The 122,349-nt window shown below is 37.6% G+C and overlaps 1 protein-coding gene and 1 non-coding gene across 2 annotated transcripts; both read right to left on the bottom strand.

The window, feature by feature from the left end:
• Positions 1-19,723: 19,723 nt before the first annotated feature.
• Positions 19,724-120,671, bottom strand: TNIP3 (TNFAIP3 interacting protein 3). Its single transcript, XM_010361787.2, has 14 exons — positions 120,590-120,671; positions 110,134-110,219; positions 76,910-77,030; positions 58,193-58,279; positions 55,261-55,341; positions 52,758-52,823; positions 51,207-51,356; positions 48,671-48,799; positions 44,252-44,368; positions 41,201-41,326; positions 36,510-36,560; positions 35,599-35,697; positions 32,042-32,102; positions 19,724-19,994 (listed from the first exon to the last, which is right to left on the bottom strand). Exons 1-14 carry the CDS (start codon positions 120,590-120,592, stop codon positions 19,963-19,965), a joined length of 1,209 nt encoding a protein of 402 aa, XP_010360089.2. The 5' UTR covers positions 120,593-120,671; the 3' UTR covers positions 19,724-19,962.
• On the bottom strand, positions 87,417-87,523 carry LOC115895939. Its single transcript, XR_004055992.1, has one exon. It is a non-coding gene; the product is annotated as a U6 spliceosomal RNA (small nuclear RNA).
• Positions 120,672-122,349: the final 1,678 nt, after the last annotated feature.

A 122,349-nucleotide genomic window follows, 5' to 3' on the forward strand; every position in this document is an offset into this window, starting at 1 on the left:
TAGCCAATTTTCCCAGCACCATTTATTAAATAGGGAATCCTTTCCCCATTTCTTGTTTCTCTCAGGTTTGTCAAAGATCAGATGGCTGTAGATGTGCGGTATTATTTCTGAGGACTCTGTTCTGTTCCATTGGTCTATAGCTCTGTTTTGGTACCAGTACCATGCTGTTTTGGTTACTGTAGCCTTGTAGTATAGTTTGAAGTCAGGTAGCGTGACGCCTCCAGCTTTGTCCTTTTGACTTAGGATTGTCTTGGCAATGCGGGCTCTTTTTTGGTTCCATATGAACTTTAAAGCAGTTTTTTCCAATTCTGTGAAGAAACTCATTGGTAGCTTGATGGGGATGGCATTGAATCTATAAATAACCTTGGGCAGTATGGCCATTTTCACGATATTGATTCTTCCTATCCATGAGCATGGTATGTTCTTCCATTTGTTTGTGTCCTCTTTGATTTCACTGAGCAGTGGTTTGTAGTTCTCCTTGAAGAGGTCCTTTACCTCCCTTGTAAGCTGGATTCCTAGGTATTTTATTCTCTTTGAAGCAATTGTGAATGGAAGTTCATTCCTGATTTGTCTCTCTGCTTGTCTGTTACTGGTGTATAAGAATGCTTGTGATTTTTGCACATTAATTTTGTATCCTGAGACTTTGCTGAAGTTGCTTATCAGCTTAAGGAGATTTTGGGCTGAGACGATGGGGTTTTCTAAATATACAATCATGTCATCTGCAAACAGGGACAATTTGACTTCTTCTTTTCCTAACTGGATACCCTTGATTTCTTTCTCTTGCCTGATTGCCCTAGCCAGAACTTCCAACACTATGTTGAATAGGAGTGGTGAGAGAGGGCATCCCTGTCTTGTGCCAGTTTTCAAAGGGAATTTTTCCAGTTTTTGCCCATTCAGTATGATATTAGCTGTGGGTTTGTCATAAATAGCTCTTATTATTTTGAGATACGTTCCATCAATACCGAATTTATTGAGCGTTTTTAGCATGAAGGGCTGTTGAATTTTGTCAAAAGCCTTTTCTGCATCTATTGAGACAATCATGTGGTTCTTGTCTTTGGTTCTGTTTATATGCTGGATTACGTTTATTGATTTGCGAATGTTGAACCAGCCTTGCATCCCAGGGATGAAGCCCACTTGATCATGGTGGATAAGCTTTTTGATGTGCTGCTGAATCCGGTTTGCCAGTATTTTATTGAGAATTTTTGCATCAATGTTCATCAGGGATATTGGTCTATAATTCTCTTTTTTTGTTGTGTCTCTGCCAGGCTTTGGTATCAGGCTGATGTTGGCCTCATAAAATGAGTTAGGGAGGATTCCCTCTTTTTCTATTGATTGGAATAGTTTCAGAAGGAATGGTACCAGCTCCTCCTTGTACCTCTGGTAGAATTCAGCTGTGAATCCATCTGGTCCTGGACTTTTTTTGGTGGGTAGGCTATTAATTGTTGCCTCAATTTCAGAGCCTGCTATTGGTCTATTCAGGGATTCAACTTCTTCCTGGTTTAGCCTTGGGAGAGTGTAAGTGTCCAGGAAATTATCCATTTCTTCTAGATTTTCTAGTTGATTTGCGTAGAGGCGTTTATAGTATTCTCTGATGGTAGTTTGTATTTCTGTGGGGTCAGTGGTGATATCCCCTTTATCATTTTTTATTGCATCTATTTGATTCCTCTCTCTTTTCTTCTTTATTAGCCTTGCTAGCGGTCTGTCAATTTTGTTGATCTTTTCAAAAAACCAACTCCTGGATTCATTGATTTTTTGGAGGGTTTTTTGTGTCTCTATCTCCTTCAGTTCGGCTCTGATCTTAGTTATTTCTTGCCTTCTGCTAGCTTTTGAATGTGTTTGCTCTTGCCTCTCTAGTTCTTTTAATTGTGATGTTAGAGTGTCAATTTTCGATCTTTCCAGCTTTCTCTTGTGGGCATTTAGTGCTATAAATTTCCCTCTACACACTGCTTTAAATGTGTCCCAGAGATTCTGGTATGTTGTATCTTTGTTCTCATTGGTTTCAAAGAACATCTTTATTTCCGCTTTCATTTCGTTATGTACCCAGTAGTCATTCAGGAGCAGGTTGTTCAGTTTCCATGTAGTTGGGCGGTTTTGATTGAGTTTCTTAGTCCTGAGTTCTAGTTTGATTGCACTGTGGTCTGAGAGACAGTTTGTTATAATTTCTGTTCTTTTACATTTGCTGAGGAGTGCTTTACTTCCAATTATGTGGTCAATTTTGGAATAAGTACGATGTGGTGCTGAGAAGAATGTATATTCTGTTGATTTGGGGTGGAGAGTTCTATAGATGTCTATTAGGTCCACTTGGTGCAGAGATGAGTTTAATTCCTGGATATCCTTGTTAACTTTCTGTCTCGTTGATCTGTCTAATGTTGACAGCGGAGTGTTGAAGTCTCCCATTATTATTGTATGGGAGTCTAAGTCTCTTTGTAAGTCCCTAAGGACTTGCTTTATGAATCTGGGTGCTCCTGTATTGGGTGCATATATATTTAGGAGAGTTAGCTCTTCCTGTTGAATTGATCCCTTTACCATTATGTAATGGCCTTCTTTGTCTCTTTTGATCTTTGATGGTTTAAAGTCTGTTTTATCAGAGACAAGGATTGCAACACCTGCTTTTTTGTGTTCTCCATTTGCTTGGTAGATCTTCCTCCATCCCTTTATTTTGAGCCTATGTATGTCTCTGCATGTGAGATGGGTCTCCTGAATACAGCAGACTGATGGGTCTTGACTCTTTATCCAGTTTGCCAGTCTGTGTCTTTTAATTGGAGCATTTAGTCCATTAACATTTAAGGTTAATATTGTTATGTGTGAACTTGATCCTGCCATTAGATATTAACTGGTTATTTTGCTCGTTAGTTGATGCAGTTTCTTCCTAGCCTCGATGGTCTTTACATTTTGGCGTGTTTTTGCGATGGCTGGTACCGGTTGTTCCTTTCCATGTTTAGGGCTTCCTTCAGGGTCTCTTGTAAGGCAGGCCTGGTGGTGACAAAATCTCTAAGCATTTGCTTATCTGTAAAGGATTTTATTTCTCCTTCACTGATGAAACTTAGTTTGGCTGGATATGAAATTCTGGGTTGAAAATTCTTTTCTTTAAGAATGTTGAATATTGGCCCCCACTCTCTTCTGGCTTGTAGAGTTTCTGCCGAGAGATCTGCTGTTAGTCTGATGGGCTTCCCTTTGTGGGTAACCCGACCTTTCTCTCTGGCTGCCCTTAAGATTTTTTCCTTCATTTCAACTTTGGTGAATCTGGCAATTATGTGTCTTGGAGTTGCTCTTCTGGAGGAGTATCTTTGTGGCGTTCTCTGTATTTCCTGAATTTGAATGTTGGCCTGCCCTACTAGGTTGGGGAAGTTCTCCTGGATGATTTCCTGAAGAGTGTTTTCCAACTTGGTTCCATTTTCCCCCTCACTTTCAGGCACCCCAATCAGGCGTAGATTTGGTCTTTTTACGTAATCCCATACTTCTTGCAGGCTTTGCTCATTTCTTTTTCTTCTTTTTTCTTTTGGTTTCTCTTCTCGCTTCATTTCATTCATTTGATCTTCAATCGCTGATACTCTTTCTTCCAGTTGATCGAGTCGGTTACTGAAGCTTGTGCATTTGTCACGTATTTCTCGTGTCATGGTTTTCATCTCTGTCATTTCGTTTATGATCTTCTCTGCATTAATTAGTCTAGCTGTCAATTCTTCCACTCTTTTTTCAAGATTTTTAGTTTCTTTGCGCTGGGTACGTAATTCCTCCTTTAGCTCTGATAAGTTTGATGGACTGAAGCCTTCTTCTCTTCTCTCGTCCAAGTCATTCTCTGACCAGCTTTGATCCATTGCTGGCGATGGGCTGCGCTCCTTTGCAGTGGGAGATGCGCTCTTATTTTTTGAGTTTCCAGCTTTTCTGCCCTGCTTCTTCCCCATCTTTGTTGTTTTATCTGTCTCTGGTCTTTGATGGTGGTGACGTACTGATGCGGTTTTGGTATAGGTGTCCTTCCTGTTTGATAGTTTTCCTTCTGACAGTCAGAAGGACTGTCTGTTGGTCTGTTGGAGATTGCTTGAGGTCCACTCCAGACCCTGTTTGCCTGGGTATCAGCAGCAGAGGTTGCCGAAGATAGAATATTGCTGAACAGCGAGTGTACCTGTCTGATTCTTCCTTTGGAAGTTTCCTCTCAGGGGTGTACTCCACCCTGTGAGGTGTGGGGTGTCAGACTGCCCCTAGTGGGGGATTTCTCCCAGCTAGGCTACTCAGGGGTCAGGGACACACCTGAGCAGGCAGTCTGTCCGTTCTCAGATCTCAACCTCCGCGTTGGGAGATCCACGGCTCTCCCCAAAGCTGTCAGACAGAGTCGTTCGCGTCTGCACCGGCTCCTGCTACTTCCCCTGTTGGTCTTCAGCTGTGCGCTGTCCCCAGAGGTGGAGACTACAGAGACAGGCAGGCTTCCTTGAGCTGCTGTGAGCTCCACCCAGTTCGAGCTTCCCAGTGGCTTTGTTTACCTACTTAAGCCTCAGCAATGGCGGGCGCCCCTCCCCCAGCCTCGCTGCTGCCTTGCGGATAGATCGCGGCAGACTGCTGTGTTAGCAGTGAGGGAGGCTTCGTGGGTGTGGGACCCTCCCGGCCAGGTGTGGGATATATTCTGGTGTGCCTGTATGCTTACAGCGCAGTATTGGGGTGGGAGTTACCCGATTTTCCAGGTGTTGTGTGTCTCAGTTCCCCTGGCTAGGAAAACGGATCCCCTTCCCCCTTGCACTTCCAGGTGAGGCGATGCCTCGCCTGCTTCAGCTCTCGCTGGTCAGGCTGCAGCAGCTGACCAGCACCGATTGTCCGGCACTCCCTAGTGAGATGACCCCAGTACCTCAGTTGAAAATGCAGAAATCACCGGTCTTCTGTGTCGCTCGCGCTGGGAGTTGGAGACTGGAGCTGTTCCTATTCGGCCATCTTGCTCCGCCCCCGGTGATCAACCGATAAACCATATTTAGTTTGACTAAAGAGATGTCAGGCTTCTTTCTGATCTGATATTCTATGATCTTGAAAATTCAGAGATTCTATGAATCACTTAATGAATGTTCTTTTTTATGTTATTGAGTATTTCAAAATTATATGTGTTCACTAATTCAACAGATATTTCTTGAATACCTAATATGTGTCAGAAGCTGTTCTGGGTACTTGGGATGTTTGTGAGCAAAATAGACAAACATTTCAAGTCCTTGTGTGCTAATATCCTACAGGGAGAAAGATAAACAATAAATGATCAGCATAATAAATAAATATACTATGATAAAATAGGTAGACTAAGTCAGATGTTCCTAGCTTAAAGAAAAGATAAATATTTAAGGTGATGGATATCCCAGTTATCCTGATTTCATTCGTACACATGATGTGAATGTATCAAATCATCACATGTTCCCCCAAAATGCATACATCTGTTATGTGTGTATCAATTAAAATTGAAATAGAAATAAAGAATGAATAAATAAGTAACAAACATACTATGATAGAAGGTGGTAAGTGTAATGGGGAAAAATAGGACAGACTCAGAAAATCTGGAGCATAGGAGATGTTGCCTTTTTAAATGAGGTGAACAGGCTAGACCTAATTGAGAGAGTTTTATACATATTATATGTGTAAATATTTACATATATGTGTGCATTTACACAGGTACAGAAGTGCAAGCTAAATTGAAATTAAATGCCAACTACATAGATATGTGTATATATATTTTTTACACTAAAAATTCATTAACATATCTTCCACTAAGTTTGAGTTTGTCATAATTTAAATACAACCTTGGTTAAGCATTTCTTTGTGTTTTTCATGAAGAGTCTCTAATAGTGTAAAATGACCTTTAAAATGACACTTTTATGGTAGTTTTTGTTTTTCTTGATTCTAAGAGCTTGTTTTAGAAAATTCAAAATACTGGAAAATAAATAAATAAAAATCACCCATAATTCCACTTCTCATAGATCACTACTAATATTCTAGAATACTTCCTCCCTTCCTTATCCCTGCAGTCTTTCCTTTCTCTGCCTTTCTATTTCCCACCCTTCTAACTACCTAGATAGAATTAAGGATTATTATATACAAATGGCTGACATTTTTGAAAATTAAACCCTTAATCTCTTATCCGAAACCTTTGGAACCACATGTGATTAAGAATTGAGAAACGATTGAATATAAAAAGGTGATTTGGTAAACTGTATATTGTATGATACCTCCAGTATAATCTGGGATTAGACTGTATAATCAAATACATTAATATTGGAATGTTCAGCTATTCACAATAAGTAAGATGAATAAAGTCTACAGTTTTATATTAGTTAAGGTCATGTTTTGCCGTTTAATTTAGGTACAGAATAGTCTTTTGGTTTTTGTAAGCTTCTTGGATTTCAGAATTGCAGAGAAGAAATTGTGAACCTGAGTATATTTTTAAAAATGCTGGCTTTTTAAAAAACTTAGAGTTATGTTAACATTTTCTTATGATAAATTTTTGTAAACAATTTTAAAATAGCTCATTTCATGAATGTTTCTTGATTTTCTTAGCTATTCTCATATTACTAGACATTCTTTTACATAAATTTTGATCATATTATTGTCTCTTTAATTTAGATTTCTAGAAGTGGACTTTACCAGATCAAAGAATAGAAACATGTTAAGTCATGATATGTGACATATATTGCTTTCCAGAAAAGTTGAACAAATTTACACTGTCATCAGCAGTATATGAAAATTCCATGCTCATTTTAGAAAGTAGATATGAGTAAATGTTTACCGAATAGTTCTTAAATGTGTTAAAAAATTATTAAAGTAATTTACATGTTAAGCATGTTAGCTTATTGTTTATCATATTTGATGCATTTTTCTTGTCCATATATTGTTTTTAAAAATTTACATGTAGCATACATGTAAATATCACATAAGGTATTATGATGTTTACATATGTATTTTTCTGGTTTATATTTACATATATATGTTACATTGTGTGGGTCAAGTTTATTGATATTTTCTTATGTTAACTATAGCTTTTAGGAATTTATTTATTTATTTATTTATTTATTACTATTTTTTTTTGAGATGGAGTCTTTCTCTGTTGCCCAGGCTGGAGTGCAGTGGCACCATCTCAGCTCACTGCAACCTCCACCACCGGTGTTCAAGCGATTCTCCTGCCTCAGCCTCCTCCTCCTGTGTAGCTGGGATTACAGGCGTGCGCTACCATGCCTGGTTGTTTTTGTCGTTGTTGCATTTTTAGTAGAGATGGCGTTTCACCATGTTGACCAGGCTGGCCTGGAACTCCTGACCTTGTGATCCACCCACCTCGGCCTCCCAAAGTACTGGGATTTCAGGCGTGAGCTACTAGGGTTTTATATCTTTAATTTACCATCTAGTCCATGTATAATATGTTCTTCAACTACAATGTATCTTCAAAACTTTTTTTTTAGAAATTCATGAGTGATATATTTTCTGATGTCCAGTATGCAGTGTGTGTGTGCGTGTGTGTGTGTGTGTGTAACAGAGAGAGAGAGAGAGCATCACATATATTACAAGACTTTGGCAAGTACATTGGTTCACAGTATTTTCTTATGGGACTTCTCCCTGGCTTTTGGGACCTCGTCTGGCCACAGAGGGATACTATTTCCATGTGGAAGGCTCAGTGATGCATCCAGGCCCTGTGAGGGCCGTGCAGTCCAACATCACTGGCTCTGGATCAATAGGAGGAGTTCTATGTGAAGTGTAATCTTCAAAACACCCAAGGCAGTGGTTGCCAGTGGAAAAGGAAGAAGGAAAAGCAGCTTGTTTTCTTAGGAAAGTTTGTGAAGAGCAAAAAACAAACGCAGTGATTTTGATGAATGCCAGGAGCATAACAAAGCAAAGACAGCCCCTTTCCACTGTGGGCTATTGGAACTGACCTGATGCAATTGAAGAATACTGTACAGAGAAGCTTCTTCTGCTGTGAACTATGTGCTAAGATCCAGAAGCTCAAGAAAATAACTTAATGACTCTTATTCCAGGAAGTCATAGTAGATGGCAATTTTCAGAAATGTGTTCTCTGCTGGCCTGGTTGAGGGTCATGATGCAGCTAGAGTGGCTGCTAATTTACCAAAGATGGCTTCGATGCTTCAGAGACATTGACACTGAGGCTGGTTTCTGGCTGAGATATTCCTGGGGTTCCCAATGAATGAAGCTAATTGGTTTTGCTCACAGAGTGACAGGTGATGACTGTTCTTTGATGTCTTCCTTCCTCCTGCTCACCAATCAACCTCCTACCTTCCCTCTTTCTGCCTACTCCCTCTTCCTCCTACTTCCAGACACTTGTGAAAACAAGAGATTGTGAAAAGACCAGCTTAGATGAGAGGAGGAGAAAAAGAATTTATTTTTAAGCTTATTACACTCTGAGTTCAATTTCTTATTCTAGAAATCCACGGTGCAAGAACATGAAAATGCCACATCTCTCTGGCTGTTGCTAACTTTTCCAAGCTACCATATTCTTAGCAATGAATTTGGATATCTTTTATAAAGAATCTGAAATGCAGTTAGAGGTCATGTTTATAGGTGCAGAAAAACTTTCAGAAAGTTATCTGAAGAAATTTGTTTTTATCATAAACTTACTTCTTTCACTGTTAAATTTCTGTTAGAATACTTCAATTGCCAATCTGACTATTTTATGCTATATTTAGAATTTAACAAATACATGAAATCAGGATTTACTAGACAAAGTAGAATGTTTGTTTTAAAATTGTGAGATTTATAGAAGTTTTCACAGATTAGCTATAAAGGAAAGAACACTTGGAGTATATACTTCCTATCAGTAACTTCCTGTCACTTAATCAACAATTTCAAGTATAATTTGACATGTTTGTACTTCCATTTTTTTAGGATCTGAGATACATATTTTGTGAAAACTAATTGAGAGCCTGTTTGTCTCCTGAAAATTGTAGGTGCCTTGCAGACCTTAATATCAGGAATATTCCTGAAGCTCATTTACTCTGAAATATTGTCAGACCTTCAAAATTTCTCTACATAACGTGTAAGTTAGGCTTCATCAGAATGCCTAAAAACTATAATATGAGATCAAAAGTTGTCATTCTGCTAGATTGCTAACTCTGTAACCACATTTGTGATTTAGTTTCTCCTTAAGTGATATAATTTGCTTTTCTAAAGGAGATGATCTTAAAAACACTGGAATCAGAGTTTTACTTAAAATTCTTCAGAATTGCAAAATGAAAATTATAAAAAGGATTTTGTGTAACGGCCAAAAGACAAAATGCTCTTAGTTTTCAAAAGTAAACACTTCTGACTCAAGTGGTCCTCAGCTTTGAACTGTGGCCTGTAGAATATGAAACTGGTAAATCTTCAGAATTTCAAAATTGAAAGATAAACTCTAAGAGAGGCAGACTCCTTGAATGTACCATTGCTACATGCTAACTAACCCTAGATATGGTAGTACTCTGATGTATTTTTTTAAAGTGAAAGTACATTACTAAGAAATAAGGTACTTCTAATTGCTTACCATAAATTAAGAGGTTTTGGCACCATTTATATAAATTTAATGTAATTGTAATACTTTTCTCTAAATTGCCAAATTGTGACAGCTTATCTACTGTGTTTTATATAATGAGGGCAAGACTACTAGAGGAACTGAAAGACCAAGGAATACATTGAAAATTAAAGGGAGCTTCAGTCTCCCCTTGGTTCATTGCATCATCTCATGGCTACTAATAATTTTCCTCTGACAATAGAAAGTGTAGAAAGTACCTCTATTTCTTTCTCGTCACCCATCACTGTACATACAGCATAGTTTTCTGAAAATGAAAGAAACTTCTAATAAGTAATATTGACAAACAGTAAGATCCAAAATAGATAAGTGACCAAGATAAGAAGATATGTGTAGAATTGACCAACTGTCCAAAAAGGTACTAACTGACAGAAAATTCTGAAGCCATCAGGAATTTTGTCTTAACCTCGCATTAAGGAGATACTCTGAGTTTGAATTAACATTTAATGACAGAATAACTGGAAGTTTGTAATGCTGGAGTTTAATTTTGCTGGAAAGAATCACCATCATCCCACTGGTTTTTAAAGCAGAATTCAGTTGGTATAGTTCTTACACAAAGGAATTCCAATTCCTATGATTTATTTATTCATAACTGATTAAAATGTAAATTATATGCAAGTAAGCACTTCAGAAAAAGAAATAAGGATATTAGATGGGGGCTTTGGTGGTCTTACTTTACTGTAACTTTTTCTAAGTTTGCTTCATTAAAATATCTTCTTAAAGGACTTTGCTAGATTTCAGAGAAAACTCAAAAGAAACATTGTTTTATTCTTTATTACAGTGTTTTCCACTTTAAAATATGTTAAAATTTACTGCACTGTGATCCAGGGAAATATTCCATAAGACTGCCAATCATAGCATTTGGATTGCTTAACTCATCTGATGATATCATATCTGATTATATTCTTTAAGGCCACCTCCAGTTCCGCTTTCCATTTTCAAACACACACGCACACACACACATATTCCCCACAATATCCTTGACAGAAACTCTCTGAACTTTAACTCCCACATTTGTGATTAATCAAGATTATTTCATTTAAAACTAGAAAAACTAACTCTCTGACTGAAAGAATTGATTGGAGAGACACTGATTGATTCAGAGATGACAGGGAAGCTGTAGGACAAGGTGCATCTTAAGTGCCCTTGGTACTTGGTAGCAACCTTGGTAGCAACCATTACCTTACCAAGGTGCTCTGCCAAATGGAAGTTCCAGTTCCAGCAAAGGAGTGTCCAGTTGGCCTGATTTGGATCACATGGTTTATCCTTTGCCCAGGAAACCGGGAGAGGGTAAACAGTACTTTGGATCAAACTGGGTCCAGTGGGGAAACATAATTTTTCTGAAGGATGTTGAGTTGAATGTAAAAGCCAAGCAAACAACCAGCCTCTCTGGGGACTTTTAATGGAGTATTAAATTGGAATAGCTTTCCTCAAAGAACAGGAAAATTCCTCACTTACTTTTTTATCATTCTTTGAGTATGCACATACAATACAAACCAAAGATAAATAAGGAAAGATATTCCTAATAACTGAGTTTAAAACTTGTAACTGACAAAGCGTTTCAGATTATGTCTAAGATTGAATTATTAATAGGAAGTATTCCCATTTATAAATAAAGAAGTTAATGTATCTGTAACCCAAGTTTTAACCCCAGGCTCACATAGATAGCACAATTTATTACAGCATTTGAAAAATTTGTGATTTTATTCATAACTATCTGTTGGGAGATAATTGCTCCTCTTTTGCATGTCCTACAAGCAGAGGAATTGGCTGCCTTAGTTCTAGATTATATTTGCAAAAATAATTTTGTGGTGAACAGACTTAAAAGATAGTGTCTCTTTCTGGAATTAATGGCACACAGGTTAAATGACCAGTATAATGAAGATAATGTCCTCTTACTGCCCATTACAAAGACTTGGGTTTTCTAAGCTTAGGGTTCCTTCCTTGTAATGCGGCCTACTGCTTGTGTAGGCATCACTTGGCCTTCTTTACTCACCCTGTGGAAGTTCGGGGCCAGATAACTGGCCCAAGAAAATGATGACACTGTGACTACAGTCATCACTATGAGTCACAGAGTCTCTGTCTCTGGTCCAGGAGTCTTCTATCCTCTGCCAGCATCCATGAAACTGTGGTGGGCTCATCGGTTATCTTTTAAGTAGAATAAAGTCTCTGACATTTTACAGTTCTTGACAACATCTTATTAGCCTTTTCAACATTGACCTTTGTCTTTATACAGAAACCAAAGGATTTATTGAGCCCCTGCCATGTGCTAGCCACCATGTTAAGCTTATATGCATTTTATAATTGAACCCTTACATACTCCTATAAATGCATAGCTATTGTCTTCGTTTTAAGCCTCAGCACTTGAAAAAAAAATTTATCAGAATTCATCTTAATGAGAGTCCTGCAATATTTTTGGTTTGTTTTCTGGTGATAGGTTGCATTGGTAATTCTTTCTGGTGGAGGGTAAGACCTCAAGGACACGTTGAAAAATAAGTCATGGCCATTAAGCAGCTGTATTTATCACAAAAGGAGACATTTTTATTACTACTGAGGAGAAGGAAAGAATAGGAACTTAGAGAAAATGGTCAGAGGCCAGGCACTAAATGGAGATAAGCAGACAAGAAAGTAAAAATAAAACTAACCATACAACAAAGTTGTGGTGGAGGGAAAGGCAGGATACACAAATACTAGATAGGAGATTTTAGTGGAATTCTATGAATGCAGCCCCTTCCAATGACTCCACAAATCTTTAGGACAGACTGTACAAACCGCAAGAAAATCATTGCAGAGGGAAGATGACTTGTGGCACCTCTGAAAGGCTCTGGTTTTCACATCCAAGTTTACATTCAGATTGATATGAGCTTTGGAGGTTATGGTGAGATGGTGAAACAGAGAGGACAGGTCACATCAGAGGGGCTGGAAGCTTCCAACTAACGTCTGGGATACTTACTCAAGGAAAATCTGAAGTTCACAGAAATTAAGTGTTCTTGTCAAACACCTAGAGTTACTTCCAGTGCTGCACCTTGGAGATATAAAAATAAATAAGGCTCCTGTTCTCTAGGAGCAAACAGATAAGCAAGGGAAATAGCATGGAAACAAAGTAGTTGATAAAACAATGTTATTGGTATAATGATGACTAAACATATGAAGTTGGTGTAATTGGTAACATGGGAGGGGAAATGAATAAATGGCTTGGGGAAGACTTCTCTGAGGAAGGAAGCTCTTTACTTGGCCAGGAAGGGGGTTGCTGACTATGACTGGCAGAGGATGCTCTGGGGAGAGCTGCCGGTTGTAAATATCTTGAAAGTCATAATAAGGAGTGTGTCCTTTATTCTATAGGCTATGGGTTTTTAATATCTTAAAAACAGGATCCCCTTTTTGTCAGATAAACTCTTAAATGGAGCTCTAGTCTACAAATCAGATGAAAGTGGAGCTTCTGCCTAGGTGTGGTGGCTCACGCCTGTAATCCCAGCACTTTGGGAGGCCGAGGCATTTCGTCTGAGGTCAGGGGTTCGAGAACAGCCTGGCAAACATGGGGAAACTTCCTCTCTACAAAAAATACAAAAATTAGCCAGTAGTGGTGGTGGGTACCTGTAGTTCCAGCTACTCGGGAGGCTGAGGCAGGAGAATGGCATGAACCCAGGAGGCAGAGCTTGCCATGAGCCGAGATTGCACCACTGCACTCCAGCCCGGGCAACAGAGAGAGATTCTGTCTCAAAAAAAAAAAAAAAAAAAAAAAAAAAAAATGCCAGGCCTGGTGGTGGGCGCCTGTAATCCCAGCTACTTGGGAGGCTGAAGCACTAGAATTGCTTGAACCCGGTAGGTGGAGGCTGCGTTGAGCTAAGATTGCACTGCTGCACTCCAGCTTGGGAGACAGAGTGAGACCTTGAAAAAAAAAGAAAGAAAAGAAAGAAAGAAAAAGAAGGAAGGAAGGAAGGAAGGAAGGAAGGAAGGAAGGAAGGAAGGAAGGAAGGAAAGAAAGAAAGAAAGAAAGAAAGAAAGAAAGAAAGAAAGAAAGAAAGAAAGAAAGAAAGAAAGAAAGAAAGAAAGAAAGAAAGAAAGAAGAGAAAAAAAGAAGGGAGGGAGGGAAAGAAAGAAGGAAAGAAAGAGAAAGAAAGAAAATGAAAGAAGAAAGAAGAGGAAAGAAAGAAAAGGAGAAAGAAAGAAAGAAGAAAGAGAAAGAAGGAAAGAAAGAAAAGAAAGAAAAAGAAAGAAAGAAAGAAGGAAAGAAAGAAGGAAAGAGAAAGAGAAAGAAAGAAAGAAAGAAAGAAAGAAAGAAAGAAAGAAAGAAAGAAAGAAAGAAAGAAAGAAAGAAAGAAAGAAGGAAGGAAGGAAAGAGAGAGAGAGAGAAAAAGAAAGAAAGAGAAAGAAAGGAGAAGTTTCTCTGTGAATTATGTACAGGACCAGGGCCCTGAGCACTTAACCCTCCATTGCCCCTGGTGATGGCTCTTTGGACTACTTCTGGGGACTTCTCATTACATACACTGGAGGACAAAAGAGTCAGCCTCTGCCAGCTTTACTGGGCTGCCAAAGTGTGGAACATAAACGAGCTGATTTTTGATTTGAATTTTGTTCTTTCCATTTTCCCCATCCTTTGCTCTTCTTTGTGAGTGTATGCCATCTGTATAGGGATTTACTTTTCACCAACAAGATTTGTATCTGCCCACTATCCATTTAAAAGGCCTAAGCAATTACAGAGAACTTTGGTTATACACAATGGCTTTCCTCAGTGTATACTAGAATAGTGAGCTCTCCAAGTATTTCACTGCATACACATATCTGGCGTGAGGGATAGTCGAGAAAAGAATTTGGGTTCCATAGCTGGAGTAGCTCAGTGTGGAGCCAGAGCAGCACTGAGATCATCTGCAAAACTGAACTCATTCAGCAAAAGCAGCAGTTCAGGGCCCAGTGCTTCTGGAACACTAGAAGCCACTCCTGGAGAGAGTCGCAAGGGTGCAAGACAGGGCACCCAGCTGGCATGTGGACTACAGTTGTGGGCCAGGTGAAGGTGGTGCAGGCATGGACCATGCCCAGGGTGAGGGCTCTGGAGAGGAGTGGGGAGGGGGGGTTCAAGAGATGTGGAAGCTAGAATGGGCACCCTCTGGCAGAGAGGGTGGAGGGGCTGCTCTCTCATAGGTTTCTGGTTTGCAAGAATAGATAAATGGTAGTTGTGTACATGAGAAGAGTGAATAAACAACAGAGCGGGTGGGTTTAGAAGGAAAATTCCATTTGGGACACTGAGTTCTCTATTAGGAATCAAGAGAGGTCTGGATTGAGAAATGGAAATCTGGAGATCGCAAATAAGTTACCACATCTCCTGAGAGAATTTTGAGATTATACTGTCTACATCTATTCTAACATCCATTTTGCCCTTTTGAACCTTCAGCTATCTGAAAGGAATATGAGGACAGTATGAACAAAGAAATAAAGGTCAAAGGGAAAGACATGCTGTTTCGGTCTAAAGAATTCAGGAGAGGTCAGGAAGTGAGAAGACATTAGGTCCTCCTTTCCAAGAACAGAGGAAAAGAACTTACATGGTTTAAACAGCATCAAAGGAGGAAAAGACTCCATTCTCTTTCTTTACGTGCCACATCTTGCCCAATTTTTGGAACCCCTAGAGATAAATGCAAAATATCTCGGCTTAGGCAAGACCCTGAGATCTCAGACGTTGTTTCTCAGTCTCCCTTCCCAGGGCCAGGATGGAGACACGAGGGTGGCAAACGTGCAAGAGGCATCCCACTAAGCAGTGTAGCCAGCGCTGATGCCTCCTAAATCCTGTCCAACTATGAATACGTCAGCATCAGGGTGCTGCATTAACGATTCTCACTCCCCGGTTCTTGTTCTCAAGCCTGATTGTTCCTGTGAGGTGCTGCGTGTGCCAGCTGAGTGTTGTCTTCCTTTAAATGCTCAACGAACCAGGTTTGCAGGGAAGTATTAAGGGAAAGGTTTTCTTCTTTTGATTCATTTTTCCGTTTTCCTTCTGCTTCAGCCCCACCCGCCCCGCTGCCTGCAGAGGCAGCTGTGAGTGAGGAGCTGCATTCTTGCCGGCTCTGTGTGTGGCTGTGGTGGACGGATGTGGGTCATTATCCTATGGCCAAGAGGCTTCTCTACAAATGTGGAAATGGAGTCTCAATTTCATCGAAGCATACTAGTACCCAGCAAAGAGCAGACTCAGGAACAGCAGTTAAGAAGATGGAATCTTCCAGAAAATTAATCCCAACTAACAAATTAAGTACATTAGGAAGCCCCAAGGGTTGGATTTGGTTTACCAAAATATGTCAGCAGTCTCATTCATTGTACTCTTCCTTCTGATACTGGTATGGAATAAAGTGGAAGGAGGGCAGACAGAAATTATTTTAGCTTCTGAGTGCAGTACACAAAGCACTGAGATTCACACACACGCACCCCCAAACATGACAAGTTCCCTCATATTACTTAACAATAACTGGCCAAATTAATTGGTTCTAGATCTCAACATTATTACTTCCTGGAGGAATCTTAGCATGGAGTTAGTCAGTATTCTTGGCAATACATTATACACACAAGGATTTGAGACAAAATGAGAAAAGGTTAGCTTTATTATGCAATTTTTTTAATTGGAATCAATTTCCCCAGTCACAAATGGAGAACCCAGGAACGTGTAGCATTGCCTTCAAGACTGGGGAGGCAGAGGAAGAGTATGTGCCTGATGTGTATATGTGGAGTATGTGAGCGAGTGTGGTGAGTGTGGTTTGTGTCTGTGGTGTGTATGAATTTGTGAAGTGTGCAGGTGTGTGTGTGCTGACAGAAGCTTCCTTTTCTTTTCTATGGAATCAGAAAGATAGTGAGCATAACTGTTCCCCATAACACCTTTCTGTCTTGGAGCAAAAGATCAATGAAAGTAAAGAGGTAGATATATAGGAAAGAAATTAGGCAAAAGAAATTAATTCTAAAATTATTGAAAAGTAGACATTATGGCAAATATTTTCTTCTTTTGAGCTGCATCATTGGGACTTGAGCAAATTGGAGCCAGAGATAGAAGGATCATAGTGTGGCCGCAATAGCAATGCAATGGATTTTATCTCTCTAGTATGTAAGCTTGTTAGGCCAAATTAATTGGTTCTAGATCTCAACAAATTAAATTTAAATTAAAAAATTAATTTAAATTAATTTAATTTAAATTAATTGTGGCCAGTTAAATTAAAAAAAGAGCAAAGGGACCTTCAAGTTAGGGTAATAATGTTTGGTAAACAACTCTGTCCTCCGCTCTCAATGTGGATTCAACCAAGCATAGCGCATAGAGACAGAGGCAGTATGAGATGTGGGCTGCCTAGACATTTTTAGAAATAAGTAGGTATTTAAATAGTAATTGTTAAACTGATTTACAAATTTGGGAGGTCATATGTCTTTTAGATTTGATTCTATTAGCGACTTAGCCACATTAAAAGTGTTGACAGGGGAAGGCACCATTTATGCCCATGCTTGCATTATTTTAGTGCACTTTAACATTAGTGTACATTTTTATTTTCCTGTGTAGTAGCCTAAATGAGATAATACTTCTCTTAATTCAGGAGGCAACTTACAAATTCCATTCAATTTATAGTATTTTTAATAAAAATATTTTCTCCTAAGAAGTGTTCTCCTGTAATGCTACTTGACGGTAATCCAAAAGAATCGTAAAAATAAGTTGAGCTTGCCAAGGTAATCTACAAAGCAGAATTGTAGCACGCCAGAAACTGGGTGCTCCCAGGTTCAAGACAGTTTTAAATCTTGGCTCTACCATTTACTTGCCATAAGAACATAAGGAAATTACTGAATATCTCTGTGTTCTTGATTAATCATCTGTAACAAGGCGGTGTTTATACCTCTCCTGCTGGGTGAGAAAGCTCAGTAAATAAACTAAGGGGGATCATCTACAAGTTAGTTCATGGTCAATAATACTAGCAATATGGTCCAAAATGTTCTTTTTGTTGGTAAGAAAAGTGGAGACCAAAACAAAACAGCAAAGAGAAGTAGAGGCTGGCCTAACTCCTAATCCAAACCAGACCCTGAAGGGAGGTTTTCACCTAACCATATCACAACCAAGACAAAGTAAAGACATCTTTCTCTTCATGTAAGACCTTCAATCAAAGATCAAAATCTTCATGATTACCAGCAACCTAATATATGCTTAGATTTACATTTCCTAAGAACAGATCATGTGACTTCCCCTCCTTTCAAAGGGACATAGCTATTCTTCACACAATTTCCACAAGTTGTGTATTAATAATAATGAAGTAAGAGTCACAGCTCAGGGTATAACTCTTATAATGAGTTGAGGCAGAAAAGTCCCCAAACAAATGGTGTGGGTAGAGGGACACAGGAGAGGCTGGCTCACTCTCAGGACAGGGTTGTGAAATCCGTCTTTTGGGAATGGCAGTTGCCCTGAGCAAGGGGTCCTCTTTCCACATTTGTAGTCCCCTACTGGAGTTCAAATTAAATTAGGTCTCACTTAAATTGGATTTTCTCCCATTACATTAGCGTTTTCACAATCTTGCCAACGTTTGGCAACTTGCTAATTAGTAAGAGGATGACTTTGGACTGGAGAGTTAAATCACGTTTTCCTGCTGCTGAATAGGCCTGGTCCTGGCCTCTCAAGGAATACTTTCTTGGGTGTTCATTCAGTTTTTATTCCAGTGGGCATACCTCAGTTGGCAAATTTAATCCACCCACAAGAAATTGACATTACAATGACCTTTTCACTAATCTGAAGAAATGGAAATTTAGAAATATGCCAAAATGTTTCAATTCCTGGGTATTACTTCAGTATAAGTCAATCAGGAAAACAACAGTTAACAAGCCAGCAGCTGACTTACACTTATGCTTATACTTATAGTGAGGTAATATCCAAGAATGATTTGTCTCTTTGATAAATAGCAGAAACAAGCTTCAGAAAATTACTGTAAGACAAGGATAATTCTTTCTCAAGAATTGTGTTCCAGGGTTGCAAAGGGCCGAACCTGAAAATATTTATTTTCCTAAGGCTCTTTCATCTTCCCATTATACAGAGCTTCAAGTGTATCCAGATACTGGAATAATAATAATTTGAGCTGGAATAAAGTAGCATAATTTTTGGAAGCTGAAATGGATAATTTCAGCAGTATGTTTGGATTCTTTTCTTCAACTGCATTTTCAGCTTTGCCGTTGCTTTAGGTTTACTTCTAAAAGCACAGATATCCAAGGATCTCACATTTCTTGTTATATATGTATATACACATATAAATGTATAATTATAATAAATGTATAATTTGAGATCCTACTTGTGAGAATATATATATACACACACATATATATGTATATATGTATATAGAGGATCACAAAGAGGATCTCAAGTTAGTCCTAGCAGAATTCTTATTAAATGGATAAACCTAATACTTCTGCTTAGTCTTTAGACATTTGTCATGTCACTATAAGATTTAATTGCAACAAAATTTCAATACATTCAATTTTTTTTTTTTTTTTTTTTTTTTTTTTTTTTTTTTTTTTTTGGTGGTGTGGAGTGGGTGGGTAGAGGGGACTGAGTCTTGCTCACTCTATTTCCCAGGCTGGCCTGCAGTGGCGATCTCAGCTTACCGCAACCTCCGCCTCCCTTGGCTCAAGTGATCCTTCCGCCTCAAGCCACCCGAGTAGCTGGATTTATAGGTGTGTGCCAAGAGCCTGGCTAATTTTTGTGTTTATAGTAGAGATGGGGTTTCACCGTGTTGGCCAGGCTGGTCTAGAACTCCTGGCCTCAAGCAACCCACCCGCCTCAGCCTCCCAAAGTGCTGGGCAAGTGCTGGGATTACAGGCATGAGCCACTGCACCCAGCCAAAGACTTCATCTTTCATAATCAATTCTTGTGAAGCAGGCCCACAATTTCTCATCATCTTAAAGAAATGATCTGTTTAAGGAATAGCTTCCAATTTACCATTTTATTCAGATTGAACCACTTATTTAATTTAACGAGATTTATACACCTCTTCAATTCTATGTTTAGGTTCACTGAGGTCAACGATATCTGGTCAAATGGCTAAAGAACTAAGGCCCTGTGGAAAAAGACTGGGAGCAATGTTAAAAATTTACCACTGCAGAAATTTTTACCCCAGGAAACACACACACACGCACGTATATATGCACAGCAATATGCTGAAGAGATTTTCAGGGAGTCGTGCATCATCCATCTGCCAAGTCTCATTTCAAGGAAACCGGAAGTTGTATTTGGTTGTATAATAATGGACTCCTCCGATTTGATCAGGATCTCAGCTGTCAGAAGCCTTTTCCTGTATTCAGGCCAAAGGGAAACATGACGAGGCACAAATAACAGGGTAGATGATGTGCCTTTGTGGCAGAAACAAGCCTCAGTATAAACAAAGAAGAGGGTCCTCAGCCACGGTCCCCCGTTGCCTGTTGTCCCTCTCTGTTAGTGTGTACTTCTACTGATTGACTTGCTTTTCTGAGGAGAAACCTGTGGGAAACAGTAGGAAAATATTTTAGATTAAAAATTAGCATTTCATTTCTCTTCTTCTGGCTTAAGGCTGACATAAAGTTCCAGGATGGCAAAAAAAAAAAAAAAAAGAGTTATGTTATATTCATGAGCTCCCCACAAGTTTACACTGAGAAATCAAGAAGCGGGAAATGGAGGGTTATTATTTTAAGCATTGACATATGCTTACCATTTTGTGAAATCAGTTGTGGCCTCGTTCTAATTATGCCTGAAGAGCAATGTTCTACACTAATTCTCACTCTTGCTGGCATTTTGGCTTGGGCATGTGAAAGTAAGTCATATATATGACTTAGGTTAGTTTCAGTACTTACCCCAGAGAAAGAAAACTTGCAAAATATGATCTTTTAAGATATGGTACTGGGTACTTTACTGCCAAAGCTATAGCAAATATCATATAGAAAGATTCGTTGGTGTATCATGAAGACCAATATGAAAATCTGGAATATTTTGATTGAATACTATTTGATAATTAATATTACATGAAAGATAAAGTCAAATAAGTTTACTCATGGCAACAGGAAAAAATAATCATAGAAATGCCAAGAAACAAAGTGTTATCCTTATCCATGATAACTTTTTTTTTTTTTTTTTTTTAATTATGCCACTTTTATTCGTCTAGGTCATTCTTTTTTTTTTTTTTTTTTTTTTTATTATACTTTAAGTTCTAGGGTACATGTGCATAACGTGCAGGTTTGTTACATATGTATACTTATGCCATGTTGGTGTGCTGCACCCATCAACTCGTCAGCACCCATCAATTCATCATTTATATCATGTATAACTCCCCAATGCAATCCCTCCCTCCTCCCCCCTCCCCCCTCCCCATGATAGGCCCCAGTGCGTGATGTTCCCCTTCCCGAGTCCAAGTGATCTCATTGTTCAGTTCCCACCTATGAGTGAGAACATGCGGTGTTTGGTTTTCTGTTCTTGTGATAGTTTGCTAAGAATGATAGTTTCCAGCTGCATCCATGTCCCTACAAAGGACGCAAACTCATCCTTTTTTATGGCTGCATAGTGTTCCATGGTGTATATGTGCCACATTTTCTTAATCCAGTCTGTCACAGATGGACATTTGGGTTGATTCCAAGTCTTTGCTATTGTGAATAGTGCCGCAATAAACATACGTGTGCATGTGTCTTTGTAGTAGAATAATTTATAATCCTTTGGGTATATACCCAGTAGTGGGATGGCTGGGTCATATGGTACATCTAGTTCTAGATCCTTGAGGAATTGCCATACTGTTTTCCATAATGGTTGAACTAGTTTACAATCCCACCAACAGTGTAAAAGTGTTCCTATTTCTCCACATCCTCTCCAGCACCTGTTGTTTCCTGACTTCTTAATGATTGCCATTCTAACTGGTGTGAGATGGTATCTCATTGTGGTTTTGATTTGCATTTCTCTGATGGCGAGTGACGATGAGCATTTTTTCATGTGTCTGTTGGCTGTATGAATATCTTCTTTTGAGAAATGTCTGTTCATATCCTTTCCCCACTTTTTGATGGGGTTGTTTGTTTTTTTCTCGTATATTTGTTTGAGTTCTTTGTAGATTCTGGATATTAGCCCTTTGTCAGATGAGTAGGTTGCAAAAATTTTCTCCCATTCTGTAGGTTGCCTGTTCACTCTGATGGTAGTTTCTTTTGCTGTGCAAAAGCTCTTTAGTTTAATTAGATCCCATTTGTCAATTTTTGCTTTTGCTGCCGTTGCTTTTGGTGTTTTAGACATGAAGTCCTTGCCCATGCCTATGTCCTGAATGGTACTACCTAGATTTTCTTCTAGGGTTTTTATGGTATTAGGTCTAACATTTAAGTCTCTAATCCATCTTGAATTAATCTTCGTATAAGGGGTAAGGAAAGGATCCAGTTTCAGCTTTCTACTTATGGCTAGCCAATTTTCCCAGCACCATTTATTAAATAGGGAATCCTTTCCCCATTTCTTGTTTCTCTCAGGTTTGTCAAAGATCAGATGGCTGTAGATGTGCGGTATTATTTCTGAGGACTCTGTTCTGTTCCATTGGTCTATAGCTCTGTTTTGGTACCAGTACCATGCTGTTTTGGTTACTGTAGCCTTGTAGTATAGTTTGAAGTCAGGTAGCGTGACGCCTCCAGCTTTGTCCTTTTGACTTAGGATTGTCTTGGCAATGCGGGCTCTTTTTTGGTTCCATATGAACTTTAAAGCAGTTTTTTCCAATTCTGTGAAGAAACTCATTGGTAGCTTGATGGGGATGGCATTGAATCTATAAATAACCTTGGGCAGTATGGCCATTTTCACGATATTGATTCTTCCTATCCATGAGCATGGTATGTTCTTCCATTTGTTTGTGTCCTCTTTGATTTCACTGAGCAGTGGTTTGTAGTTCTCCTTGAAGAGGTCCTTTACCTCCCTTGTAAGCTGGATTCCTAGGTATTTTATTCTCTTTGAAGCAATTGTGAATGGAAGTTCATTCCTGATTTGTCTCTCTGCTTGTCTGTTACTGGTGCATAAGAATGCTTGTGATTTTTGCACATTAATTTTGTATCCTGAGACTTTGCTGAAGTTGCTTATCAGCTTAAGGAGATTTTGGGCTGAGACGATGGGGTTTTCTAAATATACAATCATGTCATCTGCAAACAGGGACAATTTGACTTCTTCTTTTCCTAACTGGATACCCTTGATTTCTTTCTCTTGCCTGATTGCCCTAGCCAGAACTTCCAACACTATGTTGAATAGGAGTGGTGAGAGAGGGCATCCCTGTCTTGTGCCAGTTTTCAAAGGGAATTTTTCCAGTTTTTGCCCATTCAGTATGATATTAGCTGTGGGTTTGTCATAAATAGCTCTTATTATTTTGAGGTACGTTCCATCAATACCGAATTTATTGAGCGTTTTTAGCATGAAGGGCTGTTGGATTTTGTCAAAAGCCTTTTCTGCATCTATTGAGACAATCATGTGGTTCTTGTCTTTGGTTCTGTTTATATGCTGGATTACATTTATTGATTTGCGAATGTTGAACCAGCCTTGCATCCCAGGGATGAAGCCCACTTGATCATGGTGGATAAGCTTTTTGATGTGCTGCTGAATCCGGTTTGCCAGTATTTTATTGAGAATTTTTGCATCAATGTTCATCAGGGATATTGGTCTAAAATTCTCTTTTTTTGTTGTGTCTCTGCCAGGCTTTGGTATCAGGCTGATGTTGGCCTCATAAAATGAGTTAGGGAGGATTCCCTCTTTTTCTATTGATTGGAATAGTTTCAGAAGGAATGGTACCAGCTCCTCCTTGTACCTCTGGTAGAATTCAGCTGTGAATCCATCTGGTCCTGGACTTCTTTTGGTGGGTAGGCTATTAATTGTTGCCTCAATTTCAGAGCCTGCTATTGGTCTATTCAGGGATTCAACTTCTTCCTGGTTTAGCCTTGGGAGAGTGTAAGTGTCCAGGAAATTATCCATTTCTTCTAGATTTTCTAGTTGATTTGCGTAGAGGCGTTTATAGTATTCTCTGATGGTAGTTTGTATTTCTGTGGGGTCAGTGGTGATATCCCCTTTATCATTTTTTATTGCCTCTATTTGATTCCTCTCTCTTTTCTTCTTTATTAGCCTTGCTAGCGGTCTGTCAATTTTGTTGATCTTTTCAAAAAACCAACTCCTGGATTCATTGATTTTTTGAAGGGTTTTTTGTGTCTCTATCTCCTTCAGTTCTGCTCTGATCTTAGTTATTTCTTGCCTTCTGCTAGCTTTTGAATGTGTTTGCTCTTGCCTCTCTAGTTCTTTTAATTGTGATGTTAGAGTGTCAATTTTAGATCTTTCCTGCTTTCTCTTGTGGGCATTTAGTGCTATAAATTTCCCTCTACACACTGCTTTAAATGTGTCCCAGAGATTCTGGTATGTTGTATCTTTGTTCTCATTGGTTTCAAAGAACATCTTTATTTCCGCTTTCATTTCGTTATGTACCCAGTAGTCATTCAGGAGCAGGTTGTTCAGTTTCCATGTAGTTGAGCGGTTTTGAGTGAGTTTCTTAGTCCTGAGTTCTAGTTTGATTGCACTGTGGTCTGAGAGACAGTTTGTTATAATTTCTGTTCTTTTACATTTGCTGAGGAGTGCTTTACTTCCAATTATGTGGTCAATTTTGGAATAAGTGCGATGTGGTGCTGAGAAGAATGTATATTCTGTTGATTTGGGGTGGAGAGTTCTATAGATGTCTATTAGGTCCGCTTGGTGCAGAGATGAGTTCAATTCCTGGATATCCTTGTTAACTTTCTGTCTCGTTGATCTGTCTAATGTTGACAGCGGAGTGTTGAAGTCTCCCATTATTATTGTATGGGAGTCTAAGTCTCTTTCTAGGTCTCTAAGGACTTGCTTTATGAATCTGGGTGCTCCTGTATTGGGTGCATATATATTTAGGAGAGTTAGCTCTTCCTGTTGAATTGATCCCTTTACCATTATGTAATGGCCTTCTTTGTCTCTTTTGATCTTTGATGGTTTAAAGTCTGTTTTATCAGAGACTAGTATTGCAACCCCTGCTTTTTTTTGTTCTCCATTTGCTTGGTAGATCTTCCTCCATCCCTTTATTTTGAGCCTATGTATGTCTCTGCATGTGAGATGGGTCTCCTGAATACAGCAGACTGATGGGTCTTGACTCTTTATCCAGTTTGCCAGTCTGTGTCTTTTAATTGGAGCATTTAGTCCATTAACATTTAAGGTTAATATTGTTATGTGTGAACTTGATCCTGCCATTATGATATTAACTGGTTATTTTGCTCATTAGTTGATGCCGTTTCTTCCTAGCCTCGATGGTCTTTACATTTTGGCATGTTTTTGCGATGGCTGGTACCGGTTGTTCCTTTCCATGTTTAGGGCTTCCTTCAGGGTCTCTTGTAAGGCAGGCCTGGTGGTGACAAAATCTCTAAGCATTTGCTTATCTGTAAAGGATTTTATTTCTCCTTCACTGATGAAACTTAGTTTGGCTGGATATGAAATTCTGGGTTGAAATTCTTTTCTTTAAGAACGTTGAATATTGGCCCCCACTCTCTTCTGGCTTGTAGAGTTTCTGCCGAGAGATCTGCTGTTAGTCTGATGGGCTTCCCTTTGTGGGTAACCCGACCTTTCTCTCTGGCTGCCCTTAAGATTTTTTCCTTCATTTCAACTTTGGTGAATCTGGCAATTATGTGTCTTGGAGTTGCTCTTCTGGAGGAGTATCTTTGTGGCGTTCTCTGTATTTCCTGAATTTGAATTTGAATGTTGGCCTGCCCTACTAGGTTGGGGAAGTTCTCCTGGATGATATCCTGAAGAGTGTTTTCCAACTTGGTTCCATTTTCCCCCTCACTTTCAGGCACCCCAATCAGACGTAGATTTGGTCTTTTTACGTAATCCCATACTTCTTGCAGGCTTTGCTCATTTCTTTTTCTTCTTTTTTCTTTTGGTTTCTCTTCTCGCTTCATTTCATTCATTTGATCTTCAATCGCTGATACTCTTTCTTCCAGTTGATCGAGTCGGTTACTGAAGCTTGTGCATTTGTCATGTATTTCTCGTGTCATGGTTTTCATCTCTGTCATTTCGTTTATGATCTTCTCTGCATTAATTAGTCTAGCTGTCAATTCTTCCACTCTTTTTTCAAGATTTTTAGTTTCTTTGCGCTGGGTACGTAATTCCTCCTTTAGCTCTGATAAGTTTGATGGACTGAAGCCTTCTTCTCTCCTCTCGTCCAAGTCATTCTCTGACCAGCTTTGATCCGTTGCTGGCGATGGGCTGCGCTCCTTTGCGGGGGGAGATGCGCTCTTATTTTTTGAATTTCCAGCTTTTCTGCCCTGCTTCTTCCCCATCTTTGTGGTTTTATCTGTCTCTGGTCTTTGATGGTGGTGACGTACTGATGGGGTTTTGGTATAGGTGTCCTTCCTGTTTGATAGTTTTCCTTCTGACAGTCAGAAGGACTGTCTGTTGGTCTGTTGGAGATTGCTTGAGGTCCACTCCAGACCCTGTTTGCCTGGGTATCAGCAGCAGAGGTTGCCGAAGATAGAATATTGCTGAACAGCGAGTGTACCTGTCTGATTCTTCCTTTGGAAGTTTCCTCTCAGGGGTGTGCTCCACCCTGTGAGGTGTGGGGTGTCAGACTGCCCCTAGTGGGGGATTTCTCCCAGCTAGGCTACTCAGGGGTCAGGGACACACCTGAGCAGGCAGTCTGTCCGTTCTCAGATCTCAACCTCCGCGTTGGGAGATCCACGGCTCTCCCCAAAGCTGTCAGACAGAGTCGTTCGCGTCTGCACCGGCTCCTGCTACTTCCCCTGTTGGTCTTCAGCTGTGCGCTGTCCCCAGAGGTCATCCATTATAACTTAAAAACATGCTGAATGTTTTGTACTTGTTGCCCTCATTTGGTATACCAAAGACATGCTAAACCAACATTTTGGTAACAAAAAATAAAGCAAATAGGAAGATAATAAGTTACTTTTCCAGGCTGAAAAATTATGTTGCTGAGGACTGTGGTCATTATGTTAAAAAGGTATCTAATATGTTGAGAACATAAATTTGAACCCAGAAGCATAAATTCATTGACCTAACCAATCTAAAGTTAACATTTAATCCACTAATGATACCTCTCCCTTGGTATCGTAAATATTTTAAAATTAACTCCTCTTCAATTTGGACAGTGCTCTTGTGAAACAGGTATAGAATTAAAGATCAATAGCCTCATATTTTAGATGGAGAGAGGCTGTGGCCCATGAGATAATCCATGGCAGAATGGAAATCTGAACAAAAAACAAAGATAGATCTTTAGTTTCTTGAAGGGAAGGCAGAATTTCCCTAAATGTACAGTGAGGGTGAGAGGAGGGCCTCAATCCACTATGACTGGTGTACATGTAAGAAGAGGAAAATCTGGACACAGAAGGAAGATGGCCATGTGAAGACCGAGGCAGAGATTGCAGTGATGCTGCCACTAGCTAAGGAATACTTGGAGCTACTAGAAGCTGAAAGAGGCAAGGAAGTCTCCTCCCCTAGAGGATTTGGAGGGAGCTTGACCCTGCCAACAACTTGATTTTTGGATATCTAACCTCCAGAGCTGGGGAAAAAAAAAAAAAGTTTTTCTATTTTAAGCCACTCAGTTTGTGGTATTTTGTTATGGCAATCCTAGGAAACAAATCCAGTCAGTATTTGTTTAATTGGTTATTAATAGACATTAGTAAAAGCTAATTATAATATTTAGGCTTTGATCTTCTATATTGTAAAAAAATAATTTCACAACACAGTTTCATATCCCTACATTTTATGCCTTTCTAGATACATTAATAATCCAGCTCTGGCTCATTAGACAAAGCATAACTCTGTACCCTATGAAAAATTTGGAATGTACAGAAGTGACTGGCATGCAATGCAATCAGAAACCATAGCTTTTTGACATGTCAGGAAGGAAGAAAAAACAACATGTTTTTTAAGGTTATACTAACTCTGTTACGACATAATTGTTCTATAAACATGGAAGTCATTTTGCATCTTATTCTGATAACAGATGAAACAAGATGAAAATGTTCTTTGTAAAATCACATGTTTCTAAACAAAAACTGTAACCCATTAATATCTGTGGACTTAATGTATTAAAAACACTATTATTTAATGCTATACCAAGAGAAAGCCAAGTCTCAAATGACTTGAAAACATTCGAAACCCTTCATTTAAAATATTTAGTTTTTGAAAGAAGGGTTGATTTTCAATGTGTCTCCAAAGCATTCTAAAATAATCACAGACAGTAACTGAGAGCAAAGCTGGAAATTAGTTAACTGGCAGACTGTGCGCCATGGTACTCACCACCTACCACCCTCAGTCCCTAGTCAGGAAGCCCTTCACTGGGGTCCCCACATTATAGAGGACTCTGCTCTGGCCCTCCTCCAGCCACACCCTTCCTCACAGTGTGAGCAACCCTTCCTCCAGAACAAGCTCCTGGCACCCAAATGTACACCCCTGAAGTCCCTGCCCAAGTGATTCTGGACCTGCTTCCCAGATTCATGTGGTCCTCTTCCCAGCCTGAAGGCTGTCGAAAGAGTGCTGTTTGTAGAGTGGTGAGGGGTGTATGGACAAGGTTGGGATGTCCCAATTGGGCTGTCTTCAAGTTTGCCCCCAAGAGTCCTTATGATGGGAGGGTGGGGAGAGAAGGTGGAGGGTCTCAGGCAGGAGGTCAGGGCTTAGGTCTCCCTGTGCCACCTTATCCTGTCACAGACTGGTTTTGAATCTGAGCATTATAAATTATACTTTGGTTTTACATGTATGTTTATCAAGGTAGGAGGATAGATTATACTTTAACAGTTTCTATGCTTGATTCATGAGATTTACACATATAGGATGTAGCTCTCCACTTATTCTTGCTCCAGGCCCCAGAAATGTTAGAGGAAGATTTAGTGGTATCATTGAAATTTAATCACTCATTATCTGCCATACCTTTTAAAATGCATGAAGTTTTTTTTTTATTTTTATTTTTATTTATTTATTTATTTTTAGATAGAGTCATTCTTTGTCACCCAGGCTTGAGCACAGTGGTGTGATCTCACCTCACTGCAACCTTGGCCTCCTGGGCTCATGTGATCCTCCTACCTTAGTCTCCCAAATAGCTGGGACTACAGGCACATGCCACTACACCTGGCTAATTTTTGTATTTTTTTGTAGAGACAGCATTTCACCATGTTGCCCAGGCTGGGCTTGAACTCCTAGGCTCAAGCAATCCACCCGCGTTGGTCTCCCAAAGCACTGGGATTATAGGCATGAGCCACCATGCCTGGCCTTAAACCAGTGATTTCTTAACAATCAATACCACAAAATTATTTTATGAGAATTCTGAATAATTCAGTTACACCAACAGATTAAAATGACCTTTTTATTTTTTATTTTTTATTTTTTTTTATTTTATTTTTTTTGAGACGGAGTTTCGCTCTGCCACCCAGGCTGGAGGGCAGTGGCCGGATCTCAGCTCACTGCAAGCTCCGCCTCCCAGGTTCACGCCATTCTCCTGCCTCAGCCTCCCGAGTAGCTGGGACTACAGGTGCCCGCCACGTCGCCCGGCTAGTTTTTTGTATTTTTAGTAGAGACAGGGTTTCACCATGTTAGCCAGGATGGTCTCGATCTCCTGACCTCGTAATCCGCCCGTCTCGGCCTCCCAAAGTGCTGGGATTACAGGCTTGAGCCACCGCGCCCGGCCCCTAAAATGACCTTTTTAATTACGTGAACCCCAAACCAGCAAAAACCACTACTGAAATTAAATAATGACACATCCATCATTTGTGACAAGAATGATTTCAGAGTTCTTGCCAATTCTTATGACATGGCTTGAGCTATGAAATACATCAAATGTGGAAGCTAGTAAAGGAGGGATAGGAATCCCAAACAGGTAGATTTTTAAGTAAGGAATTTTTTGATGGTGCCCTAACCACGATCAGCCCTCTTGCCTGCTGCTGGCCAGCCATAGTTAGTTGCAGAGTTGTGTTGGTATGGAGAAGGATGGGTTTCAAATGATAACATACCCCTGGTCAGGTTCCACAAGGGCTGTCCATGCACAAGTTAGTTCATAACATATTTATTACACACTTAATCTTACATAGTACTGCGTCTTTTACTTGTGATATTCTAAATGTCAAATGAGTAGCATGCTGTGAGTTCATACGAAGATGAGATTATTGAGGATTAAACGCTAGTCATATTATTATCTGTGTTAGAGACCCATTCTCATTTTTGTATCTATAATTTTAGAAAATTTTAATAAAGTGAGAGGGGTACAGTAACAGGGGCACTGTACTATATAATTCAAACTATAGGTTTTAGAATCCTATATATCAAATAATCTAATCCCTATGTGAAATTTTATTAACTGTGTGATTTACGTGTTACGTAAATTCTCTAAGCCTCAGTTTCCTTGTGTGTTAAATAGTGCAAAACAAAACCTATTTTATAGCATTGTTGTGAAGACTGAAATAAACAACTCTTTAAAAACAGGACAGGTGTGGTGGCTCACACCTGAAATTTCAGCAGTTTGGGAGCCCGAGGCAGGAGGATCAGTTGAGGCCAGGAGTTCGAGACCAGCCTGGGCAATAGGCTAGAGATGGAGCAAGACTCCCTCTGAACAAAAAATAAAAATAAAAATTAGCTGGGTATGGTGGTTCATGCCTGTAGCCCTAGCTATTCATGAGACTGAGGTGGGATGATTTCTTGAGCCCAGGAGTTCAAGCGTACGGTGAGCTATGATCATACCACTGCACTACTCCAGCCTGAGTGACAGTGAGACTGTCTCAGAAAAAAAAAAAAAAAAAAACAGAAACAAAGCTTAGGTTGGTACATCATAGAGATTTTTTTGTTGTAGTTTTACATCTGTAGACACTGTTACATGGTATGTTTATACATCACAAAGCTCACTACATTTTTCCTAGCTAGACAAAAATCAGTAAGTCTCATACACTGACTACAACATTTCATTACTGTGTTTTCTATTTAGTTTCTGAATGTCATCACAATTCATTTCTATTTTATGTAATCACTAGCTTGTGTAATATTGGTCCAGGGAGAATTCAATAATGATATATAAATGACCTTATGGTATTACTAAGTTCTGTACTAAGTAATTGTATCTTCTAGTGATTAAACTCCAATTCAGAAAGAAAATATCTTTAATAGTCATTCCAGAGCAATATAAAATGGAAAATTATAATTGGGTAGCAATTCTGCAATTATACAATAATAGATTTTAAAATTGCATATATTATGCAACACTCATTCTGGTTAATGGTATGCCTTTCTAATAAAAGAACTCCATTATTGTTGGAACTCAAGAACTTCATTAAAACCTCTGGCTATATTTGTAGTAGAAAGCAAAGATAAAAGAGTCCTATAGAGTTTTGATAAATACCTGGACATTTTATTATGGAGTTCTCACATTTCATATTTCTTTTCTATGATGCTGTTATAATCTATGGCCTTTGCCACTCCCATTGCTACTGTGTACAGCTGTCCAGATTGCATATTGTACTTCAGCAGGATCCATTCACATAGACTACCATTATGCACCCCTTAGACTTGTAAAGTTCACAACCTGCAAAACTACATGTGGTATCCCTGGCTTCCTATTTACACTCCATAACAGACTCCTTGTATTAAAAACTAAATTTCTGTGATCTCAGCTCTGACTTCAAATGAGATCAAATTTCAAGAATGGCCTGAAATTAGACTATATAGCTCATCTTCAGCATTTTTAGATAGATTCAAATCTTTGGAAATTAACAAGTTAGAGTCCCAGGTGTGTGTCATATGAGATTTTAAACATGTAGCAGACATTTCTAATTTTTGATTATGTATACGTGATGAGAATAGAAGTGGGATTTTGATTATAGCTCAGTATATACAGCCTGCTTCTGGGTGGCCTCACAAGACCATAGAAAGAAGCAGTAGAAAGTATAGCAGATTCTAGAAACAAAAAAGAAAATGTTAAACCAATAAAAAATAAGATTTAAAAAAGTAATCTTAGTTGTGAGTACTTCATAAGTGACTTTTAGTTTTTCCCAGCATACTTTGAGGTGGGCGTTGTGGGCAACCCTGGCCTAAACTAAGAACCCTGCCTTGGAGTCTGACATTTAGTCATAAGGGAACACAGTTCTGAACCTTTGGTTTCCTCTGTCTGTCTGCCAGTGACATTTACAACATCTGTCTAGCAAACTCAACTTGGAATAGTGGGTGTGTATCTGTACTTTGTAGTACAATTGCAGAACTTTGTTGTTGTTATAATAGAGCTCTGCTTACAGTTTTCATTTCTAACCCCAGATGGAATTCTGACTCTGAGACTGAAAAAGGAACAGAAGCCAGCATTGAAGTTCATGCATTTCTGTATTTGCACATTTTCTGTGTCTTAAGGAGTTCAATTTAACTCCAGGTGCATCAAATTAAAGTTATGTATGTAACACAACTTTATAGTAAGTCCTCCCCAAGTACGAATGAATGTATGTTGAGTAAACATCCCAAAAAGATCCCATTAAGATGTGAACATGAAAGAATGCTCAATACAGCTGTGTTCTTACCATTTGCCTTGTGTTGTACATCTGGCGGAAGCTGGTCAAGAGCATACCACTGATAGTCTGGCTGTGTGGAACAATAAAACATTATTATAGCAATATGGACTTCAAACCAAACATAGTGGCATGTCAAAAATACAATTAGGCTATGTGGCTTTTATTAAGCAGGTAACACGAAAGTAATTTCTATCCAAACCTATTGCCAGCCTCACTCATCCTGCTTATCCCCCATCACTGCCATCATCTCTCCCTACCCCCTCTTAAATTCACTCTGTGTTTGGCCAGAATTTCTACTACTTTGAGGTTGTGACATGTTTTCTTTCTTTTTTTTTTCTGAAACAGATGTGTTTTGAATATCTGCAGAAGTATAAACACTTGTAAAACTTACTACAACCCATCAATAAAACAAAGCAACTTAGCATCAACAAAGACTCTTTTTGAGACCCTCACACTAGAGGCAATGAGAAGGCCAGGGGAAAAAAAAGTTTAATACAAGTTTTCTAATGGTTTAAGGAAGGAAATCTAAGCTATTAAATGGGGACTTGGCATTGATAGAAGTTCAGGATGGTGAAGGAGGTCAAATCTTTCCCTTTTTTCTATTCTGAAGAACCAATCCAGCAGAACCTGTCTTCTAAATTGTTCATATAGTTTAGTCTACAGAGACAAGATTTTTCTCTTGGGATTTTCTCCTAGGTTTACACCAGTTAAGAACAGCTAGATATTGAATGCCAAACAGATTGCATTGAATAAATAGTAAACCCATAGGCCTAAATTATCAAGATATCTCCAAGGCCAGGACCTCTGTATTTAACCCCTAGGAATGGAGCAATCTCAGCTTTACCTGCCCACAAAGCAGGTCTGTCTTTCTGCTCTGAATGCTCACTCCTGCCTCCTACTTCTCCACAAGGCACAGAGAATATAGATTTTTTGTTCTGTAATTCAATTATCCCCTAAAAATAACTTGAGGAAAATTTTTCTAACATGAGTCAACAGAGAGCATTTACAAGGCTGTCAGACCACTGAAAGTCACCTACAAAGTTCAATTACTCAACAAGACACTGAGAAATGCTGCTTTTAGTGCAGTTTGACCCCACTGTACCCCCACTCTAGACACCTAGGCCCTTGGCTCCTCTGGCTTATGAAAAAGCTAGAAGAGGAAATGAGATCACCTCTGTTTTTTATCTTCTCGTTTATTTTTAGATGTCTCAAATAACACATAGGATAAGTGACGTAAGCCTCAGTTTTATATTCCAGGAGGGTTGCCAAAAGAAGGTAAATATCCTGTAATGTTACCAACACTATAGCATGTGACTTAATTCAGCCTTCAATATAGGCAAGAAACATGAAATCTTATTTTTAAATTAACTTTGAGGATTTGGTTGTAAATTCTACTGTTATGCTGAGATTTTTTTCATCAGACTACTGCTTGAAAATGTAGGCCATTCTGCCCAGGCGTAGTGGCCTACTCCTGTAATCTCAGCACTTTGGGAGACCAAGGCAGGCAGATCACAAGGTCAGGAATCTGAGGCCAGCCTGGCTAATATGGTGAAACCCCATCTCCACTAAAATTACAAAAATTAGCCAGGCGTGGTGTTGTGTGCCTGTAGTCCCAGCTACTCGGGAGGCTGAGGCAGGAGAATCGCTTGAACCCAGGAGGTGTAGGTTGCAGTGAGTCAAGAGCGCACCACTGCACTACAGTCTGGGCGACAGAGCAAGACCCCTTCTCAAAAAGAAAAAAATGTAGGCTATTCTACATGGCTTGGAGTCCTTTTTCAAATATAGGCCTTTATTTGGTGACAATGTTATGTAACCTGCACTGCTTTGCCTTTTTTAATTGACGGGGAGCACTGCTTTGCCTTTTTTAATTGACAGGGAATGTTTGATGGGCTGTAGTAGGTGAATTCCTTTCTTCTTTCCACAAATAAAGATTTGACAGAAACAATAATTTGTACTCTTAGGTAAATGTGAATGACTGATTGGTTTCATAGTTAATCTTTCACAAGAATATTTCATAAGAATAATCCCCCAACCTGTAGAAGCCAACTTCTATAGGTTAATTCACTCCTACAGTAAATTTCTCTTTGTGTTTCTCACAATCTGAGTTGACTTCTACAATCCTGAAAAAAAAATTTTTTTTAATGTTATTGGTAAAGACTGAAAAGCAAGCAAACAGATAAAGTAAAAAAAAGGAAGCCGGGCGCAGTGGCTCACGCCTGTAATCCCAGCATTTTGGGAAGCTGAGGCGGGAGGATCACGAGGTCAGGAGATCAAGACCATCCTGGCTAACACGGTGAAACTCCATCTCTACTAAAAATACCAAAAAAAATTAGCCGGGCATGGTGGTGGGTGCCTGTAGTCACAGCTACTTGGGAGGCTGAGGCAGGAGAATGGTGTGAACCCGGGAGGCGGAGCTTGCAGTGAGCTGAGATCGCACCACTGCACTCCAGCCTGGGCGACAAAGCGAGACTCTGTCTCAAAAAAAAAAAAAAAGAAAGAGAAAAGAAAAAAAGAAAACAAAAAAAAAGGAAACCGGGGAGGGAGAGCAGACAGAACTAGCAACCAGCAATAACATGAAAAGAACCAATTCTTAGCAGTATGCTGTGTCATACGTGGGTCAAATAAGAGATGCTCATTAAATCCTCACATCCTTCTGCCACCCAAAGAGTCATTATCTCCTCCCCTGGGAAAAGGGCTTTGAGTCACACTCAAACAAAAGTATGAGAACTTTCAGGAAGCCAAGAGAATCATGCTTTCTGTAAGCATTCTGGTAGGAAAATCCCAGTTAAAAATCTTAGATTTTTTTCATCATGAGAAACACAAACCTAAAGTTTGGGAGGATTTGCCTGGGTAAATACAAAATGCAGAAAAAACACATTTTTTTTTCCCCTGGAAAAAGGTTCTATCTATGTAGGCAAAACAGAAGATAGAGGAGGGTGGGTGGAATACTGCTATTGAGAAGGAAAAAAGGGTGCTTTGGGCCTGACTTATTCAGGTTGACTGTCCAAATCAATTCACCTCACAAATAATTGCTCAACTCTGCATTTCATTTTGTCTGGGAAGACACAGCCATTGAGAACAACTTAAGTGGGTCACTTTTTCTTGGATCCTTTAAGAAAATCCTTTCAATTGGAAAATGTCAAAAACTATTTTGCACATATGTAGCAATATCCATAGTAGTTCAAGATAAATTTACAACTGCAAAAAAGCATCTCATTTTTTTTTGTTTTGCCATATCCACTTTCCTTTATACATAAATACATTTTACACATAAAATACCCTTTGGGTAGAATGAGGTATGCCAATTGAAAATGTTATATGTTGTTCAAGGAATTATTCCCAATTTAATACCTTTCAGTTAATTTATTCATATCTATGTGTCCTGTGGATTCAGTGTCCCAAAGATAATTCTACTGTACACTGACCACTCCAACTTTGCAAGTTTGAGGCTCAGAGAAAACAGAGGCTCTTGCTGTAGATAATATAATGTGCTGAAATTCCAGAGATGCACATAATTTCTACCAAAACAGTATACTAAGCACTTTTTCAAATGCACTCTTACTTACTGGGTGCTCCCGTTGCTTCTGCACAGCTCCAGCGCCTGTTGGTGGCCATGGACCTTGCAGGTGGAAAACCAAGCCGCAGTTACAGGTTGGGAAATACATCTGAGGAGAACAAAGCTGTGGATTCACTACCAGTGGGAGAGACTGAAGAGTCGCACTGACATTGCTTTATACAAAAGGGTTGGTTTCAATCTTAAGGTTCCGCCTAATCTGGCATAATTATAACTCAAAACCGTAAACATGTCAATAGACTCAGGACCGATACAGATAAGACTCACTGGTCAAGTTTTACCTAAGGTGAAACTATAATCATTTCTCCATTTTGAGGAAATGAGACACACTTGAAAAGCATATAGAGCTAACTTTATGTTTTTGAGTTATCTTTATTGAGGGCCCTCAATGAAGAAAATCTATCCATTGAGTCATAAAATAGGTTTTCTTAAATTGTAGCCAGGGAAAACTAAAGTCCGGAAAGGAAATTAGGAATTAAGACAAATAATATTCAGTCTTTAAGGCAACTAGAGAACCCATGGGATAGAATGCTTCAGTGCTCAAGAAGGCAAGTTATTTTTTCAAAAGAGGCAGTATTTGATTTAGTTTTCCACTGTCAATTGTGTGAGCAACTGCATGAAATACCAGTGAAATCTATTTCCCAGGTGCTTGTGGGTCTAAGGAGCACTAAGGTTTGTGCTACTGGTTACATGCTCTATAAAGCATATGCTTTCCATGAGTGTTAGGGTTGAAAGGCCTTGGTGGTGCCTAAGCACTGTCTATCCATTGATGGTGTAGTTGGTAATGAAAAGCATGGGTTGTTGTAGGCCACCTGTAGCAGAGCTTGAATATGTCTTTAATTGGGACAATGAGAAATGTTGTACATGGGAATAAACGTACGAGTGAAAATTAGAACAACATACCTGCTTTAATTGCTTTTCTAGTTTTTCTTTCTCCATCTGACAAGCTTTTATCTAAAGACAAAACAAAGACATTTGTTAATCAAGACAAGTTCAAATCATTTGTTCCTAAGTCACTCTTGACCTACTCAAGTGTGAGGCATTGACAGCAGTAATACTAACAAAAACAGCCACAGGTTGGTTTTTCCACGTATGCATTGATTCTATCTTTAAATTTCCAATTGAAGTTTGAAAAATGTGATAGTTTTAAATTGCTATTCCAGTTTTTTGAGGCCATTACAATTCTGTTTTAGGTAGATCTATTTAGATACAGATATAGAAACAATTTTCATTGCTTACTGAATGACACTGGAATTGTCAAACTGACATTCAGAGGCTTCCATAATAAATTTTAGAAGTCATATATGCATTTAATCCATGTTAGAAACTGATCTAAATTCTTTACATGCAATAACTCACTGAATTCTCCCAATCCCTCTATGTGATACTTAGTATTATCTCAATTTTATAGATGAGAACACTAAGACATAAGATTCTGAGTAACTTGTTCAAAGTCACACTGCTATATTCCATGGCTTCTCACTACTTAAGGCCCAGCCTCATCTAGATGAATCACCTAACCTGGGTTCCCTTAACTTAAGACACACTTAGAGAAAGCTGGCTTTTCCTTGACAATTTCATTGTCATTCCTACACTCCGTGTCTCACATTCCCATAAGGGATGGTCAAATATCCCCTTCTGAATGATACCTTTCCAAGTCCCACTAATCAGAATTATTCTGTCCTCTTATGTAGTGTTGCACATTTACTGTGTGACTTTTTAGACCAATGTGTACTATTTACAGGCAATTCTTGCTGCTTGTGGTAGTCATATTCCATAAAGTCTTCACAGACACTGAATTAGTGAATATTGAACCACTGCTCCTAGGAGAATTGTTGGGTTAAGTTTCTGCTAGCCTCTTCTCACAACATTTGTGTCAATGAATCAATACATAACTTTGTTTCATATGTGTTTCTGATTAAAGACAACTTATTTAATATGTATCGTTGATTGATTAACACTGAATTCATGGTCAAGAGTACTATAACATGCCTTAATGAAGCTTCTCTAACATGCATTTTCTCTGTAAGGCACATCACATCCTTCGTGTTTAGGAATCCTAGAGAGCATGTCAGCATATATGTGTGGGCCATTCTAAACCATGAAATCACCAACAAAAAGCACAAAAACGCAGCACACATGGCACTAAATGGACCACAAAAAGAACACTATGAATGTGTATATGTCAGGAAACAATTTTGCTGCTCTGCTCATATGTAAGGATGCATCACAAAACACCACAAGTATTGATTTGGGGCTGACAAATGCATTTTAGTGAGTAGGGAAATTCACATATGCAGAATTGGTGATGATGAGGATAGACTGTACATGTCTCTTTTACTACATTGTGAGTTATTTACTAGCAAGAATTACTAGCAAGAACCAGTTTTCGTTTTCTCACAGCATATAGCAGAATGCCTTGCAAAAAGGAAGCATCAAAATTAGATTACAAGGGACTGAAAGTAGCATGCTAATTATACAACTGAATGAAACTATTAAACATGCCCCCTCTTCTAACAGACTAAAATAATTTATAAAATACCTCTGAGCCATGACTTGACTTGAGCTAAATGTTTTCTAAAGGGTATTTTGTTTTTTCCTTTTCTTTTTGAGACAGAATCCCACTCTGCTGCCCAGACTGGAATGCAGTGGCCCAATCTCAGCTCACTGGAACCTCTGCCTCCTGGGTTCAAGTGATTATCCTGCCTCAGCCTCGTGAGTAGCTGGGATTACAGACGCGTACCACCATGCCCAGCTAATTTTTGTGTTTTTAGTAGAGACGAGGTTTCACCATGTTGGCCAGGCTGGTCTCAAACTCCTGATCTCCAGTGATCTGCCTGCCTTGGCCTCCCAAAGTGCTGGGATTACAGGTGTGAGCCACTGCGCCCAGCCTGTTCTTCGCTTTTTTCACTTACCATTGAGAACAACTTAGTGAAGTCATAAGGTAGGTTTCATTATCTATATTTTACAGGCAGGTATACTAAAAGAGGTTAGATAACTTATTTTTTAGAGAGAGGTTTTAGAGTCATAAGAAGCATTTTAGAGATGATCGAGTTCAACTTTGTCATTGTACAGATGAAAAAAAGGAAGCATAGAAAAGTTAAATAACTTGTTCAAGGTTACCACCAATGGAAGAGCAGGCAGGAACGCCAAGTCTTTTTTGCCCTAAATTCCTCTTATTTCTAAGTACCCTAAGCATCTTTCACTTTACCACATTACTTATTTTACCACTGACACCAGCTTAACGCACTTAGTGACAGAATGAATACATTCTGGGAAGAAAGCAACTCAGAATGCCAGAACGATTTGACCTGAACATTCCTCTAAAAGTCCACTTGGACAACAAATAATATGTTATTCAACTAAGGTAATGTCAGGAAGTGTCAGTTCTTTTTTTTTTTTTTTTTTTTTTTGAGACGGAGTCTCGCTCTGTCGCCCAGGCTGGAGTGCAGTGGCGCAGTCTCCGCTCACTGCAAGCTCCGCCTTCCGGGTTCACGCCATTCTCCTGCCTCAGCCTCCCAAGTAGCTGGGACTACAGGCGCCCACCACCACGCCTGGCTAATTTTTTGTATTTTTGGTAGAGACGGGGTTTCGCCATGTTCGGCAGGATGGTCTGGATCTCCTGACCTCCTGATCCGCCCGCCTCAGCCTCCCAAAGTGCTGGGATTACAGGCGTGAGCCACCGCGCCCGGCCGTCAGTTCTTTTTTAAATATGGTAGCATTTAATCTGCTGTTAATACATTTAACATAGATCATCAAACCATCTACTTCATCTCTGTGAATTCTATCATTCTCCTACTGAGTAAATGAGACTTTAAAAAAAAGGATTGGGCTTTCATTATTTTAAAGAAAAAATTTCATAGCTTTAAGCTATCACTTTAGATATGATTAAGATTTTCCTTTAGGTTCTAGGCACAATTATACCATACTGCATTTAGAAAATAGATTTATTTTGTTGATACCAATCAAGTTTACAGGTGACACAGGAAAGGACTTGTGGATTATAGTATTATAGTATATAACGTTAAGTAGATAGATGTACATTCCTGACCAGACTAAAAGTTCTGTAATGGCAAGGACATTGCCAGTCTATCACCAATCTTAATATAGTAGAATAAACAAAATTATATAATTATATATTGATATATAATTTATCATATAAAAATAAATAATTTATTAAAAATTGTTTTAAAATTAAAATTGTTTCACTTGCTGTTGTACTGGCAGCAAATTTTACAATTGCTTTAAAAAACAAATTATTTTTTGTTCTAAAACTGTTTTACTGGCAGCAAGTAAAACAGTTGGTGCAGAGACAACTTGAAAGAAATTAGGCTAGCTAGGCATGTAAGAAACAAATTAAAAGAATAAAAATACAAAAAATTAACTGGGCATGGTGGTGCATGCCTGTAATCCCAGCTACTTGGGAGGCTGAGGCAGGAGAATGGCCTGAACCTGGGAGGTGGAGGTTGCGGTGAGCTGAGATCACGCCGTTGCACTCCAGCCTGGGCAACAAGAGCAAAACACCGTCTCAAAAAACAAAAAAGCATGTATATTCTCTCTCTCTTTTTTTTTTTTTACCAAGAGTAATGAGAACATTGTCTTATCTATTGTTACATGAATTATTAGGTTGCCTGAATTACTTTCATAAAATTATTTGATTTTTTTACTACTATTTTATTTTTTCTAATTTCTTACAGAGAAAATGGTTCTGCAAAACAATTTTTTCCGTGTAAAATTAAGAATTTCAAGTTAATCTTTAAAAAATCAGAGATAAAATTAAATTTAATTCACAATCCACTTTGTGTTTGGAAGAAAATGATGACTGTTTAAAATTTTTTTATGACTAAGAATCTTGAAGCTAAGAGCTGCCACAGCATTGCCATAACAATTTTCTATTTATTTAAAAGTATTGCAATATTTTACTAATAAAAATGATGCAGTTTGTTTTATTTTTTAAGGCAAAATTATGTTAGCTACAGTTTCCTTCATTAACATCACTACTTACCCATCATGGCAACTTCCTGAATCTACTTTAATATATTCAATTACACTTAATTTTAGTATGCTTACATTTAATATATTCTATTTTAATAAACCAGTGACCATTATCTGGCTTCCTTGAAAGTACTCCAGTTACATTACATCTGGGAACCACTGAACAAAATCCTCAGTCTCACATATAAATGGCATTTAGAAATATGTATGTTTTTGGCAGACAGGAGCATTCCAACATAGCCCTTCAAAGAAAATGACAAGAATTTTGAAAACCACTTCACTTCATTTGAGTACTAGGTAGTTCAACTCTCATTCTACCAGGATAAATATTATGAGAAAAAGATCAAAAGGACTGTATTTTATTAAAAAAAACTTTGGAATCCAATTTCTTGGGCCATTCCTTAATATACTTAAGTTAAAAGAAATTTCCAGTTATTTTCATCTCTTTACAAGATTGTTTAAGAATGACTTCATCCCAGGTGCTGACCTTTCAAAAAAATTCAATGGCAATTAACAGAAGTCAAAAAGTCTTGAATTTTTTAAATGAAAAAAAAAAAATACATGCATGCTGGCAAAGATTATTTTGTTTTGACTTGTACCTGGGAATTCAGCCTGTTCAACTGGGATTGGGAAGTTTCATTAATTTGCTGTAGCTCCTCCTTCTCTTGATTAAGTCTCTCTCGATCTGATCGTTCCTTTTTGAAGTCTTCTTCGTATATTTGCACCTAAGAAATATTAACTTGCTGTTACTGTTAGCTTCCTTTTCTCTTAAGCCATTTAAATGACTTTATTTTAAATGACTGCTGCCTACTCCATTATTGTAAAGAACCCTCCCAACTAGTGTTCAGTGTCACTGTTTCGGAGCAAGTCATCCATCCCTAACACAAGGACTTTAATGTATGAATACTGCTTGAACTTCTAAAAGACAGTTTACTGAAAATAGCTGTTAAGTGTCACTAAATACTGACATGCCCAAGTTTCCAGACATAATGCATAAGTTGAATGCAACACAGAAACAAAACCCTTACATATGTGGAAAAGCAAAGCATGATTGTTAAAAGGTATTCACAAATTTTCCCTTTATAAGTTATTTTGGGTGTGTATCATAAATAATAGTAATATTTGAGTGGAACACCTCTTGAGAGGCACTCCAAATATTCCAGAAAAGTGACCAAACTAAAAACAAAAACAGGTTTAAGTATTGTTATTGTTTTCAACTGACTTAGTGTTGACTGAGGGCTAGGAGACTGGCATATAAAGCCATGAAAACAAATGAAACTTAAGGAATGAAGCAAAACCATTCCTCTAAGACTCTGATTTAAATTACTACTTATATTGGAACCTAGTAGCTAGATTTTTATCTATTAAAACTACTGCACGTTACACTTTCATCACTAACAGTGCAACAAACTTTAACTAAAGGTTTATCAATTTTATTGTTCTAAGTCGACAGCAGTAGAACAAAATATGCAAGGGAAGAAATTAAACATTTTGTATACATCTACATGCAGATACACATATTAAATTTTTAAGTCTTTATTCACCAGAAGTACTGAAGGGAAACTATATCCAGCCACACTGACGTTTTGATAATTTTTTTGGTTGAGAACTGACATTCATTTCCAGAGACAGTTAAACTAATGCTCTGTAAACAATCACCAGAGGCATTTTAAATGGGAGGAGCCCATCTTATTAGAATTAAACACTGGCAACGTCATCACTTTAGTCAGGTAGGGGCCAAGATTCCCACTCAGTTTCTTTGTGCATTTAAACCCTTTAGTGTTTCACATGGCACTTGGTGATGTAACGATTGTGGGTGCCTGATTACAAACATGCACAGTTAAAATATTTATGGAGAAAGTCAGCAGTAGAGACACTGCAAAACTATGGAGATGGATTTTGGTCTTCCCACAGGGATTATGAAAAAAGAATATCTGTCACTGTAAGAAATATGAACCAAACCATTATTATAAACTTTATGTGTAAAAGTGACTCTTGCATGTCGTGCACCTTATATTCAAGTTCCGAAGATGTCAAGTGTTTGAACATAAGCAGTACTTTTGGTTTTTGAAGAAATCCTGGCTAGCACCAACAGTACTCTAGGGGTTGAGAATTTGACAGAGCTTTGAGACTGTGTATATTACCCTTATTCTCTTCATGAGTTTATTTTTCAGCTATGTATTTTATCCTGAATGTAATGAAGCAGATTATTCAAGTAAAATTGACAGAAGAGAAAATCCAACTTTACCATCAAATGCTACAAAATTTTTAGATCTATTCACAGATAGGTTACTTCATATGAAGCAATAACAATAAAACAAATAACAGCAATAATAACACAATTGCTCGATTTTTCCATGTCTTGCAACAAAAATCTCTGTAGTTAGTACTCACTCAGGGCAAAAGCAGTCAGTAAATCATACCCAGGGGCATCAGAAAAATGATGCTTTCCAGCCCTTTGTTCTATGGCACCCTGTCTCCCATTGCTAATAAGTTACTGACAATGTGTGCTTCAGGGATTGAGGTTCCTTGATGTATCCTATATTTATCACTATTGCCATGAACCATTCCAGATTTTTCTCTACATTAGTTTATTTAACCTCTCGCATAAAAAGAGACATGATATGCATGGTCAGCCCCTCAGCTAAGTGAATTCCAGCAGATTGAGTAAGTTTAGACACAAGCAGTTTAACCAGTGCGGTATCTCCTCTGCGCTATGCTGCCAATAGATACATGCGGAAGTTGTAGAGAGTGCATCCTTACTCTTGCTGTCCACTTGGCAATAGTGAGTGAGGTTAGGTGAGTGGAGAGGAGAATGCTATTGTGCATCAGTGAATTGCTAAGTGGTGCGGGACTAGCTGAGCAGACCTGGTTTCAGTGATTATAATAAATACAAAGTATTCTCTTTAAAACTGCTCTTATTGTACAAAGGCCTAGAGGCTAGCAACTACAGAATGATCACTCAGCTGCTACCGTTTTCTGAAAAGATCCAGAGTTGGGATTAATAGTGTTCTTAAATAAGCCATGTGGCTGGGTGCGGTGGCTCACGCCTATAATCCCAGCACTTTGGGAGGCTGAGGCAGGTGGATCACGAGGTCAGGAGTTTGAAACCAGCCTGGACAACATGGTGAAACTCCATCTCTACTAAAAATACAAAAAATTAGCCAGGCATGGTGGCGTACGCTTGTAGTCCCAGCTACTCAGGAGGCTGAGGCAGGAGAATTGCTTGAAACGGGGAGGCAGAAGTTGCGGTGAGCCGAGATCATGCCACTGCTCTCCAGCCTGGGCGACAATGGGAGACTCCATCTCAAAAACAAAATCAAAAACAAAAACCATGTCTACATGAAACTCTCCACCCCCAGTGCTAATAGAACCTCACCCAAGGTTAATTGGCATGCCCCTCTTTTAACGGTGTGATCGGGTAAGCCATTTAATCCATCTGAAACTCAGTTCCCTATATTCTAAATGGTGGGACTGAACTAGCTGATCTATATTCTTCCTATCAAGCTTGAAAATTAGATAATTCTACTTAAAATAAATGCAAAAACCTTTGACATATTTCTAGCAGCAAGACATCTAAAAATGCCCAAAGAAGCATGAACAATGGGCAGTATGTTCTCCACAGGATCATGCCACTTCCAGCTTCTCACCTGCTGCTTCAGAACTTCCATTTCTGTTCTCATCTCCTCATGGCAAAATTCCACTCGAGACTTCCTCAAACAGTCCTCGGAAAATGAACACTTGAAATTCAAGGCATCCTGAAGAACCTATGTAATAAGATAAGTACACTGTTGATCTAAGATTTACCACATGGAATGAATTCTTTTATAATTGTTACAATCATCTCAAATGCACCCACAAATAAGCATTTCATGTTTAACGCTGCTGACATAACCGAGTAACTTTCTTCTTTCTGATTTTCTCATATATGTATTTTTTTCCAGACTCTCTGTCTTTTCTACATGATGATGCTTATGTTAATCGATCCTCATTATTATTTAGGCTTTGATGTTGGACCCTCCTCCTTCACCTAGCCAACTATGAAAACAAAATCTGTATCTATAGACTTTCTCCAGATTCTCTGCTTCAGTCAAATGTATACCCTATCAATGATGCTCAGACATTAGGGAACATCAGAGGTAGCCGATATGCCCATCCCTTGGTACTGACTCCCAGAGATTATGAATCAGTAGGCTGGAAGGTATAGTTTCAGAATTTGCATTTCTCAGAAGTTGGTGCTGCTGGTCCCAGGTAATGTTTTGAGTAATATTCTGCTATATAACTATGGCATGCCCTCAACAGGAGAGAGGGACATCCACAGAAATGAGAGCCCATGAAGATTCAGTGTCTGTTAGCTCTGTTGTGCTACTCTTCTGCCCTGGCCTAGCCACAGTCCTATTTGTTTTCTATTAAAACATTCATTAACTCACTACCGAGTGGAGAGAGTGCCCTGCTTTCTTGACATCTAGTATAAGTTGATGCTTTTAGAATGGCATGAGGAGAGGAAAGAAACGCCTATATTCACCAGAAAGATGATCATCCTTAGTCCTTAGTCATTAGCTCATCATGATCACATCATTACATTATTTTTGGTAACATCATATGAAAGACATTGCCTCTATTTTGAAGACCTTTGGTTCATGATAAGTTCAACAAAAATGACTTCCAAATATTGTGGCAGAACACTTCTTATCCTGGTGTGGCCTCAGAGACCACAAAATGACTACTTGCTCATTATCAAATGAGTCCTCTGTACAAATAGAAAAGGTTCATTTTCAGAGATCTAAGAATAATTTGCTTCTGTATTTCTTCAGTAACTTCAACAGTGTCTATTTGGTGATACTAGTGGTAACTAACTCCACTGCATTACTATATGATATGGTCACAAAGGTAGGAAAAGACACGCAAATGTATGGTTTTGAGTATGTGGACAGACTGGGAATTTCCTAATAGAATGTCTTAGAATATACAGATACTGTCTAGCCTGATATGAGTATCATTTTTTTCAGGAAGTTGTAAGAGAAAAAAAGAGCTTTCTTCATCCTTTGGGGAGAATTTACAGAAACAACAAAAGTAGCTTAATAATTTATGTTTTGTGAGGATTTGTGTTAAGCTCTAGGAAGTGTCAGAATAGTTCATTTTTTTTCAACTGGTGAATAGTAGTAGAGAGAATCTAGGGTGGAGTGGGCCAAATGGATTATGGCAATTGAATATGCTAGTTCCTTATCCTATACCTGGGAATAGACTACTTTTGTAGATCTTGTTATTTGCATTTTCTGATCTATTTTTCATGCTATTTAGGATCCTAGGAATTTTGTAAATGAGTCATAAATGAAAGATGAGTCTAATAGATATTTATTCCATTTTGGGTTTTCCCAACTTCCTTGAACAAACACCTATAACCTATTCTAGAATATTTACGATTAGTACAGATATTCTAAATAGATCTACCAAGATGTTAGACAAATCAAGTTTGCCCATGGGTGGCACAAGCTGAGTAGCCTTAGGTAATTGTTTTCACTTTGGTTAAACATCTGGCTTCCCTTTAGGAGCCTGATAAAAACAAACTCCCAGGTATTTTCTTCAAAGCAAATGAATTGAATTGAATACACACAATTGTGTGAACTTCTGAAAACAGTATGTTAATTACTAAGCTGACATATTACACATTTTTGCTGAGTCAATATGGGTCAGCAGGTATTCAGCTTGTACATAGAGGGTGGGCTCTGGATTCCATGCTGTGATGGATGGTGTGCACAATCAGCTACCAAAAATAACATTTTGAGTAACTTCTGTTTATCACATTGGTAAGAAGGAAAAGAAAAATATTCATTGTAAAATAGAAGAACAATAATATCTTACATTAGGTACCAATACCCATCTTAAATAAGACAAAAATCTGCTGTCATAACTCATCACTTTATATCTATACTTTCAAGGGACAGCTTAAACTATAGATGTGGGATGAAATATTTTCTGGCTTTAAGCATTCTTTTATTTTTTCCTCACTACCCATAAGTAATATATTATGCCTGTTAAAGCATGAATTCTAGGTCCAGTATTGTCTACCAAACATATTATATACTAGCTAATTAAATTCATCCATTCACTCATCCAATAAATATTTAAGATCTTACTCTGAGCAAGGTCCTGTTCTAGGTATTCAAGATAAAGCAGTGAAAAATCAGAAAAAATTCAGAACCACATTATGACATTGCCTGAGTCCCTCCGTCCCTAAAATACACGTTAAAATGATATTTTACAAATGCATTGTTATAAAGATGGATACATAATATATGAAAATGTGTTTGCACCCCAAAAGTTTATTTTTTCTTCTAATTTTAAGAGAAATTAAACATAAACATACTTATGGGCCCTTAAAAGTACTACAGGCCTGGACACTGTGCCTCCGGTGCCTAATGGAGGAGTTGGCATGAAAATCCTACCCTCATGGAGTTTACAACCAAGATTAGTAGCTAGATAACAAAGTCATAAAAGTTAGACTATATATACATATATATATGTATATTAGATAGTAATAAATTCCAAGAAAAATTTAAACCAGGAAAGACCAGTAGTATAGTATGTAATTTTAATTAGGATAACCAGAAAAGTCATCTTTGAGAGGTGACATTTGTATAAAGATCTGATTTTACTCAAATTATTTTTTCTCATTGAGATTTTATAATTATAAAATCATAAAATTTTAAAATGTAAATTTTAAATTTTAAATTTTAAATGTATTATCACTGGAATGATGAAAAATTATATTTTTCTAACTTTAAGCAATTTTCTGTGAGCTACAAATATGGATACACAAACATGAAGAGTGCACATGGACGTGAGCAAAAATACAGCATTCTTGGCTGTTTTAATATCTACAAGGCTTATATCTTTGTATCTACATTTAGGGGAATAAATGAGACAATGTAAGAAAGCTTGTAATATGGTATCAAAAATGGGAGGATTTTAAATATAATCTCAATTGTTTATAGTTCCTCTAATGCATTTGTACAACATTTTCTGGAAGAGAACAAAAGGAAAAAGATAGATTTTGCCTTGCATTTGTATGTCTGAGCATGGTTTTTCTCTCTTAGAGGATAAAGTATATTGTTTATGAAGTTCATCCTCACTTTCCAATTTTCTCCTGAAGAATAACTTGTCCCACAAACAGATCTACTACAGGATCACGTTTTCAAAGCATCCTATCAACTATGCAGGCACATACTTAATAATTTGAGGATCTTTAAATGACATCTCTGAACACTAGTTAACTAGAACCATGGGCATGTGGTCCAAAATACAGGGGTTGAGCATCTGTTTCAAGTCCAATCACCTACTCTTGTTTCAGAAGAAAATTTCTGTTCTTTTATCAGGAAATACCTAGTTGAGAGATACATATCTCAACTCAACCATGTGCTATAGCATTGGTATGTTCCACATATGGGTTGGCTCTTGGAAAAGTCAACAGTATAGGATTATTTTTCCTGAACTATTTAGCGACCCATTCCTCCAAAATATGAACCAACTAGTCCATAAAACAACACACACACACCCCACTGCATGCACATGCGCACACCTTTCCTCTCCCTGACTTTAAAGTAGGTTTTAGGCTTGCACTTGAGAGAGCTACCATCTCAGCCTTGGAATCGCCATTTAGCATGCTTCCTTAGAGTGTGTTTCACACCCAACTCCATAGTGATCATTTTAAAGAGCAGTTTGTTTCCTGAGGAAGCTTTTGTGGTTGACCAAGAGATACGTTATTGTTCGCAAACACCCACTTGCTTTATGTGGTTCTTCAAACTAAGAAACGTTCTTACTGTCTCTATAATTCCTCCTCATTTCTCTTTTTCATGATGAATCTTTGTAGGGACAAAAATACCCTAAAACCTCCTTAGCCAAGTATGGCTGAAAGCTGCAGCTAGGAGTGATTTATGAAATCACAGATAATTTCTTGTGCCCCAAGGCTGGGACCCACACTGCAGCCTAGATTTTGTTGTGACTCTCAGTAAGAATGTTTTATGCAGGGATTTCTCATTTTACGAGCCCATGCTTGACCTGCCTGATACCTTATTAAGGCGTTTTATTTCACATTCGTAATGTTCCTTCTCCTCGTTCACAAGAGCATTTTTTTCCTTTAAAAGCTTATTCTCTTTCTTCAATTCATGTAATTCTTCATTTAGGCGTTCCTTTTCCTTCTGAAGTAAAGACCAAGAAAAGAAAAGAAAAATCAGTACAAGTCAAATGAGATGATATTGTAGGAGTTCTGATATATCGGCCATGGCAGGCAGATTGAGGGGTCACCCTTCTGAAATACAATAAAAACAGGACCTGCAAGACTTTAACTTAACGTTCCACTTGAGCGATATTCTTTGGATGAATGCTAGAATTAGGATTGAAGGAATCTTTCTTTTATCAGAATTTACTGAAGTATCTTAGAAATTTTGCGACCCCAGGGGAAAAAAAAATCAAATTTCCCAATTCTGCTTTTTTTTTTTTTTTTTTTAAGACGAATTCTCACACTGTCACCTGGGCTGGAGTGCAATGGTGAGATCTCGGCTCACTGCAACCTCCGCCTCCCGGGTTCAAGTGATTCTCCTGCCTCAGCCTCCCTAGTAGCTGGGATTATGTGCCTGCCACCACGCCTGGCTAGTTTTTTATATTTTTTAGTAGAGATGGGGTTTCACTATGTTGGCCAGGCTGGTCTCAAACTCCTGATCTTGTGATCCGCCCGTCTCAGCGTCCCAAAGTCCTGGATTCCCAATTCTTACTTTCAATTGTCAAATAAATGGGTCTGCAGGATAAGCAAGTCCCTATGTACTGTTACTAGGTGATGGATAAGCAATTAAGAAACATAGCTGAAATGGCAGAAAGAAAAGACTTTCAGCTATTTCTCACTGTCATAGTAAGAAAACAATCCTAAATGTCTCAAAGTTCATTCCTGCATCATTCTGTATTAGAAAGAGGGAAAAGAGAATAATCTTTAGGCCAATAAGACCCTTCATTACAGATCTTATTTAGAGCACTCTATTGTTGTGATTATTATTTTTAAAAGGGAGAAATCAACTAGTCCAACTGCCACCACTTCTCCATGTTTCAGATTATCATCCAGAAGTGCAGTGTTTTAAACAACTGAAGGTTAGCTGCTTAAACGTCAACAGGCTCTGGATTTAGACAATATCTCCCACCTCTTAATTTTGTATAATAGATAGCAAACATTTTGTGAAGTAAATTGGATTCTTAGTGAGATTGAGATTTTAACCCAGTGAAATAAATATTGCAGAAAATAGGAAACTCAACATGCAAAAATAGCTAATATATGTGTTAAAGTGTGTTACTTGAGCAACTAATATTTCCCAATATGATTACAAAATTTAAGAAATCCACTTTAGGTAATTCATTTTCTTTAAAAGGGAAAATATTTCTACTTGCTTTTATTTAAATAGAATGAACATATACACTTAGAAAATAAGCCAATTATTTTCTAAGTTAGCATAATTTAAGAGAAAATTATTCCAATGAGAAAATGGTCCCAACTGCATTGAGGGAAAAGTTACTCAGATTCCTGGCTAGGATGTAATTGGAAAAGGAAATGACTGCTACATGGCAGAAAGGGAGTGTTGCTAAACTCTGCTTTCCTGACTCACTGTGACAAAGACATCCTCAGCAAGGTAGGAAAACCTGGACTGGCATTGTCTGTGCTAATTTTAGACATTGCCTTAAGATTTCTACATGTTTTAAAATATTGCCAATGCCTCACGATATCAGTAATAAGACTTCCCCTCAGAGTCTTTACACTTTGTTTTTTCTTACTATACCTAAAATAACAAGGGACCATTAGCGTTTAAGGTTTTCTCCCATTTTCTACAATATTCATGAAGTCCAATAATGGAAAGTAAAACCAGGAAGAAAAAGAGTGTTTTTTAGGAAAAGCTGTCATCTCAACACCATCCAGTTCTCAGCAAGGGACTGATGGAGCTTTGGTTGGGTTCCAGTCCCTTTTTATCAACGTGGGCAATTCAATTTGTTTACATCTCAGCTTTCTCATCTTTAATATAGCAAAAAATAATATTTTGCTCACAGGTGGGCCGAGAATGTTAAATGAAATAATGAGGATGAAGCCTTTTAAAAATGTCATAAATTTATGGTTACAGAAGTAAAACCTCATATGTAAATCGCTCTGTAAGCTTGAAAAGCTACTGCACAAATACAAGGTATTATTATGAACACTACTAATACAAATAATAAATACGAATAAAAGCAAAAGAAAAAAATAATTTTCTCTTAGGCTGAAATGCCCTAGAGAGTCAGCAAATCTATGGATCGGTTTTCTTCTTCCTGGAAGGGCCTGGGGGATGACTGTCTGCCTATTTATGCAACCAGGAGGAATCCGGCAGAGAATCTCCTTCCTTCTTGTTCTAGAGAAGTCACCCTTGTTCATGGCTCTTGGGGACTTGCGTAACCCATACACCCTTGTTCAGGAGTGAGTTGATTTTAATAAAACGGTAGGTTTTCTACAGGAAACCCCTCCCCGCCCCCCCCCCCCCCCCCGCCCCTTTGCTTTTACTTGGATCCTCTGGGCTCGAGAACCCGGGCCCCGCCCACCTCCTCCCGTTGCAGCAGGTCCCGGGTCAGGTCGCGCTGCCGGTGGTCCTCTCTCTGCCTGTCGTCCTCTCTCTGCCTCTCATGCCGCTCCTTCTCTCGCAGGCTGAGGAGTCTTTCTGCGGCGTCCAGTTTCGTCTTCAGTTCTGCTACCTGAGGAGGTCGTTCACAGACAGCTGCAGATACCTTCTCTGAAGCTCACAAGCCCCTGGATTTATTCCCAGGCTATGAACTTTGGACAGAAACGCCCCATCCCAGGACGTCCCCTAAGGAGAGGTCCTAGTTCCCACCGTCCCTAACACAGATCGGGATACTCGCGTTTCAAAGGGAGCTTGGCTTTGCACCAAAACAGCTTCCAGCTCTTCCTTCTTTTCCCCAAACCACCCCTACTTCAGAGGGAATAAAAGACTTAGACCATACCCAGGGAATTCTCTAGGTTTGTTATCCTAGTCTCATCGCTCCAGGTGAGCCTAGCCTGGCAGGTTAGGTAGAATATGCCTACACCAGAGAAAAACAGACATGGCCTTTAATTTATCAGCAATTTGCAGCATTTGAACTCCTACTAGGTGCCAAATCACTCTGATGACAGAGTGACAGGTCCTCAGAGTGACCACAGTCCAGAGCGAGAATCTTAGAGACGGGTGCGTCTTCCAAGATGAGGATTATAGCCATCATGAACACTGTCTTCACACACCTGCAAGCCGTTCGAGAAAGCAGCCTAAGCATTCTCTCTGGGATCATCATCTTTAACGTTTACAGACCCATATTGCCCCAGCAGGGATATTGCAAGGCTGCCTGACCATTGCCTGGTGCAGTGGGAACATTATCCTGAATCTTTTAAATTCAATACTTTTGGGTAACAAAATGAGGAGGAAAGGAACAATGCTGCTATATTATAATACTCATGGTCAAGTTTCTTAATACTGAATTATTTAGGGGAAAGTACTTTCTCTTTTTATCTCTTTTTGAAGATAGAATAATTTTAAATTATAAATTGTCTTTTATGTATTAAAGGAGGTTTTCTTCCAAAGCCCCTTTCTCACCAGAGCTTTTTAAGAGTAAATGTGCTTTAGATGGAAGAGGAGATTGCCCCATTTTTCCTCACACTTTCACTGTTACCACCATTTGTTTCTCTATTTGTGGAAAACAGCTCATGCTATCTAATTAAAGAATTAGGGCTAAACTGGCATAAATAGTATGAACTTTAAACCATATCTCACCTCACATATAACTGTGTATTTGTGGCTTCTAGGGACAAAGGTAAGGCTGGGATACTCTGTGAGCCATGATTAATGTGCATAAGAACTCTTGAGACATCACTGGGGGCCATTTTTGCACTTTTCTTTAGCTGTTGTTCAAGATGACTCACTGACACCGTTCATTAATCTTCAGTGCCATGAGACCAATACTACACTCAGCACCCTCCCCCATCATTTTCCAACAGTTGGCTATCCACAAAGCTCTTCGTAGCTGAAATCAATGAGACTCTTCACACAATTGGCCCCACCAGGATAATGGATTTAAAGAAAATACCGAATAGAGAGAGGTATTTACCTTTCTTTCATATAACTCTTTCATACTTCTAAATTGCTGATCCCATTGCTGGTTAACTTCCAGGAGCTGAAATTATTAAAATTTGGGGAATCAACAAAGAATTTCTGCCCATTTGGAAATTTTGTAAAAAAGAAATTACTTTCTGAGCTTATTAAGATTTTAGAAGCCATGGATGAAGACAATATTTTTTTTCATCAAGTTCTGGTTGTGCTGGGATGATTAAATTGAACACACCCTCACCTTTTCACAACTGCTTCTTATATGAAAAACTATTGGCCGGGCACGGTGGCCTCATGCCTGTAATCCCACCACTCTGGGAGGCCAAGGTGGGTGGGATCACTTGAGGTCAAGAGTTCATGACTAGCCTGCCCAACATGGTGAAATCCCGTCTCTACTAAAAATACAAAAATTAGCCGGACGTGGTGACATGCACCTGTAGTACCAGCAGCTCAGGAGGCTGAGGCAGGAGAATCACTTGAACCCAGGAGGCAGAGGTTGCTGTGAGCCGAGATCGTGCCACTGCACTCCAGCCTGGGCAACAGAGCGAGACTCCATCTCACGAAAAGAAAAGAAAAGAGAGGAGAGGAGAAGAGAGGGGAGGGGAGGGGAGGGGAGGGGAGGGGAGGGGAGGGGAGGGGAGGGGAGGGGAGGGACTATTAAGTCGTAGGTGTATCTTGACAAGGCAGCTGAACAGTTTATCAGTAACTTTTAACTTTTCTTAGATATTTGAATTTTCATTTTCTTTGTTTAATCCAACCACAATCTGATAAAAATTTGTAAGTATTGATGATTGTCTGTAAGATTTCTTCATTCATGAAGGTTCTTTTCCCAAACTTTTTCGTATTTTTCTATGTGCTTACACTGATTATAATGAAATATTTTTTCCAGCTCTTTTAAAGCAGAATTTATGCTAACACAGCCTAGGCTCCATTAACTGATCATGATTTTCTTGCAATAATGTGCTTTAAAAGATTAACACATGATTTATAATAAATATTCAACAAATAGATAATATCACCATTTTGAACATTTAGATTTTCAAGAAATTATAGTTTTGTCGTAAGACAACATTTAGATGCATTTTAGGCTGAAAATAATTTAAAGATCTTAAAACTATCTGCTAATTAGAAGGCAGAAGAAATGCTATGATATGTGGTTAGCTTTTTGTTGGGAAAGTTTGTAGTTTTCTGCATTAAGAGAAATTCCAACACTTATGGATATGGAACGGACACTGAGAAGATAGTGGTAATGACTAAAAACTAGCAAGACTTTCTCCTAATTAAAAAGCAAATTACTGAATCCAGAGTGGCAGTTACTAGGTAACTCTTATGCTGAAAATACATGTCATTATTTAGTATGAAATTGTATAATATTATTATATCGAGAGTTACTTTGTTGGCATTTTAGGGATTCCATTGTGTATACTATAGTTATATTACTCTGCCGTAGTTTAGTAATTTTCCAGAAGGTCACAATATTCTTCACAGTATCAAAGAAGAGTAGAAGGCACCACAGAAGAGAACATGAAAGATTTAATACACAGAATGAATTAGAAAAGGAATTACAGACTGGGCACGGTGGCTAACTCCTGTAATCCCAGCACTTTGGGAGGCTGCGGTGGGCAGATCGCTTGAGGACAGGAGTTCGAGATCAGCCTGCCCAAAATGGCGAAACCCCATCTCTACTAAAAATACAAATATTAGCTGGGCATGGTCGTGCACGCCTGTAATCCCAGCTACTGGGTAGGCTGAGGCACAAGAATCACTTGAACCTCAGAGGCAGAGGCTGCAGTGAGCTGAGATTGTGCCACTGCACTCCAGCCTGGGTGACAGAGCAACACTGTCTCAAAAAAAAAAAAAAAAAAGAATTACAAAACTGACAATATACAGAGTGCTAAAATTGTTATACTGTTCACTACTTCCTCTGTCAAGAAGAGTGAAGAGGTTCTAACATTCATTAAGCTCAGAAAAATAAAACTCAAAATAATACCCATTAATTCACAGGAACATTTTAGAAACAAACTTTATTTATGACAATGCTTTTTAACTCCCATGTGTTTGGATGCCCAAACCCTGAAGTCATAGCACCTAAATCAACCATACTTAAAGACTTTTCAAGTAACTCAAGAAACCTTGAGTTCCAAGGTGTGTGAAGTTGCAAGGCATAAAGGGCAAAGGTCATAAGCCATAAAGGATAAAGGCATAAAGGATAAAGTCACTTGGTTTGTGTGGAGGAAATATCTAAGGTTTGAGAAAATTAGGATTATGTTACCAGACTTATTACTTTGTCATTTTTCATTCATCACTGCACAGACATTGAGACAAGTATGAGACATACAGGTGAATAAGAAAAAAGCATTTGCTCTCAAAATAGTGCAGTCCAGTATCTTAAAGATAAATACTGTGACCTGATAACAAAAATAAAAGGCACACGGATAATACATTATTTTATCCTCAGCATTAATCCATGGCACCTGTGGCTTTAGCGAATCGTTCCAAGTTACCTCTTTTCTCTGTTTTTCTAAACACCTTATCTTTTGTTCAAGAGAATTTGTCAAGTTCTTTCTTATTGATGATTCAGCACACTTAAAAAAAGAAAAGAAAAGAAAAGAAAAAAAGATTGAAACAAAACTGTTTACAAAATAAACAGAAGTACTGCTCCTCACAAACACCATGCATTTGGCCAACTCTCCTGCTGCGATTTATAAAAATACCTGATTCTAGCAGTAATAATCATCACACCCTAAGTCCTTCACAGTGGCTGGTGGAGGAATCAACTTCATATTATGTTTTAGAATCCTTTATATAAATTAGTTACCATAATAATTCTGTAATAAATTATAAATATATCTATATACTATAATGGATAAGTCAGAGATTAAAATTTTATGAATTTGGATTTCAATCCTTTTCCAAAAAAATGACAATTCAGAAATCAGGTAAGTTTCATGGATACATTTTAGGCATTTTTATAGTAAACATTTCAAAAAAGTCATTTTGTTAGCTGCGCCCATGAACATGTATGTGAGTAATATTCTGAAAAGTAGACCCAGTAAAAGTCTGAGGAACGACAGAATCATCAAGAATAAAGACAAACACATACAGCTATTACTGTGTAATTTTAGCCAGCTCCTTGAATAAAGTCACTAGATTACTAGTTTAGATTAATAATAAGTTACTGTCATAATGAAAAGTTTACCACCTTTCTTTTCAGTTATTTTTTTTTCAGGAGTGAGAGTATTCATTTAAAGATAACACAAAAGCTGTGGAAACTGTCTGCCATCTGCCTAAATCAACTAAGAACAACATTTACTTAAATAAAGGATTGATTCCTCTATAATAATTCAATAATCTTATTACTATCTCATCCCAGAGTCATATAAGTAATACAATGAATTGGGTGATGAGAGTAGTTCCTACATCTGTAATCAGTTTCAGGCTTATTAGTTACCATGGGCCACTAAATTGCTTAAAGTTGTTCATGAACAATTAAGAAATATTTTCAGAACATGTTGTGGTCTTTGCCAAAAATGTGTAGAGGAAATTGTTCTTTTGCAATCATCATGGTATTTCAAGCACTTTTTTCATCAGAAATTATTTATAAAAATGTATTTTCTATCTTTTCTCTGTTTATTTATGTTTCAGCATTTTAGGGTTTGATGGTATTTTATGTAAGCATAGATGTTCTCGTTTCCTTAGCTTCTTCCTATTTAGACCTATGTTACAATTAAGACCACATTTAAAAAGAGACAGTCTTCTATGGGTAAATAAATTCTGAATGATTATATTTGCTTTTGACCTCAAGAAACTGGTCTGGCTGAGCACCAAGAGTGACACTGAAACCCAAGTGTCAAGTATGTTGGGGCCCGTAGTTGGATCTTCTTCTTTTTGGGAAGACTTCCAAGAAATTGGACCCATTCTGGGTTAGAACAGACTAACTATTAAGCGTCTTTGATCTGGAAAATGCTGTGAGCCAACCCTACTTAGTGTATCTTGAGGTCATCAGCAAAGTAGGGCCACAGTAAGACTGGATTTTAGAACAGTGGTTCTCACCAAAAGAGCACATGAAATCACCGTTAAGCTTGCTAAACGTCAAGCATCCTGAACAGTGGATCAGAATTTCTAGAAGAGCAGCCAGGGCACCTCTATTTCTAATATATTTCCTAGGTAATCTTGATTCACACTAAAGTTCAATATATTCCCATTCTAGGGAATAAATTATGGGTGCTCAAAAATGGCTCCTCTCTGTTTGTGATGTAGACAAAAATCTGTGATTGGCAAGCGTTTGTATGTCCCTGACTTTGGGAACCCAGATGTGGAACAATGAGACAGTGTGCTTTTTGTTTGTTTCCCCATAAATAATTTTTCTCTGGAAGAAAATTATAGTATGTTTCACCCTTGATTTTTCTTTTATAAATAAAAATTACTGAAAATCTAGATACCAAATCTGCAAGAGACTCTATTTGTAACTGCAGGAGTACTAGTTTTTGAAATTCATAAGTAATATTCAGTTGTAAGTGGGGGAGGATAGGAGGGAGGAAAGATAGAAAACATAGTGAAAAGGAATGGCATGTAAGTCATAAATGTATCACCAGAGCTTTCTCTGGAGATTAATCAACATTTTGCTATAGTTCATATGTCTCAAGTTTCTATAAAATAAAGCAAAATTAATCAAATACAAAGGTTTGGGGGACGTTTTCCTTTGTATTTACTTTGCTTGGCAGTTCCTAATGAAGGCATCTGATTTGCAGTAACTACAAAGATTTTCAGTCATTGCTTCTAGTAAGGGCTGCTTACAGAACAGTTATTCCCTATAAATAATTTCCTATAATTATTCCCTGTAAAGTAGAATTTGTGTTCAAAGCATATGGGCACTTCTTTCTCTATGATAACATCCTTACCAATGTATATTCAAGGTCTGATGCTACTAAATTAAAAACTTAAATGAACAGAGGTTTCCATTTAGTTTCCCATTATACCTTGGTTATCTGTAAAAGAAAACTAGAAAATATTTGAATTCATTCATTCAATTAGCAGTAGTCTCTGTTGCTGAACAAAATCTATGGTGCCAATTGCAAATATATAAAAATGTTACTACAGATACTCTATTGTTTAAATGTTTTATTTCTACCCACACCAATATAGTATTCTTTTTAGATTTTATATAGAACCAAATACCTCTAAATCAAGAACAAAATAAGGAACCCACAGAATTGGAAGGCTGAAAGGAATTTCAGCCCGGTGGGTTAAAAGCAATGTACTGGTTACTTAGATTTTTTTTTTCTATGTTACATAATATTGGTTAAAACTATAGAGCAAATCTTAGCTAAAGAAAGCAAACTAGCCATTTCTATTCTTATTAAGTGCAAAATTGACCACTAGAAATGCCATCAATGCTAGATGTGATCAACTCATCTCCTAGAAACATGTTCTTACCTTGTTATGCTCTGTAGAATGTTCTGCAGCAGTCATTCTAGATGTGCCCTGTACAAAATGTGCCATGGAAGCTGTTTTTCCTGGAGTCTTGGAAAGCAGAAAGAAAAAGAGGGGGAAAATGTCTCTTATGATATATTTTAGGGTGAGAGCAAATATACAAAATTTAAAAAACGCACATCACCATTAACTCAATAGAAAATAGCAGCAATAGGTTTTCATTAAAAATGAACAGAAGTGACTGTGGATAGGAATTACACAGAATAAAGTTATAAGCACTGCAACTGTGATTTTAACTTTTCTTCTCTTCCAAATAGGGATTTCCCAGGATGTCTCAAATAGGCAGGCTGTGACTAAGACCTGGGGCAGATTAGCCTTGCTATGGTATGTAAATCGTCATTCTTCTTTTACTGGCAGTTTCTCCCACTGGAGGAGGAAGTTCTCCACCACAGAAAGCCTGGGCAATCCAAGTGTTTCCTCAGTAGCCTAACTGCTATAAATTCATTGTATTTCCCAGAGCAATTAGGTAACTGTTGACTTTTTGACAGCTCGGTTTCCTTAAAGGCAAGATTTTCTGGCAATGCCTTCTAAATGTGAGTGTAGTTTGGTAGAACTTAATGAGTCATAGATAATTCTATAAGTGCCACTAATTCTTATAGAAATAAAAGGGAAAATAATTCATCGTAAAGAAAATGGGCATTGTTTGCAAATCTAATCTTCTATATTAGCAGAAAGGTTAAACTTGCCTCTCAAGTTTAAGACTGTCTTTTCTATAAATCAAGTCCAGATTTTCTCCATGACTCATTTGAAGTGAAATCTTCTCATGGAGAATCTTTTTAGTTTTAATTAGTTGACTGCTGTCATTTTAGGGGCCTTGAGGTAATGGAGCACTACTGGGTGGTACAGATAAAAGCGTGGAAATGGCAGATACTTGGAGCTACATAAATGAACTGCGATGAAACAGAAGACCTCATGTTGGACTTGGAACAAAAAAAAAGAGGCAAGGAATACAAAAAGGGAAAGAATGTGTAACTAAAAGGAGAAAAGAATTTATAGTCAATCATTTAACTTCATTAGACCTGCCTATGAGATATTCACATATATATAGGATAAAGCCTTAAATTCCTAAAATTCAAAAGGGAGTGATTGAGTGTCCCACATTTGGCCCCCCCATTTCTCCTGAATATCTCCCCCTACTCTCCAACTCTCCCCTGTACTCCAACCATCCTGACTGACCTCCCTTTCCTGAAATGAGTGAGCTGGTTCTACGCCCCTGAGCTCTGTGCATGCCGTTCTTGCCACTTCAGATGTCTCCTCTCTGGGCTCTCCATCCAACCTTGTGGCTGGAGAAACCTACAGTCAGTGCTTCTATTTCCTTCTGATCTCCTCTTGACCTCCTCTAATCAGCTAAGAAGAGCCCTTCATCATGCATTATGATTACATATTTCCATGTTCCTGTATTCATCTCTGTGTCCACAGCAGCCAGGCACTGAGCTGTCTGGCACACAGCAGGCGTTCAACACATTTTGCTACATGAATAAATGGATGAATATCTACATAATGATATACCAAATCGATGAACTTTTTGCTAGTTTGTGTGTGTGTGTGTGTGTGTGTGTACTTTCTTCTGGTTTCTTGTTATGTTTTGGTCTATGCTTGAGTGAAAGGGAGTGACGCTGCTTTAAGGCAAAATCCAAAAATACAGGTAGGAGTCAAATTGTTCATTCAGGGTTCTGAAAGTAAAAGTTACAACTCACATAAGATCTGACTTTAGGGTATAGAGGCGGTGATTTCCTGAACTGACACTTTATCAACGCTAAAATCTGCTCATCAGAAAAGAAAAAGAAAACTCTATTGTAAAAATATTTTTCTTCTGAAACATACCACGCACACACACATTCCACAGTTTTATACAGTTTAAGGTTCCCTTCAGCTTTAACTTTGTATTTGGTAGTAATAAACTAGGGATGTGGTAACATTGACCCAGAAAAGTGGGTCGGAAGAACATTTTCTTGCCAGGAAATACCATCCTTGGCATCGTGCCTCTTGAGTCTCCCCTGTAAGTATCCTGATGCACATACATTGTTAGGTGCGATGGCTTCTATTAAATGGAAATTCTATACCCTTATATCTTTCATTACAATTCCTTTTCCTCTTCTACTATGCAGATAAACAACAAACAGGTTTTTCATTAGCTCAAGAGAGCCATATGATTATTTATGAATAAGTAATAACTCTTCTGAAGAACTACAAGTTTGGTTTCAGAAAAACAAGACTTTCAATAGGCCATCCCTAAGAATTAATTGGGTCTTTTTTGTTACATATGTTCTCTTCACTTCACCTCCATCCCTCTCACATTGTGCCATATATATATATATATATATATATATATATATATATATATATATATTTTTTTTTTTTTTTTTTTTGAGACAGAGTCTCGCTCTGTGGCTCAGGCTGGAGTGCAGTGGCCGGATCTCAGCTCACTGCAAGCTCCACCTCCCGGGTTTATGCCATTCTCCTGCCTCAGCCTCCCGAGTAGCTGGGATTACAGGCGCCCGCCACCTCGCCTGGCTAGTTTTTTGTATTTTTTAGTAGAGACGGGGTTTCACCGTGTTAGCCAGGATGGTCTCGATCTCCTGACCTCATGATCCGCCCGTCTTGGCCTCCCAAAGTGCTGGGATTACAGGCTTGAGCCACCGCGCCCGGCTGTGCCACATATTTTAAGAGTCTGGATTTGAGTCAAGCTTTGTTTCATGAGAAGTCTCGCTAGCTGAAATCATTTTCAGAGAAACAGAGGTGTCATTCCATGTTTCCAAGGCTATTGTGAAGAGTCTTCATTTCTGAAGTCACTAAAATATTATACAGAGGAAATAAAATTAAAATTAAAATTAAGAAAGGGAAATGTGGTAAAGGAACAAGGATTACCAGTCACTGGTCTGTAACCATCATTCTAGTGGACAATAATTATCTTAAAATTAGTCCAAGAGGAGAGCACCATATTTCTATAAGTTATCAGAAGCATTCTTTGGCAGGTAAAAGAAACATGGCTTTTTCCTTTGTATGCTTTTAGAATGGGAGCTGAAAAACCTTGTTTGTTTCCTGAATCTATTTGCATGAATTTTTAAATGTATGTGCTATGTAGGTAGGAAAGAAAGGATCAGTAATGACTAGAAGATCTAGCTCTAAAATGTGATCTGGATTCACAGCTTGGCTCTACCACTCCCTGCTTGTGAATTTGGTCATCTAAGATGCTTAAGGTCTCTAAGGCTCAATTTCCATTTTATACAATGGGATAGTAATAGTATTCTCCTAGGGTTGCTATGTGAGCTTAGATAGTAATAACAATTTGACTCTAAAGATAGGACCATCAATCAAATTATTTATGAAACAAATAGTATGACAAAAGGAAAGGGAAACCCACAATTTATGCATCACTCACTCTGTACTTGACATTGTGTTGGTTCCAAAGGAAAACAAAAGCAAAATTCCCTGCTTATGATGAAATGTACATATACATACACACATGTGTGTGGCTGTGTGTGTGTGTCAATATATATACTTGAAAAACTAAACAGTAAATGAGAACTGGGAAATAAATGATAGAGACAATAAAGCCTGTAAGAATTCAGAGGACAGAGTGTTCACTCTCACCTTTAATAGCTATGGAAAGAGTCAGAGTTTCTGCTGGGCCTTGAAGGGTAGATAGGATTTTGATAGAGAGTGAAAGCTGAGCTATAAATGCTATAAAGGGAGCAAAGTAAGAAAGAGAACACAACTGGGCAAACCTAGGTATGAAGGATTCTGACAAATCCAGTTTAACTAGAATAGGGTCCATGTGGCATTTCTAAAGTTGATTTGGATGAAAACATAAAATATTTTAATTTCAGATTAAGACATGTTGACCTTATAGGCCATAGAGAGTTACAAAAGACCTTTGGGCAAAGGAATTACATGATCAAAGTGGTTTTTTAATTGGTTTTAGTTCATCATGTATTAAATGAGAGAGATTGGAAACTGCAATGTAGTTAATATTGCAATGTAATAATATTAGCAAAACTAATATTCAAAATGTTTCTTTTAACAGCTTGTGACAATCAAAATATTTAGCAATCAGTTCACCAGGGGCACTAGGAATGGACCATACCCCTGGACTCGAGACTCCTATATTAATTGCTTAATTGTCATCTCCGCTTGTATGCATAATAGTTGCTTTCTTCTGTACCTGACCTGTTTGATCAGGATAACTTAGTTTATGATTTTCCCTGCAAAACTTGCCTTCCTTCTTACAATTAATAACACCTTTTATTTTCCAGATTGAAAATCTTGGAGTCATCCTTGACTCCTCTTTCTCTTACAGCCTGTATCCAATCTATCTGAACATTTTGTAGGCTTTTTGAAAATATATCCAGACAGGGGAGGAACACATTACCACAAAAGCCCAGAGACTTCTCAGTTTAATGAGCAGGTGGCAAGGTGAAATAAACTTACCTTTTTTTTTTTTTTTTTGAGACAGAGTCTTGCTCTGTCACCCAGGCTGGAGTGCAGTGGCACAATCTCGCCTCACTGCAACCTCTGCTTCCCGGGTTCAAGTAATTCTCCTGCCTCAGCCTCCCAAGTAGCAGGGATTACAGGCACGTGCCACCACACCCAGCTAATTTTTTTGTAGAGACAGGGTTTCACCATATTGGCCAGGCTGGTCTCGAACTCCTGACTTTGTGATCCACCTGCCTTGGCCTTCCCCAAGTGCTGGGATTACAGGCATAAGCCAACATACCCAGCCTTTTTCTTTTCTGTTTTCTATTTTTTTGTTTTGTTTTGTTTTTGAGACAGAGTTACATTCTGTAGTACAGGCTGGAGTACAGTGGTGAAATCATAGCTCACTGTAAGCTCCAACTCCTGGGCTCAAGCAATCCAGCTGCCTCAGCGTCTTGAGTAGCTACAGTTGTATGCCACCACACCTGGCTATTTTTACCTTTTAAATTTTTGTAGAGATGGGGCCTCACTATATTGCCCACACTGGTCTTCAACTATTGACCTCAAATAATCCTCCCACCTCAACTTCTCAAAAAAAAAAAATGCCTTTTAATAACTTTTTCAAAATGAGAACTTTAATATTTGCTTCCTGATTTTATTCATAGGAACATTTTTAAGAGCGTATCCAGCAGTGACTGATCTCTGACTGTTTGTCAAACCTAGTTCCACCACTTGCTAGTTATGTGACCCTGTGCAAGATGATTGGCATTTTTGCATTGACACCAACTCACCATCATCTTTTAGCTGGATTATTGCAATAACCTAAGGGCTTTCCTGCTTCTATTTTTGCTCCTACTCGCCCCCCCGACCCATTATTAATACAGTGGCCAACGTGAGGCTTTTAAAATGTCATTTCGTGCTCAGAACCTTTCAGTGGCTTCCCATGTCACTCAGAGTGAAAGCAGAACTCTTTACAGTGGCTAGCAAGATCCTACACAATCTAGCCCAGGCCCCTCTGACCTCATTCTTGGTATCCTTCTGTTAGTTCATTCTGTGCCATGTCCTGGCCACAGTGTTGCCCCTTGAACCTGCTCTCTCTTGCCTAGAACTATCTTTTCCCTAGATGTCCACATGGTACATCCCCCGACCTTTGATAGGTAATGGTGTAAGTGACATCTGTTTACTGAGTCTTTACTTGGCCTCCCAATGTAAAATTGCTCTCCACCCCAGCACTTTCCATTCACCTTTCCTGCTTTATTTTTCCATAGCACTATATTTTTTTCTTCTTTTTGTTGATTGCCTCCTGACACTAGATTGTAAACTCCATGCTAGCAACTTTTGTGTATTGTGTTCACTCTGTATTTCTCGAGGCTAAAGTAGTGCCATTTTAGTGCCTGCGCATGTTCACGTGGGACTCAGACACACACAAATTGCCTTCTTTACCCTGAAACAAATTTATGATGTTCTCAAATCAGGTATCTTCTCAAGAGATATGAGATCTAAAGATCAGAAACTTCAAATTTTTGGCTTCCAACTAGTAAATCACCTCTCTTTGTTCCCCCAAACCTGGTTTTGAACAAGCAGAGTCAGGGGATGGGGTGTTACAGATTCCACAGCCTCTTGGGGGATATATGCTCATGTCCCTCCTGGTTGGAACTCTGAAACAATGCTCCTATGCAATATAGTGAGGTTGTTTGCAGTCTGTTTTGATTATACATTTTTAGTTTTTAGGGCACATCAGATACATTAGAAGGCGAATCGGCTTTTGTTGACGAGTCTGTAGCCTCTATAAAACTGCAGACTTTGTGAAATCCATGTTTAAAGATTTCTGACTGCCCCACAAAGCAGTAAACAATCTGACTCACCTTGACCATCAGCTCCTCTGAGAAGGCTCCCCTGGTCCTCCAGAGTGGAGTTAGCTACTTCCTTTCTGAGATCTCATGGTGCTTTGTGAAGCATTAACTCTCGCACTTATTGTAAAGCAGTTGTTAATTGTATGTACCTTTCTCCTGAGTTGCTATAAGCTTCTTGAAGATGAGGTCAGTATTTATCATTTTACCCTTGGGAACTACCGCAGTACCTTCAGGGTACAGAGTAGTAGTACAATACATTTTTATTGAATAGGTCCATTTATGTATGAATCTATAGTACAAAATCATAGCACACCCCTGCCTTTCAGAACACAGTCCAGAACACACAATGATCACAGGGATACACAAAGTTACAGGCTTTGCCTCCAAACCAGAAATGATCAGGTAGGACTGTAACACATGTTTAAAGAGCTGGCCTGTTTCCGTGTATTTTCTTTTTATTCATTTTATAGGCAAATATTTTACTTTATCCTATTTTGGTTACGTGATCAATATTCTTTAGCGTTCATACAAATGCCTCTTAAAATTTTTTACTTGATTTCGATTACTATTTAATAAATAAAAAATATAAATAATTAGATATGCTATGGGAAAAAATTTAAAAGGCAGAACTGTTGTCTTTAATGAAATTTTCTACATTTTCATGGTGCTTTCTAAGATCTTATAAGTTAATATATTGAAGTATTAACTGATGATCCTCCAAAACACACACTATTCTTTTGTTTTATGTAGCTAATTCTTTCTTTGCTCGGTAAGATATTTTTTTTTTTTTTTTTTTTTTTTTAAAGAAGGAATCTTGCTCTGTCACTCAGGCTAGAGTGCAGTGGCATGATCTCAGCTCACTGCAACCTCCGCCTCCCGAGTTCAAGAAATTCTTCTGCCTTAGCCTCTCAAGTAGCTGGGATTGCAGGTGCCTGCCACCACGCCCTGCTAATTTTTGTACTTTTAGGAGAGTTGGGGTTTCATCACATTGGCTAGGCTGGTCTCAAACTCTTGACCTCAGGTGATCTGCCCACCTCGGCCTCCCAAAGTACTGAGATTATAGGCATGAGCCACCATGCCTTGCCAGTAAGGGATATCTTTTGTCAGATTAAGTTTGTCGTAGAATAAAAAGAGGAGAACAGCCCCTGTTTGGCCTTTGCATTTCAAAATAGACTCTCCAAACTCTAGATACCATCTGGAAAATCAAATCTTTGAATTTCAAGAGCTAATGTTTTCAAAACAATTTTTAAAGATTTTAGGCTAATTTATTTTGTGCAATTTATTTTGAAATGCCTCAAAAAGTAACATGAGTTGATGGATTAAAAGAGGGATGGATAGATGGATGAATAAATGGTGAACAAGTAGAGTAAAATGTTCATGTTCATGGCAGAATTTTGATGGTGGGTATATGCGTATACCACACAATTCTTTCAACTTTGCTACATGTTTGAAATGTTCATGATAAAATGTTAGGGGAAAAGTCTGAATTAAGGCATAAAAACTTATACTAAGAATAACTGATTTAAAAAATGAGTAGATGAAGAGTCAGTGTAACCTGTCCTTACCACTTTCACCATCTGCCCCAGAAGAGTAAAGGTTTCATGCCCCAGGAAAATGATTCCTGGATGTTTCTCAGTTCTCATGAGGAAATGCAGCCCTACTACCCTTCTTCTTCTGCTGCTGCTTCTTCTTCTTCTTCTTCTTCTTCTTCTTCTTCTTCTTCTTCTTCTTCTTCTTCTTCTTCTTCTTCTTTGAGATGGAGTCTCGCACTGTCACCTAGGCTGGAGTGCAGTGATGCGATCTTGGCCTACTGCAACCTCTGCCTCCCAGGTTCAAGCGATTCTCCTGCCTCAGCCTCCCAAGTAGTTGAGACTACAGGCATGAACCACCATGCCCGGCTAATTTTTTTGTATTTTTGGTAGACATAGGGTTTCACCATATTGGTCAGGCTGGTCTTGAACTCCTGACCTCAAATGATCCACCTGCCTGAGCATCCCAAAGTGCTGGGATTACAGGCAGGAGCCACACCACACCTGGCCCCTATTCCCCTACTTCTAGGTACTCATCTATCATCTTCCAAATTGCTTACATTGAACATCAAAGAGCAGAGTCGGCTCCAGCCTTACTCACTGGGTTAAGTCCAGGGAAGGTACAAGCCTTGAAGAGAATTTCTCCACACCACCATGGTACACGGCTGTGACATGGCCTTACAACTTGTCTAAGTAGAGAAGTCCTGAGACAACTCAACCCTAGAGTGGTGTGGAAGCAGAGCCAGAAATTTCCTATGCTCCTGAGAAGGATGAAAGAGTGGCTAGCTGAGGGTTTGAGGGGGCCTCAGAGTCAAACTGAGGAGGATGTAGTGTTTACCACATGACCCTAAGGATAAGAGATGTGCTGAGTGACCTGGATGCTTTAGTGATTGCCAGTGAGGATATAGGCCAGTGAAAAAAATCTGTAAGGGATAGACTACATCAGTGCCAATGGCAATGTCAGATGGGGGATCACTGTAGCCCTGATATCTCCACCCCAAAGTTGTCAGAAAAATACATGACATCCAGTCAAATTTGAATTTCAGATAGACAACAGTTTTTTGCATGTTTGTCCCCTACAATATTCTGCCATTTATCTGAAATTTAAATTTAGGTGAACATCCTATATTTCTATATGCCACATCTGGCAACCCTATTTCACCCAGATTATTTCACAAAATCTGTTCCACAAACCCCTAGGTACCATTACATGAAGGGATAGGGTAGAATTCTTGCATACCACTGCACAGAAAATATAAATTGCCCGAGAAAACACTGAAGTGACTGAAATTTTCTGCAGTCAACTAGATAAATTATTTTCCAAAGGACAAGCTACAGTTCCTAGAATGGAACTAAATTTAGTTTAGAAAACAAATAAAATTACTATTTTGTACTAAGGAGTTATGTGGTTTAAAATACTTTATTTGCTTCAATCTGAACTTCATAACAGCCCTGTAAGAAGAGGCATCTTTAATGTTAATGAGGACAAAGTTGAATTTAGAGATGGCAAATGACTTGCTCACAATTATGATGTAACAAATGGGTGGCTAAACCCATATCAGAGTTCATTTAGTCTTCCTGGTTTACTTCCCCCAAAGAACCTTTGATCTATGTTGGTAGACATAAATAATACACCTAAAAATTATAGCAGGAGACATCATTTACCAATGATGGAAAAGCAATGCGGGGGCCCAAGCCATTAGGAATATGATTCAGGGAAGTTTTACGGGAATTAAGCATTTTTTGAAGGATAGATATGAGGTAGCTTGACCTTTGATGTTGTATCCAAACAAAATCTTAACAAATTCCCACTACTGCTTGCCTAGAGATTAATTTCCATTTCCAAAATAGAAATTAGTGGTCAGAAAAGAGAAATTCAGTATTTAAAAACTGTAGTAATCAGAAAGGAGAAACTCAGCCTTCAAAAATTGTAGTGGTTAGAAAAGAGAAATTCAGCCTTTTAAAACTGTAATCTGTGTTTGAGTTTTTTTAAAAAAAAATTCTTTTCTCTGGAAGGAAATTAGCTGCTGATCATTTTATAGCAATGCAGATCATTCTGTTTTTCTCTTGTACTTTGCTCATGTGTTGAGTTCACCTTCATTCATGTATGCACTTTTTTCTTTGAGATGGAGTCTGGCTTGTTACCCAGGCTGGAGTGCAATGGTGAGATCTCGGCTCACTGAAACCTCTGCCTCCCGAGTTTAAGCAATTCTCCTGCCTCAGCTTTCCGAGCAGCTGGGATTACAGGTGTGCGCCACCACACCCAGCTAATTTTTTTTTATTTTTAGTAGAGATAGAGTTTCACCACTGTGGCCAAGCTTGTCTCAAACTCCTGACCACAAGTGATCCACCCACCTCTGCCTCCCAAAGTGCTGGGATTACAGGTGTGAGCCATTGCACCCAGCCAATGTATGCATTCTTATATTAAATACTTATTGATTATTGTCTGTGGACCAAGTATTGTGCTTAGTACTAGAATATGAAGATGAGCAAAAGGCACATCTCAGTTGTATTTTCTGTTTTCTGAATATAAAATCTGAACATTAGAGGGGACCACTCCATTGATGATGGAATCTTTTCTGCATCATTCCTGCCAAGTCCAGATTAGCTTGGATACTTCAGGTGAAAGAGAACTACCTTTTTCCTGAGGCAATATATTTCAACACTATATCTATAGATTTAGACACTATTTTTAAATACCAAAAGTTATAATTATAAAAATTCAGAGACTAGGCATGGTGACTGACACCTATAATCCCAACACTCTGGGAGGCTGAGATGGAGGAATCGCATGAGCCCAAAAGGTTGAGGCTGTAGTGGGCCATGATTGCACCACTACACTCCAGCCTGGGTGACAGAGCAAGACTCTGTCTCTAAAATAATAATAATAATAAGCAAAATTTTAAAAAATTAAGAAAGAACATGTGCATATAAAGATGATACAGGTATATGGAAAGGCTAATGGTGAGTACTCAAAACATGGGTGATACAAAGAACACATAATAGAAGTGTTTTGTCTGAAAATAGGCCTGACTCAAAAAAAAAAAAATCTCCCAATATGCTAGCCTAAAAAATTGTAAACATTTGCTAACTCAGTTTTAATGACAAACATTTATTTTAAAAAGAAATTCAGAATAGCTATCTTCTTCACTGGAAAAAAAAGGAAGAATTGATCTTATTTTTTTGCTACTTATTCTAGAGTCCCATAAGAAAACATATTTACATACTTTGTGAGTTATGCCTCACTCTCACCACAAGTACAAAATAAAGTAAAAAGCGTTTTTGTTACATTTCATCTAGAAGGAGGACATGAGAATGACATGAACATTCTTCAGCAAGAGCTTACAGTGTCCATTTTGCTAGTACTGTTCCCATACCCATTCAAAAATATTTTCAATCAAACTAGAAATAAGAAGGCTTACTTGAGAAAGAAGACTTATTGATGCATTAGATTCCAAAACCCAGCTCGGGTTGAGATGTCCCTAGGAGACATCCACATCCTGTCACAAAGCTAAACAGATCAAGAACATCATGAACACATTTACTAAACAACTCTTATGAACACGTTATTTATGGTATCTCTCAAGCCCAATATTTTGCTTCCTTAACATTGTCATGAGTTTATACATTTCCTAACCCACAGGCTTATGCTGTTCTTCTTCTTACATTAAAAGGAATACCTATCCAAAACTTCTTCAGATTTACTTACTGAAGTCATGCAAGTCTGGAAGAAGACAAAGGTGGAGTGATAATTCCAAAAGTAAGAATAATACCTTTGGCTTTAAATGTCCATTCAGTAGAAACCCTGAGACCTCAAGTGCTTTTTCTTCTCTTCGTAGGGTTCTAGGAAGACTTATATTCTTCTAATTAACATTTATAATTTCCACACAGATGCCACTTTTCACTTCAAGTCTTGATTACTTCCACCACCAAGCCCCCCAGTGTTGTCATCTGCTCCCCCGCCCACCCCATTAACCCAAACTGGAACTGCCCGGACTGTTGTGTTCACTGAGGCAGAGAGAATCCTCTTCTAACTACTGCTTACATCTTCCAAAAGATAATCTGCATCTCCCAGTTTTTTGTAACTCTTTCTTTTGTGGAACATGGGACAAATTCTCCCAGTGGTAGAACAGATGACTTCTGAGTAAATAGAAAGCATCCTACTCAAAAGTGTGTCTTATTTATCAACAAGAATGGAGCCTCAGTTTATATCCCCGTTGCACCACTTCTTCTGTCCTGTATAGAAATTTCTGCCAAACGGGTGTGTGGCTTTCAAAAGTTAGGGAAATATTTTCTCTCCTTAATATTTATGAGTTTTAATTATTTGGTCTTAGGATCCAATTTTAGTTCACAGACCTATGTCTCTGTTTTCCTGGGATGTCTGGTGGTGTACTTTATAAGAAGATAGAGCTCAAGCTGGGCATATGCAGCAAGATCTCCTTATCTGGATGTATACCTGATATTCATGTAGAGTGGAATCCTTTAAAAATCCTTGAATGAATGGAAGGAGAAATATGTCATAAATTAACCATGGGATCAAATTAACTCTATGGTGATATTTTGGGAAATACAACCTGGCCTATTTATCCACTAATCTGTTTAATTTGGAGGGTTTATAAAACTTTCAGAATCAGAAGACTAAACACTAAGAGCCAAGCTTTACAGATAATAGAAAGATACATGGTTCATTTAAATAACTTCACCTATGTTGCCAGTAATGAGTTTCAAATGCCATAAGGTACAGCAGCTGAGCTGACAGGTTCCTCACTGCCTGAGAATTTGCAGGCAGAGCTTTTCAGCCAGGTATCCAAAGGTTTCCCAATGAAAGCTTAACAGATCCTCACACGACAATGCAACATTTTTTTTTTCTAGCAGAAAAAATAGATCAAAACATTCCACAGCTACAACCTTTGAAATTAGATAATGAGATTCAAAGAGGAAGTCAGTTATTGTATGAGAAAACCATTAAAGAAAATTTTGAAGCTCAAGCTCATCCTACTAGCATTGTGATGATGATGATGATGATGATGATGATGATAGTGTTGTGTTGATTTAGCACTTTATATTTACAGAGTGTACTTTCACTCACTTTGTATAATTATCACAACCCATTGTACAGATAAGAAAATAAGATTTTGATTAAAAAAAAGAAAACAGCTTTCAAAAAAAGGGAAATAAGAAAAGGAAAGCCAGATTTTTTTTTTTCCCAACAGCGTGGTTACAGAAAACGTGTGTCAATTTACGGTAGTTTGCAAGAAGTTTTTCCCTCACAATCTTTTGAAGTGTCATGAGTACATATTAATCTTGGAACCAACCAAAGCAATTTCTCAAGGCTTTTTACCTTGGGAAGAGTGTCCAGGTCTAGAATTTGTCCCCAGCCACTGGGAGTTCCTCCCTGAACTTGTATCAAAAGTAATTAAAAGCCCATTTCTAGTTCTGCCTCTAAGTTAAAATCAGAAGCAATGGAATCTAAAGACAGGATGGGGCTTTTAGGTAAATTCAATCCTGGCAGGATCTGCTTAAAATTTGGGCATTTTTCCCTTTCATTCCCAGGATCATCCTTGTTTTCAAGCATTATTGGAACTGTATTTGTTTACCCAAGAAATACAATTCAAGTATCCTGTCCCTTTCTTTTGTATTTGAAGATATATGACTGCAGGTTCATATATTATTTTCATAATTTTCTCATAGTACTTGGACAATAACTTGGTTATATATAGCTTTCATTTAACATTCATATTGGAACCTTAATGTCATTCTCACTTAGGTAATTATTTTTCCTTTGCCTACAAGACTTTAAATGACCTTTGATTACTAACTTTCTACTTCTTCAACTGTCCCAGAATATAAAAGCATACTTTCATGCTCATGGAGTTCCTCATGTTCATCAATAGTGGTTTGCTGTTTCCTCAAAGCAGTGAGTCAGTCTGTTCATTTCTCTTATAGTAATTATTCTTCTTTACATATTCTTGGCAATAGTAGCTGAACAAAAAGGGAACTTGACATATATCTCAGACTCTTTCACTAAATAATATCTCCTTTATTCAGTCGCACCCTTCACATCCCATAAAGTCAGAAAGAAACCAATTTCCTTCTCCTGGAAAGGGAACCTACCTTATTGTTCTTAGGCTAACTTCATTCAGTGTGAAAACAAGAGAAGTCTTCTTCAGTCCCTGTCATTGGCTCACCCTTGTCTTAACCAAATAGAAATTTTCTTACATATTTCCCTTTCTATCGATATCTCAGCAAAAATGTGAAGGTCTTTGTTTTGTTTTGAATATAGGATTTCTTTCTGCAGAGTGCTATTGTGTAAATAGTAGTTCAGCAGAGATTCCACCTGGAAACTAAGCCATGTTTATTCAAAGAATCAAATATTTGAAATACCTGCAGAGGACAACTGAGGAGGATATGCCAGTGGTCTATTGGGATAAAGAATGAAGACTCCTGGGGGCTGTTCTGGGATAATTTACCCAGGAGAGAGAATCAAGTCACAGTGGCTTGATCCAAGTTTGGTGCTTTAAGCTCAAAGAGGAGGAGTTAGCCTGATGACAGTATCGTTCCTGACACCAGCTGGAGCTCTGGTCTAGTCTTTAAATAACTCTGAAGTGAGGGAGGGAAAATTAAAAGTAGAAAGTACAGGGCAATTGTTTTCATTAGACAGATTTGAGATTAGGTCCAGAATCTAAATCCCCTTAGCTGTACAATCATGAGAAAATTGTTTAGCCGCATTGAACTCCAGTTTCCCCATCCATAGAGGGGTAAAGATGAAATGGGCTAATGAATAGAAATACTTTGCAAAATGCTGGCCAAGAGTAGGTGCTCAATAGCAGCTAAAACTCGAACAAGGACAAACTGAAAGGACTGTGACCCTCCGGCAAACACTGGAAGTGCAAGCTAATGTTAGAAAAGAAGAAGTCTCTTCACCTCAGTCACAAGAGCAATAGTGTTTGGTTGCATTTGGAGTTCTCGAAGACATATTCCACATTGAGCACACTTGGCATAGTGAGTGGTACCCAACGGTGCTCCTGAGAGTAGTACAGCAAACTTTGAGAAGCAAGGAGTTTGAGCACCTGAAAACTTTCAGCAGTCAATAACTTCATGACACCAGGATGGGTAAGACCAAATGGCAGCTTCCATACAAGAATTAAGAGATTGAGCTTGAGTGTACATTTTGTACTCCCCTGCAGACTCTGAGAACTATTTGTAAAGGAATTATAGGGACAAATCAATTGTATATTCAGTGTTACCATGTCTCATGAAACCAAGCAAGTTGTTTACTACTGGTGCTTTCTAGAAAATTCTATGTTGTGATACTTTATACCTTCATGGAACACTTATACCCCATCATCAAGGAATCCATGAGTCTCTCATAATTCATATGAGAGAAAACACTTAGATACATAAGTGATCACAAAAGCAAAATTATGAAGTCTATAAATGACATATAAAGAAGATAAAGATGTAGGACAAAGCAGGGAGGGGGCTGAGTAATGCCATGTGGGACTAGAGAGGGTGAAAAGGTTTCAAAATGAGAAAGGTTTGAATTGGGATTAAAAAAAAAAAAAAAGGCAGTTCATCAAATGGGCAAGGAAGCGAGGATTTCCATAAACAGTAAACAGCATGTGAAATGATAGCAGAGGAAACTTCACGGTTTGTTAAAGGCTTATTGGTAGCTAGAACACAGGGTGCACTTTGGGAAGCAGCAGAATATATAGAAGACACTAAAACACTACAGGAAAAATATGTACAAACTTGGCTTTCTATCCTGATACAACTTTGTGAATTTAGGCAATGTTTTTTCTATGAACTTTAGTTTCCTCATCTGGAAAATGTGGATAAAGATAGTCATATTTAAGTGTTGTTGTAGGTAGCAAACAAAATAAAGTATCTACCCCAATACGTATTTACCCCAACAAGTATTACATCCTTCTTCTAATGTTTTGTGCTAAATGTGGCAGAAGCTGAATCTTGGAGGAATGTATATATGATGAAAAGGCATTTGGATTCAGTGATATATGTAAAGAGATCTACTTTTAAGTTTTAAGCACTTTTAGGTTGTAAGTACATCAGTAAGATCTATGTTGATAAAACGAAGAAAAGGAAAAAAGTCCAAAGATATAATGAAGGCAGATTAGACCTTCTCTTAGGGAAGGTCCAGAGTGAAGGAAAGATGGCACTATTCTGTGAATGGTGCCACCTGAGTCATGCAGCATGGTGGCCCTGAAGGAATTCAGGATTCCCCCAAATTTGGATGACTGGGTGCCTAGTGATTCATTCACCAGCATAGAAAATGTGTGTGTGGTGGCTGGGGGAGGGGAGGGATGACAAGCAGAGATAGCAGGAAATATATTGAATTCACTTCAGGAAAGACTGAGTGGAAAGAAAGTACATGTAGAAAAGCACTCCATGTTTAGTAGGTACATGTGTCTGGAGTCATTGTCATATGTTTTGTAGTTTAATGAGCCCAGGACAGATCCTTGAGTAACACTAATGTAGCACAAGTAGGTGACGTAAGGGAAGTCAGTGAAGGTGAGTGAGAGGAAGAGACCAGAGAAAAAAAGGAGGGAGGGGTGGTGAGGGTGTCTAGGGATTAATATTATAGATGTCAATGGAGTAAGACTTTTTAAGAAAATTGAAAGACTAAGTAGTGTCAAATGCAAATAAGAAGACAAGTGAAAAGTAAAATGCAAAATGACCATTGGATTGATCCAGATAGAGGTTATTAATGGTGTGATAGGAGAGGGAAAGTTTTGGATGCTGTGATCAATGAGCTTGGCTATGTTGTGTAAGAGTGAGTTCAAACATTACCCATAAAAGAAGATGAGGTCTCATATATGTTTGAAGTGAAGGAAAATGGTACATATTTTGAGCTGGTGAGAGGTGATGGAGAGACTGGAGATACAGGAACCCCCACACTGTTAAGTGATTGGTCTTATCATACAGTGGTGGTTTTCAAACTCAACTCGGTCCTCACTACTACTCTGCAACTCATTTTAGTATTACTTATCTCTTCTGTCTCCCTGCCTTCCAACAGTCATTTCATATCTTCCCCAATTCTCTTAAGCCTTGGGTCTCACCTCTTACCTTCTCAGTCTCTGTAGATGTCTTTACCTCATACTTCACAAAGAAAACAGAAAACATTAGCTAAGAATCTGCTGCCCTTTGCCTGGAAGTGTGAACTGCAGGAGAACAAGCAAATTTCCTCAATTAGGTCATAGAAGAATCAATGTCTTAGAGAGAGAGACACAAGTTTCAGTGAAGTCCCAAAAGGAGACATAACCTGTAGCTAAGAGGATGGTAATAAGGATGTAGAAGAGGTTTTTATCATGTAAAGGATGACAAGAAGATGAATGAACAGAATTGCAAGGAGGTCAGTCATGAGCAAATGGGTCTTAGAGGATGATAATGAGAGGATATGAGGATGAGGGTACCAGAGGGAATTGATATTATCACCATAAAATTTCCTTCTGGAGTTAGACAAGAAGGTGGCTGGAAAAAGCACACATTTTCATGAAGGAATAAATTTTTAGTTGAGAGTTAGAGGTGTATATGTGAGGGCTTGGTGTTGGGATGAGAAGAGCAGAAGAAAACAGAAGAAAGAGGTCTTATTTGACCTCTTAACCGTTAGTACACATTCATCGGTAACTCCAAACATAAAGACAACCCGTTAAGGAAGAAGTAAGTTTTTAAAGAGGAAAAAGTGACTAAATGCAGAAAGCACACAACACTGTTCATGACATGAATGAAAAAAAGAGGTACAGGAGTATCCACAGCATATTAAGTGAAAAGGGTAAGTTAACAAGACAGGTGTGTGTGTGTGTATGTGTGTGTGTCTGTAAAACACAGAGATATCCCAAATGCTAAAAGATGGTCTCTATAGGTGGTGAGCCTACTGGTGGTTTCAGAGGCAGTTCTATGTTTAGTGAAGCCTGAGGCCTATACAATTCTGGGATTTCCTTTAAAGGAAAAAAGAAACAAATTCATGGATGCAAATTAGTTATAAAAGTAAATATTTGTTTAAGGGAGCCCATGCTCCATTATCTCCACAGCAAATCTGTCTCTACATGATTTTTACAGTTTTTTGTGTTTATCCATATACATTTTCTACACTGAGTAAGAACTTCTTTAGAAAGAAGAACTAATGTTATTGTTAAAAAGAAGTAGAAATTACTTTTTAAAATGCCAGCCATGCTCTCAAACTACTCACATTAGATTTTTTTTTTTTTTAGTAAGAATCATGAAAGATAGTTTTTAATTGGGAGGACTAGAGTTTAAGAGTTCATGTTGTCATAGGATGTATGTCAAGAAAGTCATCTGTAAAATTCCTAGCTTGAGCCTACCCTTGAATTTTATTTGCTTATATAAAGCACCATAGACGAATACCCTGAAACAAGTGGAAGTTCAAAGTCAAACAACTCCTTTAATCAGTGAAATCTTGCTTTTTCTTACAAAAATACAAAATGAAACAAAAACGACTACAAAAAATCATTGACATAAGTTGTGCTAATTTTGGTAACCCAATTTAAACAGGTTACTTAAAATGGGTTACTTCTTCCCAGAAAAGAGTTATCCCTGCATTAAACATTCTTTCTAGTAGCATGATCTCCTCACCTTCTTGTAGTCACAGCTGCCTGGACACTTTAAACCGGAAAGTGCCAGCAAATTCTTCTACTGAAGAATTTCTTTAGTAACAGGAAGTGGCTGTGTGAGAGAAGTTTTATACTGCTTTACTTTATCCTCTCAGCTGACAAGGAAGTATATGACTGACTGTAAATGACTTGGGGACTGTCCCCGCAAATTCTTCTTGGTGAATAAACTGCTGAAGGGTAATCGAGATAAGGAGAAAAAAGGTGTTTTCTTACCTTCGGAGAACACAGATTTCTGTGAGTTGTCATGGCCTGTGGGGTGAATCCTTTTGGATGAGGAGAAGCATTTCTCTCAATCAGATCCTGGATTTTTTTGTCCAGCTCCATGCTTTCACATCTGCCCAGAAAGACATGGGAAAGTTACGTTATACAAAGGTAATTAAAAATTATGCAGGTGTAAAGTGAGCTTATGGATGACATGGAGGTGTTATTTATGTATGATACTTCTCAACAATCTGCCAAACTCTAATCTTATTATGTTTTCATTAGTGCATGCCATGAGAGCACTTTGAAAGAGCATTAGAGTTTAATGTTCTCTTACAAAGAAAGATACGGACAAGTTTAGGAATTTTCAGTCTGAGAAAAATGGCAAGAATTGAATCGAACACTCACAGTGAGCTAGGTTCTTTCATGCATTTTCTTATCCAATGTGCACAGCAACCTATTAAAGTAGCCACTGTCCCCTGCATTAGACAGGTAAGTAAACTTGAGTTTAGGAAGTTAACTAACTTAAGTGAAATCAAACTGAAGCATCGGCAGGGCCAAGATCAAACTCAGACCTATAGAATTCTACAGTCTGTCTCAACCATTTTTGCTGTATGTCTTCAATTAACCTGAAAACAAATCCCTAAGCAGCTACTTGCCACCAAATGGAAATAATATATTACAGCTGAAGAGTATCTGGAAGCCCCCTTAGGAGAATCTAGTCCAGCTGCTTCTCAGAGGGAGTTGCTCACAGTCACATGACCATTAGCTGATAACACCAAGATTTAAAGCAGAGCTTCCTACTCAAATCAAATTTTTATTTTTCCTTTATACCAGGGGTCCCCAACCCCACTGCCAGTCTGGGGTCTGTTAGGAACTGGGCCACATAGCAGGAGGTGAGAGGCAAGCAAGTGAGCAAAGCTTCATCTGTATTTACAGCCCCTCCCCATGGCTCACATTACCACCTGAGCTCCACCTCCTGTCAAACCAGCAGTGGCATCAGATTCTCACAGGAGCACAAACCTTATTGCGAACTGCGCATGTGAGGGGTCTAGGTTGTGTGAACCTTATTGTGAACTGCACATATGAGGGATCTAGGCTGCCTGCTCCTTATGAGAATCTAATGCCTGATAATCTGTCACTGTTTCCCATCACCCCCAGAAGGGACCATCTAGTTGCAGAAAAACAAGCTCAGGGCTCCCACTGATTCTACATTATGGTGAGTTATATAATTATTTCATTATATATTACAATATAATAATAATACCAATACAGTGCACAATCAATGTAAAGTACTTGAAACCATCCTACCCCTGCCCCAGTCCACCAAAAAACTGTCTTCCATGAAACCAGTGCCTGGTGCCAAAATGTCGGGGACTACTGCTTTATACGATGTTGGTATAATGGAGAAATTTTCTCATTAAAAACACAACTCACAAGGAAAAATGCATTAATTGTGTGATGTTTTCTTTATATGTATATTATTTATAACATATATAAATATATATTATATATAAAATATATATATTACATATAAAAATATGTATTATATAATATATATATATATTTTTTGCCTGCCTCATCATATCTCACCCCCTGAAAATAACCCCTTGGATCGAGGGAGGAGTTCTTGTGGGAGTACTTCTCAAAGTTGTCTCCAAATAAAATAAATAACTAGATGAACGGCCTATTCAAATGCCTGTATGGCAGAGGTTGCTAGGGTTGTCTGCTCAATCCACCACCTTCGCTGAGAGTGGCTCACAGGAGTAGGCTCTGACAGCCATGTTTCCATTGGTATGACTTGAACTCGCCTTTTGGTTATAACTGATTGGACCAAGAGTAAACAACTGATCTCAGTTTGGCCAGTGGGATTCTCCTCCATGTCTGGAGTGAACTGAGAATGAAGCATATGGGTAGAGAAATGTGGAGCTGAAAGATGGAGAGAGTCCTGACAATTTTCTAGTTTAGAATCAGCCACTTCTAAGGTCCGACTACCTTCCAACCTTTGGATTCTGGGAAACACTCCATGTCGTTATAATGAATTCTCTCGCATTATGTTTAAAGCTAGCTTTGCTTGGTTTCTGTTATCTAAAATCAAAAATCCCTACATATGCACCTTGACTTTCATATTTATATTGTTTCTTTCAGACTGTGAAATGTCTGTACATCATGTGCCATGTATGATCCCATTGTAAAATATGGGCTACTGGGTCTACGGTAAATCCCTCATGGTGCAAAAGGTTGCTTATGCAAAACAATGAGTTTGGACCTATCTTCAGGGTTTTTCACAAACCTGTGAGGAGGAAAGTCACAAAATGTGTTTGGTAACTGCCCTAAATCCTTCAGGTTAATTAGATTCCCACATAGCAACAGAATTTGACTAGTCTAAATGTTAAGCTCCTGAGGCAGCTTCAGACCTATTCTGAACCAGACTTGCCTGCCGAGTACCACAAGGCTTTCTGGTACTACATCCCTCTGTGACAGAAAAGTTACTGAGCCACTTCAATCTCAGGCAAGATCATTTGAAGATAACACTCATCATGATCTACAAGTCCTCAAATGATCTCATTTTCTTGTTTTCTAATCTCACCTTCTACTCTCTTCCTTCCTGCTGTCTTTCCTCCAGACACGTTTGCATCGTCAAACTTTATGGAACATGCCAAGCAGTTCCCACTCCAGGCCTTGGCGTTTGCTCTTCCTCTGCAAAACTTGCTCTCCCACTTCATTCAGTTCGAGCTTAAATGTCACTTTATCACGAAAGCCTCTGCTGACTAACCTATCTGAACTAGCTTTCTCAGCCCCATCACTATTGTCCCTTAATTCTGTTTTATTTTCTTCTTCGAATTTTTTTATTATTTTGATTTCATATTTGTTTACTTTTCTTCTCCCTTGCTCCATCTATGTCCCAGGAAAGATGAAAGGCCTTTGTCTGTGTTTATTCACTGCTCGGTCTCTTAGCACACAGTAGGACGTCAATAAGGATTTGTTATTGAATAAGTATAACACCAGGATGAGATTTAACTCAAAATACCTAATTATTAACTCAAATCTAACTAATAAATTAAGAGCTTATCTAAAATGTATATAAATAAACTCAAACTCATGGGACTGATAAAGTCGAAACACAAATCAGTAAGCAAGGAAACACTAGCAGCAGCTTCAGAATGGACACTCAAGCTCAGCTGGTATCGCCCTCAAGGCTGTCTTGTTCTTTTTTACTTGTATTATATGTGTTCTTTGATATTAAACAACAATTGAGTATCCATTATTGCAAGATACTGACTTTTCACAAAAATAATCACATGCAGTCATCACTGTTCAATTGTTTCAACTTTAGTGGCAAGCATGTTAGAAGCCAGCAGTTACTGGTCCCACTTCATTTGGACAGAGTGGTGAAGGGTCAGCCTCAGAACTGGGACCCTGCGTCCTCTCATGTGAGCCCGGTTCAGCACACATCCCTCAGGACCACAACCAAAGAGGGACGGGCCCTCATGAGGATAGTGGTTTTCTGGGCTTGGTGCACAGTGAGACTCAGCGCGGTGACTATAGCTTCACTGACTTTGACCACTACAGAAAGAGGAGAAGTGGCAGCAAAGAAAAAGAGAACCATATGGAAGTGACCACACGTGGGGGGCTTTGGTCACACCTATGGAGAGAGTGGGTGTCAGTGTTGACCACTGTGGGAAGGATAGGTTTCGAGCACTCAGGAATCCAACTGGGAACGGAAAGGACACAGGAGGGGTGGAGCTCCGGGGATTGTAGCACAGTAAGGACTTGCACTTACTGTCTTTTCTCATTGCCAATATGATTGACATTGTCACTGTTATTATAATGAATATGCCTCAGAACTTGCATATGAACCCTCTGAAAGAAGCATTGTCATGCAGTAGAAAATCAACACACTTTTAGAGTTGAACACAACAGTGGGATCTAGCATCTGTGAACCTTTTTGGACTGTTTTGTAAACAGAGGAAAACAATGTAATACTGTGAGGCTGTCAGTAGGCTTAGTGATGCCATATGTACAATGCTTAGCACAGTGCCAGGCATGCCATAGATGCTCATTGATTAATACTATTGTTACTATTCTGAGGGTCTGGAATAGTTACCAAACATTCTAACAAACAAGTTTGGCAAGCAGGAGCCATAAATTTAGTATACCACCATAAAGAAAAGAAAAGCACAAAAAATGTTCATTGGGTTCAAAATATACTCAAGAAGTTTAGTCACACTTCAAATAAATGAGAATTATGTCACCTACTTGGGCTTTATAACATTCTTAGGAAACCTTTTAGGTTATTCTTTAATTAATGTAGGAATTTGTACATGAAAATATTTTACATTAGTGAAATTCATTATGTTTCATAAATTTCCATTTGACCTAGATTTATTTCACAGAAGAAAGTACTTACCAGAGTTCATTTTTTCCTGTAAAGCTCAACATTCTGACAATTGAGAGGCAGAATTAAAGTTGAAAAATCCTCCTTTTTTCTTGAGATCACTTAATAATCGCATCCAACAGTGTTGTGCTCATAATACAACACTATGACCTGAGGTTTGCATTAGGGTAAAACAACAACAACAAAACACCCTACCAAACTTTTAAACACCAATAGAACAGATCCTATATAATCCTTGCATTAGTTCCATGGGTACATAGTTGTCCCCACCTTGGGATCTGTTCCAAGAATCTGCTCAACTGATTGAGAGTTATGGCTCCAATGATCTCTGCTCTGGGCCCTACCTCTTACTTACACATATTTTTCAGATAGGAAGCTTGAGCGTCAATGAGGATAAGCAGTGAGGCTAGACACCTTCTCCCAGCTCACTTGACTCGTGAAGTGCAGGGTAAGAGTTCATGCTGAAGCTTGTGACTTTTTTACTCTACATCTGGGATCTTAGTGATCTCAGCAATTGTTAATACAGCAGGATCATGGAGGGCTGTGTTATTTCTAAAGAATTTGTTTTAGGTTTTCCATTTTGCCAGGCATTTCTGCTCTAGTTCTAAAGAAAACAACTATAGGTCCCTCCAACTGAAATGTAGCTAATTTGTAAAGTCAGACACTCGGAGAGGCTTGGGAGATAAGATATAGGGATCAGGTCTATCTTATATTTTTGATCAAAGTCCATGGATGGGATTAAATCAAATTAAATACAAAATAATATGTGTGTTATGTGTTTATCGTCTCTTCCTGAAGATAGGGTCTCTAGCAAGTTCTGGACCTCTAAAAATCTTTTTTTTTTTTTTTTTTTTTTTTTTTTTTTTTTTTTTTTTTTTGAGACGGAGTCTTGCTCTGTCACCCGGGCTGGAGTGCGGTGGCCGGATCTCAGCTCACTGCAAGCTCCACCTCCCGGGTTTACGCCATTCTCCTGCCTCAGCCTCCCGAGTAGCTGGGACTACAGGCGCCCGCCACCTCGCCCAGCTAGTTTTTTGTATTTTTAGTAGAGACGGGGTTTCACCGTGTTAGCCAGGATGGTCTCGATCTCCTGACCTCGTGATCCGCCCGTCTCAGCCTCCCAAAGTGCTGGGATTACAGGCTTGAGCCACCGCGCCCGGCTATGACCTCTAAAAATCTTAAAAGCCCTGACCCAACTTTAGTTATTTGCACTAGTGACTACTTTTTTGGGTCTAAGAGTACACTTTTATTATGTTTTCTTTCCTTCCTTTTTTTTTTTTTTTTAACAATGCAGGAGTTATAAAAATTCAGCAATGACTCTTTGAACCAAATACTATTACTAAAATCTTGATTTAAGGGGGCCTCTTTACTAAATTATAAATGAACAGAGAATGATGGAGGCAATATTATTAGGCTAAGAGTTTGAGGTGAGGGTGACAGAAATAAATGAAATTCAGTAAATACCAGTTGGGTGTTGGCTTCTTCACAGCTTATTTTAAACTTACATGGACAGAAATCTCCTTCCTTCCTGCCCTTCACTCACAAGAATAAATCAACATAGAAATTAAATAGAAATGATACTAATATGAATTAGATTTTATCAATAGGATAGTAGGTTTCACCAATTTGACAATGAAACTTAAAAAAAAAAAACAAAAAACTTTCCCCTGAGTTATGTATTATTGTGAACTGTTTTTCCCAAACTAACATTGGGAAATAGCGATCTGCCCTGTAGTCTCTGTGAGCAGCCAGAGAGGACACAGGAAGGGATCAATGATTTTCAGCTATATTTGGAGCCCCCATATTTTTGTTACTTGTCCAAAGGTCTCCAGTACAGAAGTCTCCAATAAATTATCTAAAGGGTCCAATATGTTGTTGAATGACATTGTTTAATGAGTTCATCTAAATTTTGTTTATTTAAATTGTACTAGTTGATTAAAGCATAAATACCATTAACTTGTAGAATCTTATCTGGTGGAGAAGATAATCTAAAAGGTTATGGTTTACTGCCTTGTTTGGCAGTTTTGTATCTAACCATCTTATTCTAACACTTCTCTACTAAATTGCCTATAAATACCCAGCTCCTCAAATGCTTCTGAAATGAGCTGTCTTATGTTTCAGGATACCTTATTAATTAATGCATTGAATAAAACCTTGGACAAGGGTTCATTTTAGGTTTGCATGAGTGTCATATTTTTAACTTTTTGTAAATTATACCATAACACCCCTGGATATCAGTACTTTAAGACCATTGAATTTCAAGTCGACACTAATGATGCCTGGTGAGCATGCAACCCAAACCACGAGACTTGGTTTTTATGGTTACATGGTATGATTGCCTCGTTAGTATTGGCAAGAAGTATAAATTCAAGAGGAAAATAATTACATTCAATAGAAAAAACATATAACCACAATCTTAGAAATAACTTGAAAATCATTTAATTGACCTCCTGCATTAACATAACAAATAAATGAGGCTCAGTGGGGCTAAGTGATAGACAGCAAAGTCAGAATAAGAATTTAGGATGTTAGTGTTCTTTCTTCCTCCACACACTCGCCCACCTCAAATGCCATATTTCTTCCCAGTCCATTGCCAAAGTCACATTTTCTGCTTTGATCTTATGTCATAAACCATCATTTTCAGGAAAGACCCTGGAGAACAAAGCTCATCTTCAAATACGAGAAAAGGAAGAATTGACAGTAGATTCTTCTATAATGGAAATGCTTACAGATGTTCAAACATCAGGAATCCATGTGACCCAGAATGAGAAGTGTTGTCTAAAAGATGCTAATCAAGCAGTAATTTTTAGGTTTTACTTTTTGTTATTATGATTAGTACTCTAAGTATGCTCCTGGTGATTTTGGGAAGAAACAAGTGACTCATAAATTACTCTGTGTATATGTGTTTTAGATGCCTGAGTTCAGGTGTCTTAATTATTTTAGTAATTGGAAATATTAACAGTTGTGGCTTAAGAGTGTAGTAGAGAGAGAGGGTTTGCTCAGAGAATTTTGAAAGTAACACTGTCCTCAGACAAGAAGGAACATTTCTAAAGTTTTACCCAAGGCTATGTGGTTTAAAAATTTAAATAGATATCGAAGAATTGCATTTGCATGTCTGAAATAAAAGCCCAGAGAATGGGGTGGGGGATGTTTCTTATAAACCTGGGCACTATTATTGCCCTCAATCTGCATTCTTGGCTGGCTTCCTGTTTATTTCCTCCCTGCTTTTGTGATGTGCCAGGTCACTATACTTATGCCACAAACCTGATCCAAACCTCTTGTGGCTGTGCCTAGGAGGACCGTGCAGGCAGAGGAGCCAGTTTGGAGTAGAGATAGAGCATGGCTTCAGGTGCTGGTGCTAGCCCCAGTGAGAGGTTAGGAGTGAACAGAGTTCCATAGAAACCACATCCTCCTACAGGCATCCTGCTGTCATAGGATTGGCCTTCTTCTTGGGACTGCTCTGCATGGGTGAAACAATCTCATTCACAAAACAGAGTGACAGACTAAAGCAGAATATAGAGCTTTTGAAAACACAGTGTTTTAACAGAAGATATTCTGAAACATGCATATCTCGGCCTTTTTGACTGGCGTGTTTACTCACATTCAGTATCCTTTGGATTATAAACCTAATGAAGGCAGAGACAGGTTTAGCCTGCTAATCATTGTATTTTTCAGAGCCTCACAGTGATTATTAAGTATTTGACAAGAGTGTAAATTGACAAGGATAACTAGATCTGAATTAGAAGAGGAGAAGCTCCCATTAAAAAATACTGTGCAAGCTGGTCCCCTGTCTTCTTCAGATGCACTCTAAGTTACCCATATTATGTCTTTCCTTCTCAGCCTCAGTAAATCCACTTCCGGGAAAAGGGGCTCACAAAGTCTTAACAGTTGAGTAGCATAACAGGGGACACACCTGTTACAAGCCATAGAATGTCAATGTCAGTGAGCAGGGATCTGGAGGTATACTGGAGTTCGGAAGTCCTTCCCAAGTTCCCTGGTATTAAAGCTATAGTCAGGCCAATACTCGAAAGAAATATGAATAAGGGTAGAACCTTAACCAAAGGTAAGTGTTGAGCTCAATACTCCCCGAACAAACTCTCAGAGAGTTTCTTCATAAAAGCTCAAAGAAAAATGATGTCACATTAGATTTCATGGTTAAGGTAAGCCTGGAAGACCAAGTTATGCTAAGATGTGATCTTCTATCCAGAGAGCAAGGACCCTAGTAGAGAGAAAGGACAAAACTAAGAAGAGGGTCAAACATTGCTATTCTCACTACCATTTATTCCAAAGTTGAAAATTACACGAAATTTACCCTCTGATAGGGACACAGGAAGAACATAGCTTAATAGCATTATGGGTCAACAGAGAAAAGCTTCCTTGTTTTTGTTGTTGTTGTTGCTGCTGTTATTGTTATTATTTTAGTATGGCATGCTATTAGTAAGGTTATTTTTATTTATTTGAAACTCTATTTTCTTGAAGAAGCAGAGACTATAAGGAGTGCACAAAGATTTAGAGAATAGGAAACATAGCTCCTAATTAGCTTTATGAACAAGGCTGAGCGCCTATATTAAGGTGAAGAAAAAGTTGGCACTTGATCTAACATTTGTATCACCTGTTAGTGCTTTTACACCACTGTTCTACAGTAGAAATACACTCAGATGGATCTATTGATAAACCCCTGGAGGAGAACAAAGTTAAACTGGCTATACATGCACAGACAAATTATGTATTTTATTGTTAATGTTCTTGGAAGTAGGCATTTCAACAAGAACATTTAAATGATGTATTCTACAGTTGTGTCTATGTTGCAAAATGAAGTAGAGTATATAAGTTATATCTTATACATTCACCTCATGTAACCACATCCCATGTCAACTATAGTTGTCCTTTAACTCATCAAAATGTTTTTCTCAAATCTCTACCTGAATTTTAGACAGGTACCATTCCAACTTGTGACATTCTCTAGGAATATGAGAAGACTAAATTTTGAGTCATGTTTAATAATTTTCCCTAGTATCTCGCTGTTATTTATTAACTATGTATTTAAGTAAAGATTATTATCATATAACAAAACACTACTATCTTAAAATTATTCTCTTAACTCAAACCAATATTGTTAAGGCTGAGTTTCATTGGGACAAATATTTGAAAGGACTTTTTTCTTTAAGACACAGCCATTGCTAAAAATAATTTTATTCAAATTCTTCAGAAATTATAACAAAGGTAGTGAGAAAGACATAATTCTTATGACTATATCTGGCATATTAAGTCATTTAGATACCATATACTTTAGAGCTGTCTAAAAAATTTATAATAGAAATGCATTACCTTTCTATTTGATCATTAAATGACATTTATTTGAAACAACAGTTTAAATGTGCATTCTTTTCACATCTGTATTGGAATTTCCTTTCAAGACATGATTACAAGTTTTGATTCTACCTCACCAGAGTCTTTTGAGCGCCTGTGAATACACAAAGATGCCGAGCCAAGTCAAGTCTGACCGCTGCAGCAGTTTGCCAATCTCAGTCGACGTCTGAACTGTCTGTGGGTGTTAAGGAATGTTAAGAAATAGTGGAATAAATTATTGAAGACATTCTTTCTGCGTGAAATATTTGGAAGACGTCGTAACAGCTTACAAAATGTCATAGGACAGCCTTAACGTACCTTCTCATCTCCGATGGCACGTTCCCAATCCTTTCGTGCAGCTGATAAAGCCCAAGCCACTTTTTGTCAGATCCTTTGCATTAGTTTTGTTTGAGATGGTACAAAATATGCCGAAATAAATCATGATCGGTTATTATGTGTAGGGTAATTCTACCTATTTGACGAGGACTGCTTTTGAAAAGCTTCTGTGGAGCTTCAGTTCATCCGCCGTTGGAAAGATTGCATTGATTTAATAATGCCTCTAGAGGGCACTCTGCACTCAGTTCAGGTCGAAAATCGTTTCTGAGGTTGCTTGCACTTTTCCCCAAGGTTTTCATTTTGAATTTTGAGTTCAGGAGAGGGGGTATGAGTATAGAGAATGTGTGGTGTACATGTGAGTAATAATTATAGCTCATTTCCTTTGTCTCATTTATGTTAAAACTTTTAATAAAAATTATTTCTTTTATTTTCCTTTTAAAAAATATGTAATGCTTCACAAATTTGCATTGCATCCTTGCATGTAGGCTGTGCTAATCACCTCTGTATTCTTCCAATTTTAGTATATGTGCTGCTGAAGTGAGCACAATTATTTCTTCCTTAATAAAGTTGGTTTTTAAGTTGCAATTATTGTTTGACATTTATATAATAGACTTATATCCAATAACTTTCCTCCTATATGCTCTGTAGAAGCTTTTCAGAAACAGTTCTCATTTCATATATGTAGAATTACCCTATACATAATAACAACTGATCATGATTTGATTCAGAATATTTCCTATCATCTCTAACAAAACTAATGCAAGGGCTCTGACCAAAAGTGACTTCTGCTTTATGAACTATACAAAAGGATTGGGACATGCTATCAGAGACGAGAAGAGACAGTACATTGTCATATGTAAGCTGATTTTTAGAAAAAATTGCAAAAATTCATATTCATTCTCTTCTTTTGTGATCTTCATATGGATGTGAAATTGATGAGCCTGGAATTTCTTTTTGTGCCAGAAATTAGGAAGAATTCAAAGAATTGATCAAATATGGCATACTTTCAACATCAAAATATGTAATTATAAAAATATATTATAACTCATCAAATAAAGTAGGAATTATTAACCTATACTGATGCAAATGTTAAAATAAACATAAATGGGGATAAGAAAAGGCTTTTCTTTACATGAGAATGCCTACTGGTAAGTGTAGAGAACATTATCCCATTAGGAAATCATTATTTGACAACCATCATAGTAATAATCTCAGTAAGAAGTATCAATAGATGCTAAAACTGGTGGCTGAAAATTTGATAAGAAATGGGATCTTTACATAATTTCATACTCCCACCACCAAGTATGTAGTGAATACTAGGGGAAATATAAAAGAATAACGTTACATTGGGGAATCTTGGCAGGTACCACTTTAATCAAATGATCAAGGTTAAAATCACCTGTAATGAGAAAAAGCCAAACTATGATCATATGTTAAGATGCATTAAAAAAGTTTCACATCTGTGATATTCTTGCCAAAATTATAAAATCTGAATCTAATTACAAAGAAACATTAGCCAAAAGAATATTGAGAGACATTCTAGAGAAGATCAAGCCTATAATCTTCTAGAGTGTCAGGTCATGAAAGTTAAGCCAAGACTGAGAAACTGACCTAGATTGTAAGAGACTAAAATTTATGAAAACTAAATGTAATGTAAGATCCTGGATTGAAGCCTTTTTCATGCAAAGGATATTAATAGGACAACTGGCAAAACCTGAATGGGGTTTGAGGGTTAGATGTAGTACTGTAACGATGTTCATTTTCCGATTTTGATGGTTATCTTGTGGTATGTCCTTGTTGATAGGACATGCATACTAAATCATCCAGTGGTACCTTTTTAAATTTTTTTCTTTCTCATAGAACAGACTTTAAACTTCCAGTGGTAACTTATTTCCAAATGGCTGAGGAAAAAAAGTATTTTTGTGCACTTTGTAAACATTTTTGATAAGTTTAAAATTATTTTATAAGTGCAAAAAAGCAATTAAAATATTAAACCTACAAAATAAGATCTGATTTGATACTTAAAATTATCTTTTGCTCAATGTAGAAATTATTTTATAAAAATGAAATTAGCATTTCATTATGTAGCAGGAACTAAGATGCAGACCAATAAATCTTTCTTGGGGTTTACAAAATTAGTGCTAACCGGAGCAACTAAGATGATTTAGTTTTTGTTTTGTTTTTCTAAAAGGATGTGGAGGAAGAGCATTTGTGTGCATCATATTACTGTGATGGCATATTCTAGCCCAAGGATTCTAGAAAATGAAATGAAATACTCCCACTATAATATTCAAAATTCAAATAGTGAAAAACATGAAACAAAAAAAACCCCTAAACCTTCAGTGTCTTCATCTTTGCTCTCTTTGATGGCTGGCATTTCACCTCCCAGTGGACGTCTCATAATAAACAAATAGGCTCAGTTAGAATCCTCAGATTATAGAAGCCTGCCTTTGGAAATGTGAGTCAGTGCTAACATCCATGAACAACAGAAAAAAAAAAAGTGCACACACACACACACTTCTTCTCAGCAGGGTGCAGTGGCTCACGCCTGCAATACTAGAACTCTGGGAGGCCAAGGTAGGTGTATCACTTGAGATCAGGAGTTCGAGACCAGCCTGGTCAAAATGGCGAAACTCTATATCTACTAAAATTACAAAAATTAGTCTGGCATGGTGGCGGGTGGCTGTAATCCCAACTACTCAGGAGGCTGAGGCAGGAGAATTGCTTGAACCCCAGAAGCAGAAGTTGCAGTGAGCCAAGGTCGTGCCACTTCACTGCAGCCTGGGCAAAAAGCAATAAAAAAAAAAAAAAAAAAAAAAAAAGAGTTCTCAATTAAGTCAATAGATATTTTTTAAAAACCTCTTTGTGTAACCCCCATACACCTTCAAAATCAACTGTCTGTATGCTCATAATTTTAGATGAGATTATAGAAGGAAGAAATGTGCATATAAGGGAATTTTTAAAATTATTCTTTAAACAACAGTGGTATGAGCCTTGACATCAGACAGCATCACATGGATTAAAATGGAATTATTTCACAGCATTACCTTTGGCTAGAAAAGTTATAAAACCCAAGTATTACAGACCTTGTTTATTTATTTCTGAGTATAGAGAGTGGACCATTTTTTCACAGGTGAAATGCCAAAAACATTAGGTTCTCTTTGTTTATTATACCATGTCAAACAATCGAATTCAGATGGGAATTAACAAGGGTCATGACAATGTGAGAGACCAGGAAATTAGAAGTTATTTGGAATAAAATTGTTTGTTGTTCTTCATAATCCTCTTTATATGATTGACACAAAAGCAAATCTAGTATTTGTAGTAATGCAGCTATACAAGGGCTCAAAGACAAATTCCTAAAACTGGGTAAGTTAGATTACTCGACAGCAACAGCAAGTCTCACTATAGCTGACATTTCAGAAACAAACTGACTAGGGCTGATAGCATTCAGCAGTAAGAATAGTGACCAGCAGGGAGTGAAGTGAACTGGTTTTGTGAGTGATGATACCATAAATAGGAAACAGTAGCATTCTGCTAAAGAAATGACATTTACCCTCACCTTGCTGATGCTTGTAGAAATACATACAAACAAACAGACCTCCTGCCCAGACTAGTCACAGTGATGGCAGGATTCACGGAGCCAGGCCCTGCATTAAACACCATACGCTTGATTTTTTTTCGGGCTGCAGAAGGCCCTCTTCAGGTGGAAACTGTCTCAGTATTCTTAGAGTTGAGGGAACGGAGACCCACAGAGACTAAGTAATTTGCCCAAGGTGAGCTCTTAATCACTGCATTTACTCAGGAATAAATGATCCCTTGTCTGTACTCAGAAATAAATTGACAAGATCCACAATACTTTCTTTTTATAGCTTTTGTGTGTAAAACTAATACTGTGATCTGGCCGGGTGCGGTGGCTCAAGCCTGTAATCCCAGCACTTTGGGAGTCCGAGACTGGCGGATCACGAGGTCAAGAGATCGAGAGGAGACCATCCTGGCTAACACGGTGAAACCCCGTCTCTACTAAAAAAAAAAAAAAAAAAAAAAATACAAAAAACTAGCCGGGCGAGGTTGCGGGCGCCTGTAGTCCTAGCTACTCGGGAGGCTGAGGCAGGAGAATGGCGTAAACCCGGGAGGCGGAGCTTGCAGTGAGCTGAGATCCGGCCACTGCGCTCCAGCCTGGGCCGCGACAGAGCAAGACTCCGTCTCAAAAAAAAAAAAAAAAAAAATCCATTTTAAACCTTTGTTTGTAAATTGCTAAAGGGAAAGAATTAAGACAGATCAACTGGTGATAATGGTAGAGGTAGCTCTTTTTAATAAGTTTTTTCCGCTAACAAAGTATAGGTTTTTTTTTAAAATAAGAAAATAAATGGATGAATATAATATTTGGTTCTGAAGAGCTAAAGTTCTGGAATTGGTATAGGAAGTAATTGTATGTGGTTGACTATGTAATAGAAATCATAACAATTAAATGTGAAATTCCAGTGAGATTTGGAAAAACCAAAGAATTTGTCACTTTTTTTTAATGGAATTATAAATTACCTGAGATATAAAGTATATACAGCTTTGAATATGAAAAAATTAACAATTGCTTAGTAATATACATTAATACCAAAGATAACTATAAATATTTAGCAAAGGCTCAACAAATGCTGAACAAATAAATAAACAGGAAAAACAAGTCAAAAAAATCAAAAAACAAAAAACACCTAAGCTAAGTTCAAGCTAAAATACACATTTGAAGTATTTAAATTTTTTAAATAAAAATGATGAATCAAAGAGAGTAATGGCAAAGAGATCATCTTTAACACGTAAATCTATTCCAAACCTAGCTGGAAAACTAAACATAAACAAAAAACTGGGAATTACCCAAGAATTCTGAAGAAATTTGGGGGCAAATTTAGAAATCCTCCTCAAAATACATTAGCCACCATGAAAGAGAATGAAGATTGTTGGTATTATTCTTGTTAATAAGGAGAGCCATATGAGAAAGTCAAAGTCCTTATCAGTGAGCAGTGGAATGTCATGGTGTAAGTTCACTACTATTCAAGTGTTTTGCGCTATGGAAAGAAAAGTTTCTGTAATGACAAATCTTGCTTGACTGAATAAATACACATGTGAAAGATTCACTAATATTACAGGCAAAGGCAATTTTAAACATTGGGTAACTATGAAAATGTTCGTCATGTTTTTAAAAATACATCCTAGAAAAGAACTAGAGGATGCGGATAATAGACATGTTTCTGGGTGAGTATAAATAGTTGTTCTCTCTTAAGGACCTTGACTAGGAGAAGTTTCATTCTTGTTTTTTTTTTTTAGAAATTACTTGTAAGAGAAAGTAAGCAATGACATTTTTAGGACTTTTCAAACCAAAATGCTAAAGCAAAAGGAATAAGCTACAGAGAAAATGCACATATTTATAGGAATAGGCTGAAAAGTAGAGCATGACCTTCATTGTAAAGAATTGCATTTAGAGAAGAAAATAACCCAAAACATATGGATTTGATATATATAGACTAAACTTTCTGTTGCAAAGAGGTTTACAAAGCATTTAGATTGTTTGCTTATGAAATCATTCTCACAGAGCCTACAGTGCAAAATTTCTCGATGACTAGATTTTATCATTCATTTGGCAAATAACACTTGAGCACCTATTATGGGCCAGATGCATTTCTTGGTGGTTAGCATATTATGTCAATGAACAAAACAGAAAACAAATCCTTGTTTTCATGGAGCTTATATTTCAAGGTTTCTGTTAAAAACAACAAAAATTGTAGCATTATTTTGCCTCTAAACAAACTTATAGTGAATTTACCCTCAAGTTCCTTAATAAACATGACTTGAAAGATCTAGTGAAGATGATCAAGAAGATGGGTTGCCTCAAGGTAAAATTTTTAAAAGTTGGTTTATGTGTCTGAAATATAAGTTCAAAGAGAGTGTTAACAAAATTATGGAATATGTTATGAGAACAAGCTGTTCTTTCAAAGTAATGATGGCCTGAGCTGTCATAAAATATACATATAGCTCTGAGGTATTTAAAATTTTTAAATAAAAATGAAGAATTAGAGAGGATAATGAGAAAGAGACTGCCTTTAACGTGTAAACCTTTAAAAGAGATCTTTGAAAAGGGTATAGATCCTCTTCGATGGCCAGAGATACAAAGTTGTAAACAATTAAGAGGAAGTTTAGTGAAATCCTAAAACCAAACAAACAAACAAAAGGACTAGAGAAAACTCAGATGTGACATGGCAGGTCCAGTTGAAAGCACTGAGCAAGGAGAGAGAGCGGATAGATAATTCGAAACAAAAAATAAAGCAAAATAAAAAACAAAACCAGAGCATTTAGGGAAACAGGGACACACTCACAGAAATGGTGGCCATACAACTTCAGGGAACCAGGAAGGGATGGATGCTAGAGCCGGGAAACTGTTAGTAAAATACCGGTAATATCTACAGCACACTAAGCTTCAAGATATACCTGTAAAGCTAGTTGTTACTTAGGCAGCAGTTTTCACTTAAAAGAAGTCGGACATGAGGTCTATAAGAAAATAATCTTACTACATTTCTAGCCCAGAAATACCTCTTTCTGGCAGAGGTAGATGGGCAGGAAAAACAAGGACTTCAAAGGCCCTGGTTATGAGCAGGGATCAATGAATGGGAGGAGGAAGTGATGCCTGGGAACCGTTGATTAAAGATTTCAACCCATGGCAAGCTGAGAGATCTGAGATTAAGCTTATCACCGAATTGATCTTTATCTCCAAATTCCTCTGTTCTTCACTGGAATTAAGAATAGTGTGCGCACCAAGCTTCAACAGCCTGAGAAGAATGGCCTGGAGAAGAGAAAGCTGATCATGTAAACACAAATTCATAATGCCCAGAAGAAAGACATCATTCTTTTGATACCCTCAGATAAGAAAGGAAACCAAGGAAGCCTAATCTTTTCAAGTGACATCAGAGTAGGTAACTTGTCAGGGTAGGTACCTGAGGACGGTTGTGTAGGTTGTTGTGTAAGAGCACCTGGCTTAGGAGCGAAGGCTGGGACACAGCCCATTCTCTACTTGCCCAGTCAAGAGCCCTCGTGCGGGGCTGCATATGCCCAGAAGAAAGAGAGAGTGCTTTTTCTCAGTTACACAAAGGCACTACACAAGCTAGCATTGCCTTGGGAACTGTGTCCCCTCAAAAACCACGGTCAGAGGCAGAGCCCTTACCTGTCAATATTGTGATGGCATTTGGCATTTCTTTCTTTTGTATGTTGCAACACTGTGACCACTTTCACTGGGTTCCTTTACTGCCCCCAAATGGGCACAACAGACATGCTAAAGGAGCTTCCTCTTGCCTTGGTTCTCACCCAAATAGGTAACATCAGCCACACCTGAGAATGCCGAACAATGGGTTCACTGAGACAACTGCAGAAGAGTTTCCACAGAGATGCTACAAAATTATAAATTCCCTTTTGCATAATCCACTAAGAGGAGGAATATTTACAGTCCAAGATTTCTCAAAACCTTTATAGTAGGGCCCTCCGTAGACTTTATTTAGACACAATGTCTCAAAACTGTACCTAGTTAGAACTTGTCAGGCTGAGGGGGTTTTCCACACTTCTGAGCAACGTTTTTCAACTTTACGCAGAGCTTTGACAGTTGGCAGCTGTGGGGTCCCTGGCAGTCTCTGGATTCACAGAGACCCCGGAGCACACATGCCCTGACTAGTGGGCTCCCATGGTGCTTTTAGTAACCACCAACAAACTGCTGTCTTCTCCTATGATAGAACCATCTAGTTCAAAGAGAACTGTGGCAAACACTTACTGCCAAAGCTATTGGTTTAATGATCCCGGAGTTACTACCAGTAATCAGGCACCTTGGCTATCTTTTTTTCAACAGATTCTTTGTTGTTGTTTATTTTTGTTTTAATTTCCTCAGAGAGCTTTTTGTTCCTTTTTATCCAGCAGATTTCTGGAACCCCAGCTCAGCTGGCCATTTCAAGTCCTCTGTTCAGGCTCTGTTAAGAGAACAAACAAAACTGTACTGGAAAATCACTTATCATGGGCAGAAATAAACCCAGAGGGAAGTGTCACAAAGTGAAACTGGCTTTTTGGATCTGCTTGGTGAGAGTGAAAGTAAAGGTCACTTTTTGGTAAGATACTCTGAATATTAGCAAAAGTGGAACTGTGTGCTGGGGAGGAGAGTAGGAGTTGAAGGTCAAGGGGGAAATTTGGTGGCTGCAATAACCATGATTAATTTATGAATGGGCTCTAAGCTATGTAAATGGATGCTTCTGATGAGTCTGGATGAGTAGGGGGCAGGAAAGGAAGTTTTGAGGTGTGAGGAAAGTCCAGAAAACGTGCTAATCAAATGTTCCACGAAAGGGGGCAACTGGGTGGCCATACGGATGCTTTATTTAGTGCTTGGAAGGACCACAGAAGGACTTACTGCAGAAACCATGAGGGCATTCCATGCAAGATGGCGTGTGGTCAATGGCTGGCTTCTTACAGAGCAGTAGGCTCCAGGGTGGAACACCTGGTTACTAGGCATTGTTTTGTATCTCATGTGTCTAAAATTAGTTTTTAAGCATTATGTTGTATGTACGTCTCAAAATCAAACAAAACTCCCAAAATAAAAGACAATAGGTTTTCTAAGAAGAAGACATAAATATGGTTCTACAGCATGAGCATCATGATTATTGCCTTAGGCAAATTTGGCGCTAGAATGTTTGTAAGACTTTTCTAGCTAAGCCTATCTAGCTTCACGCAATACATGTCTGCATGTTATTCTTCCAGGCTTGTGCCATGGTGGAAAGAGCCCTGGACCTGGAATCAGAAGAGTTGTATTCTAGATTAACCAACTAGCTACGATTTGGGCAATTATTTAGCTCATTCATTTGTACATTAATTAATACACACATTCATTTATTCAACAATTATATACCAAGAGTCTGCTATGTATTAGTACATGAGGATCTCATTTTCCTTATATGTAAATTAAAGAAACTGCCTAAACTCCAATATTGAAGTTATATAATTTATTTTAAATGTCACGTTATTTTGAAGCATTGAGATAAAAATCTAGGTTAACTCACAAACAAATGGAAACATATCCCATGCTCATGGATGGGTAGAATCAATATTGTGAAAATAACCATTCTACCAAAAGCAATCTACAAATTCAATGCAGTTCAAATCAAAATACCACCATCATTTTTCACAGAACTAGAAAAAAAAATCCTAAAATTCATATGGAACCATAAAAAAGAGCCCACATAGCCAAAGCAATCTAAACAAAAAGAACGAATCTGGAGGCATCACAATACCCGATTCCAAACTACACTATAACGCCATAGTGACCTGACCAAAGCAGCATGGTACTGGTATAAAAATAGGCACATAGACCAATGGAACAGAATAGAGAACCCAGAAATAAGGCCAAATATTTAGTCAACTGATCTTTCACAATGCAAACAAAAATATAAACAAATGGTGCTCCCTATTCAACAAATGGTGCTGGCATAATTGGCAAGCTACATATAGAAGAATGAAACTGGATCCTCATCTCTCACCTTATACGAAAATCAACTCAAGATGGATCAGAGACTTAAATATAAGACCTGAAACCACAAAAATTCTAGAAGATAACATTGGAAAAACCCTTCTAGACATTGGCTTAGGTAAAGACTTCATGACCAAGAACCCAAAGCCAAATGCAACAAAAACAAGATAAATAGATAGGATTTAATTAAACTAAAAAGTTTCTGCACAGCAAAAGAAATAATCAGCAGAGTAAACAGACAACCCACAGAGCAGGAAAAAATCTTCACAATCTATGCATCAAACAAAGGACTAATATCCAGAATCTACCAGGAACGCAAAAAAATCAGCAAGAAAAAACAGATAGTCCCATCAAAAAGTGGACTAAAGACATGAATAGATAATTCTCAAAAGAAGATATACAAATGACCAGCAAATGTGAAACAATGCTCAATATCACTAATTATAAGGAAATGCAAGTTAAAACCAAAATGCAAAACCACCTTACTACTGCAAGAATGGCCACAATAAAAAAAATCAAGAAATAATAGATGTTGGCGTGGATGTGGTGAAAAGGGAACACTTTTACACTGCTGTTGGAATGTAAACTACTACAACCACTATGGAAAACAGTGTGAATATTCCTTAAAGAATTAAAAGTAGATCTACCATTTGATCCAGCAATCCTACTACTGGGTATCTACCCAGAGAAAAGGAAGTCATTATATGAAAAAGATACTAGTACACGCATGTTTATAGCAGCACAATTCACAATTGCAAAAATATGAAACCAGCCCAAATACCTATCAATCAGTGAGGGGATAAAGAAAATATGGTATAGATAGATACCATGAAATACTATTCAGCCATAAAAACAAACAAAATAGTGGCATTTGCAGCAGCCTGGCTAGAATTGGAGACCATTATTCTAAGTGAAGTAACTCAAGAATGGAAAAACAAACATCATATGTTCTCACTCATAAGTGGGAGTTAAGCTATGAGGACCCAAATGCGTAAGAATGATACAATGGACTTTGGGGACTCAGGGGAAAGAATGGGACAGGGCTGAGGGATAAAAGACTATACATTGGGTACAGTGTACACTGCCCAGGTGATAGTGCACCAAAATCTCAGAATTCACCATTGAAGAATTACTTATATAACCAAACACCACCTGTTCCCAAAAAACCTATTAAAATAAAACATTCAAAACAATCTAGGTCATCTGATATAATACATAAACTTATTTATCAGGTTATTGGACCATGTATTTTCAAATAATAGCCCGTTTTATTTTTTAATGGATATTTTACATTATAGAAATACACCCATTTTAACAATTAGTATTAACATCACTCTTCCATATTTTTCTCTGTGTTTATACAAATATAAGTAGAGTATATATACAATATATGTGTGTATATATATACTAATACACAAGATATTTTTGTTTATTTTTAAATTATAAATATATATTATAAATTAAATATTTAATACTAAAATATTATATTATATATAACTCTGCTAATTATTTGGTTATTTTGCATTTATGCAAAACTCTCTGAATATTCCATCAGTTCATACATATTGCTCTAATTATTTTAAATAGCCAAATAATATTTCAAAATTATGAATGGACCAAATTTACTTCGTGAAAGGAAAATAAATCTTAGGGCCCAAAATCACGAAGCTAAAGGGCAAAGTCAAGCTGAAAACTGCTTAGGGCAAACCTGCCTCCCATTCTATTCAAAGTCACCCCTTTGTTCATGGAAATAAATGCATATCTGATTGCCTCATTTGGAGAGGCTAACCAGAAAGTCAAAAGAATGCAACCGTTTGTCTCTTATTTACCTGTGCCCTGGAAGCTCCCTCCCTGCTTCAAGTTGTCCTGCCTTTTTCAGACCGAACCAATGTTTGTCTTACATATATTGATTGATGTCTCATATCTTCCTAAAATGTATACAATCAAATGGTGCTCTGACCAGCTTGGGCTTATGTCATCAGGACCTCCTAAGGCATGCATCCTCAACCTTGGCAAAATAAACTTTCTCAGTTAACTGAGACCTGTCTCAGATTTTCAGAGTTCACAACTTAATCATTTCTCTATGATAGAATAGCAAGTTGTTTCTAATTACGTTTTCCTCTTGGTGTCACTACAATAAAGGCACAATAAAAATACCTGTCTAGATATATTCTTACATACTAGTATTTTATTTATATAGAATAGATTTACCAATGTTAGATTGTCGGTTCCAAGGGTATGGACATTAAAACTTTTAGTAGTGCTTCTTGGTTATTTTCTAAATTGGTTACAATAATTTTCATTTCTGTCAGCTATGTGTAAGAATTCTTATTTTCCTGCAACTGAAGTCAGTCCTAGGTGTTACTGATATTTTTGCCAACCAAAAAATTCCATTGTTTTAATTTATATTTTCCTAATTACCAGTGATATTGATCATATTTCAATATGTTCATTATTCATTTGCTTTTATCTTCTATAATTGTTCGCTCTGGTTCTTGACTGGTTTTTCATTATGTGTGTCTTTTCCCTTTCCCATTTGTAGAAGCTCTGTGTCTAGTTAGCATTTTAACAGGTAATAGGTGTCATAGAAGAAATATAGAGCAATGTAATTGGAATCAGGGTTATGAGGTGTTAGCTGGGGAGATGGGAATTGCAATTTTAAATGGAGTGATCAAAGGTGGAACTTATTGAAAGGTGACAATTGAGCAAGGCGTGAAGGAGGTGTAGTATGGGCCACATGGCTTATTGGGGAAACAGCATTCCCTGTAAAGGTAGACAGTGCAAAATCTCTAAGGCTAGAGCTTGCTTGGTTTTTCCAACATACAGCAAGAAGGAAAATAGGCTGGAGTGGGGGAAGTGAGAAGGGGAGTTGTAGCAGATTACACCGGAAAGGTAAAAGGGAGCCAGCTCAAGGAAGCTCATGGGCATTGTAAAAACTTTGCATTTTACTCTGAGTGGATGGGGGTTTTCAGCAAAGGAGGGATATGATGTGACATAGTTTGGAAAGATCACTCTTGTTGGTGGCTTTAGAACAGCCTGTAGGGAAACATAGGTAAAGGTACCAAGACCATTTAATAAGTTCTTGAAATTATGCAGACTAGGGATACTTGTGGTTTGGACAGAATGGTAGTGAGGGATGTGGAGAGAAAAGGTGGTATTCTGGGCGTAATTTGAATTCAGCCAGTAGGAGGGAAAAAGGAAAGAGAGAAAAAGCTCAAGGGTGCCTCCAAGTTCTTTCAGATTAAGAAACTGGAAATAATAAAGTTGCCCTTTATTGAGACAGTGTACTAGTCTGTCTCATGCTGGTATGAAGAAGTACCTGAGACTGGGTAATTTATGAAGGAAAGAGGTTTAATTGACTCACAATCCTGCATGACTAGAAATGCCTCAGGAAACTTACAATCATGGCAGAAGGTGAAGGGGAAGAAAAGCACCTTCTTCTCAGGGTGGCAGGAAGAAGTGCAGAGCAAAGGGTAAAGGTCCCTTGTAAAATCATCAGATCTCGTGAGAACTCACTCAAAATCATGACAACAGCATGGGGGTAACTACTCCCATGATTCAATTACCTCCCACTGGGTCCCTCCCACAACATCTGGGAATTATGGGAACTACAATTCAAGGTGAGATTTGGGTGGAGACATAGCCAAACAATATCAGACAGGGAAGACCAAGAGAAGAGCAAACTTAGACTAGTCTTAGGAGACCCTTACTTGGGATATCTTTTAGACTTCTCAAGTAGACATGTTGATTAGGTAGGTGAATATGAAAGTCTTAATCAAAATAAACTTTTTGCTAAACACTTTTCATGTGTTATCTCATTTAATCCTCCCCTTAGCACAATTAGGAAGAAGCTATTATTCCCTGATCCTCAGGTAAGTTAAATATGATGCTAATCAACTTGTTCCTTAAAAATAATCTATAAATTATTCATTATTCTCATAGGAATTTTATCATAAATTTATTGCTCTGACTTTTAAAATATAAATGTATTTAAAGGTGTTAAGATATTACATTTGTGTGTATATATATATTGTGTGTGTGTGTTTGTGTGTGTGTGTGTCTTGTCTTTTCTTTCTTAAGGTCTCCCTCTGTCACACAGGCTGGAGTGTAGTGGTGTAATCACGGCTCACTGCAGCCTCAGCCTTCCAGACTCAAGAGATTCTCCCACCTCAGCCTCCTGAGTAACTGAGACAACAGCAGCTGGGACTACAGGTGTGTGTCACCATGCTCAGCTAATTTTTTCTTTTTTTTGTCTTTTAATAGAGATGGGATTTCACCATGTTGCACAGGCTGGTCTCAAACTCCTGGACTCAAGGGATCCACCTGCCTCAGCCTCCCAAAGTGCTAGGATTACAGGTGTGAGCCACTGAGCCCAGCCATGTTTTATTTCTTGCACTAAGTTCCTGAAGGTACAGAGTTATCTAATTTTGAATTCATGGGAGTTGTACATGAATTGAAAGGCCAACTTTTCAATTTAAAATAGAAATAAGTTCAAATATTGACTCCAAAGGGCAAAGAGCTAAGGCAAAAAAATGTGATCAGGTAGAGGGAAATGTTTTTATTGGAAGAAAACAGTCATGGAAGATCATATTAGTGAAAATATAGTATGTGTGATCTGGGGTTGTTTTGTTTTGTTTTGTTTTGTTTTGTTTTGTTTGCTGTTTATTTGTTGCTGTTAATGACTGGAAATTGAAGAAGAAAGAAGAAGGAACCCTGAATATTCAGAGAATTGTTCAGAAGTACAGAAAAAAAGCCTCAAGATCAGTAAAAAAAACAATGATCAATGACATATTTTAACTCAAAGCATAAAATAGACATTAAGTGTTGACAGTTGTAAAGCAGAAACTTCTAAATTAACAAGAGCAACTAACAAGTCCCAGGAAAATCAAGAAAATTCCATTAAGTTTAAATCTATTAAAGTTTCATAGAAATCAGGATATGTCAGTGAATGATTTATAATAGCTGTATGTTAATAGATTAGGCAATAAAGTCTATGTAGATGCTATATATCTTTAAATCTTACTCTCTGTATTATTTCATAATTTCAGTGATGTTTAGATGCTTTATTTAACTACTTTAACATTGACTTAAGGTATTAGTTAATAAAAACAACCAACCTGCAGATTTGGGCATGGCAGCCACACAGAGGAGGGCAATTTAGACAAGGAGACCAAAAATTTGAAACTGCCTTTACAAAAATTATAACTGAGAAATCTATGACAGTGAAAGAGATCTGACCTAACTGACTCCATCTTGCTTCTAACCTGCAAGCTGACCTTGTTCACTCCTGGATATAGGCCAAACTTTGGGAAGAACTTAGTTTATAGTTAAACTTTGAAACAAAGATGATAACAACCTGATATGGTTTGGCTGTGTCCCCACCCAACTCTTATCTTGAATTCTACTCTCATAATTCCCATGTCTTATGGTAGCATCCCAGTGGGACATAGTTTGAATGATGGGGCTGGTTTCCTCCATACTGTTCTTGTGGTAGTAAATAAGTCTCATGAAATCTGACCGTTGTATCAGGGATTTCCGCTTTTGCATCTTCCTCATTTTCTCTTGCTGCTGCCATGTAATAAGTGCCTTTTACCTCCCGCCATGATTCTGAGGCCTCTCCAGTAATGTGGAACTGTAAGTCCAATTAAACTTCTTTTTCTTCCCAGTCTCAGGTATGTCTTTATCAGCAGCATGAAAATGAACTAACATACAACCCTTTCCCAAAACAAACCCCCTTCTACCTGGGGACCAGACTGCCTCTATAGGACTAATAAATTATCCACTAAATTAGAAATTATGGTTTAGGAGTCATGCAGCCAGAGACATCAAGATTTGAAACCTCCCCAGTTGCTCCTAGGGATAACATCACTATTGTAAAACCCAAAAGGAGATATTTTACAGACCCTGAACTAAATGTGTCAGCTGGTGCTACCCAGATCAATAAGCTGATTCATCTGGTGTTGTGGACCCCACCCAGGAACTGACTCAGCACAAGAGGGCAGCTTCAAATCCCTATGATTTCATCTCCAACCTAACCAATCAGCACTACCCACGTCCCAATCCCCTACCCATCAAATTATCCTTAGCCCTGATCCCTGAATTTTCAGGGAGACTGATTTGAGTAAGGGTAAAACTGGTCTCTTATTCAGCTGGCTATGCCTGAAATAAATGCTTTCTTTATTACAATTCCTGTCGATAAATTGGCTTTGTCTAGGCAACAGGCAAGGAGAATCCATTGGGCTGTTACAAGTGGGTGTGATATAATAAAAAATATACTCTGTCTCTGTTTCCTGGCACAGAGCTTCTGATATCCTTGGAATTTCTTAATGATAGGAATGACTGTCTCTTGTTATTTTAACTATACAGTCCTCTGGACCACACCTAAGTTTATGCTAATGAAGTCTGTCAGGGTGCACTCCATGGAGAGCTTCAGGGCGGGGCCACCAGAAAGACCAAATTTGTGATTAGAAGGTAGGAACCATTCCCTGATCTCCAGGAAGGGGAGGGAGCTGGACATTGGGATGTAAATATTCTTTAAAAAAAACTTAAGTCTACTGGGTTCTGTATGAATATAAATACTCTTGAGCAAGGAGATTTGGAAAGCTTCCTGGTTGGTAACACATTGATGTGCTGGGAGGATGGCAGGTTTGTTAAGGGCAAGGATGCTGTGTGACAGCATCTCCATGCCTCACCCTTTGGATTCTTTTCATCTGGCTGTTCCTGAGTTGTATGTTAATAACAAACTGGCAACATGTGTTTTCTGAGTTCTGTGAATCCTTCTCATGAATTACCAAACCTGAGGACGGGGTTGTGGTAACCTCTGAATTTGTAGCATGTTGGTCAGAAGTATGAGTGGTCACTGGACTTGTAACTGGCCTCTGAAGTGCGGGCAGTCTTGTGGGACTGAGACCTTAACCTGTGGGGTCTGTACTAACTTCTGGTAGTGTCAACATTGAATTGAATTATTGGACACATAGTTGGCATGGCAAGTTGTGGGAAGAAACTACGCATTTGTGGTCAGAAAAAAGAAGTCACACTGGGTATAATGGATGCTTAAATGAACTCAAACAAGCAGCATTATTCCTAGAAGGAATAGTGAACCCAGAGGAAATAATTAGGCTCCAGATTAGCCTTGTAAACTCAGATCAATAAAGTTATGACAAATACCACACATGTGTGTACCTGTGAAGCTCCATTAAACAAATACAGAAGATTCAAGATCTTCTATTTTTTTATTCCAAATAGAAAAAGATAAATATCCATTATATTATTTTATTGATGTTTTATTGATCATTTTAGTTATGCAACTTTTATTCACTCACTCAGCAAATATTTATGGAGATTTACTACATGCCAAGAACTATTCTAGGTACTTCTTATAGTATATTTCTTACTGTAGAAAACTAGTTGGTGGCACATTTTTTTTGGTAATGTATAGAGTTATGCTGAATTTTACATGACTGCTTCTAATAAAAGAGAAAATTGTTAAAATTTGAAGTATTTTTAAGGCTTTAGATTAAATGACTTACCTAGAAGTGTGATTTGAACTCAGGGAGTCTGACTCAAGCAACCACACTCTTAACCACAATACTGATTTTAAATGGTATCATTGAGATAGTGGATACTCCTCACTTCTAAATAAATAAGAACTTTTGCTATCAGCTTTGCTCAAAAGGGTAGGTGTGAGGTACCCTGAGCCCACAGATGAAAAGGTATTTCACCATCCTTTAATGAATTATAATTTATAATAAAGAAAGGAAAAATTACTATTACATAGAGATAAAATAAGTCCTTGTTCTCTGGCACATTTTTTAATAGCTGAAATTGCACCAGGTTTAGTAATGATATCTTAAATAATAGAAGTATTGGTGGTCCCCTAAGGGAATATCTTCTAATATATTGCCTGGACTTCCAGATGCCTATTAGATATTAATAGCCGCTTAAGCCCAATTTCTTCACACAGTCTCTGAAATCATTACAGATCAATAAGAAAAGCAAATAAAATCCTTATAAAGTACCTGTTGCACAAATAGGTGTCTTAGTCTTCTTGAGTTGCCATAAGGAAACAGCATAGACCAGGTGTAAACAACAGGTGTTTATTTCTCATAGTTCTGAAGGCTGGGAAGTTTGTGAGCAGGTAGGTTTCATTCTAAGACCTCTTTTCAAGGCTTGCGGTGTGCTCAAATGACCTCTTCTTTGTGCACATGTGGAGAGAGACAGCAAGCTCTCTGGTCTCTTTTTATGAGGTCACTAATCCTATTGTACCAGAGCCCCACTCTTATGATTTCACTTAACCTTAATTGCTTCCTAAGGGCCCTATCTCCAAATGTAGTCACATTGGAGGTTAGGAGTTCAACATGTGAATTTAGGGGGACACAATTCAGTCCCGCTGTTGTGTTCTAAAACAAAGTATGATGTAGCACAGCAAAAAATGAAATGAAAAAGAGAAATCATCAAATGGTTTGGATCTTAAAATAAATATTATTTTGTATTTTAGTATGCTGGTATTTTCTGTCATAATTGAAAACCCTGATCTGGTAATATAAAGAAAATAAAGGAACTTCTATGGTTAGAACAATGAAAATAACTAGGCTTGGAAAGCAGAAATGCCCTTGGCATAGAAATATTTCCTAGATGTGAAACTGAAAAATGATTCTCTAGTTCAGTTGGCTTGGAAAGAGGGGTGATGTGTGATTTAAATAATCATGATCCAATTTAACTAACAGAGCAGAATATTTAGAATATGAAGTGATAGCTGGAGTCTTACGTCAATATAAATACTAGCAAATCATATAAAATATTAAAAAGAGGAATAAAAAGGTATTTGAAACAAATCTTCAATATAACCTGCCTACTTTCTAAACTTATATTTGAATAGAGACATAAGTATTATCCCAAGTGGAAGCGCATGAGAGACGAAAACCCAACTCACTGAGGGTATTACATTTAAATTTTCAATTTATGTGAAGGAATAAAAACAAAAAGATTCAAACCAAAGCCAAATTGAATTTTCCAAACTCTAGTCTCTTCATTTTTCCCATTATTTCTTCACTTAGTACATTTACACAAATTCCTGTCAGAGTAGCAGAGAGAGTTGTGAATTTGTTATTTCCAAATTGCCCTGAAAACTAGAATTTTGCTAATGCAATACCTTCTATTACATTAACTGGCTTTGAAACTGCTTCAAATTTAAGCCACAGAAATGGAATGTACTGCCATGGAGGGTCTGTATATTGAATTATCAACTCGGAGGAGATGGCTTCAGCATAAACTCTGAAGCCTTCTGCAAAAAGAGAGCAAGTCCTTAGAGTTGCCACACACAGAAAGGACAGACTTAAAATTCATTCAGCTGGCTGCAGGTTGTCTGTGGCCTGCCTGGGGCCTCGTACAGACCTCCAAGCAAGCTCCGTGCCACCACAGCTTTTATCAAAGACATTTCCACTGAGGTAAAAGCTGGGTGATTTCGCATCTCTAGACACACAAATTTTATGCTGGTACCAGTACTGCCCAGAAAAATGCTAAGTTGATTCTTGGGAAAATTCTAATTTGGTATTCTTTTCAACAACATCTCCCAAAGACTTTCTAGCATACAGTAATAGCCTTACAAGTGATTTCTACATTGAATCCAAGAGTATATGCAAGCATAAAGTATTAAAGGCAGACAGAACAAAAGGTATACTCTAAATACGTTCTTGGACCTTCTGTATAAGGTAGGCCTCAGAATATGGAAATCTGTGTTTATCCCATGGGTGGTGTTTGCATGGAAGAGGCTTTTCTGAAATGTGCTTTATGAGCCTGGCTCAAAGCACAAGTTGTCCCAAAGCTCCTTGTCTCAAATCTCTGTGAATTTATCCATCCAATAAAACGTAATTTCATCTAACATGCTACACATAAATAAATAAGATTGAGAGACTGCTTTCTTAATGTGGAAAGAGAAGAAACTTAGTCTATTGTCCAGAGACCCAATGGGACTTTGATGTTTATCAGTTTGAAGACATGTAATTTCTGAAAAACTAACAAATTTGAATTGCAAATAAATTAATAAAATTTATGAAAAAAATTATGATTGGTCTGTGATGTTTTGTGTGTCATTAAAAAATACTTATTCATCAGTGTTGCTGCTTATTTAGTGAAAAGAAAAATACCTTTATTTAGCTCTTCAAACTATAAGATTCTCTTCTACCTAACAAAACAATATGAATGGACAGAAGATACATTTTCAAGGATGTCTGTCTTTATGAAAAGGTGTGAGATAACCTTAACTTACAGTAACTGTATAAATGGTTCTTTCTTCTGCCTTTCCAGAACAGTTAAATTTAGAGTCAGCTAAGAAGGGGGTTAAAAATAAAGAGGCCAAAAGAATTGTAAAAATGCCCATGATATCATAAAAGAGATCATTTTAGTTTTCGTTTACCACATACATAGTACAAGTAAAACATCTGCCTGTCACCCCATAAACATTCCTACATGTCTCTTCCTTTTATGAGACAAAAAACAAAATAGAACTTTAAGGGACTTTTAATAGCCAGCAGCTGTTTGGCTGCTCAGTGTTGCATCTGGAAGAGAGCATGCTACTCACATGGAGAAAAAAAGACAGAAGTATTGTTTAATTTTCTTAATGTCCACCAATGCTTTACATAAAGACATTTGAATGATTTGAATATGAAGAAAGACACAGAGCTCCTTAAGTACATCTGAAATCCACTATATCGTTACCAGAAGGCATGAAAAACGGATGGCATTAGATCCTGTTTAATATTAGGTTCAGTGACTGCAGTTGTGAATGAGTTTAATGCCAGGTAAAAGGGTCACTTCATGAGAACACAAATTCATCTCATTCTTCTGAGATGAGGTCTACTTCAGGCTAAAATGAATTATAGTAGTTTTTCTGGCGAGGTTATAATTATAATTTTCTGAATCCATGATCCTTTTTTTTTTTTTTTTTAAAAAGACATTCTTCTTACAATAATTGTTAGGACAGGAAAGCATCTGCTTTAGAAAAATTAAAACGAGGAACTAGTATTACAAGAGTACTTCGAAAAAAGGATGACCCCAGGATCATACATGTTGAGAGGGATTGCTTTTATAATAACAATATATTTCAAAACTGTGTTAAAGGGAAATATAAAAACTATAAAACACCATGTTTACTTTGATAATCCTCCACACTGACAATCAAAATTATTTCTTCCACTCCTTTATTTTCCTTTGAAAGGAAGCCTGGTGTGGCAACCATAATATCAATACGTAGGCCCTAAAGCACTTCAGTCAGGAAGGAGTCAGGAAGGAGTCAGTTCAGGAGTGATAGAGGGAAAGATGACTCAGGCGCTCACTATTCTCTTCCTGCCCTGTTTGCTCTCACCTCTCTTCTTTATTCTTCTTTCCCACTTCCCTCAGGCAAAGACATGGAATGCGGCCACTGCCTCACTGCCTCTTCCCTTATCCTTCATTCTGCACTTCCGGGTATATACACCCGAGAAGGCAACTTGAAAACCATCTTCTGAACATTTTAGATTACTATCAAAGAACCTAACCTTCTCTATTCAAAATACAAAATTTTAACCACTGTAGAAAAAACGTTAGCTACTAAATTCTACATAATTTTCATCATCGGTAAATAGAACTAAACAGTAAAATGATTGCTGGCTGTGGAGAGGAGGCAAGAGAATGGGACTCAGGAGCTCACACAAAGTCCCAGAATTGTCCACGTGGAAGGAAATGGCTTGTGCATGTGGAGAGGTGGTGGGGTGAGGATAGCCCCTATGTCTTAGAAATAATAGATTTCTCCCTTCCTTTCTTTATTCCTCCCTTCCTTTCTACCTTTTCTACATGGTGAAATTTTGCCAAGCATATGCTTCTGCTACCAAAGGAGGATGGGTATCATCTTTCGTAGAAGTTGTTCAACATCACATCATATATTTTTTGTTTCTGTAATGCCTATAGTATCTTAGAGGTTGTCAATATAATAACTTCATCCTCAAATGACTCCTGTGATGTAAATTTCAATTTTACTAATATTTTATTAAAATGTATATAAAATAGATCAATGCTTATTGTAGACCCACAGTCTTTGGGGGGAATATTCTGCTGCATGTCAAGTCTTTCCGTTGAGGTAGGCAAAATCAGATTGACAAGGAGAGACTTACACACCCAGCACAGTTATAGAATAATAAAGTATAGTGCACAGGAAAATGCTAAATTACATACAATTAAAGGCTAAAATGCTTGTTAAAGATACTGAATGTAATTGAGGTGAATGGGAGAAATTAATATTTCTATATTTATTTGAACTTCAGATCTTTTGCCTTTCCAATTAATTTTTAACACTATTGCTAGAGTAGCCTATTGGAAATCCTTGGTTCAAAATTCTTAATGTTACCCCTTGTCCAGTCATGATTTTCATATTGAAAGTACAGATGGGCCTCTTTTAATGAAAAGATTCTCACAGACAATCTGAGAATATGACTCCAGACATACAGGATCTGAGAACTCTAGTTTAAGAACCACTGGCCTAAGAACTTAATTATTATTATTTATTTAAATTATCTTTCACTTGAAAGGTATCACAAAATAGAAGTTTTGTCTTTATAAACAGAAATATTGGCCTGTAGAATAAATTCTCAGCTATTTAGTCTCTCACTCAAGAGAGAGTATAAACTGAGTTTCCTTTTCACTACACACCACCTGCGGAAGCCAAAACAAACCGTTAGTTGATCCAGACACAAATACATGACTATACTTCCACCACATCTTTGCACACATTCTGCCTTCAGCTTGGAATAGCCTTTCCTTCTGTTTTTCCATCTATCTCCCCAGTTTCTCTTTGCCAGAAATTAGGTTAAACCACTTCGTGTATTTCTATCCCAATCTCTGGAAATCTCACTTTCCTCCGATTTCTAAGAACAGTTTATCTGTGCCTCTTTCATGAGGCAGAACATCCTACCATATATGATGCATGACTTTGCACTTCTAAACTTCAAGCAGCTTGAGGACAGGGGCTGAATCTGATTCCTCTTCTGCAAGGAGCAAGCACAATATCTTGCATGTAAAAGGTGCCACATTAAAAAAAAAAAAAAAAAAAAAAAAAAAAGAATAACTCTATGAACCAACAAATAGAATGAGGCTTAAAAAAAAAAACATTGAAAGACAGAGAGAATGTGGAAAGTGCCTAAGTAAGGGATGTTTTTTCATAAGGAACTTAGTAAACTTCTCACATTCCTTCAGGTGAGCTAAGGATTAAGCAAATCAGGAGAAAAGGTAAAGCTACTCCTTCACCTTACTGGTGGAATATAGTTGTTTCCTAGGAGACAAATTTGTGCAATTACAGAGAAACCATCTACCAAGGCTTGTCAATGGAAATTTACAAATATGTTAAAAATCAAATAATCTTCATAACCTACCATGACTTTTGCCCTGTGGATAGCAATAAAAGAAAATATGTTCAGATAGATGGGCCGTACTGTGACCTGTCATCTTTTCCTTTTCTATTCTATACAGCTCCATCCAGACAGCTTCTCTTCTACTCTTAATACACTACCATTGTTGCAAAGCAGAAGTGCTCTAATTAGAATATTAGTATCAGAAGCATATAATCTCCAAATAAACTGTTATTACCTTTCAGAATCTTCAGATTGATTGGTGAACATTACCAGTTTATCGTCCTGTTTCTCATTTTTGTTTATGAGCCATCCACATGGAATCTAAAAGAAAAAAATATGAAGGACATGAGTCTTAGATGTACCTCAAGGGAAGTTAACTATGTCAGTCGCCGAAGGAGAAAACCACCTGTTAAATGCATTTTTCATCAAAAGCCATGTTTTTATTCTCATGTCTTCTTTTCAGCCCTGCCAGACGTGAGAAGACAGACCACAAGCCTGCCTTCTGCCTAGTTTCAATGAAAGGTAAAACACTGGGTGTAAACACAGGCTCAGTGAGTTAAGGAAGAATCTCATGACAGGGAGAAATTGTCCAGGAGCAAGTAAAAGAAAGCAAGACATTCTAATACACACAGCATGAACGGTTAAAGTTGTCAGACTGACATGTTTGTAGTTTAATTAACCCCAGTCTAGGAATGAGTTATCCAGGAGTGCCTACTCACCCCAGGACGCCAGCAGCTTTCTTCTAGGAAGAATGCTCATGACAGCTTTTTCTCCAATAGGAGTTATTGATTATTTCTATGATTTTCAGGGTAACAAGGAAAGTGGTAATGGGACAACGGAAAAAAGAGAGAAGAGAAACTGTACTTGCGACAGAATTTGTTTCTCATTTTTTAAATTTATTATTAAGTTGCACTTAAGTTTGGTGCAACTTAAACACCAAACTGTGGACAAACATTATACAGACTACATAGTACCTCATGGGGATTACAGTAGAATCTTGAGACTGAAGAATTTGAAGATTTGTGTATGCTTTAAAAGCCAATTCCTGCAGGCAATGAGCACATTTTAAATGCATCTGGAAATCACCAATTGCTGTGACCCCATTAGAACATTTAGGAGTTAGGCACATGGGAAACATGAAGCCAGTTTGTCTGAGTTTCGTGCCTCTCTGTTTAATTGTAACAACAACCAAAAAAAAAAAAAAGATTTGTTAAAATGCTCCAGGAAAGATTCATTTCAGCTGTTGGCAAGCTGGCTATACATAGTGTAGGAGGGTGGCTTTTTGTTTTGTTTTGTGCTGTTTTCAGCTTGTGACAGCTGTTTAAAAATCATCTGTTACCACCATGGTAGCTAGTTACTAAATGAAAGCAAATGCCTTTCCGGACTGTGGAAGGAATTGGACCACCAACTAGTACAGCTATCTTTTAAATATGCAAAATTGCACAACTGCGCATCTTGTTTATATGGCACGCTGGAGATATTACACAATTCTGCGAATATGTTGAAGAGGAAACCAAGTGATAGCCATCTGATAGAGTGACTGCAGTAAGTGCTCATCTCTGAAACATAAAGTCTTAAATATTTAATTAATAAACAAATTTGTAGTAAGGTTTTTAAACTGTCTTATATTCTTTCACTATTTCAAAAATTACCTTTAAAATGCTAATTTCCAAACATATGTGAAATTACACATGGAGTCTTGCAGTATCAGGGAATCATAGAATCTGACACTGTGGAGAACACGCTAACAATTATAATGCCATCATTTTACAATAGAGGAAACAGAAGTCCAGAGAAAACAAATGACTTGGCTAATTAATGACTGATCTAGGATTAGACACCAAACCATCTGACCTGTAGTCATGATCTTCTATTGTTGTTCCGTAATTGAAAATTATACAGATGAAATTTTAAGTTTGAAATAAAATAAAATTAGATACTAATCTATTTAATATTAATATATTTTAAAACTAACCTACAAAATTTTTACATTACAGATACAACCTCATAAAACTATATTTCTTAGGCAATGGCATTGTATTATTTGAACTCTGGTGGTAAACACCCCAAAAATGGTATGTGCCAAAGGAAATCTCCAGACTTAATATTGTACAGTTTAAAATTGACAAATAGTATCTTGGAGGCACTGGAAACAGACAAGATGGAAATTGTCTCAAAGACATTAATTAGTTTACTGAACATTGTACTTCCTTCCTAAATTGGCTTTTCCCAGGCTAGAATTTTACATTTGTTATTATTCTATCCAGGAAGTAAAAATATTAACCAGTGATAATCAGAAAAGTCAATATCCTGGGCATAATTTTAATTTCCAATAGTTTATTTTCCTTCCTTACTCCTTCCTACCTTCCTTCCTTCTTTCCTTCCTTCCTTTCTTCTTCCCTCCCTCCCTTCCTTCCTCCTTCTCCCTGTCCCTCTTCTTCTCCCTCTCTCTCTGTCTCTTTCTTTTGAGACAATGTCTCACTATATTGCCCAAGCTAGAGTTCAGTGGTTGTTCACAGGCACCATTATAGTGCACCATAGTTCTGAACCCCTGGGCTCAAACAATTCTCCTCCCTCAGGCTCCTGAGTAGTTGGGACTACAGGTGTGCACCACTTTCCCTAGCTATAGCCACATATAATTTCTGAGAACAAAAAGATTTACAATTAAAAACCATAGAAGTGGCCAGGTGTAGTGGCTCACGCCTGTAATCCCAGAACTTTGGGAGGCCGAGACTGGTGGATCACCTGAGGTCAGGATTTCAACTAGCCTGACCAAAATGGAGAAACCCCATCTCTACTAAAACTATAAAAATTAGCTGGGTGTGGTGGTGTGCACCCGTAATCCCAGCTACTCGGGAGGCTGAGGCAGGGGAATCACTTGAACCTGGGAGGCAGAGGTTGCAGTGAGCTGAGATCACGCCATTGCTCTCCAGTCTGGGCAACAAGACTGAAACTCTGTCTCAAAAACAAACAAACAAACAAACAAACAAACAAAAAACCCATAGAAGTAAGAGTACCTAACTGACTGAGCATTCTCTGAAGCTAAAAGCAAACACATGTCTTTGTTTCCATCATTTGATTACTTCTGCTTTCTCTTCCCTCCTCGTCCTTTTCCTCTTTTTTTAGGAATTCCTATATTGCTAAAGAAGCAGCTGTTGCTTTCTGTTTAACTTAGCCAAAAGATGTTCTCTATTCTTGGATGCATTTCAGCACATCAGTGAAAATCATAAGCTATTGATTGTTTAAGCAGAAGTTTACACAATCCATAGTTCCAAATAACCCAACTTTGAAGATAAACTTACTTTTGGAAGTAAACAAAGTTTTATGAGCTTTTCGACATTTCTAGTGACAGCTTTTAAAATACTTGGATTTCTAAAGTCAGATTCAAGGGCAAGATGTTAGTACTACCCGTGATAGTCAAAGTTTGCTCAAATAGGTTTTACAGACCTTGAGAATGTTTTATTAAAAATTACCAACGAATTATTGTACTATTGTTTACATTTATGTTAGTCAAGTCTATGTTACACATTGAGAGGTATCCAAATGTAATTTACATACAATCAAAGGCATGAAAACTTTACTTAAGGTAGAAAGGACTAGAAGCTGACAAGGCATATTCATTTATATAAAATGTGTTTCTTTCTGGGTCATGCAATTTACAACTCATAACACCTACCTGGAAACTGTTTCATTTTACTATCTTTACTAAATTAACGTTGAATGTTAACTGGGTTCAATCCATTTAGGATGAAATGTTCTCATCAGGTATTAAACCATCATGAAAATTACTATCCTTGTATCCATATATAATAAGTAATGAAGATTCTATAAAGTAATAGGTTGAAAACCATATATATGTACATTCACATGCTTACAGATATAAAAGCACTTATATTAATTTTTTAGAAATGGCATTATACCATTTAAGAATACATGAAATCTTTCTTAATGATCACATAAGAGGCCTACAGGTAGGCAGTCAGTTAATCAAAATATTGACTAGAGCTGGGACTCATGAAAAATAATACATTAATACCATATTAATTTAATGTCACTGAAAATATATAGGTGAACATCATTGCTAAGCGCTGCTTTCTAAGGAGAGATCTATTAATGGTTGTCCACATGTGTCTTCTGGCCCACAATAAATCCTTGGTGAATTCTAGTTTTGGTTTCTTTACAAAGGAGCAAAAATTTTAAGACACAAAGCAATCTGAAAACATAATGCTTTTAGGTTTTTATGATAATTAACTACTTTTTTTTTGTATTCGCCCTCACCAATATCCAATTCAAATTTGATAACTTAACCTTTACTAGATGTTTCCAAGATGCTAAAACTAGCTTGTATTGAAACAATTTTTTTTAACCTTTTGGTACTCATGTATTATCGGCTTATATACATTTTATTTAAATATGTAATGGCAAAAAAGTAAAATTGTCATAAATAATGTGGGGGGGATAAACAAAGATGATCCTAGGTAAATGTACCACTTAACTTTTAGAGTCAGAAATAAGTGAATGTCCTTAGCTGTGAGCATTCAGCATGCCTTGAGTGCCAGTCTGTGTGTTTCACTGAACGAATGGATTTGTTCCTGCTGTGATTTGACTGAGTAGGGGATGAAAAAGAGCAACAGATTCAGTCAAGAGTGGGAAAATGCCTGCAGAGTTAGGAAGCTGACATAAATTGGTGACAAGTGGTGGTAGGGGCTGTGGTAAGTGAAGAAATATCCTCCCCAAAGTTATTAAAATTCTATTTAAAAAAATCAGTGTGAACAAATAAAACACAATGCTCTTCAAAAAGTTTTGGTTTACTGTTAGCAATTCTCATGGCTTTTTGTAATTTCCAAAGCTTGAGATACTTATTGCCAATATGTGGATGATAATGGACAACCTTTTTGAGATCCTTGCTGTTATTGGTAAGAAAGAAATGTAAATAACTATAACATTTTTAGTATAAAATCTTGGTTATGTTTTTCTAATAATATCTTTAATATTCAGTCTAAATCACTCTTAATATATAAAATAACCAGTTTGTATGTCCAAGAAGCTTTATCCTTAAAGCCCCCTATCAGTCATTTTATCTCCATAAATATTAAAAAAGAAAAAGGAATTCACTTAGCCTAGAAACAGGAACAGTAAAGCAGGTCACGTGACTATAAAACTAACCTAAATTTACAAGCACAAAGCTAAAACAGCAAGAAAAGATTTCAGATAATTTCTATGCAAAATAAGGCAAATGGTCAATGTTTTTAAGAATATACTAATGCTATTCAAAAAAAGGATATGTTACACATTTTAATTCATTTATTTCCTCTAGCAAATAAGATTCCTATACTTAACAGGTACTTAAGGACCTTTGATTACAGTGTGGAAGAAATTGGAGGAAAGGAAAATTACACACTACTGTCATTTACAGTAATGGCTCAAGAGAAATTGAGAACAAGAAAAAGATTTTTGGCTACACATCGTTTGGCTAAACCAAAAGAAAGAACTACTCAAAAGAACTGTAACTACTTTTTTTTCCATTTCATATTTCTGAGAAAGATGTCAAATAAGGGGCTTTCATCATCTATTTCCTTCTAAGAAGTCTTTTTGTTTTATAGCGATAAAGTTTTCTGCCACCACAGATTCTCTACAACTCAATCACATCAGGACACCTGCATTTCTTCTGCATGCAAAACTGACATTTGAGGACTGAAACTAAAAAAGTTCCTGAACCAGGAGTCAGGAGACTAAGATTCTGTCTGTCACCAGGGCTATCACTACATTTGCTTGGTCGCCGAATGTCTGTCACCGGCTCTGATATGAGAACAGATTGTACATTATAGTAGCTAAGAGTGCTCCTAATATTTAAGTGTTATGAAAATTGGTCATCCTAGGATTTTTGCGATATTGCCATATTGTTCTTGATGCATCTTAGAGGCTTAGTGAAATATTAGTGAAATTTTTGCCCTGTGAAGAGGATCTAGTTTTCCATAGAATGTTCCTTCATTCTGCAGAAAAATGAGCATATCTTTGTTCTGAGTCTTTATTCAGCTCTATTTGGGAATATTCCTGTATTGTGGATTTCTACTGATATAGTTCATAAAAACACCCCAAATTACAAATTCGCTTTTTCAAATGTGTATTGGAAGGATGATTGGGTTTGGAGTCAAAAGATGTGGATTCCAATCTGTCTGTCACGTTTAACAAGCTGTATGTCTTTGGGCATATTATTTAAATACTCTGAGCCCCAATGTACTCACCTGCAAAGTAAGGATAATACCTCCCTTCTTCAAAGAAAAGTCCATAATGATTAAACAAGATACTGCATTTGCAAGCAACTTCCACCTCAGTTGCCCTATAAGATGACTTTTCTAGTGTTGCATGGCAAATAGTAAGCTCCAAATAAATGTGAGAGAATTTAAATTTTGTTTAATCTTCAAAACTCACTGGAAAGCCTGTAGAGAAAGTGATTTTTATTGGACATAAATGTTATTATATATGTTATTATTTTTTAAAGTTGTTGTTCTGCTGAAAATCATGAAAATGTGGAGCTAAGGGTGTGTTTGTTTTTATGAGAATATGCTTCAGGTGGAACTAGGAATGGATCGCTTTCATATCCATTACAGGTGTGCCAGCCTCGGCCTATCCTTAGCCTCCTGCTAACTGTACCAGTTCCTCCAGGCAGATGCTTACCCGCTTGAAAGGGAAGTAAAAGATAGCCTGTGCCAATTTATCACAAACCTTTGCACACCAGGATTTTGTTCTGAAGTAATAAATTTTGTTTTATAACTATACATTAATTTTGAATGCAGCTTGGCAAGCAATGACCAAACTTAAACCTAGTCTTGTAAAAAAACAATTCAAACTTTAATGCTGGATTTGCTCTCATTATTTCCATGGTAAAGTAGCTGAAAGATAGTTTTAAAAAATAACACACAATAATACTAATGTCCTATAAAAAATCACTTTTGCTACGTGCTTTCCAGTGAGTTTCGAATATCAAACAAGATTTAAATTCCACCACATTTATTTAGACCTTACAAGGCTCCACAGAAACTAGAAAAGGTAAATGCCTTGTTATCTCACTTGCATTTCATCATTGCCTTATGAGATTCACAGCATGAAGAGCAGAAGACAGAGCTGTGTCCTCAAACAACTTTCTTAGCTTCCCTATCCATTAGCACAGAAGGTATCTGCATAATTGTAATACTAGTTTTTCTTCTCCTGTCAACAGATCGTTAGCAACTAAAAGGAAAGAGTATAATGAGTTCTCATTTCCATCAAATTTTCAGCAATAGAAGCCATATCAGAAACTATTCTTTCAAAAAAAAATACATTATTACTATTAAAATTAATCAGTTGTGTTAAATCTAACCACCCGAGGCTAGACAGTGATTATCCCCAGATTAACAAACATCAATACAAAGAACTATGCTGTCTCAATTCCTCAAATGAAAATAAATGGAAGACTGTTCAATTATAGTAATGAATAATAACGACTGATCTCAGCTCTGTGATTTTAATTAGTACTCTCTGCTGATAATGAAAAGTTGAGATGCCAGCACTTTGGGAGGCCAAGGCGGGAGGATCATCCGAGGTCAGGAGTTTGAGATAATCTGGCCAATGTGGCAAAACCCCATCTCTACCAAAAGTACAAAAAGTAGCTGGGTATGGTGGTGGGTGCCTGTAATCCTAGCTACTTGGGAGGCTGAGACAGGAGAATTGCTTTAACCCAGGAGACAGAGGTTGCAGTGACCAGAGATCGTGCTACTGCACTTTAGCCTGGGCAACAGAGCAAGACTCTGTCTCAAAAAAAAAAAAAAGAAAAAAAGAAAAGAAAAGAAAGAAAGAAAGGAAAAGAAAAGTTGAGATGAGACTTGAGAGACTTGATCCCTGAGCACTGGATTTCCGATACAGAATCCACACTTTGGCTTTTACCTGTAAAGCTCAAGATCCTCTCAGACTAATTATATCTTAATGTTCATGTTCATGGTTATGTTTGTTGATATTTTTCTTGCTTTTAAACAAGTGGCAGAACAGTCTCTAATTAGAAATTCATCTTATTGTTTTCACTCATATTTAGGCAGGTTCTAATTTGTCTACATTAAACACTTTAAAGTTGATAATCTTTCTGCTCATTTTTTTTCTATTAAATGATTTTAGGTATTTCTTTTCATTATAAATAAAATTTGATTTTTATAGCTTAAAGTTAAACTGAACAATTTTTCTTTTATCTTAATATCTACAATTGTTTTGCCTTTCATAATTTAAAAAATGTGAACTATCTTCCTAGAAGATTTTTGAACACCTTTCTAAGTAAAGAGTTTAGGGGAAAATGACAACGTATTCTCTAATATTGAAAAAAATGACAACACACTGAACAGCATACTGAATATAGTGTGTCAGCTATACACTGTGTCTGAGAGTCATCTGGCTATAATCTATATATCTATATTTATTCACATCAAAAGGAAACATTTTACCATATTTGAAATTTAAGATGTAATCGAAAACTGAGAAGGGAATCATTTGCCTTCAAATGTATTTTATTAACTATACTGCTTAATGCTACATTACATCCTATATCCTTTCTTCTTGCAGCATTTATACATGTCAGATTAGCAAAGGCAAAGAATGATTAATTTTTATTACTTATCACAATGATCTATTAACTACGTACTAATGGCCCCTTGTGACTGTCATCCAAGGTTTTTTACATACTTAGATTAATCAAGAGATTCATTTGTTTGGATTGTGCTTTGCAACCACTAGAAAAATTTCCCCCCATATGGTGTCTTTGTTTCAAAACAATGAAGATATTTAATCTTGGACGTGTTTTCAAATATAATTGATTTTTACTCATGCTCTGTGCAATTTCATTAGAAGGGCATTTTTTATTCTTGGTTTTTTCTTTAAGACTTGTGGATGTACATGTGAAAAGTGAGGTTTTTGTTTGCTTGTTTGTTTGTTTGTTGTAAGGTCTTTATCCTTCATGAAACGAATATTTGAAAGATCCAAACTGTTACAACCACAAACAGATGGGAGTCAACTATGACTAATAGGTGTTCCTCTGATAATTCATCATTATCTGATCTTAATAAGAAAACAATGTTTAGAAAAAGAGCTAAAGAGTAAAGTGTTAAAGAGCAATTTTTGAAAGTTAACAGTTACAGTGAGGTCTAAGGTTTTATCCAGCAGGAAGTATTTAGTCAGCCAAAAGCTTAGTAAGCACCTTTGCCTTCCCCTCCTCACACCTTCTCCACTTCTGCCCCCCACCTGGACAAGGAGGCCTCCAGGACTTTTGATGAATCAGAGACTTTGATTGATGAGATATACGGGAACTCTGCCTGTCTCTTCTACACTGTGCCGCAGGTCTCTTTGACGACTATGGGCTTTATGTTCCTTTAACAGGAGGAATTGTATTTAACAGTCTATTTCCCATGTTTAAAAAGTCTTATTTCTTCCTCATTCATGCCTCATTAATATCATTAAAATTGGGGAATTGTACAATGGCTACAAATTTCAGTGAGAGAATTGTACTGGAAGCCAGTGATAATTAAATATATACTTGGAGAGACAGTAGGACCAAGCTGAAGGGGAGACAGAAAGAGAGAGAGACAGAAAAACAGAGGCACAGTGAGAGATCAAGACAAAAAAAGAGAGAAACAGAAACAGACAAAGGGGGACAGAGACAGAGAGTGACAGGAAAAGAGACAGAGGCAGAGGTACACATAGGGAAGACAGAGAGAAAGCAACAGAGGCACAAAGAAAGAGAGACAGAGTGAAAAGGAAAGGAGAAAATGAAAAGGCATAATGTTTTTTCTCTTCTAGACTTTAAAAATTCATTAAAATTCTGATATAAAAAATAGACTTAGAAAGTTGAGAAGATCATATCTGAACATAGTTTGTTAACGCTGATCCATTCCACAAATATTTGCTTCTTGCTCATTAGGTTAAGGCCCAATACAGGCCTTCCACTGTGGGGACATCTAGTCTACCTTTGTCTACTGCTGGCTTTTAAAATGAACCTTCCTTGCAGGATAGTTTAACTGCTCACACTTAAATTATTCCTAGGGAAGTTTATTTTCCAATCTCCTTTGGGAAATTTGACTATTTAAATAAAAGAGCCCGGTAACTTTATATTCAGAAATACATTCTTTTAGAATGTTTTATGCTCCCCATCGACATGATTCTACAGCACCATGAAGAACATGGTGAAAAATGTCCCTTGCAGAGGAACACACTAAATGGATGCTGGCTCTGCTCATTGCTTAATCAAGATTGTTCAACCCTGTAATATGCCAAGAAGGAAAGCATAATTATTCATGTAAGTACTTACATTTAGTTATTATTTATAGGATTTTTAGAAGTAATAAAGCAAATAGAGTAACATTCACATAGTTAAATGTGTCATTTCCAAAGCTTATTTTATCTACTGTGCACAAAGGGGCCAAGTGATAAAAGCTCTAAAGTAAAAAATTTAAAGGAAACAGCATACATTATTACATTTACAACAAGTTCTATGTCATTTCTCACCGGGAACACATAAAACCATACCTTAATTGTTAATATTACCGAGCTCCTGATCGATTATACATGTCTTTCTAATATGAGAACTTTATGCATTTTAAAAAGAAATTAAGTTACAGCCAACTCTAGTAAGTAAGCGAAATGAAAGTAAAGGCCCAGGACACTATGTTACTCACCATGTTCTATCCTGAAAGTCCCTCTCAGGTCTAGGTAAGCGCACTACAAGGTCTAATACGGAGACCTGTCTTTATGACTCTTTGAATCAAACAGTAACTAAGTGGTTTAAGTAGAAACATGTATTTTGAAAGGTTAATCCACCCATACACAGGGAAACCCCTTTTTTAAGAAAGTCATTCTGCTGCCAAGAGACTATTAATATTCACCTCTCAGATACAAATACAACCTACAGATAAAAGATTCACAACCTATGTGAAAATACCACAGAGGATTCCCTCTTAGTCTCTATGTTGTAATGGAAACACAAGAAAACAATAAACCTCTTCAGGCAATTGGGGGTACTACAGGAAATCTACCTGCCCACTTAATGGAAAAGTTATATCAGCTTACTAGGGCCACAACACATAAACATAAATTTAGAATTAGTATAACTTACTGTAAGGACCACATAGGTCACACACTCATTTCTAGGAATGTTCCTGTGTTTCATCTTCCTATTTCTTTCCCTGAGAGAGCTAGCACCCAGGTTAACATTTAAACAGTCACCCTTTAAAGTAATTTAGAAATAAGCTCATTACCTTTTAAAAATAGGACTTGCTGAGTGTTTTCTTACTTACAGGGGAAATTATATTCAGAGTCTCTATGTGGCTTCACTGGCACTATACCATTAGGAATGATGTGTATTTTTCTTATACCAGAAAACAATCTGCATAATCATTAGTAGTGGTAAACCTCTCCAAAGTGATAAAGACATTTGTACCAGTTTGGGAATAAAATGTTTGCTGAGGAAGTGCCTAATAGTGATTATTATTGATTAGTTATACCATTTGCTTATATTGAAGTATTCAGTTTACAGATAGGCATGGTAAGATTAAGAAATGGCAAATAGCATACTGGCAATATGCTGGAGGAGACATTTTCTCAGAGTTTGATTATTTGCTCTACTTTAGCTCTCATCACAATAGGCATTGTGACTCCAGAAAAACAGATGGACAGTGATAATCCCCTTCTACACTTCCACTTCTACAGGCATGCTTTGGGAAGTGTGAGACAAAGGGAGCCTCAACATTATCTTTTTTATTACAAAACGCTATAAAAATCAATCCTGGTTGGTAAAGCCATACTGTTTCTTACGTTTTTCTTTACTGTATTTTCTTTTTCTATACTGTATTTTATGTTTCTGTATTTTTAAAAAATTTAAAAAATAGTCTATTATACGATGTAGCTTGCATATGTGAACTGAAAAAGAAAATCAAAACAGAGCTTAGGAAGTAAACAGTCCATCCTTAACCTGAGTTATTAAATTAAATACATTTGATATGAAAATTCCATTGTCTCAAGGTCCCCTAAAGCATTTTGAATATGTCTTTTAAAAAGCCTTTTAAATGAACACAAAATGACATTTACCCTGCTAGTTGTTTTCAATGTGAGAAAATTAATTACTTAATATTTCACAAGAGTATGCTATTTTAGCACAATATCGAAAGAAGAAGGAGAAATTAATCAGCCAACAACAAGGGGTCTAAAAGTTAAGCCATCCTTACAGACTGGAATATTCAGCTCTAACTAATGTCTTCCTTTCCTGAAAGTACTTTTAAAATTACAGAATGCTATGCAAATTCACAATGTGATTGCTATTATTGGAACTGAAGTTTTCCCAAAGTGTGTTGAAAGACCTTCTTGTTTCAAGCCACATGTCCTTTCATTTGACTATCACATCAATTAAAGTGTGGAGGGAGAGCATAGAGGCATATTTCAG

This window comes from Rhinopithecus roxellana, chromosome 2, assembly GCF_007565055.1.
Source record: "Rhinopithecus roxellana isolate Shanxi Qingling chromosome 2, ASM756505v1, whole genome shotgun sequence".
Taxonomy (NCBI): domain Eukaryota; kingdom Metazoa; phylum Chordata; class Mammalia; order Primates; family Cercopithecidae; genus Rhinopithecus; species Rhinopithecus roxellana.

What these genes read in the sequence shown, in the direction of transcription:
- TNIP3 (XM_010361787.2), bottom strand. An exon ending in CAATCTGAAGATTCTGAAAG is followed by an intron (nt 77,031 to 110,133) that starts GTAATAACAGTT and finishes CTTTCTGGGCAG; the next exon opens with ATGTGAAAGCATGGAGCTGG. An exon ending in TAGAAAAACAGAGAAAAGAG is followed by an intron (nt 52,824 to 55,260) that starts GTAACTTGGAAC and finishes TAATAATTTCAG; the next exon opens with CTCCTGGAAGTTAACCAGCA.